This window comes from Sciurus vulgaris (assembly GCF_902686455.1).
Source record: "Sciurus vulgaris genome assembly, chromosome: 1".
Taxonomy (NCBI): Eukaryota; Metazoa; Chordata; class Mammalia; order Rodentia; family Sciuridae; genus Sciurus; species Sciurus vulgaris.
The window spans coordinates 207,263,347-207,407,525 of NC_136461.1; positions in this window are offsets into that span (position 1 = coordinate 207,263,347).

Consider the following 144,179-nt stretch of genomic DNA (forward strand, 5'->3'; position numbering starts at 1 on the left):
TAAAGGGAAATGCAGAAGGGTGCGCTGATTCTTCTTCATCATTATCATCTCCATCACCATCAACATCACCATCCCATTTGAAAACAATTCCACTGTCAGAAAGCACTTACGAAGGTAGCATTTAAGTACCCAGTAATCAAGAGTGCTTTGCAGTGAGCGACACCATCCCCGCATTACCCAATGCGAGGAGTGAGGCTGCGTTGTTCAAACGGAGTTGACCTAGCTCGCACTGCTGTGAGGAGCAAAAGAAGAAAAAATATCCCGCGTATACTCTGGCTTTAATGTTCCCGTTACTCTTTAACCTTTGTGTTTAAAAAACAAAGCACTTATTCCATAAACTGCACAAACAAGTGCCTATTACAGTGTGAGCGAGGACTGATAGTTCCAAGTCAAAATCAGAACTACAGGTTTCATTGAATCTGTTCTCAATTACATACATATATATATATATCTATGATACCTAATTCTCAAGGATTAAGGGAAAGATAATTTAGAAAATCCCATAGTTCTTCATTATTTTGTACAAAGTTTCGCACTCAACATTTCTCAGAATAATTCTGTGGCACACACCTGGAGCTTATGCAGCTTTCAAATCGGCAAGATAACAGGGAAAAGGAGAAGACACACATCGGATACCCCACGGTTGTCTTGTGACTCAAAAGCGATTGTTTTGGAAGAGGTGAATGGAAAAAGAGGCAGGAGTCAGATGTTTGAACCAGAGTTTGAACATATTAGTTCTAACTGCCTTCCTTTGTTAACAGGAGATGGTTTTTGCACTATAAAAAGTCATTTTATGAGCTGGGGTTGAGGCTCAGTGGTAGAGCGCTTGCCTAGCCTGTACGAGGCACTGGGCTCGATCCTCAGAACTACATAAAAATAGATAAATAAAATAATGGTATCATGTCCAACTACAACTAAAAAAATTCTTTTTAAAAAGTAATTTTATATGGTTCAATCTACTGTTTCAGCTGGAATAAATGTCAGGGCAACAAAGATAACAGGAAAGAAAATGAGGTTTCCTTGAGTTGGATGAGCTCACAAGTGTTTTTAGTCTGGCATGTGCAGTAACGGGGCACATGCTCCACAGGCCCTTGGAGACAGGACCCTGGACGGCTCAACGCCATCCTCCCAGGTCCCTGACGGCGCCTGCTCTGCTCCTCCGTGTCCTGGAAGATGGTCTGCCTGCTTCATCGAGAGGGGGGGGTGTCTCCAGCTCTGCCCTTCGAATGCCTCTGCCTCCTCAGTCTCTCCTTCTAGGTTCTGCATCTCTGGCTCCTGCACATCATGGGCTCCTGCGTCTTCTGGGTGTATTTAACCTTCCATCATTGTAGTGTTCTCTTTTTTAATTATTTTATTTGTCCTAATGAGTTGTCCATGACAGTAGAATGCATCTGTACATCTGGATAAATCATACATAAAGGGAGTGTAATCTCTCATTTCTCTGATTATACACGCACAGGATCACATGGGTCATGCTGCGGATGCTGCCTGCAGAATCTCCATGTGTTACATAGCTCATCACACTGCTGGCTGGTCCTTTTTTGGAGTTTGAGTGGACTCTAGAAACTTTAGTACTTTACGTTCCTTGCTCTTTGTATCTTTATAATATAAAACTGCCTTAGACTTCCTCTCCATATAGTGCAGCCACCTCATTCTCTGAATTTAGAAAACTCCAAATGTGAAGTAAAACCTCATGTAGTCACCAGTACTTGTGCTTATCGTGTTATGGCTTCCTCCATGGTATTCCTTGGTTCTTTCATTATGGTTTCCTTTCTGTGTACACGTGCTTGCGCGCATGTGTGTGTGTAATATATATGTACATATATTTTAAAATTTTGTTTTATATTTTGCAGCACTATGGATAGAACCTAGTGATCTTCTACCACTAAGTTATATCCCAGTCCTTTTTGTTTTGATGAGACAGGGTCTTGCTATGCTGTTGAGGCTGGCCTCAGACTTATATTCCTCCTGCCTCAGTCTCCTGAGTTGCTGGGATTACAGCCTGCACTACCATGCCTGGTTCAGATAACCTCTGTGAGTCATCGTTTACCCCAGAGAGGGCACATCTTCTGAGACACACTCTTCTTATGTTCTTTCATCTGAGCTTCTCTGGTTGTCACCCTCCAGTCCTATCAGCAATTTTGCTGGGTGGAAGATTCTGGATGAACACCCGTTTCCACCTTCCCTCTCCCCAGCTTACACCTCCTGTCTGTGTATTTCTCCATCAGTGCTTATAATTATGTGCTGAAGCACTTTTATGATGATTATTTAAAATCTTTATCAGTCCCACCCTCAGTCATGTTGGCATTGCCATTTATTGATGAATTTTTTTTAATTCATTTTGAGACCTTTCCTCTTATTGGTATAACGAATGATTTTTTGTTGAAAACAACATTTTCATATCACACATAAAGATTCTGGATTTTACCTAGTCCATCTGTTCAGCTGTCTTTCTGTCTTTCTTTAGCCATGGACGTCACTTCAGCAAAGTTACAAATAGAGGGGAGCAGAAGTCCAGGTTCCCATCTCAGCCTCCAGTCACGGCTGGTGGGTGTCTCCTCATTGTTTCTGGGCTGCGGGTCCCACTTCTGAACACCACTGCATTGGGCACCATGTCTTCAGCACCTGAGCCGAGGGGAATATTCTAGATCCAAACCACAAAGAGACCCTGCCACTGTGGGCACTCAAGGGACCACAGGCTTCCTTGTGATGTTTGCTGGAAGTCACTGCAGGAAGATTCCCTATCTTACCATGTTGTGCCTTTCCTCATCTTTGGCCACAGAGTTGGTGTGCTTTGTCTGTCTGTTGGGATTTCCAGGTGGCCAGCTTTTACTGTTCAAACTCTAGCATGTAAGAGGCAAAAAGAACACACAGTGACCACAGCACCATGTTCTTCCTCAGGTCCTAGGATCCCTAGCTGATCTCCTCCTCTCTCTCCTCATCTCTCATCCTCTCTCTCTTTCAGGTTTTACAGTTGAACTTAGAGGAATAGGGAATGCACATGCTATAGTTGTGTCTGTAATGTCCCCCAAGGAATCATGAGTTGAAGGCTTAGTTCCTAATGCAGCAGTTTTCAGGGGTGGAGCTTTGGGGAGGTGATTGGATCACGAGGGTTCCAACTCATCAGTGGATCAATCTGTCGACGCTAAGTGGACTCCTGGGGGTGGCTGAGATATGGGACATGGGGCCTTGTGGAAGCTCGTGGGGCCTTGGGCACTATGTCTGCCTCTCTTTCCTCGTCTCCCTCTACCTGTTTCTGGACTGCCACGAGGCGAGCAGCTTTCCTCCACCACACCCTTCTGCTATGAGGCTCTGCCTCACCTCAGGTCTACTGCAATGGAGCCAGCTGACCATGGACTGGAACCTCCAAAGACATAAGCCAAAACAGATCTTTCCTCCCTATGTTGAGTTTCAATGGGGTATTTTGTCACAGCCATGAAATGCTGACAAACACAGTACATCTCTGCCATCTTCATGGACACCTCCCTGACGTCCTGCTATTGAGTTTCAAAGTCTGGACTCACAGCCTTTTGGATGGCCTACTGATGCACCTGCCCGGAGCGTCATTTCCTGGAGAACAAAATAGCAACTCCAAGTTTACTCCAGACCTTCTCCATCAGCTTGCATATGTGAAGGTCCTGGGAAGTTTTCAAGCCATCCTCTCACTTGTCAGAGGTGCAGATTCTCCAATAGGTCTGGTTGGGGAAGAATAGAGATTTCCTCTTTGCTTCCAATGGACACCTCAGAATTAACAAATCACGGGCATCTACCAGTAGGGCAGGTCACCTTATAGCACCTTCAGCTCACAATGGGGACAGCAAGGAACAGCAAAATTTAAGTCACTCTTCGCAGACTGATGTCCCTGCTCAGCACTCTCTGGACAGCAGTTTTGTGGCCTATGCAGATCACAAACAAGCAAGTATGTGGTCTGGAATGAAGTCCTTCCAAAAGGGACCCTGGTCCTTGTGAAGCAGCCAGACAATGTGAAGTTTGTGACAAAGGACTCTGTGTAAGACACATTACTAAATTTGAAGATCATTTAAGCTTATCCAAACAAGATTGCAGAGTGTGGATTAAAAACTCATCTTCCCAAGGGATCTGCCCTATCTGCTGTCCCCATTCTGTCGGTCCAGCTGTGGCATCACTGCCAGAGAGGCTGGGATTCTGTCACTAAGCCAGAGTCCTAAGCATGGAGCACTAGACCTGCTGACACATGTTGAGATCCAATCTCCCTCCTTCACCTCTCCTGGGTTCTCAGCAGCCGTCTGCACTGTCTCCAGGCCTCATCTCTCTTAGTCCCTATTCACTGAGCATCCCCGCACCTTGGGAAGCACAGGTCTGCCTCTGTGCACAGCAGGCACATGCCTCCTTTCCATCTGCAATGGCGTCTCCTTCAGGCACCTCTGCTGCCTTCAGGGAGACAGTGTCCTGAAGTGTCCTGCAGTGTCCCTCCGTGGCCATGCCTCTGGAGCCAGAATTGAGGACTGGCAGCTAGTGTAGAAATAAGAGATTGGGTCAAATCGAGGAAATGAAGGCCATGAAAGCCATCTGCCTCTGGAAGTTGGAGACTGCCCCTGGGAGAATGGAATGTCAAGGATCTCCGGAGTCCATTGACTACCAAATCTACCTGCCCTTGTCAGGACTATAGGCAGGGAGCTGCTAATTAATGCCACCTGGGCGTTACCTGCCTGAATCGCTTTGGCCCTCCCCCTGTCATCTGCTGCTCACCTTTTTGCTATGTTACCAGCAACTCCTGGGCCTCGTCCCATAGGCTGGAAGGAGAGGTGGGGGGAGAGAACTGGAGAACAAAAGAGACCTTAACCTATAAAAGACGTAGGGTGCGCTCACTTCTTGGGACTTTACAACATCAGCCATGGCCCCTTTCTCCCTTCCAGGAGAAGTCTGTATTATTACTACATTTAAATAAAACCTGCTTAATATGCTTGCCTTGGCTGCTTCTCTAGTGTTCAAACTTCAACCTTAGAGGGAGCAGAATTCGTCACCGGTAAACGGCGGTATCACCTCTATGACGGCCTGAGCTCAAATCCCGGTCTGCCATGGATCAGCTCTGTCAACCTGGATGACTTACCTCTTGGTGCCTCGGCTTGTTCCCATGTGAAAAGGGGCAGCCATACCCTCTGTCTCAGGTTTCCGAGGATATTACTCGTAGTGCTAAGTGTTTACTTTTTTATTTTTTTACTTCTCTCGTTTTAGATGACACAGTTTTTAAGGAAGGTGTTGTGGCCCCTCTTCCGTCCATTCTAATCTCTCTTTTCTTCCGTTTTCCACACTCTTCTTTTTTTTTCCTCTTCTGTTCTTGAATATTTGTTCAAATCTTCAGTTGAGTCAGGAACGAGACCAAGGAGGGGACACACACACACACACACACACACAGTGAATAAACAGGGTCCTTTCACTGAGAGACTGACTGCACAGCTAGTGACACCGCCCTTTACCAGCGACGAGTTCTGCTTCCACAGGTGTTGAAATATGACATCAGAGAAGCTCGCCAAGGCAAGCATATTACACAGGTTTTATTTAAAGGTGATAATGCAGACTTCTCTTCTCCCGGGAGGGAGAAGGGGGCCATGGCTGATGTTCTAGAGTCCCAAGAAGTGAGCGTGCCCTACATCTTTTATAGGTCAGGGTCTCCTTTGTTCTGTCGTAGTCCCCACCCCCTTATCTCTCCTTCCTGCCTATGGGACTGGGCCCAGGAGTCGCTGGCGAAATAGCAAAAAGGTGAGCAGCAAATGGCAGGAGGAGGGCCAAAGTGACTCAGGAAGGTAAGGGCCCAGGGGGCATTAATTAGCAGCTCGCTGCCTATAGTCTGCGAAGGGCAGGCAGATTTGGTAATCAATGGGCTCCAGAGATCCTTGACATTCCATTCTCCCAGGGGCAGTCTCCAACTTCCAGAAGCAGATGGTCTTTATGGCCTCCATTTCCTGGATTTGACTGGATCCCTTATTTCTACACTAACTGCCTGACCCCAATTCTGGCTTCAGTAGTGTCAACCTGATCACTCACTTCATGGACAAGGCGAGGGTCACCACTGTGGTTGAGGAGTGAGCATGCTCAGCAGATACCTGAACGCTGTGCCACCCAGGTCCAGTACTGCGTGTGAGTGAACGAAGGGTGGGCAAGGTGGCGGAGTGTCCTGAAAGGACAGACACAGCCCAGAAGCCTGAAGCCATCTAGCACACAGGAGGAGCAGAGGGGCTGAGGGCTGGGGAGAAGGGGAAGGGCCCCTGGGGCTGCCCTCTAGTGAGTGTCTCAGATGCCATGCCCCTCAAAATACATTATTTTGTTCTCATGCAGCCCAGTAAAGGATTTAAAACAACCTATCTATTTTTCCCCTTAGGGCTAGCTTTCCTACTTCCAAATGCAGAACTGCTAGTGAGAGGCAGAAAGGAAGAGAGAGAAAAAGCATCAGAGCATGCGCGACATTCCCCAAGCTGGAAGATGGTGTGTTTATTGCGTAGCGTGAGGACCTTAGCGGAATCCGTGCGTGTCCCACAGGGCTGGGGTCCCCAGGGCTGGGCTCCCTGGCTTCCTCGCCCTGCAGAACCTGGCAGTCTCTTTTCTGGACCCCTTCCATTTGGTCGGCAGCGCTCAGGGCCTCTTGCCCGACAAGCGACAATGCCGCTCTTTTCGCTCCTTGACCTCACTCTCGGCTGCGTGATGGTGTGTTTATCTCTCTGCCTCTAATCATTTTTCTGAGGACTCCAAAGTGTGGTCTGTTCTGCTTTCTGGTTTTATGTCTTTTTATTACAACATAGTGCTGCCGTCAAAACCTTTTGTCTTCAACATTTCCCAAACAATCTTCAAATATTAGCTGACCCATTTGTACCTTGACCCTGGGAGGCAGGGTCTGTGTGATTACTTCTGCTTTACAGATGAGCAGGCAGGATGGGCAAGGTGAGGGATTTGCTTGCGTTTGCAAAACAGAACATGAACGAGTGAGTCATTCACCAGAGCATCCTTCCCCACTGCTCCCTGTCCTGCTGTCCTGTTCTTGAGAAGTCACTGGCAGGAAAGTAGAGGGGGGTCAGGGAAACAGGACAGCATCCTGGCCTCAGCAAGGCAGGCCACCTGCATGAGCTGATTGACTCCCTGGGTGCTTTTTCCCGTTCGTGTCCCCTGTCTGCTGGGTGACACACCATTACAGTACACACGTGTCGCGTACTATGTGCCTAGTAGTAACACGTGTGTCTGGAATGCAGACCGTGCTAGAGGCCCAGGTTTCCTTTCCACCCCCAGCTCTTCTGCCTCACTCCAGTACAAGGAGTGGAATTAGTCAGATCCACATTTTCGTTTTGCTAGTGGCTACGAAGATAGCTTAATTCTAGATCTTGTTTTTATCACTTGCCATGCAACTTTGCAGACAACTTAGCCTCATTTTTCTCATCTGTAAAATAATAATAATAAGAAGAATATGAATACAGAAATAATAGAATAATAATAGAATTTACTCAAAAGTTTGCAGTGTTAGGGAACTGAGGTAGTGTTGCTGAAGGCTTGGTCCTTGTCCTCAGTGCCAATCCAATCACCAGGACACAGTTTTGAGAAAAAGGAAAAAGACAGTTTATTGCTTTGCTAGCAAAGGAGAAACATAGGGGACACCTGTCCCAAAGGCTGTGATTCTGTTCATCAGCAGGAACAGGGGGCTTTTAAAGAGGAGATTCAGAGAAAAATGTGATTAGGGAGGAGCGAGCAGGAAGGAGAAGATCAGGAAAAAGAAAATCAGGGAGGAGAAGGTTAGGGAAAAGATAATCAAGGAGAACGTCAGGGAAAAGGGTGGGAAAAAGAAAAAACCACGTGAGTTTCAAAGTGACAAGGGATATAGTCAACATCGAGTGAAACCCTGTTACAGTAGCAGAATAAAAACTGAAGGCACTTGCTCCTTCTTGAACGTGCGCACAGAAAACCACCATTTCTTCCTCCGGTTTCTATGCCAATTTGAGAGTCCTCTGATGTTGGAAGTAGCATATGCAGGTGTTTGAAAGGTAAACTATAATAAACTGCACAGAAAACTTCAAAGGACTAGTTCAGCTTCATCTGAGGAATAGAGGTTTTCTATAGAAATACTAATACTACACGAATTCCTGTTGCCATGAAAGCTGTTGGAATAGGACTTTACCCAACAACCACAAGAGCAGCAGCCTGTACATGCACTTTGCTGAGCCCCGTACAGGACTGTAATTGTGCATGTTTATTAAACATTTGCTGACCAATAAGATAATTTGCTTGGTGGTAGTTGTCTCTAATATCTACTTGAGAATAGTGTGAGAGAAAAAAATGTGTTAACTATTTGACAAGGAATCAGTCAGAAACTTTACATCCTGTTCATAATTGCTGATCTAAAATTAGAATGCAAAACTTCACATTCACAGAGAGATTGATACAATATTCTGAAGATTTCTTGACTGCAGTTCAAGCCAGTTATACCAACTATTCTATTCTAAAATATATTATTTATGTTGAAATCTACAGGATTAAAATGTTAGTGTAATGGTGTCTACTTTATGCTTTGAATATTACCCTTGCTGCTCGGCCACTGCAACTTATTTTTCAAATGGACCTATTTTTTTCCTCTTCCTCTCCCCCTGCTCCTCCCTAATCTCTTCTGCTTCCTAATCTCAGGGGAAACAGGATTACCTTTCTTCCCCACCCTATACAGAGCAATCTGTCCCTGAGTGCACACTCACCATAGGAATGCAGTAATCCAGACTGGGGAAGGCACCAGAAGGTCTCAGAAATGACTATCTCCCAAACTAACAAGTGAGTTACAGTTCCAAACAGAACATGTGGAATGTGGCCTTTGAGTCACCTCTGTAAAAGCCCCCTGTTTCTGCTGATGGGCAGAACCACAGCCTTTGGGACAGGGGTCCCAGCAAAGCAACAAACCTGTTTCCTTTTCTCAAAACTGTATCCTCATTATTGCATTGGCATTGGGGACAAGGACTGAGATTTTGGCAACATTAATTCTCAAAATCACCAGTTGTTGAATAAATTATGTTTTTAATTTGAGTTTCAGTTTTACTTCTTTATCTATTTTCCCTGAAGCAGCATATAGTACTGTCCCTATAGTTTTTCAAATGGACAAGAATATGGTTTTAGTGTACTTATGTAATGGGGTTCACATGATGCTTTGCCTATATCCCTTGTCACTTTGAATCTTACGTGATTTTTTTTTCTTTTTCCCAACCTTTTCCCTGAACTTCTTCCTGATCTTCTTTTCCCTAAACATCTCCTGCCTAACCTTCTCCCTGATCTTCTCCTTCCTGATCTTTCCTCTCTATTCTCATTTTCTCTGAATCACCTCTTTAAAAGCCCCCTGTTCCTGCTGATGAACAGAATCACAGCCTTTGGGACAGGTGTCCCCTGTGTTTCTCCTTTGCTAGCAAAGCAATAAAATGTCTTTTTCCTTTTTCTCAAAACTGTGTCCTGGTGATTGGATTGACCTTGGGGACAAGGACCAAGCTTTCGGTTATAAATTTGGCGAGCCAGACAGGAACGGAGAGAAGCCCCCATGCCAACTTTCTTGGGCAGGTTTGTCAGTCCAAGCTACCTCCACTTCCATGCTGAGGATTCATGGTGGCTACTGTTTGTTGAAAGTCAACCACTGGAGAAATTGGAAGATGGTGTGAGTTTGCCTCAGACCAAACCAGAGGAGCTGTTCCTGTGCGTAAAGGGAGGGACTAAGGGACCAACCCAGAAGCTGCCAAAGTTCTTTTTGCTTTGGGGAATTCCCACCTTCTCTCCCTGAACTGCACAAGTTGCTTCATCAGATGCTCTACTCTGAGGAATTGGAAACTGAACTCAATGACACCCTTGGTCATTTGCACCCTGGTATGCATGCTGAGACCCTTGTTTCCATACAACTAGTTCCTCTTTGTGGGAACATCTGGTCCTTCTTTCTTGTCTGTTATTGACCCTTTAAGACAAGGGCCATGCTGCATTAATCTTACTGGTAGTTTCTTGAGCAGAGAGATTTTTGGCTGCATGGGCCACTATGGGGATAAGCCTAAGAGAAAGAGGGTTTACTATAACACCATCTGGCCTTAAATGGTTCTTCTGGATTGTCATACAATCCTGACACCGAAGTTGGTTTGTCAGAGGTAAAGTATATGAAAGAGTTTCTGTATGTACAGACATTTATGCAGTTGCATGATAAGGGGTCTGAACTAAGTTGAAGGTGCCAAAAAGCACTGCCTCTGGTGTGCAAGGATAGCAGGACGCCAGAAGAAAGGTTTAACAAGATTTAAATTTTTGAACCCAGTGCTGGCACTCCCAGCACTGTTTCTCAGCCTGGCTCCAGGCAGCTGCAGATCATCTCACTGTGGTCAAAGACACCAGCTCTAAACTGGGGCTGGAGGGGATCCCAGTCAAGCTGCCTGGGCTGCAGACAAATGGCTAAGGAGAATCTGTCCTCTCCCCCACCTTCCAGCAACAAGGGATGTGGCAGGAGGTTCCAGTTCTGCCCATTTATGACCTGGTGACAGGAATAGTCTCCCCATTTAAGATCTGAGGGGAGACCCCATTTGACCATGTGATTGTCATCACTGGGGTAAAGTAATTCTTGTTATTACAGTATCCCATCCAACTAAATGTTGGGAAAAGTGGCAGAATAAACTACTGTACCCAGAAAAGAAGAATACAGAAACTAAGGCCAACCTGTGTTTTGCAGGCAGCCTCCACAAAGGGATCTCAAGGAAACATAAAGAAAAGAATGGAATCGACTGCCTCCATTGCATATCAATATACCTAGTATCAGAAAAAGACCCCAAAGGAACCTCTGGGTGCAATTGACAGTGGGGAACTCAAAGTTAATGGCATTGTGACAATGAAAACAGAGACAGGTCAGGCTCAAAAATATCCTGTGCAATACCCGCTTGAATGCAACCTCAGAGAAAAAAGATTAAGGTGCAGTTTTTTTTGTTCTTTGTTTTTGTTTTTGTTGTTTTGTATATGCTGAATTGTTCGACCCTCTCCTGGAATGAAATTCACTGTGTAAATTAAATGCACAGATAACATTCATAAGGTCTGTTTCAGAATATGAATTTAAGAAAGAAAGGGTCTGAAACTACAAAAGATAAAAGAAAGTTACAGGTACAGAAATATATTTTAGTATAAAAAATTAGAAGGTAAAATAAAAGTTTCTGGATGAGAAGGTATTTCGTCTGGTAAAACAATATTCCTGTGCTCAATTCCAAGATGAAAGAGAATAAAATTAAGGATGTAAAGAAGTTGTGAATGTTTACATACAGTGGCAGAAGATTTGCAGAAGGTAAATCTCAAAAAGTTTGTGTTTTTGACTAAATTAGCTATAATTAGCACATTCAGTTAGAGTTATTTAAACTTTAATGTACTAAAATGAAGCAAAGTCTGAAACATTCATCTGCTCTTATCTATTGAGATAATTTCCTTGTATTTGTTAGGTTTTATTACTTGGGGAAACTAAGTCTTAAAGGAATTAGGGTTTGTACCTGTTTTAAAGTCACAAATGATTACTTTGTAACTGGTTAAACAAACAACTGTTTTTTAGGTTATGACAATATTATTGACAACCAAAATATATGTGACTAGTTATATGTATGCATCTGAGAACTCTAAGTCTTCTCTAATTGTTATGTGAAAGTCTATGAAATCAAACTTCATGCAAGTTTACTGGCAAGATAACCAATAAGTGCTCTCTTTTGTACATTGTGTCTGATATAGAAGATCTCAATATCATTTGCAGACCTGTTTTATATCTGATTGCTTTGGCTAAGACAATTTCTGAGGATTAATACTGTTTGATAAAAGTTATAAGAGATTTAAGGCTATCCTTTGATTTTTGTTAACCCACTCAAACCTGTGATTTTTATTCCTGTACACTCTGAATTCTACTTTGAAAGTTAAACTTAGTTAAATGTAAAGCTTCAGAGAACACTTTGCCAAGTTGTTGTTCTCCACACTAAAATTACATGTAGCAAAAATCTCAGGTTGTATGAAAATAACAAATTTGGTTGGTATTTGTTTATTTGATATTTTATAGCTGGATAAAGTAGCTTGTTGTCAATGATTTATGTATATAATTTTGCATTATTCTTCCCACTGAAATTGAAATTTAAATGTGTTTTTGGAAGGTATTAGGGAGAACCTGATCTGTTTAAAGGTGACATTATAAAACATGGAAGCATTCTGCCACTTTTTCCATGGAAAGAAAGTTAAAAGCTCTCTTAGCCTTTCTTCGATTCATGTTTCAGATGTCATGTAGTATTGTGTTATTTGTAAAGAGCCCCACCTCACCTGACATGAGGCTCTATCTCCCACCTTACTCCATGTTAGAATGACTCCAAAATAGACCAAACTTCAGCTTATTTAAAGTAGTGTTCAAAAGATTGATTTTTGTTGTAAAGATTACTGTGATTACTCAAACACGGAATATAATATATAACTAACTAAAGGTTCAAGACTACAAGTCATTTTTTTTTGGTTTGTAGCTATTATACAGACTGAATATATTTTTGCTTTGTAAATTTCATTTTGCATTTTCCTTATAAACTTTATAATGGTTGCCTCAGTGCTTTGTAGAGGTACTGCTTCTAAAATAAAACAAACAAAAGCAAAAACAAACAAACCTACCTGGACTAATTTGAAATAATAAGCCAGCACCTACAGGACAGATAATATATAATGCTGATTTCCAGTACTAATACTAACCCTAGTTAAATAAAAGGAGAATCTGTAATGTTATAGATATTGAAGTTATAATTGGTTACTCCCTCTTTAAGACTGGTGAAACTGGTCTGCTGTGTGTTTAAAACCAAAACTTGGAGACCAAAGTCAAGGAAGTAAAAAGGTCAAGGAAAAAGCAACCAGCTTTTGCCCTCTATGGTCAACCAGGACCCAGAGAATGATAGGACCTTTCTCTGAGTCACCCAATCTGCTGATCAGGAAGATCAAAAGGATCCTAGAGAACAGGAAGCCAACCAGTGCACATTCTGCAAAGAGGAGTCATTGGAGAAATGTCCCTGGTTCTTCTAAGAAAAGCCAAGTGTGGTCAGCGAGACCTCAACCTATCCTGGCAAGTGGCACCATTGGTATAAGAAAGGTGAAGGATCCAGGAGACTTCACACACGTCCCCAAGAGTGACCTCTACCTCTGGGGAATCTCAGCTGACTCTTAGGAATAGATAGGAACAAGGTCAGTTTTGACCAACATGATCTTAAACACCTGGTAGGAGAGTATAGACTGAAAACACAGTCCTATATGGAAATTTAAAATGAAAACCAATGTTTTTTTTTTTTTTTTTTTTTTTTTTTTTTTTTTTTTTTACTGTAACTAAGCTGTACACTTGTGTCAGTCTTACCAAAAGTAAAGCTGGAGGCTAGGAAGGGTTCTTGTGTGAGAGTGCCTAATAATAATGATCACAAGAGTCACGATTTTGTCCTAAATTAATTTGAGTCTGATTTCATAGACCTACTAATCTTCCTAAACGCCTACATTGATGAATTTGATCTGTTTTCACTGATAAAATTATGAGTTGCTGTTCTCATGGTTTTCAAAGACTGGCTGAAATACTAATTGCTTTTGTGCTACTTATTTACAAAAAAGTAATGCTTTACTGTCTTTATTGTCTTAGCATGATTCCTGACCTACATGTGCCTTGTCCAGTCACCTGCCTTCTGCCACTGTGGACTTCTGGACTGTTCTGATGCTGAGTGCCCTTAACTGTCCAAGCTTCACCTGATAGAGAACAAGGACTTTGGGTTACTTCACCCCATTTCACTCCCTTTCAGCAGGAAGCATCTTGGAGATGACATTGCCCACTTTCCATAGAAATGGAAGCTCATTATTGGATTGGCATCAGGGATGAGGATTGAGCTTTTGGTTACACTTAGAGGCCCCTGTAACACCCCTTAGGGAACCTTGTCTACAGTGACACCAGAAACACAAATCATTCAGACTAAAGCTTCATGTATAAAGAAGAGAAAGTAGAAAGAAAAGAAATGTACTCCTAATGCAAGTGTTTTACCTCCTTACATCAAGTCCCACGAGCAGAGTTTATGCTGGGTGGAAGTTGACCTCTCAGCTCCTGCTGTCCACGATTGTTTTGAGATATCTCAGTCATGCTCCTCAAGCTCTTTGGAGTTGTTTGCACTTTGGGGACACACTGAAACCAAGAGGAGTCTTGCTCTTGGCTACATTTTTTTATCAGGAAGTTACTGCCTATGCATGCAGTCTAAATATCCTTGGATAATGGGTAAAAGAAAAAATAATAATTCAAAAAAGAAAAGGCATATGTTTCCTTTTCCATCAATTTGTAGTCTCTCCACTTCTATTACTGAAAGCTCGGTCCTTGGCCCTGATGCCAATCTAATAATGAGAAGAAGGTTTTGAGAAAAAGATAAAAGAAGGTTTATTGCTTTGCTAGCGAAAGACAAACATAGGGGACTCCTGTGCCAGGAGTCTTCCCAACAGCAGGAACAGGGGACTTTTAAAGAGGTGACTCAAAAGCTACATTACTTGTGTTCTCTGTTGGAGTTGTAATTCACTTGTTAATTTGGGAGAGAGTCATTTCTGAGATCTTCTGGTTCCATCCCCAAAGTCTGGATTACTTCACTCCTGTGATGGAGGTGTGCTCAGAGACAGATAAATCTAAGATGAGGAAGAAAGGTAATTCTATTTCCCCTGAGATTAGTGATGGGGAGAAATTAGGGAGGAACAAGGAGAGAAGAAGGGAAAGAAACATTCATTTTAAAAATAAGTTTCAGTGGTAGAGCAGCAAGGGCTGTATTCAAAGTATACAGTGGACCCCTGTTACACCTCTCTCTCCCACACTCTTTCCCCATTATTAACTTGAACATGCATCCATTGTAGCAAACATATTTTAATTACATTTTCTGCTTGATAAGTTTCCAATTCCATTCTTTTCTTCTACGTAACGCTGGAATTGAGAAGAGAGACTGGATAATTGAAGAATCTCAAGTATGTATTAAATTAGTAGAAAACAAAAATGGAATTGTTTCTTTGAACATCTAAAGATTCTTTCCTTGGTTTCTACCCTTTTGGCTTTTTGAACCAGCACCATGGTCAATGGTGAGAGCACACACTTTACAGAAGGTGACAGAAAGGAAGCTAAGAATATGATCCATGTTTTTAAAAGTGATTGGAACATGAAACACTGGCTACATTGAATATAAGAAATGTGTAAACACTAGGCACACTCAAGGTGACAAAATTGCATCTGATGGCTTCAGGAGTCATCAGATTTGAAGTTGGCTTTACTGATTGCATGATGTTGGAGTTGCATTTAAAATTTTCAATCTAACGACAAGATGTTCAAGGTAAGGACTGTCTGACTAACTTCCACCATGTGGCTCTTAACCATGACAAAATGTGTTTCAGAGTCAAAAACTGGAAGACCATGAGTGAAGCTCACTTTGATGTCAAGACTGCGGAGGGTTGCTTGTTCCATTTGCTCTGTGTTCATTTTACTAACAAACACAATGATCAGGTGCAGATCCTGAGAAGACCTACACCCTCAGGCCTGCTGCCTCCTAAGGAAGACAACGGAAATCATGACCCATGAGGGGCAGCCCCATGACTTGAGCAGGACTGGAAGAAAATGTGAATGAAATGATTCCAAAGGCATTGAAAAAGACAGAAAAGTCTCGCCCAATCTATTTATGCTCTTCATGACACTTTTATTAGAAAAGTAAAGACACAAAAGAAACCCCAATTTGCTATCCTGTTTTTTTTTTTTTTTTTTTTTTTTTTTTTTTTTTTTGTGTGTGTGTGTGTGTGTGTGTGTGTGTGTGTGTGCTGGGGATTGAATCCAAGGCCTTGTGCATTGGTAGGCAACTTCCACATCACTAAGCTAGGTCTGCAGCCCACATTCAAGTGTGAACTGGAACGCTCATGAAACTTCACGGTGAAGGTAGTAGGTTTGGAAAAGCCACTGGGGATGAGACATGAGCAATGGATAGGAACCACCAGTCTGTGAATCTGCTTAAGATTCAGATTTTAATAGTGACAAAGAAAAAATCCTGTTTGTGAAAATGAACCACAAAAATAAACACAGCCACTCACTCCTCACTTGTCATGACTGTAACCAAAGGTAGTCTAATCAGACTCACCTCTCCGAAGGTCAATGCCGTTTCCAGAGAGGTTGCTCCCAGCCGTCCATCTGGCCACTGATTTAGGCTTTCAGTTTTGCCCTGTAGTGAGAGAGGCCATGCCCTCCCCAGCTTATTTAAATTAAAAACCATTCCTTTTGCTCAACTGCCTCCCGTTGGCTGTGGTGGAATTCTGTTTGGAAGGTCGATGGGTCTGCACCATAAGAAGACGCTCTGTGGGGCTGCGGTGACAGAAAGCTGAATGAGATGAGGACTCCAATGTGTAGAAATCACAGGTCCACCCGGTGAACGACAAAGGGCCTTCCACCAAGAGTCTCATGATGGGGGCAGGGGTTAATCCTCAACCCACTGGAAGGAAGAGATGGAACTAATCCATCAAATGGAGCTTGAACCAGCAGCTGATGATAATGGAAAACAAGAAAAACAAACACAAAACCAAACAACTAAACCAGAACGAAATGTGTAAGTTGTGCCTCAGTGACCAGGACGGGTGAGGAGATGTTTCTAACAGTGGCAAGAGTGTCATCAAAGTCAGGGCACGTTGGTCTGGAACCCAAGATGGTTTATTTTTCTGCATACAGAGTTTGAGTGTTTCCAACTTGGGTTGAAGTCAAGAAGCTTGGTTCTTTCCACGCGTGCTCTCCACCATTCTTGGTAGGCTACTTTGCCCTAGGCCCACAGTTACTCTCAAAGTTACTGGATGTCACAGTGGTTTGCAGCCTAATGTCATCACACAAATCACAAATTCCTCAGTGTGAATATTATAGCCTAGAATTCACAAGGCAATGAAACCTCCTGAAGCTTCTCTGTCTTTTGACTAGATTCGTGTTTGTGCCCATTTTAAAGTCAATTATTAGAAACTGGAGTGGAACTTTCCTTATTGACTCAAAACAAAGAAGTTTGCCACCAGTCTGGATATATCTTTTCTCAGGAACGAGGTCCCTGAACATGAAGACAGCTCGGCCAGCAGGCAAGTGTTGGTGTGAGGTGAAGTGGGACCCACATCCGAGGACCATCTACAGATGAGTAACTGAGGAGGGCTGAGAAACAGCAGGGTTATGGAAGGAACTCTAAGCAATTTAACACTGACAGACAGTAAGATCTGTGGTTCGGGGGTCCAATGTGAAATTTGCCCTCTGGATTAAATACTTTGGATCCTCAAATTCATTTGTCTTTTACTGATAAGAGAAATGTGAAATGGGAAAAATCAAATTTTAATGACCTCCTTACACTGCTGGGTGCCGAGGTGTATGAGCATGTATGTTCCTCAGAAATGCTGAGAGATTGCTATTCTATCCACTCTTCACAGCTAAGGAGACTGGGACTTGGAAAAATTGATTGACTCAAAGCCTCATGAGCTAATGCAGAGCACAACTAAGATTTAAACTGAAATTGATCTTGTTCCTGTTGTTCGTAGTCCTGTGTAAAACTGGACCCTGGTGCAAAGACCACTAGAATTTTACCAAACCTGGAAGGCAGGTATTGTGAAGGAGGAAGATATATTTTTAATAAGATTTACCTGTACCTGCATATGCATTGAGATGGAGCTAAAACAACTCTCAGATGGGACTTCCTCTGAGGCCAGGAGGGCTAGACTTTGATAACAGAATGGTCTCCCCACCTCCTCAGTGCCTTCTCTGCATCCATCTTGATGGTCAAGTTCAAGTTTATCTACTGCTTATTGATAACTCATCTTTCAAGCCACTGTCTGGAGACTCAGGACTCTGAAATTCACAAAAGTTCTCACACCTACTTCCAGATCAGCTTGAATCACTCTCCCAGGTTCATTCCTTCCAAAGATAGCCTACCCTGCAGAAGGACATGTGTTTCAGCTTGGTGGGCAGCAAAAATAATTGCACTGCTGTGCTGGAGGGAGTGTGTCTTGAGTGTGCAGGACAGGGTCATAGATGTGCCCATTGGTTACTCGTAAGACAGGATGGTGCTAAGGGTCTCAGGAAAGGCACCAGACCAAGCCTGTATTTGTGTTCTTTCCTTATCCCAAGTGAGAACCAGGAATGGGCTAAAGGCTGTGTCCTGACTTACAATGTGGAGGTCCTAGGAAGTTATATGGAATACAGCTCAGTACATTATCAATAGCAATACTGAGCACATAGACACTTAACGTGTAGCAACCTACTTAATCCTTACACAAGCTTGATCGTACAGAATGCAATATGCATTAAACTCCTTGTGCTGTGTAAAGTATGGCATGATTGGATGGTTCCAGAACTTCCTTTATTGGGACTACCTGATCTGCCCCATTTTATAGATGAAGACCCTGAGGCATGGAGATAAAGCAATTCGCCCATTGGCACCCAGCAGGATTTGTTCTCCAACCATCTGCCTGTAATTCTAAGCCTGTGTTTTCGTCCTAGCACCCGTCTGCCAGGTGGAGGACGTTGAGAACACCACGCCAGGAGTAGATGCATGCTTCTCTCCAGTGCCTTCCATTCAGGTCTTCAGGACTTTGACTCCATGGAGAGGCCTAGAGCTGGAGAGACAGAGGAACCCAACATCCCCTTGCTCTAGTTTAGTGACACGCCACCCCCAGTCCTAAACCAGAGGAGCTTTTGGGAAAGACCTGAGCCACCCCTTGCTTGAACCCTCAGCAGCTCCCTATCACCCTCAGATGGATGGAAGCCCAACTGCTGAAACTGACTATAGAGTTTTTCTCTCTGGCAACTCTTTTACCTTCTGAAAGTACAGCACGCTCTTTGTCCACCTGCATTCTCCAGCCAGTCTATGTTTCCACCTCCACATGGTTATAATCAGCTCTCATACCTTTTGACATTTGCAGACACGGTTCCATCTGCCCAGCTGTGCTCATACCCCATTACTCCTACTGTTTCCCTCTCCTGCTTAATCCCCATTCTTCAGTTTTCAACTTTGTGCCCCTTCCCCCAAGAAACCTACCTGGACTAAAATTCTTTCGTACTATGTTTGTCCGCACCCTGAGCTCCCTCCTCCATTTGCGGCACGTGGCAATTTCTGTTGGCATTGTGTGTTTATTGTCTGTGTCCCTGTGAAAAGATGAATAGCCCTGGAGAAGGAGCTGTGGATGATTTCCCACTGAGTCCTCCAGAGCCAGCACACGGCCTATAAGCATTCTGGAGTTGAACTAAAAACTGAAAGCCCTCATTATTCTGTGCCTAACTTAATCAAATCTTAAAAGCTTCCAAATCATTAACTGTAATTTTAGTAATAATTAGCATTATGTATTCTTTTTCTATTTCTCTTGGCAATTTGCAATGGTAGGGATAGATGAAAAGAAGAAAACATTGTGAGAAAACCAGCGTGGTACTTGTCTATGTTTAGATTCTGTACAGCATAGAATTTTAAACACCAGGACTAGAACGGACAGATTCTAACTTGTTCGGAGTTTTTCAACCATATGCTGAGCCCCATGTTTTCCCTGCCTTCCTCCTCCCTTTCCCACTTCGATTTTTAGCAGGCACAGACAGTTCACACCCAGTTTTAGGTAAGGTGTAAGAAATTTAACACATTTTTTTCAAAAACAGTAAAATGTAAAAGAAAAGTAAGTCCTTCGCATTTCATGGATGCTTATCATAAAATGACTTACAAGCCAGGAGAAATCACTAAACAGAGAAACCAAAGGGAGAAGCAGCCCGAAGAGAGAGAGTTAGCCTGAGAAGGAGTGGAAGAAAACAGAGGATGGACGCTTTAGGAAAAGGCCTCTGAGAAACCCTGCAAATCCACCCCAGGTGGTAGAGCCTGAGCCGAGGCTGCAGGGATACTAAGGAGGGTAGAGCAGCACCAGCAATGTAAAATGCCTTCCAAATATTTACAGTTGCCTTGAGTTTCAAGGAGAAATGAGTGATTGGGGATTAGGAAGTGAATGAGCACGTTTAATGACAATGCCAGGCTGAGACAAAGAGCAGTGCAGGAGGCAGCTCTGGTCTGGAAAGCACAAAGGACAAAAGGAAACCCCTGCTGGAGAAAGAAACAGGAAAATAAGCAGCAGCAGCAGCTGGGAGTGGTGGACAGAGGCAAGAGGGAGAAGGAAGAGGCTTGCTCAAAACCAGGGCCCCGGGGGTCGTCACCAACACACACCTGCAGGGTTGGGCTACCTGTCTCTCATTGTCCTGTGACATGTGTGCATAGCATTTGAAAGCCTTAAAAGTTTCTCTTGGGTTTAGAATAAAAAAGCTGTACTGCGGTCATCTCTCCATTTCAGTTGTGGAGAATAATGGCACTCCAGTGAGACACAGAAGGCACCGGAAGCCACAGAGCCACAGGCACAGAACTCCAGCCTTGTCAGGGTGAGTAATGCTACCTGGTCATCTGTAAAATGGGGCTGTGCACTCCCGGCGAGATCACCTTCTCCGCTGGACAAGTGTTTAATGAATCCTTCCTGGGAACACATTCCTGTAACCTGGTGCACAGTCCAGGTGCTGGGGTAAGGAGCAGATAACCAGCCAATTAATCATAAATAAATAAGCTATTTAAGATAGAAATTAATATTTATAACACAAACACAATATGGCCGTGTGGTACAGAGCAATCTGTGGTGTGGGAGGTAGAGTAACTTACTTCAGTTAGGAAGCATCACGGAACGAGTCCTCAGGAACACGAGGACACAGCTGTATCCAAATGATGGTGTTTTCGTCAGTTTTTTTCATTGCTGTGGCCAAAAGATGTGAAAAAAAAAACTGCTTTAAAAGAGGAAAAGTTAATTTTGATTTATGTTTTCAGAGGTCTCAGTCCATAGATGGTCAATTCCCTATTTGTGGACCTGAGATGAGACAGAACAGAGACAGAATATCATGACAGAAGGGAGTGACAAAGAAAAGCAGCTCAGGACATGGCAATCAGGAATCAGACAGAGAGAGAGAGAGAGAGAGAGAGAGACAGAGAGAGAGAGAGAGAGAGAGAGATTGTTCCATTCACCAGGGACAAAATATCAACCCTGAAGGCATGGCCCACTGATCCACCTGCCCCAGCCACACCTGCCTGCCTACAGTTCTGACCACGGTGCACCTCTCATAATTTAATCATTCACCTCTGAACATTCTTGCATTATTTCAGATATGAGCTTTTGGGGGGAGACCTCCTATTGTAAACCATAACAGATGGAGAATAATATTGTAAAAAAGATGGTGCATTGTATGAAATAGACCATCATAAAGAAAGAACCTAAGACAAAAAAAAAAAAAAAAAAAAAGAGGTCAGTGGTGTGTACTGAATGAGGGAGAAAGTTGTGGCATTCTGGCAGGATGCAAAGGCCCATGCTGTGTAGACTTTCAAGCCAGGGTAGGCACTGTGGATTTGCATGGCCTTTCAGTGAAGCCAGAATTAAAGACAGGCAGTTAGTGTGACTGGGTGATCCAATAGGATGGAGAAAAAGAAGGCTGATTTGGGTCCCGGAAGTCGGAGATGGTCCCTGGGAGATTGGAATGTCAGTGTCTCCAGAGCCTTTGATTATTAAGATTTCCTGCCTATACTACCCCTCCCAAAAGGCGACAGACAGGGTGTTGGCGATTAATGCCCCTGGGCTGCTTCCTGTCTGGATCACTCCACTGGGCCCTGTCCCTGCCCACCTGCTTCTCACCTTTTGGCCATCCCACCTGGCATCTCCTGGGCCTAGTCACATACATAGGAAGGAGAGAGATAAGTGGGAAGAGGCAGGAGAATAAAAAGTCTATAAAAGTGGCAGGAATGTGAGGATACCAGCAAAGTCCCCCTTCTCCCTCCTGGGAGACTTTAAATAAAACCTGCTTCCTGTGCTTGCCTCCGCGTGCTTCTCTAATGTCCAAACTTCCACGTTTGAGGAAGCAGAACTTGTCACTGATAACCGGCAGGAGCATCAGGAGAATGCACTGGAAGGCTTGGCATTGGCTAGGGATAATTTCATATATATTTTTAGGATATTTTGACCATGACTTGTCACATAAGTTCCGGTGTGGAATTTTCCACTCGTAGCATCAAGTCAGAACTCAAATTTTCAGATTTTGGAGCATTTCAGAAGTTGGATTTTTGGACTTGGAATGCTCAGCTTGTGTATGATTTTATCATATTTAAATTTCTCTGTGTGTTTATTACACCTAGATTTGGAAAATCAATATAAATGATCATGTCAATATTTCTGAGTACAGTTGAGGGTACCCATGGTGTCTTGAAACTGTGAGAGAGGAACCACCAACAGTACTGGGGAGGGAGTCGAAAACCCAGCTGTCAACAGGTGGTGCCCGTGCTCTGGATGGAATCTACAGTGGCCTGCTGTTTGGGTGGACTGAACCTGTCATGCTGTAGAGTGCTAACTAGGCTATTTCCTTATACATTGTGTCTTTTTGACATCTAAAAGACAGGTATGCATAATCTAGAGGTTTTGGAGCCTCATGTGCCTTGGACTCTGTAGAATCACATGAGATTGAAATTTAGACTGCACTGAAGTTAAATTATTTCAGCATCTCTGGAATGTGCTGGCAACTAAAAGGGGTTAGCAACACAAGCGAGATCTACTTACTGTTCCACAACATGCAATGTTTATTCTTGCCTTGGAATAATCCTGTTACTGACGAAACTGCTCTAACAAACTAAATAATGTCTAGAAGAATTAATTCTCAGGCCCAGTGATCTTGGCACCTTACCTGTAAGGGGATGTGCAGATGTGATTCAATTGCGGACCTGGTGAGGTGATCTGGTAAGTCTCAGAGAATGGAGGCAGAAGAACCAGACTCAGTTATAGGAGATTGACAGCCACAGCTAAAGGTCAGAATGACACAAGAGACTGCAAGCCAAAGACTGCAGGTGGACCCGAGAAGTGGAGAGTGGCAGCAAAACAAATTCTTCCCTGCAGTCTTGGGAATGCCTTGTGACCATAAATTTAGACTTCCAACCTCCCAAACTGGCATAAAATCCACCTGAATGGTTCCCAAGCCACTAATTTGGTGATAATTCATTATAGCAGCAATCGGAAAAAGAATGCATGCCCCTCTTTTGGTCAACCCCTAGTAGTCTTATTAAATCCGCCTCAGGGGATTTTCATTCTAGGAGGGTAAGAAGATCTCATGGCTTCCCCAGGATGAGGGTTCCCTTCCTTTTCTAAATGCACAAATCTTGTGGAGCCAACCTCTCAGATCACTCCCATCAGCTACAAGGCAAAGGACTATATTGGTTAAGGGAGAGGCTGGGTTCCGTGGGAGGGGAAGCCAGCCATATTCCAGGAGCTGGGTCACTTCAATTCCTAATTCCTGATGGGTGAGTGTGGTCTGGGCATGGTGGTGTTACTTGCAATTACCCAAGCATCAGAAGAAAGTGGCAATGGTGGCTTTACTCTTTGGGCCCAAGCATCTCTCCACCTGTCTGCCGTCCACAGCATGCAGTGAGACCCCTCACAGGAGTGGAATGCAATTATTTAAGGATGTTTCTTGCATAATAATTGAGTTAGAAATCTGTTAGCACTTTTGCATATTTGAACCAAGAACGCAACTCTTCTGATCTGTGTTTATTCTCTACAAAGTTTGGCAGCAACAGAGAAATGGGAAAGTGGCTGAAATTTTGCCAGACCTGCCACTCAGCTTGTTCACCCTCTATGAATTGCAGAGAACAATTAGTTTGAACTGTTCTTCAGTCACATAAATAACATCATACGGCTCAACCGGTGCCTGTGCGTGCTGTTTGTCTAATAAGGTGAACACCCTTGGAGCAGGATTTATGCACTCTGATCTGGCTGCTTCTCCAGAGAGCAGAGTGGTGGCTGTAGAGGAGCCTTCTGGGAGGTGTGGAGCACTGACTGCTGTCAATCCATATAAAGCTCACAGCGCTAACCGAATGCATGGAACAAGTGAGGTGGCTGACTCAGACTTCCCTAAGCAACGGGGACATTCTCAGTTTCCTGGAGCATTTTTCTAAGGTCATTCCAAGTCTATAATTTAGTCATCATCACACTTTATTTTCAAAGTGTCAGTTTGGATGACACCTTCATTAAAAGCATTATAATTTTAATAATGATGATAATTCTGGAAACTGACAGCTTAGTGGCATTAGGGGAAAGAGAAGGAGTACTGTGGATTTACAGTGTGCTGTCAGAGTGGAAGCTGGCCAGGCCACTGCACCCTCTCATTTCCGTGTCCAGTTCTTCAAGGTAGAACTTCGATCACGTCATGCTCCTGGTCCCCCCGACTCCCACAACTACCCACCATCCTGCTCTGGAAGTAACTCTTCACCCTTGGTTCACTTTCTAGATGCCACCTCCAAAGCAGATGTCGAGCCCTGCATAAAGAGGGACCGTCCCCTCTGCTGTCCATGTTTCTAAAGGCAACATCCGAAGTCATGCCATTCACAAAATCCAACAAATAATAAATGAGTGAGGATAAATCACATGATAGCACCCACAGATAATGAAAGCATAAGAATATACAAAGAGTATGAGACTCACTTCAGAATACAGACAGAACAAAGCAGCAGAGTGAGCGGGGCAGAAACAGCTCTGTGTGTGTGCACATATTCATGGCTATTGTTAAATTTTTTTCTGTAATTGAAGTGCCATTTCATATCTGAGGAATGAGATGGGTTTATTAACAAATAATGCCAACAAGACTGGAAAATAGTTTATAAAGTAAGTCTGATGCTTAATTCAAGTATCTGCTAATGCAGCTTCCAATTTAAAATATTACTAATAAAATTTTAAAAGCACTATGAGGATGATAAATATGTTTAACCAAAGGATTAGAAGTGTCTCTCTAAGAATAATACCATGGGGGAAAATCATAAAGAAAAATGTGCATAGATTTGATAAAATAAAAGTATAAAATTGTTGCATATCATATAACATAATAAAATATTTAATACCAACAACAAATTAAGAAAAATATATTTCAAACACATAGAAGGATACAGAGTTGGTGTATTTAAAGGGCATTAATAAATCAGAAAAGCAATTATCCAATAGTAAAATGAGCAAAGAATTACACATACACATACACACACTTACACATGTCCTAGTACAAGACTGCATAATAAAAATGGTTTTCAATTTATCTAATAAAAGCAAATATAACTTAAATTTAAAAATAGTTAAAAATATTTTGCTCATCTCTTGTTTTAGTGAGCTTTTTCACAGCCATAACCAAAAGATCTAAGAAGAACAATTTTAAGGAGGAAAAGTTTATTTGGGGCTCACAGTTTTGAGGTCTCAGTCCATAGATGGCGGGCTCCATTCCTCAGGGCCTGAGATGAGGCAGAACATCATGGTGGAAGTGTGTGGTGGAGGGAAGCATCTGGGAACATGGTACCAGGAAGCAGAGAGAGCGCTTTGCTCAGTAAGAATAAAATACAAGTTCCAAGCCACATCCCCGACGACCCACTTCCTCCAGCCACACCCTACCTGCCTATAGTTACCACCAAGTTAATCCCTATCAGAAGAATAATGCACTGATTATCTTAAAGCTTTTATAACCCAATCATTTCTCTAAACTCCTTGCATTGTCTCATGCATGAACTTGTGGGAGACACCTCAAATCTAAATAATAACATCAACAAAATTTGAAAGACTCAAAATAAAATACCTTTGGCTTAGTCAATCAGAGATGACAAATTTTTCAAGAAAATTACAAATGTAAAATTCTGCCCTGCCATCTCCTCTTGAACTTGACTGGTTTTTTGTCCATTGTTGGTTGAGTGTACAGTCTCAGCGAGGAACAACTGAAGGCATGTGAATCCTTGGCATACAGCTGCTTAGTGCACAGTGGGACTCAGTACACAGTGGGTCTTCCACTGGCCCTGGAAGTAACTCTAGAGAAAGATCTGTGAAGCCTGAGTTGCTGCTCCCTAATTTGGGGTTGAGCTGTTTCTCACCTCCTTTCCCCTCACGTGGCCTTCATCAGACCCCAGACAACTTTGGGAGGCAGAGCCTGTGTCTGCCTGGACACCATCTGATCGCCAGCACCAACCACAATAACGAACAACTCATATTAGCTTAAAAAATGTATAATGAGTCCACAGACGATTGCAGCCATTCTGGTGCATATGTGTAAACAACTCAATCAGCTGATAGTCAGGGGTGTCTAAAGAAGATTCACATATCTTAAGTGTAGCAAAGGGACAGTGAAGACCCTGTGAGAAGCCACCTCTCAGTCTGTATATATACTCTCTGCTGCTGGCACTTGGGGGAGGACAAAGCAAAGGCATAAAAACAAATTAGAAAACTCATCTAATAATGGCTGATTCTTTTATAGAAAGGGAGTTTCAGAGTAGAAAACACAGGCAGCAGAGCCATCAAACGAAGTGAGAGAAATGTCTAGAACCATCTCTGTTGCTTTAAGAATGGACCAACCCATGAATTCAGAGGATCTGCAGCTGGAATTTGCTCCAGGTTTCTCAGAAGATATACAATGGTAGTTTCATACCCTTAACATGGAAAATGGAAAGTGAAGTAAAATACAAACGGGAATTTTATTCTGGGAAGAAGAATATGGAGATTATTAAAATTCTCCTTCTAATTAACGCAAAGGAAACAAGGCTAGGGTGACATAGCCTACAGAGGCTGATTTCCTAAGTACATGTCAAGCACCCTCTAGGTATTCTCAAGAAATTTTGGTGGTTACTGAGCATTGACAGAAGCTTACTTACTAGTACTCTGCTCATTCCTAAAAAATGGGAATTCTAAGTTAATTGGTCAGATTGGTATAATAATTGGGAGTTGCTGCCAAACAGGTTGTACAAGCATATGTCAATGTGCCATCTGCTCAAGTCAGTCCTTCCTTCTGATTTGACCTCCTGATTCTGTGCTCACAAAAAGGTCAGGACCGTCTAGCTTGCTTTCTTTCCTTTTGGTTCAGCTGACTACTGGGTACGGTAACTGCATAATCATTCATCCAAACTGTGATTTTTATCTTCCTCCTTCTCTTTTATTCTTCTTCCTCCTCCTCTTCCTTTTCTTCTTCCTCTCTCTCCTTCTCCTCCTCTTCCTCCTCCTCCTCCTTCTCCTAATTATTGTTTTATTATTGTCTTAGAGTGAAAAGGAAAGCCATTTTAAAATGAGACCAGAACACAACCCATAAATTGGGGAAGTACAGGCACGGGGAAGAACAGGCACGGGATTCATGGGGTCCTTCTGGATCTTATCATTTCCAGGCACACTCTGGTTAGTGATCAGGCAACTACTTAAGGAAACAGTGTTGTTTATTGAACCTAAGTCATCCTGCAGGAGAAGTCTTCCCAGGAAGGTCAAGTGCTAATATCAGGGAACTCATTACTCATTTCTATTTACATACTTTCTACTTTGTATTGTTTTTTGCCACAGAAAAAGGATGATGAGGACATAAGAATAGCTTTCCTGGTTTTAATGTTAACTAGTAGAATCCTAACCCACAACTCTTCTGTTGTACATTGAGATAGTCAATTTTTTGTGTAAACTTGACTGGGTCTCAGGATGCCCCAATATCTGATTAAGCATGATTTCTGGAGGTGTCTGTGGGGTGCTCCTGAAAGATATTAACATTGAACTCAGGAGGCTGATGCCCATTGTGTGTTGGAAACATGGCATTCTCTGTGTCTATTTATATATTATCTCTACCTAGATATCTTATTGGTTCTGTTTCTCTAATGAACACTGACAAATACATTTATTTATTCTTTCTGGGTCCAGATTCATTCTTGCTATTGTATTAAGCAATGGCATGACTCTTCTGCCTGCATTTAGTTATTTACTAAGCAAAACCACTAAACAAAATGTATTTTATTTGTGTTGCAGGATGCTTCATCTATTTTCTAGTTAATAAACATAATCTACAGATTTTTCAGCAACAATTGGTAATTATCAATCAGCAAGGAAATGAGCACTAAGATGTCCATGCAAATCTGTCTGAGTACTGCTGAACAGACTGGAAATATTCATCCAGAAAGTTCTACAGGAATCAGACCTAGAGATGTGTGACTTCTTCATGACTCTCCTGTAAATACTTGCCCTAATTCTCTTTTCCTTTCAGTGGCCAATGTATTTTAAAGATGAGAGTTCAATTGTGAGAAGATCGTTCTATCATAAAAGTGTTTGTTTGGACAGGTATGGCTTGCGCGAAGCATGCTTATGTTTCATGAGACTTGATGCTCATCTTGCATGTGGCACTTTGGATTTGGTCATTGCAATTTTTAAAAAATTCAGTTATTTTGGAGCTGTAACATGTTACACAGTGCTAAAGGTGTTTATCACACACTCGTTTGTGTGAATCTTTTAGATGTCATAAAGAAAATGCTTATTAATAAATGTGACATTAAATAAATTTTAAAATTTATATAAAACACTTTTTAATAAGAATACTGACTCATAGGATAATATCCTAATCATTCTCAGGGGCATCGTGTGTCAGTTCCGAGTTCTCAGTGAAAGTGAAGATTCCTGGCTTGGCAGTGCACGTTACTTTAGGTGGCGAGGCTCAGGGATCTGCAATTTAACATCTGTGTGTGTGTCTTACACAAACAAAAATCGCAAGAAGACGTATCCTAGCTCTCTATAACAATCACAAGTTCATAAAATTTTAACTTAGAACAAAATGTTAAGCACTTATTTATACTTTAGCTATTTTAAAAATCTTTTGCTTAACTTTACTTAAAGTGACCGTTAGGTAAAATGTGATAGGATGATACAGCCATCCCAGCAGGGGCGTGCTGCTGAAGAGCTCATGTTCTCAATTATCACCAACATGCTATCAAGAAAGACTGCAGCAGTGAAGCAATTATAAAGAACGACTCATGACAAACACACTAATTATTTAGATTGTGCAGGTAAGACATTTTTTCCCCCTTTTCCCAGTTAATTGATTCAGGGGTAGGAAGCCTATCCTAACCTTGGTTTGTTATATGATGTTAAAAATCAAAGTTTTGTTTGAGGCAAATTCCAAAAGGAAAAATGCAATTTTCTTTTTCAATTTAATTGTTTGAGAACTGGCTAGATGATCATGAATGCTTCTCTCACAGGGCATAACTTGTTGGGCTATCGGCGACACACAATTGGCAGCACCTGCTTGAAGTCCAATTGGATCAGATTACAGTGTGTATTTGCTTATAGAACCATTGGCAAAATCAGGGCACTTCATCTATCATGCATCCATCAACTCCAACAGTTTCCTTTCGTTCCATCCCTCATTTTCTATGTCTATGTCTTCACCTCCCATCTCCAGGGAAATTTTAACCATCTTCTGGATCTATAGATTAGTTTTCTTTTTCTAGAACTTTTTTCATAATGGTAGAAATGGCATTTAAAGAAGAATTCCTGGAAAAGAGCTCTACTGTGAGTGGCCACCACTGTAGAGACAGCCCTTCTGCAAACTGGCGCCCTAGATCAGGCCATCCCTGCCGGACCAGCCAAAGAACATTCAGGACTCTTTAATGTCTTCTGGTTTCCCTGGAGGTGTTTGTTTCCTGTTCCTGCTGCAACAGATTTCCATGAACTTCATGGCTTAAGACTGTACCCGTTTTCTAATTTATAGTTTGGGAGGTCAGGAGTCTGAAATGGAACCCCCTGGGTCAAAATGAAGGTGTGCGCAGGCTGCATCCTTTAGAAGGCTCTCGAGAGTAATGAGTCTCCTTGTCTTTTCCCCAACAGGGCTCATCCATGTTTGTTGTTTTGGTTACAGTCTCTTCATAAAGGCCAGCAAAACCGTCCAAGTCTCTCTCAGGTTTAGCTCTTACTCTCAATCTTCTTCCTCTGCTTTCATCTTAAACTTCTAAGGGCAGAGTTGTGGTCAAAGACAGAGGGGGACCTCTTAAGTCAAATGAATTCTGAGTACCAAGTTTTATTCAGTGCTATGACCAAAGGATTTGTATTTGTTGGTTTTTTTGGGGGAAGGGGTTTTTATTTTTGTTGTTTTGTTTATGCCGTGTGTGTGTGTGTGTGTGTGTGTGTGTGTACTTTAATGAATGGCTAGAACAGTAAAGGAAGTGTTTTTGTCTGAGGATATGCAATGTTTATTTATTTTTAAAATTTTAGTTGTCAAAATTTTTAAATTGACAATTTTATAAAAATGATCCAGTGTTCTTACTTACTTTACAATAGGATGTCTTAAAAATATGAGATTTAATTTCCACTTAGCAGCCATCATTAGAGATGGAGTGGACTACCTCCATATGCATTTCTACCTGGACAGCTTTGCTTTTGCAGATTACCTGTCAGGTTTCTGCTAGTAATCCATGGAGATAAAAACAGTGCTTCCTGCAATTCATGTTTTCAAATAAATATATATATTTAGTGGATTGGTTTGAGAAATCATAGACCTGATGAGTTACAGGGTAGCTCTGCTACTTGCAACTTTTATAGAATTAGTGAATCTAATCGATCCCCCTGAGGTTCAATCACTCCTTTATTAATTGCAAAAAATAATGCCTACCTGACGCAGTTGTAGCAGACATTAAGAGAATTGCACCTTTTCATATTTCTATCATGTTATCAGGCACATTCACAGCATATAATGAAAAGATTATTTTATCACTGATCAGAGCTTTAAATAGAATTGTCCAAGATTTTTTAATGATCGTTAAAACTGATGACACCATTATCTTCCATTACTTGAACATATTTACACCAAGAAAACTCAAATCTAGACCATTGTGAAATAAAAACTGGAAGGCACTTTTAAAATTGCCGATTTTACAGAGAAAAAAAGAGGCTTGTAGAGACAATAGGCTTGTTTGCAATCACATATCAAGTTCATGGAAAAGATGTCCCTGCCATCTACTCTCCCGTCCAACTGATAGTGGGAGAGGTGATTATCCTAGTGAAATACCAGCATGAAAACCAAGGGAGAGGGCTCCTCATGGGAGTGCAATTTGCATTTACTGCTGCCAGAGCCTGGGGTTTAGCTGTGCAGTGTTGAACCGCGATTCTATTTGTTGTTAGTATTCATGACAAAACCCTACGACCTTCGAGTGTATCAAGTAGGTTCATATATGTGACTTATTTGATTCTCAATAATCCAGCTAAATTCGTTTTATTTTCCTCATTTTACAGATGTTGGGAAATCAAAGCTGAGAACGTAAAGGGATTGTGGAAATAAATAACTTACTTTAAATGTCAGCACGTGCTATTGGAGAAGTGAAGAAGGACAGGGAAGGCAAGAGCAGGAGCAGCAGAATCCGCCCTGGAACTCTAGCACCTCTTCTGGGTCCAAGCTTCCGCCCACAGGCTGCCCTCTCTCCTCAGCTGGCCTGTCGTCCATCTCGGGATCAGTTCTGCAATAGGAAAATTTCAAGACAATTGCAGGAATTCATTACCTGAAAAGGGTTCTTCACTTGCTGACCATTGTGCTTGTCCAATGTCATCCTTATAATCCTTACTTCCCTTCACACTGTGATGGTCACCTTTTCACACCTAAGAAAAACTGAGGCTCTGGAAATGTGCAGTTAGTGACAGACTCAGCGTTCAGATCCCAGCCTTTCTGAGGCTGAAAGTCACGGTTCGAGTCTGTTGCTGACTTTTCGTGACTTTATCTCTCTTAAATAAGTGTTTGCCAACTGCCTGTCCATGTGTGCTCAGGATATCGTGTAGACAGCCCTCGACAGTGGGGCTGCCTACTTGTTCTCTTTGCTCTCTCCTCTGTGGGGAGGTCACCGCGGACCTTGCAGGACCTCCCTCTTCTTTTCAGTCCAGAGACTCCAGTTCCTCCAGTTGCAGAAGTGTGGTCTGCTGCTGGCTCTGAGCTGAGCCTCCCTCCTGCAACTGGACTTCTGCTGCAGGGAAATGCCACACACACAGTGATGCTCCTTCCACAGGACAGACCTCAGCCAATGTCCAGATGATGCAAGAGCACAGTGCCTCGGCCTCCGGGCCTCAGTCATGGACATCTCAAAGGCCCATGCAACCCCGCAGATCCCATGGGCCCCCTAGTCCTGTGTGGCAGCTCCGTCACGTTCCAGCTTCTCTGCACAATCTTACTCCTCTCTCAGTGCAGTGGATCCTGAGAACACTCCCTAATAAACGTCTCTCATATAAACCCCCAACTCAAAGTCTGTTCACTGAGAAATGTGACTAGGAGACTGGGGACCAGAGGTGCACCAAAGAAATGGAATCTAAAATGGGATTTTAGAGCTGGATTATTTTCTGATTGACTGGGAAAATGTGTTATCACTATGGGAGGCGGGTACCGATAGGCTCTGGAATGCTGTGTACTGAGTGCCCACTTATGTGAAGTGGGTAGGATCCGGTGGATGGGATCTGGCCTCTGCGATCCTTAGGTATTTGAATTCAATGAAAGGAGTAATTATAATGAAAATTGATTTGACTTCCTCTTGCTTGATGCTACAGATGCATTGGAATATTTAAAAGCTAATGGTAATTAATCAATAATTTATGGACAGACATGAAAGACATGAAAAGGTTTCTGGCATCATGTGCAGAAACTCACATCTCCTACAGCTAGAGTACAAAAAATAATGTAAAATAAAAAGCTAGGGCTAGTCTAAGGGCTTACTTACAAAGACAATGGAGCCAAGAAGGTTGAAGACTAAGTCCCTGTTAGGCTGTCTGGCTAATATCAGACCCTTGACTGGGAAAAAAAAATTAATGTAGTTATCTGGGAATAGATATGAAGATGCCGTCATGGTTTGGGGGTGAGATGTTCCCCAGAAGCTCATGTGTGAGAAAATGTAAGAAGGTTCAGAGGGGAAATGATCGGGTTATGAGAGCCTTAACTCAGTCGGTGAGTTAATCCCCTGACAGGATTAACTGAGTGGTAATGAAGGCAGGAGGGTGTGGCAGGAGGAGGTGGGCATTGTAGGTGTGCCTCTGGGGTATATATTTTGTATCTGGTGAGTGGAGTCTCTCTCTGCTTCTGATCATCATGTGAGCTGCTTCCTTCTGCCACACTCTTCTGCCTTGATGTTCTGCCTCACCTCGAGCCCTGAGAAATGGAGCCAGTTGTCTATGAACTGTAACCTCTGAAACCACAAGCCCTCACATAAACTTTTCCTCCCCTAAAATTGTTGTAGTCAGGTCTTTTGGTCACAGCAGTGAAAAAGCTGACTAAACCTGATACCGCCAGTTGTCGGTGACCAGTTCTGCTTCCCCTAATGTTTAAGTTTGAACATTAGAGAAGCACCACACCAAAGCAAGCATATGAAGCAGGTTTTATTTAAGGGTAGCGACACAGACTTCTCTGGGAGGGAGAAGGGGGCCTTGGCTGAAATTCTGGTATCCCGGTATCCCAAGAAGTGAGAGCACCCTGCCCTGTTTATAGATTAAAGTTTCCTTAGTTCTCCTGCTCTCTCCGCCTTTTCTCTTTCCTTCCTGCTTAGGAAGGAGACTAGGCCCTGACTAGGCCCATGAAATGGCCAAAAGGTGAGAAGCAGATGGGCAGGGGAAGAGTCAAATGGAGTGATCTAGACAGGTAGCAGTCCAGGGGCGTTAATTAGCAATTTCCTGTCTGCAACCTTTTGGGAGGGGTAGTATAAGCAGGTAACCTAGGTGATCAAAGGGCTCTGGAGACATTGACATTCCGATCTCCCAGGTGGTCTCCAACTTCCCAGATCCAAACTGGTCTCCGTTTCCTCAATTCCACCCAATTCCCTATTCTACACTAACTGCTTGTCTTATTTTGGCTTCAAAACAATGCCTGGATTAATGTGCTCAAAAACTGTGACTTCCCTTATTCCATGGTGGACACAGGTCAATGCTGCCCTTGGCTTAGAGGTCAGCCATAGACATTTGACTCATAAGAGGCTATAGGCTTCCTCAGAATCACTCATCATTCCCTTTGTCCTCCCAGTGCTAATAAGTAGAATCCAATTCCCTGTATCATTGGACCATAAAGGCTCTAGACCTGGTAAGGGAGAAAACAGGCTAAATACTGAATGAAGGGCAGAGCCTGGCCACCACAGACCTGTTGCAACTGGCAGAGTGTCTCAGACAGGATCCTGGACTGCAGAATGCAGTGGGGACAGAACATCGAGTTTTAGATGAGTCAGCTTATCTACATGTGTGCACTCACAGGACATATGGGTTCAATGCCCTGGCAAAGTCTCTAGGCAGTGATATCACACAGCAGGGAGCTCATGAAACTTGGAGTAAATGATAGTCCACAGAACTGCTCTTGAAAGGCCCACGGATATGAGCATCTAAAATGGATATTCTCTGTAGAAAAGAAATCACATACCTGGATAGAGGAGAGGTGTGCAAGTGTCAGGTGATAAACAGAACCCTGGCCAAGCTGTAGCTCACAAGGGATGTACCAGGATGAGCTTATCCAGGGATCATTCACCCACCCCTAAACATATGACTGGGATGGGCATGGTTGGTAGGTGGCAGAAGCCAACAGCATTTCCTCAGCCTCTGGTATAAACAGCAATTGTCCTAGGAAGGTCTCAGACACCTTCCCGTCCCAACCAAGATAGTAAACAAAAATAGCCTTATATCACAGAAGGAAAGGTGGCAACTGACTCTGCTCTTAAGACCAGGAGTTCACAGGGGCCACAGTCCTCATCAGAGTCTCAGTGCTATAATATGGATCTGGAATGCCCCCAGAGGCTATGTGTTCAGAGCTTGGTTCCCAGCTTGGTGTCACCAGAGCCTGTGGTGATATGTAAGAAGAGGGGCCTAGTGGAAGGTCTTCGGGGTGCGCCATTGAAGGCAATGAGGGACTCCAGCTCCTGTCTCTTCCTCTCTTTTTCAGTTCCCTGCCATGAGGTGGATCACTTGGTTCCGCCACAAGCTTCTTCCATAATAGGCTACTATATTCATGGACTGAAACCTCCAAAACAGGGAGCTGAAATGAGCCTTTTCTCTTTACGAGTGTATTTATCTCAGGTGTTTGTTACAGAAGTGGAAACTGACTAAAAAATAATTTGATTAAAAAAAACAAAGCAAAATAAACAAGTAAACTGAAGGCAAGGCAATAGGGTCTATTGCTAACTCACACAGTAGTAAATGGATCCATTGCTGCGTCTGCGTGGATAAGGTGTTTTTCCTGAAGCATACTAATCCACACTCAGTTTCATCCTATTCTGCCATTCATCTTAAAAATAAGTTTTCCCATCTCCATAATGATGAGGAACTGCAGGCATTTATTTCATATTCACATGGAACCAGCAAAATCGTGAGTTCATCATCTTACTCAAGGACAATATTATTCTCTTTCTTCATCACAACACACTGAAGAAATTTAGAATAATGGATTATTTTGTAAGACATCACATTTTCCCACTAAATTAAAGGAATAATGTTAATGATACCAGATGAGCAAGAAACGAACACTGTGATGCTCCTGTGTGATGTCAACATGATGCCTTAGGCCTTCATAAGACTAACGCATCCCAGTGGGTGGTGAGGTGTTACAAAGAGTCTCAGACCTCTTGCACCTGCCAAGTGTGTGCCCCTCCTGTCATGTCCAGTTCTGGGACCTTTACTCCAAGATAGAGTTCACATTATTGCATCTCACACTTGTCTCCATGAAAATAGAGACAAATTACATGGTAGACCACGTTGAGATTAGAAGTAGCAGGGAATTCTGAGATTCTTTCAGCCTGTTTTCTGAATGACATGGAAGACACTGACGACCTTATGAAGGTAAGTGACTCTCAGGAGGAGGTTTGGCTTCCTTATGCAGCTGTGAGGGGAGCCAACAGCAGCCATTGGCTTTGCAGTAGATGGAGGCTGTGGTGCCCATGGCCCTCTCCTGAGGTTGACCCTACACACACTAGGCCATTCTTTGGTGGGAGAGATGCTGGTGCACCTAGAGTAAGGCAAAAGGTGAGTTACAAAGTCTAACTTAGTGGTCCAAGAGCAAAGCCATACTACCAGCAGCAGAATATTTTACCCCAGAATAATTCTGACTCCATCTTCCCTGAGGCTTTAGATAAGCTCCTGACCAGAGCTGTGACCCTCTTGATACTTCACAGGGTAGAGAATCTATCTCAATGTTGACTGCAACTGTTGTCAGTGAGAGTCAGTTTGTCTTAGGCTGTTAGTAGGAGGGTCTCTCTATAATTTTAAACATATGGGCCTCTCCAAAACCTACCTGGGGATAGTCAATACATGATAGTTTCTTCCTACTAAGCACGTTGTCCCTGAGAAAGGGCATGAACCCAAGGTAGATGCCAGCATCTTTCTATAACCTTATTTCAAAAATGCATCCCATCAGTGCAGCTGGTTCTATTCATTTATTCCTTAAGGTAAATCTGTGAGTCCAGCCTCCACTTCAGGGAAATTATACAGTAGCACAAATACTGGGAGATAGGGTTATTGATTAATTGCCCAAGAGATAGAATACATGGGGAAATCACTTAAAAGGTAGAAATGATCCACTTACCATCATTCCTTGTCTGCTGGGGGAACTTGTGTATTCCACTCCCTATAATGCTGAGTCTGTGGATCTGAAGGTCTGGATTGCTATAGGTGGTTAACTCTCTCAGGAAACTTCGTCTGAACATCATTAAACTTTAAGCCCGATCTGTTGTGTGGGCTCTGTGGGCTTCCTGTGCCAAGACAGATGCAGGCATAGGTAATGGATTCTAATGGATCCTGACTATAGGGTGGAGACAGGGCCACTGTTATACATGTGGGATGGGGAGAATAATGTAATTATCACTGAGGTGACACTCTGCTGTCTCTTGATGTTCCTAAGCCTAGCTTTGATGATGGATGAAAACCATATCAATAAAAGGATATGAAAGTCTCAGGAAAAGGGCATGAGCCACCTAGAATGGTAGAGCTGCCATCTGAGAGCCGAGAGTGTCTAGAACAGGGAGGAGAAAGGAGAGTAAGCAACTGTGGGGGCTGTAGCTCATCCCACTTGCCTTCCTCTTGAGATTTTTCCCTAGAAAGAGACCAGAATCATCCTGAAGAGCTTGTTTTATGGTGGGTGACTGCATTTTTAAACCAAGTAGATGTAAGTGCAAGAGGTGGCCTGCAGTGGTTACTGGCATGCTGTATGGAATTCCCATACCCCCTCCAGGAGGGTGACATCCATTCCCAGCCTCAGAGAATGTCCTCATGAAGACTCATAGCAGATTTCCTTCTCTCTGCATTGCTGATGGCCAAGAGGAGACATCTAACATATTTAGAGCCCTCCTTGGTGAGTGGGGTCTTGTACCCACCTGTTCCCACAGAGATGTTGATGAAGGTTATAGATACCTGGACCACTTGACTCAACTCATATTATTTTGTGGACTCTCCAAGAGATCAACCAAGGCTTTCACAGCAACAATATGGTAATTTAACTTCCTTCAGCCTCCGTCACTTCCTGAGGACTGTGGTGGCTGAGCACACACATTCCAAATACATTTCTGGTGTGCAAATTACTATCTTAGCCTCTGTGATAGAAGGATCTTCATTTGAGAAAGATTGATTCAAATTCTTCATTATTTTCCCCATATATTTAGGTTAAACATCTTAAAAGCATTTTCTTCCTCATGTCTGTCCATCTTTCAATCAACAGAGTCAGCTCTCTAGAAGATAATTTGTTGAATAAATGTGTTCCCTTTCAAGAAGAGTGGGGAGGAAAACCCTCAAGGTTGGGAAGGAAACCTCTCCAGGGTACTTCATCAAATCCTTCATTTGTGAAGTTCTTTCTACCATTGATCCTTCAAGTCTTTGTATCATGACTAGTTTGCTAATTTCTGGGAAGCTAAAAAGGCATTGCCTTTAAAAACATAGAAATGTGTAAGAGTAAAATAGCACATCAGTGTCCCCAGGCACTAATCGAAGCAGTTGAACTAGAGGCTATTTTACTCCAAGTGGGTCAGAGATGATTCTAACAGACATAGTAAATGAGAGGTGGGAACAGAAGGGGCAGGGGCAGGAGAGACGACAGAGGGAAGGCTCGGGGTAGAAAGGATCAGGAGCTGTGGCCAAGGGCAGCCTCGCTCAGCAGTGATGTCCCTTGTGTCTTAAAACAGCATTTCCAGATGTGCTTAGCAAAGTTTCTCCTTTTAAATTCAGAAGACCAGGGTGGTGACTAGTAAGGTCTTCAGGGGAGGCTTGAACCTCTATTTTGCCATCCCTAGCATTCTCATGGTCAAGCATGTTGGAGAAACCTCACTGGCTACTGCCGAAGAGATGCTGGGGCAGGAGGGTCACGGGCTGCATCAGGGCAGTGCTGGGGAGCAGAGCCAGCAGGGCACCGTGGAGAGGGCAAAGGAACGGAGCTCATCCCACAAGCAGGATGGACGAGGCATGGGGAAGCCTAGGCTGGCTGAGTTTTTGCTAGTAGCTCTTTCTCAGGGTCCAGTTTTCAGATCCTCAAGTCTGCAGTCAGAATATCCTACTTTTTTAATGCCCAAGTCCTTATGAGCGTCATTTATTCTAGGAGGTTAGAGGTCAGTGCCAATTAAAGGTCTGGGTGGCTATTCATTGGTTATTGTTTCAGATTCTTTGGGGTGGCTGCTCCTTTCTTTAAAATTAATATAATATACCCAGGAAACACAAGGCTTAAAATATTAACAATGACTAGCACTGAGATAGCACACATTATGTGGCAGGTTCTATATATTAAAACTCAATACAAGAACTCCTGAGGTAAGCAGCTTTTCCTCATTTACAGGTGAGGAGATTGTCTTAGAGAGTGAAGCATAGGAGACTATATTAACCAAATGATATTTTATAACAACAAATCATGCAATAGATGCTTACAATTACACAGACATTAGCTGGGCACCATGCATATAATACCCTGCTTAATGCTGGGCCTGCCATGTAACTCTGGTATCACTCATAACTGTTTTAGACATGCCCAACCAATATTAAAAGAGAGTAATGAGGCTTCACAAGTTCACAACATTGGATTTAGAATTTGAAAATGTGACTAAAAACTCAAAGGCTGTTGTGACTTCTGCCATCAACCTGTGCAACATGGTGGTTTTCCTCTGTCCATTGCCTGACCTTTGCAGGCGCTCAAGTGTCACTCATTTTCAGCTCTCCCCCAGGTCAACCCCTGATAGTGGACTCCCTTCTGTGGAGGAACTCTTGGCTGATACTCCAGACAATACTTGGAAATGGACATCTCAAGCATGCATAGATTCAGGATAGGTTGCAACTCAGGGTACCTATTTTACCTTGAGACGTCACAAAAATTGATTTTTTTTTCTTTTCTCTTTTGGAATTAGTTACAGAATGCCATTTAATTTTGGATCTACTTAGGACGAACATGCATTCCCACATCCACTGGTGAACTTGAACAGTCCTCAAGTAGTGCACCAGGGAAAAGTTTGGGGTTTTTGTCTGTATGTTTGTTTGTTTCTGTTTTATTTTTTATTGGAAAATGACTGCAGCAGAGAATGGGTGGATTTTCCTGCCTCTTCCAATTCCTTTAATATGAGCGTCGGTTATTGGAAAGGTCATTGACATTTATCAATTTTGCATGTTTCTATGAAACACAGTTAGAATCCACAAAGCACCCCTGCCCTCTGAAATATATTTTTATTGTTTTTGATAAACAAGCATTTCCTTATCTCTAAATTAGTTGCCTTGTTAAAGTCATCCACAGATTACACTCAACCTTCAGGCCCACTAGCCTATCAGAAATGCTTCCTCTTATCTGATCCTGGGAAGCATTTTACCTGTGGCAATTTCCTCCTAGAAAATCTATTCACGGTATCAAAATGTTGTACAGCTCACAAAAAAATAACAAATGTAAAAATGAAGGTGACCCTCCATTGCACAGCATCGCTTATTTTTTGTCTCTTTTTGTGTTTACATGTGCAATTACCTTTAAAGCACTGTTCTCATAAAGCTGGGTGTTCTAGTAATTGACTTTTGTCAAAATCTGCCCTAGAAAGAATATATAAATGAGCCAAGTTTTAATTCTGCAGGATAGTAAATAGTAACTAATTTCATACTATCCTCAAGAGAGTAAAAAAGGAATAACATAAGCCTTGAAACTGAAGAATTCAAGACTAAATCTTAGTGTGACTTAGAGAGAAAAAAATAGACCTTTTGAGGCCTCAAATGCCTCATCATATAAAGTCTTTCTAAAATTGTGTTTAGAAGAAATTGGTCTAGATTCATATAGTTGAAAGACTAAATGTTCCAAGTATATTTAATGTTGCTTCCTGAGACCGTGATTACATTTCAAAGGTACATCTTAGTAGAAGTCTATCTCTCTTAGGCACCTAGTACCCAATCTTCAGCTTAAAGATTTTCTGTTTTGTGTGTACATCTATCTCATAAATTACACCATAAATATTGACCTGCCTTATTGACTACCTTTTACGGCTAATATGATGCACTGCTAAATAAAGCTATCAGGTGGAGCAGAACAGTAACTGCGTCCTACTCAGACCATGAGAAATATTACCAGTGATTAAATGCACAATTGCTTTTAGGGAAGAACAGCTTCATGCATGAACTTCAGCCTGAGAGTACCACTAGTACCACTTTTAGTAGCCACGGGGAGAGAGAGACAGAGACAGAGAGGAAGAGAGAGAGAAGGAAGGAGAGAGAGAGGAAAGCTCAACATTAACTAAAATTGACTCCAAGGGGAGTTAGTATTTCTCAAAAGCAGAAAGTTCAAAGCTTCCTGTCACACTGTCTGAAAATCAGCATCGACAGACCCCGGTGTCTACACCTACACTGCGTGCCTCCTGCCAGAAATGCCTGTGGAAATCATTCCAGGGTAATGTCACTCTTACAGTCACTTGGACCCTGGATGCTGTATTTGTTTAGAAGGGTAACTTGGTAATGGTGATTCATCTTTAATGAAATACATGTTCTTCCTACTCATTGTTTCATTTTAGAGCTAGGGCAATATATATCAATATACATTATTTAAAATCCTGTTTCACAGAAGAAAACGAAAAACAAATAAAACTTCCCCCACCCTCTCTTCTTTTTTCTATAAAATCCTCACCCATTCTTTCCACGTGCTTCTCTCAGGGGGAAGATGTGTCTTGTGAGTCTGTTGAAGCAGTCAGAGAAGTATGAACTTGGATCTCAAAACAGGCCTGGATTCTCATCTTGGCACTTCTCTTTATATGCTGAAGTAATTTTGATTTGTTGTCCAAGTTGTTGAGCTTCTTTCCTTTCATCTTGCAACTGGAATGAGAAGAAACGTGACATATGAAGGCAGACAAATGACAAGTGGGGGTCACTTGATGTACAGTAAGTACACGCAGTGGAGTTGTCAGTAACATGCATAGGAGATGGCTGGCTGTCAGTTTAAAGGTTCACTCATAAGCAAGTCTGTAACTTGCATAATAGTAAATTCATACATTAGAGGCAGAAACCTATGAAAACCTATGTAAATTATTACACACTAACTTTTTATAAAATGATTTTGAACACATTACCTCCTTGGGGGCTTCATATCCATTATTCTCATCCTCTTATAGGCTTCCATCTGGTCCTTTCCTTTAATTTTCTAGGAGTCTGAATTCTTCACATTCCTTTCAGTCAGCAGCTTCTATCACTTTTGGCTGACAACAACGTCTTTGAAAAAGATTCCCATGCCTCCTGCCTTCTTTTCAATTATATTTACCTTTTTTTTTGTCCAAAGAGAGATCATTTCCTCTCAGTACCACCCAGTTGTGTAGGACTTTAAACTATATTTCCATGCCTTCACCTTGTACAAATTTTAAGCAAATAGTTTCTAACAATTTAGTTTGCAGTTAATTAATAAATGGGCATCCCACCAATGCTTCCAACTCACTGACTTACAGAATATGCTGTTATCCCTGTTGATCCTAAAACGAAAGGTCCTATAAATCAAAAAGATCTTTCTTTTCTTAGAAATCAATAATTTCAAGCCAACATAGAATACTTAATTTTCTCTGTAACCTCCTTTTCCTATTCTATAAAGTTCTTGAATACCATAAATACATTTAATCACTACTATATATTGTACAGCTTTGGACTAAAAATAAAAGTAAGGTCTTAACTTCCTCACTCTTGGAAGGAGAGTGTGAGTAGAAATTTCAAAAATGTAGATCAATTATGAACCTGGCCAATCGTAACAATTAACAAAAAACATTTTTAAAAATTAAATTCATTGGAATGGGGATGTTGCTCAGTTGTAGAATACTTGCCTACTAGAGGAAAGGCCCTGGGTTTGATCTCCAGCACCACCAATTAATAATAACAGTAATTAAATATGAGTGAGTGTGTTATATCACAAATGGTCATTTTAAATTGATTTCCATGTGATTTGACCCATGGATAAAACATCATGGACCAAGGAGTTCTCTTAGGTGAAATTTCTGGACCTTACACTTTCATATACTCCATTTGTAACTGGTATTCTGTTTTTCTTTGTCCATGTTGAGCTGTATCATGTCACAATGATGTTCATTTAGTCAAGAAAACCTAAAAAAAAACAAGCTATTTTATATCTTTATATTTTTCTTTTAAAATATTTATTTTTTGTAGAGTGAGGTATCAAATACAGGTCCGTCAGAATGCTGGGCAACTGCCCTACCCTTGAGCTACATCCCCAGCCAATGCTGAAGTGTATAATGTGAAGACAAGTTAAACTTCTATGATTTCCCAGTGGAATACATCGATTTTTCAAAGAGCAAGCCAATCTGGTTATGGTGAAGTGGCTTAATTTCGGGATTCTCTTAAACCTGAAGGAAGGAGAGAATATGAGGCTCACAGAGGTTTCAAGCACATTGCCAAGAACGAGAAACAACCCAGCATGTAGATGCAGGGGGCCAAGGGAGTTAACTCCACAGGCACTGATGCCCCTCCTCCACCCCGTGTAGGTAGTGGCCTTACCCAGCCCACTGCATGAATTTTGCTGGTTTTCCTGGACTACAGAGGTTGGACTCGTTTTACCAAACATCTCTCGTTGTCTTGCTAAATATTTAGTGCATTCAAGTGAAAACAAACAAACAAGCAGAAGCATATTGAATCCTGTCTAAAATGGAAAGAGGCAGCTATTAAGTGGCATGGAGAGATGGTTCTCAGGGTACTATCCAGAAATAGCCCTCCATTCATGCATTCATTCATTTAAAACATATATAATTAGCACCTTCTGTGTTCCACCCCCTGCACTGTTCCAAATGCCAATTCACTGAAAAACAGAATCTAATCCCTGGCTCTGCAAACTGTACAACGTGATAAAGGGGGGAAAATGAGCATTTCAAGCATCTCCATTTGTAATTATCTCTCTCTCCATTTATTTGAGTAGTCTGCCTATGCCACTACATAATATGTGCATGAGAAAAGGGGTTTTGTTTCTATTCTACTACTCTCCTTACACACTAAACTGGATCTAAAGTACAGATGTTTTCAAAACCTGGGTAAATTAGTGATGGATAGCTCATAATTAATGCAACAATTATTCCTTCAGTCATTAATAAATTGTTTCCCAAGCAAATTTATCTGATTCAATTTTCTTTTAAAACAATACACAGTTATACTCTTGCTTATTTGTAAATTGGTAGGGACTACAAGTAGTAGCTCAATGGCAGAGCCTTGCCCAGCATGCTTGAGGCCCTGGGTTTGATCTCCAGTACTGTGTTGGGCGGGGGTTAGGTGGGAATTTGGCAAACAGACATTGATTTCTCAAATAATAAGATCATTTGCAGGTTTCGGTAAGCATTGACCCCCCCTTTAGTCAATCAGGTGGCTCATGTAATTATGCCACAAGCTTGGATCTGATTCTTAGAACACATATACAACTTCCCACTCCCCCCTGGTAGCTGGAGATGGTGTAAAAGGTGTCTGTACAGATCTTACTCACTAGAAGTTTCTTAGGATACCATGGTCCCTTGATGAGGTAACATGTAGCTGCTTCATTGGTAGATATAGAGCTGAATGTAGGAGGAGAGTAGGGAGAGCACCCATTATCACAGGGTAGCGGTAGAGACCACCTATGATTCTGCTGAAGAAAGGTAGTGTCCTCTGCCCTGTTTGCTGCTAGGAGATAACAGAGAAAAAGTGTTATCACCCACATCTAGTGTCAACTTTTAATACAAATAACAAGAATAAGAAGAAAAATATTAATGATAATACCTAATTCAGATGGGTGTGCAAGAGATTGTAAAATCATAATCACCATAAAGTCTAAGTCATTGAATTTCCTGGTTGAATAGCACAAAAGCAAAAAAATAATTTTAAATATCGTTAAACTTAATAACTATTTATATCATTGATTAATATAATATTGTATAAAATAAAACAGTGGCTGGAAAAATATGCAAAATAAAATTGTTTTAAAATCATGAAAAATGTCATCTCACCTAATCATTATTTCCTGACTGAATTCAATCTGATCCCCCATGAAGCTGTCTGTCCTTTGTGGGAATCTCAGCATTCCATTCATCTCACCTGGCTGTCCACCAAATATTCTAAAGGAAAAAAAAAAATTGCAAAAAAATTCTATTAAAGTGGCTTCAGAACTCTTACTCCCTTATCTAATTTGTTTTCTGTTAGAAATAAAAACAATATCTTAGCAGTAATATAGAAAAGAAATCCAAACCTCGAAATATATATTGTTAAAGAGTCTCCTGGATAAATTAGTTAAATCCACTGTAGCAGATTTTAAATAGGGGAAAAATAACAGAGAGAAAAATCAAGGTGTGCTATTTGGGGGCAGCAACCAACAACAAGGATGAGAGTCAGCAGAGGCTGAGGGTGATGCTGGGGAGACCAGGGAGTGAGCTTGGGGCTTCTAGTGAAAACCTCCCCCTGAGGTGCACAGAACACCTCCCCACTCCACCCTCCACACACACAGGATTGAAAAGCACAGTCGTTCCTGCTTCTGTCCCTGCAACTTGAGGCAGGTCTGTGCCTTGGGTTACCGCCATTGCAGCCTTCGGGAGATGGCTCCTAGTACCCGGGCTACCGAGACACTTGGAGACTGGACAGCCCAGGGCTTGCCCGTTAAGGATTCTGCTGCGTGCCAGTGTGGAAACTCCCCCACGGGGTGACTTCAGCTTCCTCCCACCCAGGCATAGCTACAAATATAGCTTTCACAAGACTCATCCTGCAGTGACCATATTTTGATGTTTTTATTCTTGGAGGAACATTAGGGGACTTCAGGATGAATATACAGCCACTGGTTTTGGTAGGATGAACGTGTCAGATTTTGTAGTCTGCAGACCTTAGGTCCCTCCTTGTGAATAGGGGGGTATGAACTTCCTTTTGGGATTTTTTTATGGTTTGGATATGAGGTCTCCCCCAAAATCTCATGTGTCAGACAATGGAGGATTGTTCTGAGGTAAAAGGTTAGATATGAGAACTGTGTCCTGATGAGTGAATTAGTCCACCTGAACGGATGAACTGCTTCAAAATAAAAGGAAAATCAGAATCTACTCGTTTCTTACCCCAAACACACAGCAAGATATATATCAAAATACAAAGAGCTTAGCTGGGCGCGGTGATGCATGCCTGTAATCCCAGCAACTCAGGAGGCTGAGGCAGGAGATCACCAGTTCAACGCCAGCCTCAGCAAAAGCAAGGCACTAATCAACTCAGTGAGACCCTGTCTCTAAATAAAATGCAAAATAGGGCTGGGGATGTGGCTCAGTGGCCGAGTGCCCCTGAGTTCAATCTCTGGTACTACTACCACTACTACTAATAAATAAATGAAAAAAAAAATTAAAATAAAATAAATTTAAAAAATAAAAGGATGGGGACTGGGAATGAAGGTGAGGGTAAATTGCCCTGGGGTTCAATCCTCAGCACTGAAAAAAATCAAAATTTCAAAGGCGTCTAAGTATTTTTTTCATGATCACACAAACATAAAGTGATAACAAATTATAACCTGGATCTTTCTGAAACCAAACCTTCATCCCACCACATAATACACTCTTGGTAAATTCAAGGCCTTCCTTCAAAGAGACAATGGTTTTTGACATTGTTGCATAAGTAAAAAACTGAAGAGACTGCTTTGGCTAATGAGTCATTGAATGATTTAGCTAGAAGATAATGATTTAAAAGTTTGGTATAATTATAATTTAATTTGCAAGCCACTTATGTTCACTAGAACATATTTTCCTCGAATCACCACTAAGTATTTTCATATTAATTTTGTGTATTTTTATGGCCACAAGGGTTGCAGAGTTTCTATGGCAACTGCAGTGATGGCTGTACTGGTACCATGCAGAGTCTCTGGGCCTCGAGGTGTCCTGGTAGGTGCTGCAGGCAGGGACACTTACTTCAGCCTGGGGTTGAGTCCACCCGAAAGCTCAGATGCCGTCTTTTCCCCGGCACTGAGGCTTCACTTCACAGGAAGGAGGACGTGTTTTTCCCCCTTGGGAATATCTTCAAGGTTGGGCTCTGTTCTCTGCTTCTTGTGCTCTAAGCAACTCTACACACGCCCGTGACAGCAGAGGGGCTGTCTAGGCGGACAGAAAGGCACACGTCTCACCTGGGCTTCGGAGTTCTTTTCCTTTCAGCCTCCTCAGAGACACCCTCTGTTCCACCGAGCCCTTCCCTCTCACATCCCTTTGTTCCAATTGGATTTAAATGCTTAAATCTCCCCAATTTAGACAGAAATATCTAAAAATGCTTTCTTGACCCATTTATCCACCCAGCTCAGTCTTCCATGCCCTAACCCTTGGTTATTGTTTAAAGTGGCTTGTATTCTGCTACACCATTTCTTTGCTGCCGGGATCTGATTCCAACAGGGATACTTCCCATCATTCCTATAAGTGGCTCTGCCAAGTTTACCAACGACTGGTGTGTGGTCACTTTGAACCTGCGTTTCCTGGCACTTACGGCACTCATACCCAGCGAGACTTGGCCAGCTGACCCCTCCCTGCTCTTGGGAAGCTTTGGCTACCATCACACTCTAGCTTCTTGATTTTTATCCCAGATCTCAAACTACCTGTTTGCCCCAATCTAATCCTCTTCCAACAGCTTATAACATACTGATGCTTCTGCAGATTCCACCTCATCCCTTTTCTTCTCTGGGTGACATCATCCACAATGTAACACTAATTAACCTTTATGCTCAGGTAGAGCCATTTCCTTCCTGTTTTCCCAGCACATGTTCCCAAGTTCCTCCATCAGCTCTTCCCTCTATTGTCATGAAGTCAAGGAAAGTTCAAGGTACCTAAGAACAATCTCAGCACCTTTCACTGGATAACTGGTCCGCTTCCAGCATTTAAGGAATGCAACCTGCATCCACTCAGTTGACAAACAGATACACAGACACCCCCCACTTTCACCCCCTCTGATATCCAATGCAGTTTTATTAAGTTCATCTCCTAAATACTTTCACATTTTTTCATGCCTCTAAAGCAGCCTGGATCACCTTACCATCCGGAGCCTGCGTTTTCCCCATAATTGGGAATATTCACATTCCTTTCATTAACTGGCTAGTCCTCCCTCCACTTCACCCTTACCCTGTTTCCATCTGTGCTCCACAAGACAGCCAAAATAATTTAATCACACCCTAAACCCACTCGCTGACTTAACCCGTAACAGTGGCTCTATACCACCCTGAGGATAAAGACCAAAATCCAAAACATCACTACCACTCCTGGTCTCCCTACTTCGTCTTCTCTTGCTAGGTTCATGCCACCTTCCTACCATCAGTGTCCCTCAGCCACTCTGAACTAGGCTGCAGGTGCCTCCTGTTGTGAAGCTCTGAGGCTTAGGGCTTGTCCTGCTCCTTGGCCCACGTTCCCCTAACCTTCAGCTCCACCTCATCTGCTGGTGCTGCCTTGGTTCTAGAGAACGTCCAAGGAACCTTTCCCTGACCCCTGCACTAAGCCAGTGCTCACTGTCACACAGAGTAGCAAGTAGCACTGGTCACACTGCAACAGAGGAAAGACAGTCAATCGTACACAACACTGCATTGTTAACGGGGTGTGGATTTCAATGACACACAAATCTCATAGAGAGCAGGGCTGTCCTCAGTTGGATAATATAGCCTCGGCATTTCCTTCCTGCTCTATTTTCCCTGAAGAAACATCAGCCTATGTATTCCCTTTTCTCTCCCAACAAATCCTGAATGAAATGACTTCACAGAATCGAGAGATTTCCTAAAAAGAAATTGCCAGCCACGTTTGCCACTCTGCTGTGGCTGGTTCCAGGGAGTAGCTTCTTTTCTCACTGCAGACCTGGTGAGACAAAATTCAGCACAAGTTTGGACTGTACCTTCTGAAGTGGAGCAATGTTGTCTTTACTAAGGAAAAATATGATCCTGGCATAGGAGAATAAATATTTCCCCTTCAAAGCATTAGAACCAGATATTCATAAAGTGCTTAAATAAAGATATAGTGTATGTGTTGTTGTATTTCGAATGTGTTCCCCAAAGTTCAAGTGTTAGAAACCTAATCCCTACGTTCAATGTTAAAGATATTTGGAAGTGGGACACTTGGGAAGAAGTTAAGAGCAGATGAGCCCGTGAGTGTGGTGTCCCTATGATGACATCTGTGGCTCACGAGAAGATGAAGGGGCCACCCTTGCACACCTGCTGTGTCCGGTTATGAGACGACTTCTACCAGGTTGTGATGCAACAAGAAGGTTTTCAGCAGATGCTGACTAGGTGCGGGCGCCACGCTCTTGAACTTTCTCCCAAGCTGTGAGCCAAATGAGCCGCTCTTGTTTCTAAAGTACCCAGTATGGTGTTTAGTTATGACAGCAGAAAATGGACTCAGACGTCTGTGATGTTAGATTTTCATGAGGCTGGAGGAGTGTTTAAGGAAGGTGGTATCTGACAAGGGCTCTTCTGGAGGCAATGATGATCATTTGAAAATCACTGTAGGATCCTCCAGCCACCTCCCCACATTCCAACTTTTCCCAGAAAAACAGAATCCACCTGCTCTTAGGAAAACAGTTTGCGAAGGCCCAGCACATATGAACATCTTTAAAACCTGATTCTGAGCCAAAGTCTGATATAATCCATCTTTGTTCTCTTTAAGAAGCAGGTGCACAATTTTGTGATGTAAACCAAAGCAAAGTCCAATCCCAAAGATTTCACAATTCTCTAAATCTAGATATGAAATGCCTTCTTAAAGTCTACTATCGTGGATGTTTACCCAGCCTGCAAAGTCCAGATGTTAATCATCATGACCATCTTTGCTACGGATTGACTATATATATCATCTCTCAGAAGGCTATATACAGTGTGTTGATTCCCAACGTGTTGGTATTGAGAGATGCATTGGACTCTATGAGGTAGGGCCTTATGGGAGGTGTTTGGGTCCCTGGGGATGTGTTCTCAAAAAAAAAAGGGGGGGGGTTAATGGGATCTCTCTTTGTCTTGCACTGCTTCCTGGCTCATGATGTAAGTTTTATTCTCCAGCACATAGTCTCTCCATTGCCATCTGATGCCTGAATTTTGGGGACTGAGGTCTCCAGAATCATGAACTAAATAAACCATTTCTCTTCATAAGATAACTGTCTCAGGTATTTCATTGTAGTACCATGAAGCTAACTAATACCACCTTTATAATCTTTTTTTTTTTTTTTTTTTTCGTATATAACATGACTTCTACCAGGATATTTATGCCTTACAGTAAATAAAATGATGCCAACACATCAGTGGTATTCTGGACTCTCTGATGTTCTCTTGGAAATCCCCCCAAAGGCACAGTATTAACGAAGTCTCCTGTCCATGTTTAAATCAATGCGTTCCACCCCAGAGGGCGCTAGGCACATTCTACCTGAAACACCAGGCCTTCAGAACTCTGTGGCCATTGCTTTAGTCAGCTTTTGGGCTGCGTGAACACAATACCTGACAAGAACAACTCAGAGGAGGGAAAGTATCTGGGGTTCGAGGCTGCAGAGGTCTCAGTTTGTGGATAACCAACTCCATTGCTCTGGGCCCCAGATAAGGCAGCACATCACAGAAGACGAGCAGAGCTGAGGAGAAGTGCTCAGCTCGTGGAGGATCAGGAAGCCAGGAGAGGGGGCAGAGCAGGGAGATGAGAGGGAGCCGCACCTCTCCAGGGTGCCCGGTGGCCCCCTCCTCCGGGCACTCCCCGCCTGCCTACAGCTACCGTCCAGGCGGTCCATTCAAACCGGGTGAACTGACCAGGCTCCAGTTCCCAGTCCAGTCATCTCACCTCTGAGCATTCCTGCACTATACGCAAGTTCTGGGTAGATACCTCATATCCAAATCATCGCAGGCCCCCAGCCCCAAAGCCTATGCCAATCTCACAATGCAAGAGGCATTTAGTTCATTTACAAACATCCCAGAGTCTTAGCAGTTTCAGCATTGTCCTACAGCCCAAGACCAACATCTCCTCCAAGACTAGAGGCAAGCTGTTGCCTGTGAGCCCCTGAAAACATTGAAAGCTAGTTAAGTACATAATATAAAGCTGCTCCCCTGCCCTTTACGCTACAATCATTTCCCCGCCTCCCAACTTATAACCAGAGTTTCTCAGTCTGCCTACAGTTACCCCCAGTCAGTCTATTCAAACTAAGATGGGCTGATAGGTTACTCCACTCACAACCTCATCATCCATTTCTCAATACTCTTGTATTAACACGGGAGCTTTTAGGAGATACCTCATATCCAAATTGTAACAAAGTCGTTGACACAGAATATTTCTAGTCTATTTATGAACATCAAAATAGTAAACTATTATGCTAATTTTGTGTCCACTTGACCGAGCCATAGAATGCTCACATATTTGGTCAAACATTTTCAGCATTTCTGTGAGGGCGTTTCTAGGATAAGATTAATGCTTAAGTCGGAAGACTGGGTACAAGAGTTTGCCCTTTCTAAGAAGGGTAGGCCTCATCTAATCAGTCAAGAGACCGAGCGGAGTCAAAGGCTGACCCTCCTCAGGTCGGAGGGAGTTCCTCTCGCTGCAGGAGCTTTGATCTGGGACCCCTGTTTATTGGTTCCTCTCCTGTTTTCAGAGCTGAACTGAAACGTCGGTTCTCCAGGTCTCCAGTGTTCTCACTGACCCTGCGTACCCTGGGACTTGTCAGTCTCCATAATTGTGTGAACCGATTCCTTACAATAACTCTTTTTAGGCAGGTGTGAATAGACCTGTGTATCTATATACCCATGCATGTCTGTCTATCTTGACACGCAGGAAAAGGTCAGATGCAGTTAGACAGATGTAGCTGTCCTACAGTGTCTCTCTCTCTCTCTTTTTCACACACACACACACAGAGAGAGAGAGAGAGAGAGAGAGAGAGAGAGAGAGAGAGAGAGAGAAGAGGGAGAAACAACTAGGGAGATAGATAAATAGAGATGTATACGCATAGTTCAGATAGATAGATACAGAGATGCATAGATATAGATACAGGTCAATATACTGGTATCTTATTGTTTCTGTTTCTCTGGAGAACACTAAGTAATAAAGCTACCCTGCATTTTTAAAAATTTTTGTTTGTTATACATTCATACTTCAGGAATTTGCTATACTTTCTTCAAAGAATTCTTTGGTGCCGTTGAAACAGAGTAGTTTCGTGTGTTTCCCTCTGGCCGTAGTCTGGGCCCGTAGCCATTATGTGGAGCTCACTGTAAGTGCAGGCTCTCGCCCCCGCCCCAGGCCCACTGGATCAGAATGCAGACTGGAAGGGCGTGCAGGTGCTTGGTGTGACATTCCTGTATGACGAGCACTAGTGAGGGAAACCTGCGCCTTAGCAATCTATATACTCCGTGGCATTGAGCATGTCCTCTGAGTCAGAACTCATATTCTTCATTTCTGAGAATTTGATCAATCACATTCTAAAGACAGGTCTTGATATATACAGAAAACCATTGTGCTACAGTCCCTAGCAATGAAGGGCACAAACGATGCTATCAGAAGTCGCAGCAATCCTGCAAAGCCCAAGAACAGTAGCAGACTGGAGAGACCCTTGCTGGTTTAAGAAAGGATCCTGCCTCTGGCTCAAACTCTGAATGACTGTGATTAAGTCACTTCAGCTCATAAGCCTCATATTCCTCATTTCCACATTCACACTGCTGGACCAAGCCCTCCTGTGTTTTCTGGATGCCAGCAGGACAGCTCTGTTAAAAGTGCAGCCGTGCACCTCTCATTGGTGACAAGTATAAATTTCCTGCTTGTGACAGTATCTACTTGGCTCACTAGTAAGCACCAGAAAATAATAAGGAACATTGCTAGAGTGTGATTGACATCCGTGGGAAGAGCAGTTGTCTGCAGGACTCCACGGCCTCCAATTTATTTCTAACCTGTGACAATGGACAGACAAGAGGGTCCTCACTCATCATAGTTAACATGCTAAAATATTGCACCATTAAAACAAATTTTATCTGATACTTCATCATCCAAATTCTATTTCAGGATCATGTTAGGAATACTCCTGAGGCATTGTCTTACTTGAAAAATGTTATTTCAATTAGTCGGGTATCATTCTTCACAGGATTTAGGTCAAACGAGGGGCAGTGCTAAATCCAAACCAAACAATATGTGTCTGCAATAAATTTCTGTTCCTGAATTATTCATACGTAATGGCATAGGTGACTCTTCAAGCATTCTGAATTAAGTAGAATTGATTTCTCACTTTTTTATGCTCTGTTGTACAAGCCTTTTTGTACTTTTACTTCTCCTTAACAAATAAAGTATTGATTCATCTCCACCGAACATGTTTTATTTAAACTTTGGTCTTTGTCAGCAACTTCGTCCTTAGCACCCACAATTCCCTTTCTTAACTTCCCAATTGTCTATTTGATCCTGAAGGTGAAATCTTTTAACCTGGCTGCTTAGCATGAAATAACCATATGGTGGATTAAGAGCTCACCAAGAACAATAGCACAACCCTTGTCCACTCTTTCCTTGAGTTTTTATTTCATTAGTATACCCAAAAAAGCATCCTGCATGTTTTTACTTCATTTGGATGGTATAGAAATTAGCAGGGGCTTACATTGCATTGCATATATATTTTTTTTTAAATTTTTTTAAATGTGAAACCCATCGTATCTCTTTTATCTATATCCTAAAGAAGTAAGCACATCTGTAGGGAGGTTGGGGGGGAAATGGGCACAGTAACAACCTCAGCTTGAAGCACATGGTCTGAGTCAAAGTTGAAACCGAATGATATTTGTCAAGCAAACAAATCCAACTTTCATTAGAATTTAGTTTACTTCTTCTAAAATAGTTCATGGAATATTAGAAAGTTGTGTGTATAAATTACAATCTTTGGTTCAATGGACAGCACTCAAGTTTAACATAAGAAAAAAAATCATGAGAAATTTAATGAATTAAGAAGTAAATGAAATTCAGGAGTCTTGACTTTCAACCCTATGTCTGCCATTAATATTGGAAAAACTTGACCTTTGGCTAAGTTATCCCACCTAGAGCAAGAAAACACTGCTCTGGACAACATTTCCTTTGCCTTCCAATGCTGGGACTGATCGTGACACAGATGTTTGTCAACTTTTGAGCATGGGACAAAGCAGTCATGTTTATCATCCTTTTTGACTGCATGGCTCATCCGTATCCTCTCCTCTGCTCCTCAATGATCCTTGTGTTCCGCAATGAAATCACCATCATGAATTTCTGCACTCTTGCCCATTCAGTTCATTGTAAACTGGCCATAGCATGTGGCCTTCAATGCAAACTCCTCTCAGTTTGCAAATTTGCTGCTGAAGACATCCACTGAGTCACACCCCAAATGTGTTACACACAGCAACACACCAGGCCCTTCTCTTTTTGGCAAAGACTGCCTCTTATATCAACCGCCACCTCTTTTGCCCTTGTTTTAGTCAGACTTTTTGTTGCTGTGACCAAAATACCTGACAAGAAAAAAATAAAGGAGGAAAAGTTTATTTGGGGCTCACAGTTACAGAGGTCTCAGTCCATAGAGGGCTGGCTCCATTGCTCTGGGTCCACAGAATGGCAGAACATCATCACAGAAGAGTGGGGTGGAGGAAAGTGGTTCAAAACATAGAACAAGGAAGGAGAGAGAGAGAGAGAGAGAGAGAGAGAGAGAGAGAACGTTCCCCTCATCAGTGACAAAATATATACCCCAAAAGCACATCTCTAATGATCAACCTCCTCTAGACACACCCTACCTGCCTACAGCTACCACCCAGTTAATTCCTATTAGTGAATTAGTGCACAGATCAGGTTAAGACTCTCATAACCCAATCATTTCACCTCTACACCCTCTTGCATTGTCTCACGCACGAGCTTTTGGGGAACACCTCACATCTAAACTATACAGTCCTGTTCTTAATGTATTAGCCACTCAGCATGTGGAAATAACTTTTTCCTTGTAAGCAAAGGCCTCAATTGCGGCCCACGACCATGGCATCTCGCCAGGTTCTTCCTGCAGCAAAGTTCTGGTCCATGTGCACATTTTTAAATCCTCTGTGTTCTGAACCATGATAAGTAAAGTGAGGCAGGCATGGCCTGAGTTCAGCTCCCACCGCGAAGGAATTTCCAGTCTAGTGTGGAAGACATGAGTACAGACATTTCTCTACAAAAGACAATCGCTCTGCCCCTGCGGGGGTCCCACAAGACTTTCTCCAGGCTATACCCACACCAGCAAGGACTGGAAAGCCAAGGTCCTCTTATTATGTTACACTCTCAAGGCAGCATGGCCTTGACTCTGTTCAGGTTTGGAGAAACAACTCATCTTCATTCTCTTCCCAGCCCTCTCTTTCAACATGAAGTCTCTAGACACTACCCAGTATCCAAACACACATGCCTGACAATGCGAATGTGCCCAAAAGTTCTTCCTCTGGAACCTGAGACAATGCACTGAGGTAAGCTGCTAGAGTCCACCTGCTCTTTCCCTTCCAGTGAGTTCTTTCCGTGATGGAGCCAAGGTTTCTTTTCTGGGAAAATGACTAGTTTCTTTTTTCTTGACAGTGGTCTTGTGAGGAAAGTTCACATACGCTTACCTCCACTTTTGAATTTGACCCTTCCCTACCCAGTTCTTTCCCTTTACTTCTGGATTACTTATTTTATCTGCTAGGTCAAGTATTTTGGATATACTATTTGATAGTCTAAAAATTTGTTTCTCTACAAAATGAACTTTTTCGGGTGATTTTTCTTGGTGCTCCTCCACCTCCATGTCCAGCTACCCCTTCCACAGAGAATACAGCTTTGGTCCCCAAAAGCATGACTGAAAATGTACCTCTGACTACTTTTTTTAGAGGGTTAGCTTCAATTTCCTAAGTTTGGTCTGCTCTTTCTAGAGCAAACAAACAAACAAAACTACTTTCAAAATGTGTGTTCCCATGGTACCTCCCAGATGCATCATCTACGCATAAATAATTCACACCTCTTGTCTGGTGCCTTGGAAGAAATGTTCAGGCCTACCGTGTTTGGACTTAAATCTCTTGCAGAATGCATGTGCTAGTCAGGTTTTATGGACTTTCTCTGCATTTGTATTGTGATTCTGAGCAAAGACTTGAGAAATCTGATCCAGGACTGCAGATGACTGAGCTGTGGTCCATGGGCAAATCAATTGCTCCCTCAAGAGGTGAGAGATGTGAATGAGAAAACTGATAAAATGGAGTAAAATAAAATAAAATAAAATAAAAATTGGCAGCCTTTCATGATTTACAGTCACTGTCTTTGGTGTAGTAAACCTAATCACATTGGTTACTATTTCACTACATTCGCCGGCGGAGTCCATTAGAACAGTCTAATTTACACTGCAGTGCAATTCATCTGTTTTATTAAGGTTGTTCTTGTATTTATGTTAGAAGTGAAAGCGGCCTCCGGCTCAATGTTATACAGTCGTTCTGTGAAAACGCCACGGGGCACAGCAGTTAATAAACCTGGGAACTAGATTACAGCACCCGTATTGTTGACATCTGACAAGTTTACTGTGAATGTAGTTTACGCTGAAGCAGGATCTTATAAAAATAGACATTAGCATCATCATTACAATCCCATTCTGAATAATTGCACATCCCTTTTATGGAGGTAGTTAAAGGTTCCTCGCACATACTTTATCAAAAACATTAGCTTTTAATCTTTTCCCCCCCATCTTCTTCCCAGGAAAACTTACTTAAGTTTTGCTTACATTGATGGTAAGAAAATTACCTCATCAGAGAACGGTGACAGATTGAAGCCTGGGAGATGCCCTGGTAAAGGCATTAGGAATTTCCATAAAAACCAGCTTCAGCTACTCAGAGGCCTCTCGGCTCTCGGGAGGGCTGCATGGTTGGCTGTCTTCTGTAAATAACCAGCCGTGAGAGCTGACAGGGCACCATCCATGTGACTCCCTTAGTGATGCTCAGAGACAAAGCATCCCTGTTTTGCAGGATTCTAGTCACTCCCCAAGTGTCTACCAAGAACTTTGTTTCCAAGAACACATTAGTTTCACTGGTATATAAACAGAAAGTCTTCTTTTCTGGAAAGAAAAAGAAGGATGCATGGCAGAGAATGAGCCATTGCTGGCTATAACTCACAAGGTAAGGAAGCGGCAGAAGAAACAAGAAAACAAAGGATTACTAGAAAAACGAGCTGAAGATGGTTCTCAGCTTACAATTCTCTGCCTTGTGGAAAGAATAGGTTGAAGTTGAGTCCAGGGGTTAACGCTCACACCCCATGAGAAACGTGCCTTGAAAAGTGTTCCGCACGCAGAAGGTACACAGGAAAAATTTTGATCGACAGTATTAAGGCCACAGGGGACAAGACGAAGACAGCACTATGCTTTCTGTAGTTTAGGAAAGCATCAATATGTGTACAACCATTGAATAAATTCTCCCAAAGTCATTTTAACAGGACACCTGAATTAACTTCAGGGAATGGTTCCAACCAAGAAAAGCTGTTCGGAAACCTCTGATGACCCCCGACCCCCATGGCTGCTTAGGCATCCCACCTACTAGGAGCCATGAGGTGCAGCATGGAGTGGGGAGCAGCCTTAGGCTGGGGAGACCCCACCTGGCACTGGCCACTGCTATCTGCTTATGGCTTCATCTTGCTAACTTGCCTGCTTGGGTCTCTATCTGCTCATTTCTATGTAAGATAACCAGGGAATACCTGCATTGTCCCTTCTGAACCCAAGTTCCATATATTGAACGAACAGTTTGCACTCTGTTTTGGGGCTTCCCTAATTTGGACCGATTCAGCAAGGTAATCTTACTTTTTCCCCTACCAAATCTTTTTTTTTTTTTTTAAATTCCATTATCAGAATTCTCGCCACTGTATCTAATAAGTCACTGGCTCTGATCATTTCTGCCTTATAAGCATCACTCAAAGGCCTTGTCTCTCTCAATTCTTACAGCTACTTCTGTGCTTCCGTCCTATATCAACTCTTGCCAGGAGGGAACCTTAAAGTGACGCTCTGACTCCTGCTTCGTCTTTTCCAGTCGATAGTCTATCTTTTCTGAAATCCAGACACTTCAAGCCCTGTTTAAAAACTCACAATTGTAGCAAGGTCTATATCATTGGGTTGTTCTGAACCTTGAACTAATTATTAGATGAAAACAACCTGGAAAAGTATTTGTCATATTATAACCACTCAGGGTGATAGTTATGTAATATTAATATCAAACTCAATTAATATTGGCTAACACTGGGGATAAAATGATAGCAAAGGAAGTTATGGCTCCCTCCCTGCATATTTTACAAGGCAGTACAGAAAACAGAATCGGATCAGCAGTGTATCTAATGTCTTCCTTTCTTGAAGAGTGGCACATCTAGCCAAACTCTGAAGCCCACCAGGCTGCACCTGCATCTGTCCCCGCTTGGGTGCTACCTATAGGTGTCCGATTGTTATTAAAAATCTAGGAAGACTGCTCTTGTTTGTATTTCAGATCACATGAATCACCAAGTCTTGTCTGCTTGGAGCATCTCTTCAACACCATCAGTGCCACTGCAACAGCTGGAACCACTATCTTCTCCCAGCTATATTTGCGAGGACTTCCCATTGGCCACCCTCGCCCACCATGGCTGCAGGACAGACTCCTGTGTCACTGCCAGGGAGGCAACAGTGTCAGACATGAGCTGGAGAAAAGTCAGCCCCTGAGCATATTTATTATTGTGGATAATAAACTAGATAGGTCAGCTCAAGTCATTGTGTCAACAATCAGGAATCAGTCGGGGGTCTGTGTGAAGCTCAGTGGACGAGCACTTGCCTAGTTTGCATGATGTCCTGGATTCTGTCCCCAGCACCACACGTGCGCACGCACGCGCGTGCACACATACACACACACACACACACTCCACGCAATCAATTAAAGCAATTAGTCCAATGAGTGAATAAAAGAGAAATATCATGTGAATATCTCAAATATCTCAATATAGTACATGCAAAAAAGTATTTTATAAATTTCAACACTGAGTGATGACTAAAAATAGAAAGTTTAGAAAACTAAAATCAAAGGGTACACCTTTATTTTTAAAATTGCTTCTCCTATACACTAATATAAAATTATTTGGTGAAATATTAAAGTGTTTCTTTACAAATCTTTTTAAAAAGGCAAGAATGTCAACTCTGTTTCCTTTAACCATTTTGTTTTCACCAGCAAGTGAAATAAGGCAGGGTTAAGAGGAATCAGGTAGGCTGGGAAGGAAGAAGTAAACATGCCTCCATAAATAAGTAATGTTTGCCATAGAAATTTCAAAGAAACTTATAAGAGGATACTCATTTTAAAATTAACTAAACAAAGCCTCAGGATACAAAATCAATTTGTTAATATTTGTTGTATTTCTGAATTTTAGCAACAAGCCACTGGAAAGTGTGTGTATATATGTATATATCTCCCAAATTAGAATATGGATTCAACACAAACTTAACCTAAATCCTGGCCTGATTTTTGGAGAAATTAAGAATGTAAATTTAAAAATCATAGGAGAAAACATTGAGCTTTGAAAACAGGGAGGACATAAAGTGCCCAATTCAAGACTTACCACAAAGCTTCAGTACTCAAGATGGTGTGGCTTTTGTTAAGAGAGAAAAGTAGAAAATCTTAATAGAGTCACACTACAAAGACTCCATGTACATGGTCAGTTGAGAGCCGACAGAGGAACACCAGAATTAACAAAGAAAGACAAGAATTTTCAGCACATTTTCCGTAAATAATCACCCACATTTTAAAAAAAGAAGAGGGATTAAAAAAAACCTATATCTTGGTCACTACTCTAAACCATATGCAGGAATTACTTAGAAGAGGATCATACACTGTTATTGCATTTGAAAACTACAAATATTTTAAAAGAAGTCATTAAACAATATTATTATCATTACAAACTGGAAGTAGGCAAAGATTTCATAGAACAGGCACAGAACGCAATATCTACAGAGCCAAAAATGATCATCTTTAGCAAGATTTGTGTGGCCAGACTTTTAACTGTATTCGTTTTATTGGTTGTATATGAGAATATCATTATGATCTTCATTTGAAATCTGCCACAAGGGATGTAATCACTACTTTTGTTTGTTTTTCCTATTTTACATTTAGTTATCTTCATTTGTGAACTGTAAGTTCATATATTTAGGTAATTTACATTGTGCTACCTTGTCATTATTGAGCTTGAGTTCTTCATATATCTTGGATATATTTCCTTTTTCATTGTGAATTATTTCTTCCTATCTGTTACTGGTCCATTCACTTCCCTAATGATGTAATTTGATGGAGGATATTCTAATTTTGAGGTAGCTTATCATTTTAAATGCCATTGCACAGTTCTAGCTGAGCCAATGCAGATATATCATTTAAGAAAGTTATTAAATAGCGAGTGCAAACAAAAGAACATTTTTTTGGACATCCACATCTTTAGGGAAAACACAGAACTCAAATCTCAGAGGGCGTAGGTTTGCCCTGCTCCATGATGATCTGCTGTTATAAGGCATGCATGCCCTTTCTGGGGTTCACAGCCTGGCAGAATATCTAAGTCTAATTAAATCCCTTTTTGCAAACTTTAAGTACACTTAATTAAAATAGGTAGACTCAGGATGATTAATTCCAAAAGTAAGTAGGTTAAAGTGCAGGCTCATTTCTTCTGCTAATTAGTTGAAGGATGATCTTCCTTGCACAGGGACCCAACGGCAGGAGGTTCAGTCCTTCAATTCAAATCTGTTTTCAAATGTCTTTTTGAAGCCTTTAGGCTTTGGAATTTGAATTCTATAAAATTTGAATGCTGGGGATTATTTCTTCTTATTTTATACTTAGTTAAACCCAAAGCAGGGCTCAATCGGGATCCAAGGGTTATAGAGTACCCAATGGCCGTTCAATCTACATACTCAGTCAGCAAAACTGGCCACGTGGTAATTTTATTATCACTTCCTCACTCCTGAGAGACTGGCCTAACTTCATATATTATGATAGGTTTTCAGAAACTGTAACTTATTCATTAAATTTTTGATTCTTTGAAATACTCAGCCTGGCACCAAAGTGGTAGATTGCCCAGGACCACAGTCATAAGCTTCCTTGTGGATTTAAACCCACCCCCATGCCAGGGTCAGTAGGATGACTGGTGGAAGTGGCAGGGGAGGCACAGCCCCAAATTCTACCTGGATTCATGTCAGTCTGTTTTCATTTTCTTTTGCTATTTTGGGCATGGTGGGATAAAGACTCCTTGTGGCATTCTGAGATGCTCCTATGTTCTTAAAATGATAAACTGAGTAGGAATGCAAAATTTTCTCTCTGAAATTTCACTGACATAAACTTACTGACTTGAATCTGGCGAAGGCTGAGGGGTCCTCTTGGAGGTCTGGGAAACCGCTTGGTCTCACCGTTCTTCTGTTCTCTTGTGCAACACACGCCTCTCCTTCACGAGGTCTAGAGTGACTCTCAACTTTCATTCAGGGGGAGTATCCTTCATTTGAGATTCATGGGACCAGAAAAGTTTCAGGTTTGGGATTTTTAAAAAATATTTCTATATACTCAGTGGGATATCTGAGGGAAGGAATCCAGGCCTGCACATGAAATTCACTCATGCTTCATAAACACTATACACACAGCCTAGAGATCATTTTATACTGTATGCTGATAAGCTAAAAGAATAACCAAGCAGGGGTTTTTTTTCACTTATGTGTCAAATACTTATTAAAGTTACTGTTCTAGGATCTGACATGACAAATTTTACTAATGTGGTTTAGTTTGGTTGCTTGTTTTCAGATAATGGAACTGCATTTAACAGAACAAACAAATGTAGAGTTCCTGATGAACTCACTGAGACACTGCTATAGCTCACTCAAGTGCACGGTCTCCTCAATAGCAGCCCCACCCCCCAGAATGGCACATTTGTTGCAACTTGTACTCACGTGGACGTAGCTTCATCACCCACGTGTAATTGCTCTTGTTTTATTTTTTAAATTTTATTTGTTCTTTTTGGTTATACATGAGAGTAGAGTATATTTTGATATATTTACACCAACATGGATTCTAATTTGGATTCCATTCTTACACAGGATGTGAAAATTCACTGTGCTGTATTCATATATGCACACAGGGAAGTTATACCTAGTTCGTTCTACTTTCTTTCCTATTCCTTCCCCCTTCCCTTCCCTTTATTACCCTTTGTCTAATCCAGTGAACCTCTGTTTTCCTCTCCCCCACTTGGTGTGTATTAGCCTCTGCATCAGAGAGGACATTTGACCACTGTGTTTTGGGATTGACATATTTAACTTAGCATCCTAATCTCCAGAGCCACTTATTTCATGGCAAAAGTCATAAAGTCATTCTTCTTTTTGTTTAATTTCTTGGGGGTGTACTGGAGATTGAACCCAGAGGCACTTAACCTCTGAGTTACATCCCCAGCCCTTTTTTACATTTCATTTAAAGACATGATCTCACTGAGTTTCTTAGAACCTTGCTAAATTACTGAGACTAGCTTTGGACCCAAGATCCTCTTGCCTCAGACTCCCAAGCCACTGGGATTACAGGTGCATTCCACTGCACCCAGCTCAAAGTCATTCTTTTTATGGCTGAGTAATATTCCATGTGTACATGTACCACATTTTCTTTATCCATTCATACATTGAAGGGCACCTAGGTTGGTTTCATAGCTTAGCTATTGTGAACTGAGTTGCGATAAACATTGATGTAAGCTGCATCACTGTAGTATGTTGATTTCAAGTCCTTTGGGTATATGCTAAGCAGTGGGAAAACTGGGTCAAAGGGTGGTTCCATTCCAAGTTTTCTGAGGAATCTCCATACTTTTTCCCAGAGTGGTTGCACCAATTTACAGTCCCACCAGCAATGCATGAGTGTATCTTTTCCCCACATCCGCGCCAACATTTATTGTTACTTGTATTCTTGATGATTGCCATTCTGATTGGAGTGAGACGGAATCTCAGTGTAGCTTTTCGCATTTATTGACTTACTAGAGATTTTGAACATTTCTTTCATATATTTGTTGACCATTCATACTTCTCCTTCTGTGAAATGTCTGCTCAGTTCCTTCACCCATTTATCGATTGTTTTTTGTTCTTGTTGTTTAAATTTGGTATTAAGTTTTTGGAGTTCTTTATATATCCTGGAGATTAATGCTGTATCTGAGGTGCAGGTGGTAAAGATTGTCTCCCATTCCGTGACTTCATGCTCTCGAATGTTTCCTGTGCTGTGAAGTGTTGGGGGCTGTGTCATGTGGGCTGCGCCGGGATGGTGCCTGGCGGCCAGCCAGAGATTGTTTTGATCACATTGGCAGTGAGGAGGTTGATTAACATAAGCACCCCCAGGTGATTTATCATTGGCCGTATTCAATCAAGTCCATGCACACAATGCGTGCACAGGTGTTCCCGAGTGCTCCTGCTCAGGTCTGCTCGTTTTAACCTTTGCCGAGATAGGGCAGCTGCTCCTTGCCTGATCTCAACTAGCGTGGCCCTGCCCTCCGCCTCCTGGAGGGAATATAAGCGGGCAGTAGGCAGAAGGCAAAAAGCAGCAGCTAGTAAAGAGAAGAAGCAGCTAGCAGAGAAGCGGAAGCAGCTAGCAGAGAGAAGAAGCAGCTAGCAGTAAGAAGCAGTAGGCAGCAGCAGAAGGCAGATCATAGAGTGGAGAACTGAGAACACACCTCTAGGTCTAGATCACAGATGGCACCTAGTTCACAGGATGCAGGATGTGCCTCTAAGAAGCAGCTAGCAAAACTCTAAGAAAAAGTAGATCTCTGATAAACATAGGAACCTGTCTTTCTCTAAAACTTTCTCTGTAAGCAAAGCCTATCTTTCTCTCAAAGCTTCTCTTCCTCTAAAATCAAGCAAGCTTCTTTTCCTCTATGGGCTAGAGAATAAGCAAACAAGCAAGGAAGCAGCACAGGAATAGAAGTAGTTTATTTTCAGTTCATCTCCGATAAATATCCGCACAATTGTTGCCATAGGCGGTGACAGTGAAGAAATTCTTTAGTTTGATACCATCCCATTGATTGATTCTTGGTTTTACTCTTGAGCTTTAGGAGTTTTGTTGAGGAAGTCTTTTCCTAAGCTCACTGGGTGGAGTATTGGGCCTACGTTTTCTTCTAGTAGGTGCAAGCTACAGAACTCAACTTTTGTGCTGGGTAAGAGACAGGTTCAACCACTCTTCGTGTTATGCATTCTATAGGTTTCAAGAAATGTTCATTGACAGGTCTCTGTCATTATCATATCAACAGTGTTTTCACAACTGTAAAATTCCTCTGTGTCCCTCCCATTCATCCCTGGCTTCACTTAAGAGTCATAACTACTGAGCCTATATGCATATGAAAAAATCAAAACACTTCTCATTAATTTTTGCATCCTCTTCTCCTGGTCTGGTGTGGGCAACATGGCAGTACTTAGTAAGTGTGGACTTAATGAGTAAAGAGCATGCTTTACTCATGTAAAATCAGTTCTCAATCTCCTGCTCTATCTTTCTTTTGCGGAATTATCTTATCTTTTGTAGGAGTTTGGTGAGAATTAGTCACTGGGTATCACCCACGGCATTCCGTGCCCTACCCTCTCTTCCCTCCTTGGCATTTCTCATCTCTTTTCTTTGTTATTTTTTCATTCATGGAGTTTTTAGAGCATTTTTCCTTTTCCTAAAATCTGGAGCCAAACACTCCCTCAGGGGGAAGCTTGGGTTGGCGTGGGTGTTCCACAGCCTTGACCGTCAGGGGGACTGAAAAGAGACCCTGCTCAGAACTCACCGTGAGAGTGCCAGCAGCCTATCTCCATGACCAGATTATTTCTGTAAATGTGGACCCTCAGTCGTGAGTAGTGCTGATCACTGCATGTGGAGATCTCGTTGCCCGTCTCTCCAAGGAATCCCAAGGACGAGGACGTGTGGACTCCACGCCTGGCGCTGACTTCACTGGTCAGTTACTCGCCTTCTTCACCATATCCCTGGTATGGGGTCTCACCCTAGTCTCAGTCCCCTGCACTCCTGGGGTAACACCTTTGCTGCTTGTCCCCTCCTTGGTGGCATTGCATGGCCACTTGGCACGGAGTAAAGGAGTGTGGAACTGAGAATCCGGGCTCTGGGTGCCTGCTTTAGCTTCACCCCCGCTGGCCTAGGGGAAACGGAGGAGCGAATTAAAATCTCTGAATTCCACATTTACTAAATGAAAAGTGAAATCATAAACACACATATATACCGCAGTACCCACGTGTGGGTTTTCAAAGGTGTTACTAAAGTAGGATAAGGAAATGACATCGTTAGCCTAGTTTTAAGACCAAGAAAACAGTGTACAAAATTCCTGTCATTCTGCAGCACTGAAAGGCCCTCTAGATCAGACTCACAGATGAGATGGGTGAGAAGCAGACTGCGATCCGTCCCAGCGCACAACTGCAGGACAAGGCACGGGTTCCCGTCCAGGACAAGAAGCCCAAACCTGCAGAATGCCCGTAGGGAGAGCTAGGGGAGTACTTTGAATCCTGCACCACCATTGAGGAGGTGTGAGGAAGGGGACACTCCTGTTATCCAAAGCCAAGTGAGAGAAGCTCTAAGGAGACTGTGCAGGGCGCTTGATATACTGTCCCCTCTGTCCCCTCAAGCACATCAGTCAAAGTGGACCTAGGATGGGCTCAGTCTCCAGAAGTGCTGCCTGAGCACCTGAAAGTGCCTGTGGCCATCCATCGTGGGCAGAAACTGCAACCCCAGGGATGAGTGGGTGCCGTCATGCTTCCTGTCAGCGTTTTGTGTGTGCGTGTGTACCTATGTGAGTCCGTCTGTGTGCTCACAGATCCCCAACCTGGTTGAAGCCTACGTCAGCTACAACAGCCCCCGGGGACTAAGTGGGGAGTTTTAAGCAGACGCCGTGGGCATTGCTGGGGATAAGAAATCCCTCACAGTACAAGTCTCCAGTGACGCCACGAGAGAGGGACCTTGGAAGAAGACTTGTTCTGAGCACTCCCCAGTCACGAGAGGCCTCGGTTCGCCTGCCCTTCAAGGCACAGTTGTCCGATTGCAGCAGCAGTGGAATGAGTTTCAGCTCATCTTTCCTCTTCTCCTGCCCTCTGGTCTTATCCTGTAGAACATGGAAATATGACCCTTCTTTCTATTGCAGGCCATTTTTATTTTTTCCAGCTGAAGATACTGGGAAAGAAACAAATCAAGAGCTATCTAAGATGTTCAGCATTTAAATGCCAGCAAGGATCCACATGCTTGGATCTGAGCTCATTCTTGTGGTAAGAAGTCACTCTAGTTTATTTGAAAGTGACCATGTAAGTCATGAAAATAGCTGTATTCAAATAGAATAGGGGCAAAAGCACATTAAACAAGTTTTGACTAGGAGGAATTCATTGTTCTTTGGTTTTAGCCTAGCATCTTGCTCTTTCGCTCTAACAGTTGTTTTACATCACGTCTTTATTATCACTGCAATCATGATTTCACCCTTGCTATTAATTTAGAAACTCAGAAAATTAAAGTAGATGGTTAGTGGCTAGTGCTGAGGGGGAGGTGTGGGATTGGCTCATAGTAGATCTCTCAAGGACGTGAGCATTTCCTAACAAAACCACAGAGCTAGTAGTGATGATAGGGAACTTCCAAAAGGGCCAGGGGGAGTCTGGGTGGCAGTGTTTCTGTTATTTTTGCATTCATTTGCTCAAGTACCGTGTATTCTGGACTCTTAGGCTGGGTCAGCTACAGTGCCAGGTACTCGGAGAGTAAGGTGATTTTGCCAATGTATTTTAGAAGCTCACAGTCTGAATAGGGGGAGGGACAATTTCACAATCACAAAGAGACACAATGGCCACTCTAATAAAGGATGTGCTGGGTCTGGGCCGTGATGCACACAGCCTGAAGATATTCCTGGGGAAAGATGGGACTGAGATAAGGGGTTGAAAGTTGAGGATGTGAAAGAGAGGGTTGTGAAAGCAGGTGAGAGGAGGGAGGAGTTTGCCAGGATCCTCATGTCCAGCTTAGGTGAATGGAGTTTTGGTTTCTGAAATAATGGACCACAGAGTTGGAATGGCCAATATTGGACAGGCATTATTTACAGCACCTTAAAATATTCATGTCTCATGGGGTGTGTAATGTGAAGCCTGCAATCAAGGTGTGAACCAGAGAAGTCAGATTTAGGTGAACAGTCAGATTTTAAAAATGGAGAAGTGATATTTGTACTTGAGTAAAGCAGAGTAGATGATATTTTGACATTTCCCATGGGAAGAGAGAATTAGAAGATAAGACAGTTCAGAATTCAAAAAATTCCTCCAATCTGTATGTTTCACTGTGCTTATCAAGTGTTTGTATAGATTAATTTTACTGAAAAGTAAAGGGACTTAGTGATTGATACTTTGAATTTTGTATAGGTAGAGAAAGAGAATGGACAACTCTCAGAAATTATTTAATATTATTTTAAAGGTCTTTAAGCTAAAACTCATTATGACCAAATGTAAAATTAAAAAAAAAAAAAAATCACAAGAACTTTCACCACAGAAATGATGAAAGAGGTTTGTAGAAACACATCGAGGTGCACATGTATACATGTGAAAAGTACAAAAGCTTTTTCTAAAAATCCCAATTAAAGAATTGGAAATGGAAGGGCACAGAAATAAAAAGTGCAGATGGTCAGCTGCTGTATGGACCTTGGATAAAGAAGAAGAGGAGTGTCAGACAACAGTGAGCTGTCCGCATTTCACCCTCCTGCTGGAAAACAGAGCGAGTGAGCCCGAGGGACCCGCTGACCACCGTGCACAGAGGATCTGAATCCGTACACATTACGTCCCAAACTTGCCGACTTGCACCCACTCACCTAAGGAGGTACACGTTAGGCGTCGTGCTCGGATGAGGTGTTGGAATAGGCCTGCAGCTTCAAGACGCTGTTGCTCAGAAGCTCTCCTCCTACTTCCTCAGCCTAAACCTCACTGTTCCGTTCGGCACCCACCTGCCCCAGCAGTAAAGGGCACTGGAGATGCAGCAAGTCAAACTCTGGTCTGATCTAAATGTGAAATGCTCATCTGATTTTGAGGACCTCCTACAATAAAAATGGGAATTCTAAAAAATAATGATAGGATAATTACACATAGAAATGATAAATATTTTCATGTATTAAGTTAAAATCATTGCAATTAACCACATTTATTTCTTTTACTTTTTTGGGTGAGCACTAGAAACCTTAAAATTACATGTGATTAGTGTCATATTCCTGATAATGCAAATCTAGAATAGATTTGGAGTCTTAAAATATTAATTTCTTTTCACTCTATATGGGAGAGCCGCTTGGAGATGCATTTAGAATTCCATGCAAGACACATTCATCCTGACATTATCTGTGATGCATTTATATATAAATTTATATAAATACTTAACAATCAAAAATGTTTTATTTTACATGGCATATTTGTTTTCTAGTGTGCAGTGAGCTATGATATGATTAAAGAAATGAGAAATTATTTATTTAAAAGATAAAGAGAAAAACTATATGGCTTGTTATAAGTATGGTATATATGTATATAAAACACTGAATATATATGTTGACTGTATATAGGTTTATGACAACCATTGCGATATGGCCTCAGTAATCACAGCCCTTTGACTGCGCACCTCACTATCTCCCTCTATACTTGCCGTGCCACTGGTTTGAGAGTGAACTAAAATTCCGAGCTCATGGTCCTACCCGAGCCCTCCTCTTAAGGGCAGCCTGTTTTATTCACCGACTTCCGGATGCCAAATAGTTTTGACAGTGTAAAGTATCAAGGAGATGTCTTCTTTTCTACTGTCTATACTTTCTATATAATCTGGTGCATAGTTTGTATTCAGTAAGCAAAAACAAACCGAAAAAAACTAGCAAACATGACTTTATCCAGAAGGGATGCTGAAGGCTTCAGAGTTTGCATAATCAGTTGCAGTTTCGCAGCTCCTCTGTGGACTGAGGCCAGAATGCACATCTTCTGATGGGGTCGTCTTCTCACTGCCCAGCTGTCACCATTGCGGCCAGCTGACTGTGCTCAGAATCAGCCCCAGAGAAAGTGAGCGAAGCTGACGTCTAGGCGGCTGGTCAAGGGGTGCAGGGCCTTCCCCTGCAGTGGAGAAGGCATGGGGGAGAACGGACGCTCACGCTTCAGCGCTGCTGTCGTAGAGGACGGGGCAGGTAGCAGACGGGACAGGATGAGGATCGGAGGGGAAGAAGGAGCACGCTCACCTTCACGCCCGCGTGCAGAGAGGCTGGCCGGACTGCGGGGAGATGAGCCGCGCCGCACCCCGCTGCGGGCGTCGGTGGAGGAGAGATGGCAGGTGCTTCGGTGGGATGTCGCAGCCCGGGCGCTCTGGGCGCTGTGACCTGCTCGCGCATGCTCGCCCGGCTTTGGAGAGTCACAGAGCCAAGTCAGCATCCTAAGAAGGCCTTTGCGTTCTGGAAGGAAACAGGGCCCTATTCCCATCAGAGCCGTGTGAGGGGCAATGATCTCCCGGAAGGAACGTGGTGAGGGGACAGAGAGACGCTCATAAGGCTGGCATGGGCTCTGTACCCATGAAGTCTGCCTACCGTCGCAGAACCTGAGAGCTGAGGATCTTCCAACGTTTGGTGAGAGCTGAGTAATTTCTCCCATGGAAGTGGAAAAGAATATGACCTTAAAAGTATATGACCTTGAATTAAAGTTCCTGATGCATTTAATTTATATACATCATTCATCAGCTGTATAAACTACATACACAAGCAATATACTGGATATAGTTCATACATATAATGTGTGTTTAAATATATTTTCTGTGTTTGTATGTTTTAAAATTAAGACCCCGTGATAGTCAAGGTGCAAAGGTAGTCCACATGTATATAATCTTTGTGCTCATTTTCTGAGAAAACCTTTGGAAAAATATAAGCATCAGTTTGTGGGAGAATAAATATTTGAATACAGAATTGTACAAACAAGCAAAAAAATAAAGGGGGAATGGAGTCTTTGTTTGTTGTTAATTAAAAGCAGAAAAAAACATTGGCATCTTTGGGTTCAATTTCCTCAAATACTAGACAGGAGTTCCCTTGCTCCTGCTTTCTCTGCTTGCCCTCATATTCTTGCTGGATTTTCACACATTTAAACAATTCAAATTCTTTAACTTATATGAAGCCTTCCCCAAAGTGCTCATCAGAGTCAATCGCTCTTATTTTATACTCTGAACCTTCTTTCCTGAACTTTCTCAACTTCTGGTACTACTTGGACTGATGCATCTAGTACAGCTTCCATTTGGTTGTGTATCATAATTACGTCTCTCTTGACAACAGGGTCCTGTGCTGTGAACTAGGGGTTGTGTCCACTCAGTATTCATATGCTGAAGCCTGAGCCCTGAATGTGCTGGTATTTGGAGACAGGAACCTTTGCAAGGAGGTTAAGTTTGAATTAAGTCTAACTCTAAGATAAGATGCTGGGATTAATGTCCACAGAAGAATAGAGAATGGGTGCTAGCTCTGTCTCTCTTTCTCTCTCTGAACCTCGTTCTCTATCTCTCTCTCTCCCTGTATACATCTTTGTCTCTGCCTCAGTGTCTGTATCTCTTCCTGTGAGGACATAAAATGGTCATTGAAACCAGGAAGAGAGGTCTCAGCTGAACCTGGCCATGCGGCCCTCAGATCTCAGTTCCAGCCTCTCAGCTGTGAGGACATACTCACACAGATGATGGTATTTTTCATGACAGCCTGAGCTGACTAAAACACCCTCCAAAGAATGCAAGGACTCCCTCAAGAATCCAATAGATTCTCTGATGACTCCTCTCTGGGAGCCTTTGAGCATGCTTCCTGTACTAAAATATTTTGCCTACTTTAACTCGTGAAGTTCTGCTCTGGTCAGGATGAAGAGGCTACTACAGCCTTGGATTCCCAACTATAAATAATCCTAGAACTGGATGCAATAGAAGAGGAAATAGATTTCAGGTTGTGAGCACAGGACAACAGCAAAGCACCGTGCTCCTTGAGAGCCTGGAAACACATCCATGCATCTCGTGTGGTTCTGTCCTTTTGCCTGAGGGTGTTTTCCAGACTGTGATTAGGCAACACCCAAAGAGACAATGACTGGGTCACTGAGCTGATGGGCAGGTAGGAGTCTAAAACTACAGTTTCAACCAGCTTTTTCATCACTGTGACCAAAAGACCCAATGTGAGCAACAACTACAGAGAGGAAGAAGTTTATTTTGGCTCACAATTTCAAAGGTTCAGTCTATGATCAACTGACTGCATTGTTCTGGGACCAAGATAAGGCAGAACATCATAGTGGATGGGCACAATGGAGGAAAGCAGCTCAGGACATGGCAACCAGGAAGCAGAGGGAGGAGAGAAAGTAAGGTGCTATAGACAGAGTACAAACCCCTAGGGCATACTCCCATTGATCTACTTCCTTCAACCACAAACTACCTTCCTACAGTGAACTACCAGCTTAATAAGTGGATTAATCCACCAACTAGGATGCAGCTGACATGATCCAATCAATTCACCTCTGGACTTGATTGAATTGACTCACATACCTCATTTCTAACCCATAACAAGTACTAAAGCAGTTATAAGCTGGGCTGGGCACTGAAGAGGGGAGAGCTGTTGGGGAGGACACAGAGCCAGCGGGTGCTTCACAGAGGATACACTTTGCATCGTCTGGTGAAGAATGATGACTGCAGGCTCAGAGCTCAACAGGGATGGTGAAGATCTTGCAGAGCCCAGAATCACTGTACTTCCAGCCCAATTGCAGAAGGTATGCTCGTGAGCACTGCAGTCAAAGGTGGCACCCTAGAAACTGCACTTGAGGCGTGAGGGGCACATAATAAAATAAAAAGCATAGTCTGGGATGAAAGACCAGACTGATATAACAAAGAACATATATTCCACATCAAACACCAGAAATTTAATAACACACCAGAGCAAAACATGGTGTCCTTGCAGAGAGTTACCAGAAAAAAGTTAAGTAGGAGAAATTATTGAGTTTTCAAAAATCAGCATCTGAAAGCTATTTATTAATAATTATTTCGTCTAAAAATCTTTAAATATTAAGTTTCATACATGAGTATTTAAAGAGTAAGAAACATTTACCCAGTCTTAAAATAACATATCACAAATCACTAATTTTCAAAAAAGTAACTTTGTGGTCAAAAAGCATAACAAATGTGGCTTAAATCAAGTGCTTAATGAGAACCTGTATAACTTGGAGGGAAATGGAAATGATATACCACACAACAAGATATGGTAAGAAGATTCAGTATCATTTTTTCCCCTAAAAATCCTTTTTCATTTTGATGTATAAATTAAGGTTGTGAATAATCAGGAAATCGTGGAATCTAAATAATTGTACATTAGGAAAGTTGTACTAATAGTTATAGTTGTAAACATCTAAAGATATTGTTTAGATTATTTTTTTATTTCTTTTTTAAAATTTTTTTATTTTTACAGACTGCATTTTGATTCATTGTACACAAATGGGGTACATCTTTTCTTTTCTATGGTTGTGCACGATGTAGATTCATACCATTCGTGAAATCATACATGTCCATAGGGTAATGATGTCTGTCTCAGTAACTGAAATTAAAAAATTAATGTGGAATATGTTAGCTGGTGGTATGTAACTACTAATTTCCTTGTTTAGATAGTTGTCCTTAAGTAGGAGTATACTTTCTGTGATGGTCAATCTGAATTGCCAACTTGATTGGATTACCATATGCCTAAGATTAAGAGGCTTCTGGGTGTCTCAGGGAGGATGTTTCTAGGAATGATTGAGATGTGGGACAGCAAATTGAGGCAAAGACCCCCTTAAATGTGGGCAGCACAGTCGAGTAGGTTTGGGGTGTGGATGGAACAAAACTTGGAAGAACAGGAAGCAGCGCCAGACGCCAGCTCAGTACTTCTTGAGCAGGTTCTTGATTGCTGATCACCTGGGGACATCAGATGCCAACTCCTTCATTTTTCTAAAGCAGACTCTGCCCATGGGCAGTCCAGGGAGTTTTCAGGCCGTTGGTCCCAGAATAGGGTAGCATCATGGTTCCCTATTGTTCTGAGGTTCCATTTTCTTGGACTGACCAGTTACTGGTTCCTCCAGCTCTCTAGCCTTCAGACAGCTGTGGTCATCCAGGCACTGGCTTTTTAGCCAATCTAATAAATTCCCTTTTATAATCTCTCTCTTTCTTCTCATAATATTACCAAGATTTAAACATAGGGCTCCAACCTGACACTTTTCAAAAGCCCACCCCTCAGTCTCCACCCTCTTCACACTTCATAATGGGGATTATATTTTAACACATAAGGTTCTGGGGACTCTCATGCCATCCCCAGTTACAGCCGGTAGGGAAGGAGGCATCAAGTCATCCTCAGAGAGCTCAAGAAAGGAGAGACCCTGCCATACCTGCAGTTGTTCTTTAAAAGCTTGAAATAGGCTCGAAATTGTTTCAAAACAAAAAGAAAATAATTATTGAAATAAATCTTAAGTTTGTGACTACATACATTTAATAAAGGAATGAAAAATATCCATTAAAGGTGAAAAGGCAAGGCATGGACTAGGAGATAAGATTCAAAAAGCTGGAATAATTAATTTACAAAGAACTCTGGCAATTCTTTTTTAAAAAGGAAAGCACTAAATTAAACATGGTGAATGAAGACGTGGGCAGGGACTTGGACATACCTGGATGGTGCTCAATGTCGGCAACAGTAGCACAAGTGACAAAGCAGCACGGAGCCTCTCCTCACTTCCACAAGCAGAGCCACAGGCAGGAGGGTCTGGCTGCACCAAGCATTGGCAAGGATGTGGGTAAACTGTATCTGATGATGAGCAGAAAGTACAACAGTACTGCCCTGTTGGGAGTGATCACTTCTCTCCTTTTAATGCAAAGCTAAACATACACCTCTCATGGAGCCCAAGCACTGCACTACATGCATATAGTCAGACAACAGGAAAACACATTAAAATCTGCACAGTAGTTTTTATAACAATTTTATTTATCATAGCCCAAAGTTGGAATCAGCCCAACTGTTCATCAACAGGAGAATGGACTAAAAATTAGTGGCTCATTTATACTATATAACACTGTTCAACAAGAGATACATTCCAATACCCGCAAAGACAAAAATAAATTTAAAAAGGAAAAACGTGGAAAACAAGTCAAACATAAAAATACATATAGTATGATTCTAAAGCCCCACGAAAAGAATCAAACTAGGTTGATAGAAATATAAACAGTAGTTTTGGGGGTTAAAAATTCACTGACCAAGGCCATGAGGGAAATTTCTGATAGGGGGAAATATTCTGTTACCCAGGAAGTTGTGTAAGGAGTAGATAAGCATTTGTTAAGCTCTCATCCACGAGTAGCCCAAGATCTGCGCTCCTTGCGCTGTGTGTTTATCGCAGTCTGAAGCTGCTTGAGCCTAGTGGTGCACCAGTGCTGAGCGCTTTGTTATGCATAAGGCGCAGTCCTGCTGGTAGAGCTTCCCATCTGCATGGGTCAGGGACGCCGCGAGTGACTGTCTGGGATATCAAGTCCTGTTCTCACAGAAAAGCAAAATTTTGAATGGAGCTCCGAAATGTTAGTAGAAATTTGGCAAAATCACTGAAACATACCTGAATTAATCCAGGGGACTATTTGGGACAGAGGTAAAATTCCCAGAGTTGACAGAGTGAAGGTTTTAATTTGTGACGTGTGAGCAGGACAGTGTGTAGGGACAGGGAGAACCAGGTACAGTATCAGAAAATATCAGGGTAAGGGTCAGAGTGAGATCGCTTCAAGTGGGGGCTGAACAGTTTGGTGGCTCAAGAGGGGCCTTGTAAACCACGGAAAGAATTGGTCCTAAAGTCAATGCTCATGATCATTAAAATCATAAATTCTACAACCCCCATTTCAGGAGGAATCTTGTCGCAGGAAGAGACATTTATTCTATTGCCCAAAGATGGGTCTCCAAGGGGTTTAAGACCATCCCCAAAGGCTCCTGTTCTCTCAGAAACATTTCTCAGAGATACCATAGTCCTGTGGTGAATGAAACCTCCTTGAAACTTCTTTTTCTCAGATTAACCAACTTCGGAGTCAAGGAAGTACCTCACTAACCCACAAGCCACCGTTAAGGAGCACTCTGAGTCAAGCACAGCACCTGACCCCAATACCCCCCTTTCCGCCATTGAGCTCAGACCATTGCCTCCAACCAACTGGTGTTAACTTCAAGAGATAACAACATCAACAAGACAAAGAGCAAAACCAGAGACGTTATTGATAGCAAATTACAGTGATGCCTCACCCTGTATGGACCTGGGCCTGTGTGCGGTTCACCTGGATCACTTATTTAACCCTACAATAACTTCTCAGGGTCATTTTATCTTTATTCCTAATTTGCAAATATGAGAGTTGGATCTTAGAGCAACTTTGAGCCCCTACGATCACTTGGTCAGTATTTCACCAGAGTTACTCGCAGACCACCCTCACTGTGTCAGTCCCTTACGGTGTGTATAGTAATTTAGCTCTAGAGTTGAAGAAAAGTTGTAGGTTCTACAGAGAGTTCCTCATCTACATCACAGCAAGGCTCTTCTATTATTAGGTTTTTATTTTTATTATTATTTTTTTTTACTCTGACATTTGTCACAACTGACAAAATAATATTGATGTATTAGTATCAACAAATCCTATACTGCATCCAGATTTCCTTAGGTTTTATTTAATATCCTTTCTCTGTCCCAGACCCTGTCCACAACACCACAAGACATTTAGTCCTCACATCTCCTCTGCTTCTCTTAGTTGTGACAGTTTCTCAGATGCTTCCTGTTTTAATGACCTTGACAGTGTTTTATTTTGTAGAATTTCTTTCTTGAGATTTGTCTCATGTGAGTTATGTGTTCTTGGCACAAAGGTGATGGAGGAATAGTGCCATCCACCATATCCACATGCAGAGGAGGTGACATCAGCACATCAGAGACATTGTCCCCTCAGGTTCACGGCAAAACTGATCACATTAGCTAAATATGGAATCAACCTGAGTGTCGATAACAACTAAATTGTGTATTTCAAAAGTAGAACAAGTGATGACAGAAAACATAGAGTCAAGCAATGAAAGTTTTTTAAAAATTGCAGAATTCAGTCTCATGAACTGATCTGGCTTCCTTATGAGACAGTCCTGGAGTCTAGGCACCTAAGCACTAACATCAGATTGACTGCTGATATCTGTGAACCCATGAGAGGTTTGGGGCCTCTGCTGGGGGTCTTGGAACATATGCCTTGTGGGTAAGGGGCACTACTGTGTAGGACGTGTGAGTTTGGGTGACTAGTACAGGCCACAGGGGGACTTGCTGTGCTGGCCAACATTCGAGGACAGGAATGTGTTACTAATGCAGCTTGAACACAGTCCCTGCCCTGGGGCCACTTCTGCTTTCACTTTTGTCTTCTGTTTCCTCATCTATTTTGCTTCCTTTATTGCTTGATCCTTAATTTAATTTTTTAAGGAGTAGGAGGTAAAGATCTTCTGGACCAGGAACACACTGTTGCATACCCCAGGTAGCTATAGAGAGTCAGTAATGGTGTCTCCAGTAACAAGAGGCATGACCTGTCATGGGCAATTCACCTCATGCTTCTTTTAGTGCTTTATGGAAGCAAATGTAAAGAACTACAAGAGGCATTACTTCATAACTGTGAATCATATCCATTTTACAAGCTAATAATTCTGTCACTTAAAAATGAAAGGAACTTATTCTGTGTCTGGGGAGCGAGGGGAGGCCCAGACTTTAGAACTTGAGCTTGGGACACCATCTTTCCACTTCAGGAATTACATGAATTCTTCTTAAGTTGTTCCAATTTTCCAACTCTTTGGGAGGCTAGATCTGCTGCATTTGTAATCCATTATTTAATTTTCAAAGCAAATTTCACCTATTTTCTTAAACTTATTAAACTCTATCAGATCTTAGCAAGGAAATGAAAATTTTCAAATACTTGCTATGGCTTTCTGCCTTTTTAATATTTATCTGTGTAAACATCAGTCACCCTTCTAGATATTCCTCATAGGGAAATGAAAAGTTAATATTCCCAGATCTAATTATTCACTATTTCAAATATTTTCAGATACTCTTAAATATCTAATGAGTCAGAATTAAACAGTTTGTAAATCAAATTAACTAAGGTTATTTGTGACTTTAAGCTACGAACGAATTTTTCCCCATTCACTAACTTAGAAAAGGAAAACTCTTGCTCAGGTTGGTACACAGGACGGACACTCTCCTGGTGACACTTGATCCATTGTTAACAGAAAAATGCAAGACCGCAGTCAAAATGTCCTTTGTCTATTTTGCACTCATGCCTTAATAAGCTGGGTCTCTGCTACCAGCTCATTGACATTGAGGCTGTTTTTGATCCGACTTCCTGGGAAATGTATCTCAAGTAACCATGACTCCAGTTTCTTGGCCAGCTCTCTAATTACTGCATCTGACTAGGCCTTCTATTTCCTCTTTCTACGTTCCACTCCATTAGGAAAGGAGATCATATATTTTGAATTGATGAAATTAAACTTTCCCATATTTTCCCAGTCATCATAATTTTTACAAAGAGCTCATCTAATCAATTTTTGGCAAGAGAATGACAATACCACATTAGATAGTGCCATTAAAATAAAGTGGTCATGCTGCGGTATTAGAGGTACTTAAATTAGGTAGACTGAAATTTAGTTTGGCTTTTATTGTTCTCATTCTTCTAACCCTTAAATACATGTTTTCCAAGGCTGGCCATTTAACTTGCATTCATATCACTCTTGTGCAGGAAAAAAAAATCTCACTTTCAGGGTGTTTTCTGACAGAGATACTACTTGGAAGCTGAATTTGTAAGTTCAATGATCAAATTGTCAAAGGATGCAGGGAAACCATCTGCCTATCCTGGCATACAAAATGCCAAATGCAATAGTTCGGCACTAGTGTCTACCTCATTTATATATATCTGATGACAGGACCCAAGCCTTTCCCAGATAGCTTTTGGAGCCCCAATCTGCAATGTGTTCTACTAAACAAATATTAAGTAATTTCTATACCTACTCCATTGCTAAGGGTTACAGAGTCCACAGAAATATATGAGACACAGTATCTACCTGTTCAGAGTTATATTTTAGAAAAAAAGGCTTATGTAAAAATTAAACACTATGATGTTGTAAAAAATCCAAAGAACAATTATGGCAAATGACATTCAGGGACAGTACCAATTCAGACCCAGAGGGTGTGTGAGTGATCAGTCCAAAAGGATGATTAAAAAAGTAAGCTTATTAAAAACACTCATCATGCTAGAAACTAGTCCCTAGGGTTTGGGGTCCCCTTCTGAGTGTGTGCTACAGAGAAAGCAAGAGGTAGGACTTGCTTGTAACTCTTCAGTAGGAAGATGGAGGGCTAAGACTGGAAACAGCAGGGATAGTCAGTGCATGGGAGAGACCAGCTACAGAAGCCAAGCAAGTAGGAAGTGAGTTTCCAGTGCAGAGGAATCGGGAAGGCTCAGCTTGGTGTGAAGAGTAAGAAAGGAACCTCAGAAACCAATAAGGTTGCCAAGAGTCCAACTGGTTACTGGGATGAAGAACTTAGAGAAAAACCGCACTCCAATAGGAAACTGCTAACTGCTATAAAAGTATGCTTAGTGCTTTGCCATTGATCATACAAAGCTACCCCAGGTCAAGAGGTGGGCCATGTTTGAAACATGATGGAGATGGAAAGAGGTTATCCAACAGACACCGAAAATATGTCTGAACTAAGCACCCTGTGGGGGTCATAGGCTGCTGGTGGTTCCTTTGCTTCTAAGATTTCCCCTAGTCCCTTTAAAGCAGAGGATTTACTACTGTTTATCCATGTAGTGAACCTTCCACTTATTAGAGAACCTTCCTTCTGCACCAGACAGCATTCGATTTGGGGATAAACCTTTACAATGCATGGGCATGGTCTTCATGGAGCTTAGAGTGTAGAATAGAAGACAATTGTCGCCTTTCTTCCCCAGTGCCGGGGAGCCTGGAGAGCATAAGTGATTCTGAGGAATCAGGAAGGCCTCTTGAGGATGAGCTTCAGGGCTCAGGTCTCAACTTCAAGAAGGACTTGAAAATCCCCTGGGCCTATCAGGATGATGGACATTACTGACTGAAAAATAAGGACGTTGGATAATTCCATAGGGAATGATGAGACAGGAAGTTGGGAAGTAGGTAGAAGTTGGCGTATGGGCCTGATAGGCAGAATTGAAGATTTTATTATTTATTCTATGCCATATTGAAAGTTTTTAAATTGGGGATTTGCATGATAAACTATTTTACTATTATTATCTGGCCAAAGCACACATAATGAACTAAAAAGACACAGTTTAGCTCTGAATCAGTTAGGAGACTGAGGTCACACAGAAGCCAGCTGACGGAAGCTCGTTGTGAGTTTTAACAATGAACTCAGGAGCTGGGACTGTAGCTGAGCAGGACAGCACTTGACTCACATGTGTGAGGCACTGGGTTTCATCCTCAGCACCATATTAAAAATAAGTAAATAAAACAAGGTATTACTACAACTAAGAAAATATTTTTAAAAAACTAATACATTGTGTACATCAACAGAAATGAAAAGTTGTACCCCATTTGCATACAATGAATCAAAATGCAGTCTATAAATAAGAAAGATTTTAATAAAAAAAAACAATGGACTAGGGAGAAATAAACCGATTACAAAACTAGATAATTACCATAAACCTTTCATAGGCATAAATATGTAGTGGACAAAATTGGGGTCTTACTATTAGTTCCTACCCTAGTTTTTGACTTATAAGGCTTTTCACATACCATAAAGACTATGACAAAGCACAATTTTAATGACTTAAATCACTTTGTCTTATGAAAGCATGCTAATTTATATAAAAAGAGTCACTTTTTATAAGGTATTTTGGCGATTTTCAACATTTTGGCACAAGTAACTCTACTGTCAACACTCTTATAAACTCTGCAAACCCCTCTGAATGTTTTGCTTGCACTAAACCATGGAAGCTGCTGTCATGACGGCATCAAGCTCACCATGGTCCCTGTCCCCCTGCACTGTGCCCCTGTTCTTTCCTTGCCAGCCTGTCTCTATCTGAAAGAGAACAGGCTCCTGGAGAGCAAGGCCAGCCTCTGGCCACAGCACAGGCCGCTGAGTGCCTTCCGTGCCTGCTGTCAGCTCACAGGTGGCGAGCGTGTTGAGAGACCAGGGCTCCAGATGTGTAAGTGAAAGTATCCCTATAGTTCATTCCTAAATTTACAAAACACAGGTCAACACCTATTTTACACATGCTCAGGTAAATTGGATTTTTCAGAGAATGGCAGATTTGGGGACTATCAGTACAAGTGGAGGCTCCCAGCTTGGCCTTCCAGGCAGCTATGCTTGTGTGTCCCCTCACCCTCCTTTCCCTGAAGCTGTTCCTGTTTCTCTTCAAATCTGCTACATACCTGAGGAGAGCCCTTTCCTGACTAAGTTAATCCTAAAATTGAACTTATCCATCCCCGCAGGTTTCCTGCTGCTACTGCAACAAATTACTGCAAATTTAACAACTTTGAACGATACAGATTTATCCTTTTACACTTTGGTGGGTCAGAAGTGCAAAGTGGATCAGAGGAGGCTAAAATCCGGGTGTTGGAGGACAGTGCTCCTTCTGGAGGCTCAGGCGAGAATCTGATGCCCACCCTCGCAGCTTCGAGGCCTTCCCTCTCCGGGCTCCCCGTGCCTACTCCAGGCAACCTGCACTGCCACATCACCTCATTGACACCATCCTTTCCATCTCACTCCATAAAGACCTCTGTGGCTAAACTGGACCCAGGCCACTGTCATCCAGAATCATCCTGCCAGCTCAAGATCCTTGCCTGGCAACATCTGCAAAGCCCCTGTGTCCTGGAAGACAGCACATTCACAGGCTCCAGTCAGCACCACATGGACAGCTCTGGAGGGATCATTGTTCTACTTTTCATGGGTCTCATGTACTAAGCACCTGCCCCCCCAAAGCAGGAAAGCCTCACTCGGGGTCCACTGCCCAGCTCAGGGCCATGCTGCTGCCCCAGGTGTCCTGCTCTCCACAACTGGCTTCCCCTCTCATTCCCACTGATTGTCTGATTTTTTCCACTTCAGTCGTTGACTGCTCTCTCCAAATTACTTTCAGTTTCCTCTTAGGAAAGCTATTCAGCCTGGACCTTTCCTAGCTAACCTGCTTTGAACTCCATATTTCAGGCTAGGCAGTGGCCTGTGCAACTGTGGTGAACACTAGGGCTCGCCTTGCTTCCTGGGAGGCCAGCCTGGGCTCCCCGCGTTGACCGCACCCAGTGTGACCCTGTGCTCAGGGACACCTGTGTTGCCATTGTTTCTATCATTGGGGTTCTTCTAGTTGGTTCTCTATTTTTAATTCCAGATTTCCCTTTTGAGCTTTATTACTTGAGATCCTGAAACCAACCTGTCCACATCCATCCTCTTGTGTCATGACTAAAGCCATCGGCCCGCTGCAGTTGCAAGCTGAGAGGCTGCTAAACTGGCAACACATAACTTGGCAAGCAACTTTTTTCAGAGTATAAGCATTGCTTGGAAATCCGTACTCTATTTCCAACCCAAAATATTGATACTGGAGATAGTTACTTTTACTTCAATCCAATTAAGGTTAAGATATCCCTAATGTCTAATGGATGGTTTCAGTAATTATACTCTTAACTGGAGTAAGGCAAATGTTATTTCTGTTTTTTGGGGATTTAGAATATAGATTCTGAAAAATGAACACTGCTACTAAGGACAGTAGGAGATTAGTTAAGAATCTCAAGGTACCCTTTTAATGGAAATTCAACTTTTATGACTTTAAATATTTATCGCTAATATTATGTAAATACATAACAATGCATAACTAGTGATGTGAATATGCCAGGCATACATAGGTGGGGAGTTAAGTCAGAGTTTATCCACTTTCAAATGTGAAACAATGACTTTGAAAAAGCATGCTTGTTTTATTTGCTGTCATGGTATGCACATGTTTCAAACATGATTATGGTTGAATTTGCATCGAATGCACATTTTTATAAAGTGCTGTGAAAGACACAATGCTGTCATCCAACCTTATGTGAACAATATTTAAAACCATGCCTATTGCTGATCAATGCCAACACACCCATCTTATTTCTTCCTTGCCTTAATTTGGAAATTTTCTCATCTGTCAGCTGTTTCTGTAGCTATTCCAGAAATTCAGATCTATCTGTTAGTGCTATTGACCTCGTACTTGGTTCCCAGAATCTGATGCTTATGTAGAAATGGAGAGGCCACATCCGAGAATGCCAAGTATCGCTTCCTGGTACCCATTCTGAATATCAGGAAATGGCTCAAGCTTATTTCATGGACCATAAAAATCATAGTTTTGACAGGTAGGCTTGCCCCAGTGACAATTGATTTTATCTGGGACCTGCATTGGGTGGATCGTCTTGACAACACAGTCAAGGTATCCAGAGACTCCAAAGCTGAACTCCAGTTCTGAGTTGTCTGAAGTTACTAAAAATGCCTGTTTACTTCTAGGATGCAACCAATGGTAAGGTCCTCAAATTCTTTTTCTGTCATCTCAGGAGTGATCATGCTTTTTCAGACTTTGGACTAAAGATGGGCTCGTCATCATGCTCAGGCAGACCTTGATATTCACTGTGGGTGAGGTCAGCAGGGGTATATTGCAGGAGTGCTGACCTGGAATGAGAAAAGAGAGCTTCAGATCTGGAATCCCATGAATGGGAAAGCTGTCCTTTCACTGGCCTTTGCTTTTCTCAGCCTCAGAGATTTTCATGTGTCAGATAAGGGAAATGGCAGCTACCCTCCCTATTCTAACAAGTGTGTTAGACAAATCAAGAGCATGTCAATCATTTACCACCCACAAGACCTCACCTGTGGGAAGGGCTTGTGCTTTCGAAGGAGTAAAGGCTGATTAGAAGAAAACAGAAGGCTGACTTCTAGATTTGCCCTAAATCCACCAGGGGTAATGCCAAGTCTTTCCATTGTTTTTTTTTTTTCTTCTTAACTATAAAAAGAGGAGAGATTTAAGAACCCCCAGAATGACTTTCAGCTCCAGTATTCTAGTATTCAAGTAGATATGCTATTATTTTTTGTTAATGCAACTTCTGCATAATCTATTAACATTTCTACCATTTTCTTCTAAATGATTATTTCCCAATTATTCATTCCTCACCTTCCATGCACATTTGTTTTATCTGTTTTCCTCCAGCATATTTTTCTATGAGGAGTCACACATTATAGGCATCTCGAGTTGTTTTTTTTTTTTAAAAATCTATTCAATCCTTTGCTTTTATTCGTCTCCTTTTGTATTCATAACCTTTCCAAATTAAATAGCATTGGCACATTTAATTTGGTAGGCATCAACATTATTTTTGGTGATAAGCTACACGAAGGGAGGCAGAGTACATGAGATTTCCAAGTGAGAATAAATAGCACGTTAATGCAATTCACAAATTATACTAAATTGTAAGATGCAGCAAGCACCAGAGTGAAGAGAAACATAATACAAATGGACTTTGGGGTTAGAGAAGAGCAGATAATAGCAAAATGAGATGGCTTAAAAACAAATTCACTAAGGAACAAATATTCCAAAAGTATTTATGAAAGGGTGGGTAAGGAAAAATATAGAATTATTCTTTAACAATTAAAAACAGTTCTAGGGGCTGGGTGTGTGGCTTAGTGGTGGACTTGCCTAGCATGTGTTGAGGCACTGGGTTCAATTCTCAACATGACATATAAATAAATAAATAAAATAACAGGCCACTGATAATTTTGAAAATATTTTTTAAAAAATAATAAACAATTTTAAAGGTTTGGAGGGAAAAATTAGAGCATATCACTACGTTTCTCTCATCATGTGCTGGAAACTCATTTACTCAAACTCTGGGCAAATAATAACCATGGAACGCCCATCCTGGACCTGACATTATGACTGTCCTAGGAACTAGAATTAAGGGTTACACCAGACACAGCCTTTCCTTTTCTGGAAAATCTCACAGTCCAGAGGGACTGCTGGACCATGCACACCGACTATTGACTGGGTAATGAGGCCACAGCAGGCTCCTGCCATATAGAAAGGAAACCTGGGGAAGGGGGCTGAGTACCCATGTCATACTGAAAACTGAGTTGAAGCCCACCAGATGAACAAATTGTGGATGACAGAAGGAAGCATTTCAGATGACCAAATATCAGAAACCAGCCAAATGCCCCCAGTATTTAGCACCCATCCAGCTACTGGATCCTCCTTTTGAACTCCGATCCAACCACCGAGCTCCACTAAAATAGATCACACTTTCTGAATTAGCAGAGCTCATTGCTCCTCCAAAGTAGGCTGATTTTGTCTTGGGAAGTTTCCATTTCCACTTGTCTGGAAAGGTCTGTTCATCTATTTATTTATTTATTTATTTAAGTTATGACCCTAACATGCATTCCACAGAGGGGATCTATGTCCAAGAGTTGAGGTAAGTTAAATCTCTCCAACTGGTAAAAGATTTTCTCCAATTCTTCATATTCCACTGGCTTGTGAGATTTTGAAATGGAGAGTATGGGATTTGTTTACAACGCACTTTGAGAAGGGTAGTCCTGGGCATGCCCCTAACTGGATCTTAGTGGGATTTTTGAATAAGTGAGTGAAGAACAAGCATATTTCTTCTAGAAAAGAACTGAAGATGTGCTGGAGGGATGCTAGGGCAGAAATGTGGTTTCATGTGTGCTGATTGGGCTGAGTGAGAGTGTGCATGGGGGGTTCTGTGTGGATCTGGTACAACTGACACCCGGTTCTGCCATTCACTGTGAGGCTTGGAGCAGTCCATTTCCTCAGATGTTTAGTTAAAGACCAAATGGGGTCTGCATTTTTGCATACCTAGCACCATGCTTGATGTGTTTCAGGAGGTCTGTAAATTTAATTTCCTACCCTCTGTTGGTCTTGACTTCAAAAAGGCCAGGCTTCTGAGGGGCCCGTTTCAGGTGACAGAGCACATGCTTGTTTATAGCAACCATGTGGAGATAATCTTGGAGTTGTTAAGAAAGCAAGACAACGTGGTGGAGGAGGATGCTGTGAGCAGCATGTGAATTTTGAGGGCTAACACAGGCAGCTGGGGTGGGAGGAGAAAGCTGCTGTCGGGAAATTGGATGAGTTAGCATGGTGGGTGCCTCCTGTAATAATAGCACATCTTGTACTCTCAGCATTCACTTTGGAAAACGCCAATGCACCTTAACGAGTGTGCACAGGACTGAGAGGTGAGTCTTGGTGTCCATCACAGCCAGAGGCTGTCAAGTCTCTGCTGCACTCAGGTATGAACCTGGGAGGGTCCAACAGAAGGGAGGGTTTTGTAGAGGGATCAATATCCAATCCACCGAGTCAGCTCTCCCAAAATATAACCACAGTCACTTTCCAGCACATAATGTATAGGTTTGGGACGGGAATTTGTTTTTATTTAATTACCAGTATGATATGAATACAACACCTGTTTGTGTTATCCTGTTGTATTATCAAGTAAATTCAATTTTAATATTTAAAAAGCTAACACATTGTATAGAACTATTTGAATGGATTCTGTGTCTCCACTTAGAAAGACGTGATTAAAAGAATAAAAATAATATATTTTATGAATCCTTTTATTGTGACTGTTTTATTAGAAAAGGCATTAGCTATTCATCTATGAGTGATAGATGTCGAATAAACTGAATTAGGGTTATTATTAAGGCGTCATTAAGTCAAGCAATTTCAATCACTCATTTATGCTCTCTTTAAATTTGGCATGCTAATTAAGCTAAAGGAGTGTTAATATTTGAAAACTCGTCTGCCTTTTGAAACCTTGCTCAAGCCCACCTCTTGCAGGAAGTCACGTTTGTCTTCTGCAACACCTTCTACACCACTGGGCCAGCACCTCCTTACTCCCTCCCTGCCCAGCCCAAGGACATGAGCCTGGGAAAGATAGTCTACATGCTAGCTGATGAAAATTTATCTTGATGATGGGAATTTCTACTTCCACTCAGGAAGGATTAGGATGGTCTAGAGTCACACTCCTGCCAAACTCATTCAGAAAATAGGATGAAAAATAGAAAATGGGCTCTGGAATAAAATATATAGTTCATGTAGCTCTGGAATAAAAGCTAATCTTCATCATAAAAGCGAAACTCCAAAGGCTCTAATGAGGACACTAGCTGCTCAATGTCCTCACAGAGAGAACACAGCACTCTTCAGCAGAATACAACAAAATGTACTCCCTCCTACAGCCAGTAAATAGGTACTCAGTGAGGAAATAGGAAAATGTGACCAGGAAAGCAGAGATGACGCAGTTGGTTGAAAATGCCTTTTGCAAATATGTTCTGTACACTTGAGTGTCTGCTGGAAAAATGAACAGGATGAGAGAGAAAATGAGATTTTAAAACAAGTTCTCCCACTTCACTTTGAAAGATGGGAAGCCATATTTTTAACAGAGATGACCACTACTGTCCTTGATCATTTTCTATCTTCTGTTGACTGATCTGGAAGAATGTTAAGAATCTGGGTTCTGGAATCAGATGCACCCGGTTTGGGCACTGAACCCACCACCCAGGAAATGTGAAACTTTGAAAAAGGAATTAGGCATCTCTGTTTTTTGATCTCTCATATGTAAATTGCAGATAAAATACTAATTACCAGGTAGATTCCTAATGACATTTGAATAAGAAAACATATATGAAATGCTTTAAAATGTGAACATGTGGTAAGGAAGTACCTGCTGTTGGAATTTCAATTACAGGAGTGTAATGGGGCTTAAGAAAGCATGGTAGACTTTCCAGGGCACAGACCAGTGAAATGGAGGTCAGACCTGCCCAGGGTCTTCCTTCCCTTGATGCCAGGCTCACACAGTAGGGTCTTCGTCGCCTCCTGACCAGATCTGGCCTCTGGTCTTGACTTGAGGGATTACTTTTGTCTTGCTAGATCTTCCCACGATTTTCTTCCTCATCTTTTCACTTTAACATTTTAATTTCAATCATTTGTTTCACTTTTACCCACATTTGACCTCCAGTTGCTTTCTTTAGACACAAGCTTTGTGTCACACATAAAGTATTCTCTCTGCCTCAGCTCAGCAGAGACCTTGGAACAGACCAGAGGGGTTGACAGATGAAGCCTCATGCACTGCCAAAACAGGACAGGAGAAACACACAGTTTCAGACTGGATTCTGTAACTCCAGTGTATTAGGGATCCTCAGAGAAGCTTTCCCATCAGCTTTTATTTCACAAATAAGAACATCATGGCTCCTGGTCGTTCAGTTCCATGGAGAGAGATGGAAAACTATCAGCTCACACAAGCCAACATCAGTAGAGCAGTCACTGACTGATCTCCTTCCTTGAGAAAAGAATAGCTGTTAAAGACAGGTGCAGTGACCTGGTCTCTGCTGAGGGTCATTAAATATGTCAAGACCTCCAAATCATCTTTTGGTCACCAATTTTCAGATCTGTCTGGACACATCTTCTCACCATGGTCTGGTCCAGACATCAGATAGCTTGTAATTGGAATCTGGTTCAAAAGAGTTAAATGAACTAAGTAAGATATAGGAATGTGTATTTGAGAAAATTCATAATTTTAATGGTCTCTTTAAAATAATAAATTATATTTTGCATCCAGGGAGGACTGATCCAAACATATTTTCTAAGCATCTAAAGTCTGTGGACTAATAAAAATCGGTAGAATTGTAGCTTTCTTTCTAGAAACATATTTGGATTATAGGTCATCTAGCTCTGCTGGCTCCCATTCCTACAAAGTTTGCCTTTGTACGTATTGACGATGATGAAGGAAAGCTGCCTCTTGCCTAGTTCCCTCTATCCCTATGACTATCCCATATCCAGGGAAAAGACATGTGTTTTCTAATTCACACAACCTAAGTGCAGTGAAAATGGAGATATTTATTTAAATTAACAAACCTTGAACTCCCAAACAAAAGAAAGTTTCTCAGTATGCCTCTCCATGTCACCCTCCAATGATTCCTAAGTGGAGACACATTTCAAGAACCCTGGAGGAGCACACACGTTTGGGGGAGCATCAGCAGGTGGCTCCACCCCTCATTCTTGTCACTAGCTTTGCTCCCTTGTGAGTAAAATTGAGATCCCTGATGGACTGTAGGGCCATTACAGATGTTCAGTAAAAGGTAACTGATAATTGTTATCAATTTTATTCCTCACAGTTCTTTGAGAGATGGAGCTAATTGGAAACTGACTCATGTTGTACCATCAACTAGGGTAAACATTCTGAAATGTGATGAATTACATTAAAACGATGGATTTTGACATAGATGGTATGCTTTGTGTGGCTTCACAATGAAAAAGCATCAGGTACCAGAGAATGGCATGTTCTTGGGCAAGTCCAACTTAAATGTCTCCTAATTTCAGGCCATGGATGGTGCTTCAAATAATATCTACCCAGATATTACTTTGATACTTCAATGAGATGATACCTTCTAAATAGAAAAGTATTCATCAACAGCAATATGTCACTTATTTTCAGATATATTATGGGTGCTATGGTCTGAACATTTTCGTTCCCCTGAAATTCATGTGTTGCAATCCTAACCTGGAGGTGATGGCATTAGGAGGTGGGAACATTGGGAAGTGATTTTATAATGGGAACATAAAGAGTCCTCTCAAACATTCGAGGTCACAGTGAGAAGACACCATCTGTGAGGAAGCAGGCCTTTGCCAGACTCATGAGATGTGACTACCATGACCTTGGACTTTTCTCAGCCTCCTGAACTGTGAAACCTGACTGCTCCTTGTCCATAAGTCACCAACGTGTGATATCTTTGTAATAACAGCCGAAGCAGACAGAACATGAGTACAATTTCTCAAAACCCAAATCCCCTGGGAGAAACAAGATGCTTCAAACCAGCCTTTCTTGCTGAGTTCAGATATTTATCAGGGAAGCTAAAAATAAGCCTCTCATTCCTGTCTGTTTCTAACTTCAATGGCATCAGGTGCATCTTAGCCTCAGGGCCATGGGCTCCTTGGGGACATCTCTGCACTTGGGAAATGACTTCATTGGATTTATTGACTGCACAGCTCATCCAGGCAGGGCCTGGTAAAGCTCAGTGCTGGATGCATCATGAGATTATAGTTCAAATTAATGAACCGAGAAGGAAATAGGAAGGTTGCATATTAAGCACTTCCCCACAAAGGATCAGGAGATCAAAACTGAATAGATGAGACTAATGAGCAACTAATGTCAGCCTCACAGGCTTCAGCTATCATAATGAATGTCCTCTTAAAAAGCACAACCGGTTCAACCTTAAACCCCAAACATCTACATAGAAAACATGTTTTCTTTATAATATGAAGATTTCATAATAAAGTTGGATTTAAGGCACCAAGAAGAATGAAAAGATAATCATTTTATGACCATAATTTTCTAAGCACAACTTTGTGAACTTCACATAAAAAGAGGTCAATTTCACTAGATTTAACAAGAATCAAAGGGACAGTAGGAAGGAAGGGAGAGGAGGGAGGGAGGGACTCTGCCATTTATGACATCATGGAGGGTATTATGTTAAGTGAAAGAAGCCAGTCACAGAAAGACAAAGACCATGAGCTGGCACTTGCCCATGGGATCTAGAACAGTCAAACCCATAGTAGCAGCGAGTAGAAGGGTGGCTGCTGGGGTCAGGAGTGCAGGAGAAGCAGGAGATTTGCACCATAAGGGGGCTTTTTTTAATTTATTTATTTTTTGTAAACAAATGGGGTACATCTTGTTTCTCTGTTTGTACATGAAGTAGAGGCTTTTAGTTATAACACAACTAAGTTCTGAGGAGCTAATGGATAGCATGGTGACCACTTGTAATATTGCCACCTACCTGAAATCTGCTAAATGAGCAGATCTTCAGTGTCTCAGTCTCTCTCTGTCTCTCCCTCTCTCCCTCTCACACACACACACAGTGGTGACATTGACCTCTTTTTATGTGAAGTTCACGTTGATGGTGATGGGTGTGCTGATTTGGCTGCAATAATTATTTACCAGTGTATATAACATATCAAATAATCCCATTGTTAAGATTTGAATCTGGAATATCTCCAAAAGATCAAGTGTTGAAAGTATAATCCCCAGTGCAGAAAGGTTCAGAGGTCAGCTTTTAGGCAATGATTAGGGCTCTGGCCTTGTCAGTAGATTAATCCATTTGCTGGATTAACCCATTGAATGCTGAGTGGACTACTGGGTGGTAACTCCAGGCAGGTGATACACTGCTAGAGGAAGCCGCCCACTGGAGACCAGCTCTGGAAAGGTTTGTCTTTTCCCCCTTTTCTCTCTCTCTCTCACTCTCTCCCTTCCTGCCTGCCATAAACTGAGCTGCTTTCCTCTACCACACCCTTCTGCCATGATGTTCTGCCTCACCGGAGGTCCAGGGCAATGGAACCAGCTAGCACCCTTGCACTGAAACCTCTGAAACTACCAACCAAAATAATGTTTTCCTCCTTCAGGTACTTCTTCTCTGGTATTGTGGCCACAGCAATGAAAGGCTGACTAACACATGCATCCTCATATGCCTTAGTTACAAATGTTTTATATGTCTATTATGTTCAATAAAGTTGGAAGTTTGTTTCAAACTAGAGCTCTCGAAACCACAGGAATCATACTTGTTTGGAAAGAATATTGAAGATCCCCTTACTTTAAAGGCATTGCACTTTTATCTTTATATTCAGGGTTGCTTCTTGAGTAGGATTACCAGGCAAAGTGCAGTTAGTTAAACTTGAACTTGAGAAAAGTGATGAATTTTTTAGTATAGATATGACCCTAATATTGCATATGAGATACATGTAATAAAATGCTCTTTGCTATCCATCTGGGATTAAAGTTGGCTGCCTCTATTTTAATTTCCAACTGTGGCAGCCCCTGGGCAGGGTGATGAAATGGATGTGTGACTTCCTGCTGCGCTTTCACAATGAGGGTATGGCTCGAAGCAAAAAGTTAGCAGCTTTTGGAGTTTGAAGGCTCAGAACAAGATTGCAAGTTACAAGTTTCTAATCAAGCAGTCTTGGGCAGATCCTCAATTCTCTCACATAAGAAAGCATTTTGAAACTGAAATAAAAGTGCCACAGAATGATTCAATTATTATTTCCTATTAACATTTCTGAAGTGCTCCTCCTCAAAGTTCCTGTATCAAATTTAAAAATAATCAGAGTTAGGCCAATGATATGAGCAGAGTTGTTACAAAAATAACAATGACTTTTGTGACTGTGTGTGTGTGTTTATGAAATTGTATGTGTTATGGGCATATATTTCTACAACATTGTCATATGAAAGTAGCCAAACATATGGATACAATATATATTTATAATAGTAAGTGTTTAGCTCATTTTTCATATATGGAGGGAATAAATGAATATATAGCTATAGAAATGACTAACAATTTGGAAATGGAGAAAGGCAGATATGACCTGTATCTGAGAAGTCTTGCCTTCTTCAGTTAGAGTATGGGGTAGTCTAGGTATGAATTAGCCCACAAAAGTTCATGTCTGACACAATGCAAAGAAATTTAGAGGTGAAATGGTTGGGTTATGAGAGCTTTAACTTGACCACTGAATGGTTCCCTGACAGGGATTAACTTGGTGGTAACGGTAGGCAGGTAGGGTGCGGCTGAAGGAGGTGGGTCATGGGGGCGAGTATTTTTTCCCTGGTGAGGGGAGCTCTCTCTCTGCTTCTTGGCGCCATGTATCCAGCTGCTTTCTTCTGCCATGACATTCTGCGCAACCTCAGGCTCAACACAATGGAATGTGCTGTCTCTGGGCTGGGAACTCTGAACCATGAGCACCAAAGAAAATTTTCCTCCTCCCAGATTATTCTTGTCAGGTCTTTTGGTTCCAGAAGTAATATAGTTAACTAAAACAGAATATTAATTAATCCCTGTGTTTTCAGTCAACCCAGAAAGAATGGTCCATCTAGTCTATGCTCCTGTGTTTAAAGCAGTCCTGCAAATGGTTCCAAAAGAAAATGTTTAAACCATTCCTTTGATCTCTTACTTTTAGAAAAAACCTGAGAAAAGAGAGTGGTTCTGTATAAGGAATCCACATCTGACATGCATACCTTGTGTCCTGGCTATTGTGCTGGGTGAACTCCACCCTTCCCTCATCTCATGGCATGTTGGAGGTCCTGCCCAGCATCACTTCTGCATCAAGGAGACCACGCAAATATATGTTGAATGAAATAACTGCATTTGCAGAACCCAGTAAGGATCCTGTTTTGGTTAGCTTTTTTGCTACTGTGACTAGAATAATTTTAGAGGAGGAAAAGTTTATTTGGTGGCTCACAGTTTCAGAGGTCTCAATCCATAGACAGCCAGTGCCATTACTGGGGGCTCAAGGTGAGGCTGAACATCATGAAGGAAGAGTGTGATAAAGGGAAGCAGCTCGCATGATGATCAGGAAGCAAAGAGAGACTCTGCTGTCCAGATACAAAATATAAACCCCAAAGGAATGTCCCACCTCCTCCAGCCACACCCTACCTGCCCAAAGTTGCCACTTAATTAATCCCATCAGGATATTAATTCACTGACTGAATTAAGATTCTCATAACCCAATCTTTTCACTTCTGGATATTCTTTAATTGACTTATAAATGAGCTTTTGGGGGAATACCTCACATCCAACCGTAAGAGTTTCTTACTCAAATCTTTCTGCATGCTGATATTTAAACCTAAAATCTCACCCAAAGAGACGAATTTCTTTGAATTACATATTATAATTTCTTCTTTGCAGAAAGAAGGGTTTTCTTTCATTTAATCAATCAATTATCCATTGAATGAGCAACTAGATTGGGGATTCTAAGGGTAAATTCAGATCTAAGATTTTACTTCCATTTATTTATTGTTCCATCCTGAAATTTAGAATCTTCCAGAAGAAACTTCTATGATCCAGATTTTTCTTCAATAATATTTTTATATAATAAATAATAATGAATATAATAAAATATAATATAAATAATGTAATGAAAATAATGTTTTGTTCTGATAATATTTTCTTTTAATAATATTTTCTTTTAATACTATTTTGGTTTTTGAAATGTTAATCAAGACCAATTAAGTAGATTCTGAAGTCAAAGAACTGGTTCAGGAATGTACTTTTATTTTTCTACTGAAATAATATCCAAAATGACATATTAGTAATAGAAAGAGTGAAGTATTTTCTGAGAACATCTGTGGTTATTCATAAGCAATATGGATGCAAAGAAATAGTGTTCTGCCGTAGCTGTAGCTCTGGGCTGCAGTAGAAACAGTTTAGTTTACAACACTCTCCTCTTCACGCCATGGGGCAGAATGGTCCCTTTTTCCTCCACCCGCAACATCTCACCTGGTACCTGTTTTAGCATTTCAAGTTTTATGGGGAACAGTCCCCTTCCTCCATCCATGCTACTTCTGGTGTCTTTAGTCAGGAGCTGGGTAGCTGAGATCAGAGATTATTTAACACCCTAAATATTTACTGTCCGGCTCCTTCCAAAAATGTCTAGTTGGGGTCACAGCTCCATGAGAGGCGTCTGTGGAGCCAGGTGTAGGAGTGACAGCACTGGTCATCTGGCCTTTATAACAGGAGGAGTGAGACAGAACAGACTGCAGCTGACCGCAGCCCTGGCCCTTGCTGTCCTGGTTGAGAAGGTGTAACTGTGAATACTTAGAACTCATAATCCACTGCAGAAAGCGACCTCCCCCAGAGGGATCTGAGGCTCTGGTGAAGACCAGGCTAGACTCAGACAGACGGGGCTGGAATCCTGACTTAGTGTGAAAATACAGGAGGCTGATTAACATGTGCGAATAAGGATCTCATCCATAAATAAAGGATCTGAATGTGAGGAGAAAAAAGAGAAATAATCCCCGTAGTCACTGGGCTCACTGATGGCCCAAGCAAATGTTGGCTGCATGATAAACATGAACCCAGACAGCTTAGTGAGCCCGCCTGGCTCCGGAGGGGCGCACTCAGTGGCTTGAGAGTTGAACGCTGGATGCCAGCTCAGGCACACGCCCTCTTGCCCGTGTGTCTCCTGCTCTGTCCTCCTCTCCATACCCACTGGCCTGGTCACCCTGTCCTGTGAGGTCCTCCCGCCTAAGTGGGCTTGCATACAGCTCTAAGGTGCAGCGTCTTTCCCTTTCGCCCCTCAGAGTTCCCAAGTCGCAGGTCCTTATTCTGTAAGATACTATAGTCAATAAAATTTAGGACACGGCAGTGAACTCCTGGAAGATGAATCCATGTTTTGAAGTCCAATGTTCTCCCTTCAGTGCTCATTAATTTTGAGATGAGAACGCTGCCCAGTTCAAGAGGAAGTGCAGGGACCAAGGGCGGCGCTAGCTTTGTGCGCTCAGATCACCGAGGAGTGACGTGTGTGCAGCAAGGTCTCTAGAGGAAAGAGGGGGTGGCCTGCTGGCATGTTTTCCACAGGTGCTGTCCACACACGGGTCAGGGGGACCAAGGGACAGCACCAGCACACCCTCCTGAGGCTGTCTCCTTCAAAGGAGAGGCAGAGCTGAGGACGGAGACGTTCCCTGCACTGTGATGTGCTTGGGGACTTTGCAGCCCACGCAGCGCTGTAGCACTTTAGATTCCTTTGAGGTTAATCTCACAACAACAGGGGAAGGCAAGGAAAAAATGACCTTCTCACTCATACAAGGCATGCAGAGTAGCCAGGATGCGCGCGTGTTTTCAACTCTTCTCATTTATTACGGGTCTTGCGCCCAGGTAGCCAAGGGCGTGGATCACTGCAGACACATTAGCTGAAGAACTCAGCTCCAACCATATCCAGAAAATTCTGCTATAAATTTTTTTTGTCAAATGAATGCCATTTGGTTAAGGATTCCAAAAATGCTCAGAGAGAAGATGAAAGAAAACAGGCTTATCCAGTCAAGGGCAGCAGCAAATACCCCCTACTGCTTGCCTGTTGCCCTCTGAGGCACCCTGATGTTCCAGAATGGGCACGACAGAACCCTCCCCTTAGGAAAACCACAGTGGAGCCAGCCTGGGGAAAAGTGCACCCTGCCATGGGCTGACGTGCAGGTAGCCAGGGGGCCAGTTGGAGGGCACGGGAAGCTGGCAGGGTCAAAGGAGGCTGCGGCCTTCACTCACCCACGTGTTCTCCAGCAGTATCAGCAGAGAATGCTCCCTGGGGAGGTGGCTTCTCAGGGCACATCTGAAGAGAAAGTGAGTCAAAGAAAATCAGGTAGCAGTGCTGTCACCATGAAGGGAGACCCCAACGAAGGTGAGAGGACTGCAGGAATCGGGGCTGACCTTGCTGCACACCATGGAGTCCAGTTAGCACACTGGGTGACTCTGGCTCAGCCACTCCAGCGTGGTACCTAAAGCCAGGCATCGTTAACGGGGAAGCGATGGGGTGTGCCGTGAGAAGGGACCTGGGGAAACTGCATCTTCTCTTCAAGTTTTCTGTAAATCTCAAAGTGCTCTATCCACACTTGTGATTTTTAACAAGACTACTATTAGAGATGATAGTATTTAGAGAATCAAGATACAAATGACGAGTAAGACAGAGAAGATGGAGAGAAGGGAGCCTCAGATGATCCGGAGCAGCTGAATCCTGGAGGGACATATAGGACCTTGTAAAGGGTTTAGGGTTTTATCCCAGGAGACATTAAATTATTTTGGCTATGGAAAGAATAGGCTCCTCCTTCTGCTTGCTTGCCTGCTTGATTTAGAGGCCTCTGAAGAACTCCTGGGAACATAGATTAAGGGAATGGGAGGCTCAAGGACGTACCATCACTGAGAAGCATCCAGATGTGCTGTGCTAGGTAAAAGTGAGGATCCAGATGCGCTGTGCTAGGTCAAAGTGAGGATCCAGATGCGCTGTGCTAGGTCAAAGTGAGGATCCAGATGCGCTGTGCTAGAGCCCCGTGCACCTGAGGCAGTGAGGACGTCCTGCGTAAACAGCGTCTCCTCCTTCAGATGCCTTTTTGGTAGATGAGAATCAATATGTGGCACCAGTGGCTATAATTACAAGCTCAAGGTTGAGTGCTGCCTTTCTCGTGTCCTCTGCTTACAGTCAGGAAGGGTGGCCCCCTGTTCTGTCTCGAGCGTGGACTGGAGAGCAGCCACATCAACTGCTTGCTGGTCTGTGTCCGACCTTTCACGTTTCATTCGAGCATTCAATGGAAACATTTACCCGAGTGCTGTGCTGAAGGTACCAAAGAAGTAGCATCGACTCTTCAGTGTAGACATCCACCACGCAGGGAAGTGCGAACACGTAAACCAGGAGCTGCAGCCACTGAGAAATGCACCCAGTGCAAATCCGAGAGGTTGTACCTGTTCTTGTGGGAAATCCAGGACTCTTGGAGGCGCCATTTGAAGCTAACATTGAGGGACAAGTCAGGAGCTCCCTAAAATGAGGAAGGGCATTCAAGGTCAAAAAGACATCAGGGGCAGAGGCACCTGTGAAGGGCAGGCTTTGGTGAGCCGATTGTTGAGGTTTGAAGATCAGGTGCTTGCAAGCCACGATCAACTCTGAACAGGGAAAGTCACATTCCTGTCTCAGGGTCACAGACCCACTGTTAGGAAATGAATGCTGGGTAGACCAGGAGGACACCAAGGGAAGGGGCGATCAGAAAAAGAAGGACAGAAGAGCCCTGCAGACGAGGGAGGGTAAGTCACATGGTGCCTGGAGTAAGGACGGAGGCCTAGAGGGTCAGCATTCCAGCTGGAACATTCCATAAGGGCAGAGACGTGCTTGTGGAAAGTCTAGGGACTGGACAATGGAGGGGCAGAGGCCCAGCATAAAGCCTGCCCTCCAGTGGCCTGCAGAGGGGTCTTGCTGGGCATGTGGCCTTGGGAGTCAGAAGGTTACACTAGCCCTCACTTGTGACCCTGGTGGCACTAGTGAACTCCAAACCATTTTTGTCCTAATTTTGATTAATGACCCTCATCTCTCAGGTTGTGGGAAAAAGAAAGAAAGAGAGGAGGGGGAGGGAGGGAGGAAAAAAGAAGGAAAGAAGGAAGAGAAAGGAATGAAGGAAGGGAGGGAGGGAAGGAGGGAAGGAGGGAGCGAGGGAGGGAGGGAGGAAGAGAGGCCCCAGTGGGAAACACCGCGCACGCCTGGCCCCAGGTGGCCTCGGAGTCTCTCAGTCCCTCAGCTCCGTGTGTCCAGCCTTCATCTCCAGGAAGCTGGCAGGGCCGGAGTCGGAGGTGCGTGTGCAGAAGGCGTGGGTGCGCCACTCCAGAGCCTTCCCAGGCGCGCGCCTTCATCTGGTGGCCCAGGCTCCGCGCGTCCTCCTCCTGGCAGGCCGGCCGTTGCTTGGCCCTCGGGCGTGCTCCTGCTGCACACGCCGCCTCTGAGCGCCGCATCTGCGGAGAGGAAGGCTGCGGAGTCGATCCTCTAGGCAGTGGGTTGTACTTTCGGTCCTCTGATTGCAATTAATGAGATGAATTGTTTATCTACCTCCCCATTCTGCTCTGATGAGGCCCGCATGAGTACATTTTCCAGGAATACAAGTCTTTGGTATTAGTGTGTTGTCTTATTGGGAGAGCAGTGTTATTATACTGCTTCATTAATGCCTGTACGTGTGGTTCAATTAAGATTTACAAATGAGGTTTAATTAAGGTTTAGAAGCAGTGAGGTGAACTTCTGGCTGTGTTCACACTGCTGACTCCTCCCCCCTCCCTTTTTTTTTTTTTTCCTCGCATAGTCCCAACTGTGATCAAGCGGGTGCTGGGCCAGGAAGCAGAAACACCTTCTCTGGGCTTCTGATTTCCCCTCCCATGTTTCTGTTATCTGTAGGAAGGAGGCCCAGCACAGGCCCTGGAATTGGGCGTGACTACGGGCATATATTTTGTACCTGGAAACCGGAGTCTGTCTCTCTGCTTCCTGATGATGCGAGCGAGCTGCTTCCCTCTGCCACGCTTCCACCGTGACGTTCCGCCTCACCTGGAGCCCCGAGGATTGGAGCTGGCCTTCTATAGACTAAGACCTCTGAAACCATGAGCCCTAAACCTCTCTTCTTCTATAATTGTGCTGGTCGGGTCATTTAGTCACAGCAGCGAAGAAGCCGACTGAGACACTATAGAAACCACTTACTTTTTCAGAGTGATGGAGCATGGCAGTCCTGGACTCCTCATCTTCCGGGCTACCCAGGGACCTGAGAGAACCCCTCCAGCGTGGGCCACCACCTTCCCTCTCCCCTGAGCTGAGGCCAGTCTGTGGTGAGCAGCGCCCTCTGTGAGGGAGCGGCTCCAATTGCAGGAGGTCCGACTGCCAGGGACCCCAGGGGGCAGAGAACGCAGGCTTTCCAGGCCCACGTGGCAGCTGGGCTGGCACAGAGCGGGTGGACACCAGGCCGTTTTCTGTGCACACCTGACCCCACACAGGCGTCTGAAGTAGTTGGATTGCTGTTTGAGGGATATGAACAACATCATAATAATTCTATAATAGTTACATTTAATTAAACTTCTCAGCGAGGGCTGAAGGTACTGGATTTGACTCTTCTTAACCAGAAGAGAGTGCTGTCATTAACTCCTCTTGGTAAAAGGAGAAAGGACACCAGCGAGATTCCCAGCGCAACCATGGGATTCCATGCTCTCCGCTGGTTTATGCTTGCAAGACACTGCACCGCAAATGCCCCGCGCCAGTGGGGTCCGAGTCCACGGCCTGGGCCCACCGGGACGTTAATCACGCATGTCTCCGGAAAACCTCCCGTGCAGGGAACGTTCGCTGGAGGGAGTTCTGTAAAGGGTTTGCATCCGCTTTTTGTTAATGAGGAGACAGAGGATTCGGCACTCTGGAGGGTCACCACACACCAGAGATGTGACTTGTAACGAGAAGGTCCGCAGGAGAGAAGGGGACAGGGACACGACGCTGCACTAGGGACAGGACAGCGGCAGTAAGAGTAGAGTGGCTGTGGGGACCTGGCCTGCACGAGGCTTCACCTGACTCAGAAACGTGTGTCTCCGAGGCTGGAGACCTGAGCCCGGACCTCGCTGTCCCTCTTTGAGTCTTATCCCACCTCATAAATTAAAAGAAATGTGGGGACATCCCTCCATGTCCTGCCTTTCCCAAGAAATCCTTAACAAAATCCAGAGCGATGGTGGGTCCAACATTCCAAAGGATGGACGAGCTTGGCGGATGGTATAAACATAACGAGTCGTTATTATGTTGATTATCATTGATGACGGAAACGACGAATGTGCTAATTACACTCATAAAATGAAGATGCAAATGCTTTCCTCTGGACTTGCAAGAGAGGCTTATTCTTCTCCTAAAAAGAGCGATTAAAAGCACAAAATATTTCTTTTTATTAGTACTGCAATAACTGTTCCATGTAATATTAATAACAATAATAAAATGTAAGCCACTTCCACATTATTTTCAGAGAGAAAACGACACAAGTTGAGTAAGCAATAGCTTGTCCCTTTTAATGATGCCCGTAAAAACGCTACGGGTGTTCTGATAAATCTGCGTCTCACTCTGACACCCCATTTTGTGTTCTCCTTAATTCATATCTTTGCCTCCTTTTGTCATTTGGCACCGTTTGTGACCTCAGTGTGTGAGTTGATAGGAGCAGTCATCGTGAGCCCTGTAGCTAATGTTTTTTTTTTCTTCAAATACCCAACAGGTACATCTTCCTCCAGTTGTTTCCAGCTCTGTCTATGGGTATTTCACTGCACTTGGCTGGAATTCTTGGATAAATTTTGATCGCATAGGACAAGGTTCACCTCAAAGGTCTCGTTTAATTTGGGCTGCATATGGACACGCTGACGCTGCTACTTAAATGACGACAATTCAGTTTTCTACATCATTTGGCACAAGCTCTGCTTGTGCAGCTGGGTGAAATTTGATGGGAAGACCTTTCTGCCTTGATTTTCAATGACCACTTCCGATGGCCCTGCTGGACACTGAACCTCTCAGTCCGCCTCAGAGGGAAGGTCATGTGTGCTTGGTTATACTCTAGGTGCTAAGAAGGAGACGCCAAGAGATGCCTTGTGTTTATCCAAGTATTTTCTAATTTACAGTGAAAGCATCACTTCCTATTGTTAATATAAGAGGAATGGCTTGGGGCCACACAGGTGTCTTACCTTCTAGCTCTGGTGGTCAGAAGCCTGCAAGGGTCTCTCTGAGTTAACAGGCATCAGTCAGCCAGCTCCAGCCTCTGGGAGGAATCCCTTCCTTTACCTTCTCCGCCTTCCAGCAGCATCTGCATTCCTTGGCACAGGACCCCTTTCTCCAGCCTCAGTCAACAGTGCAGGGTTTTCGGATCTCCCTCTGACCTTCACTCTCCTCCTTTTCCATTTCTCCTTGCATTTGCATGAGTCCCAGCTGGATATTCCAGGATAAACGCTCAATTCAAGATTAGCCGATCAGCAACTCCTTCTGCAAACCTGAAATGTCCCATCCAGCGTAATGTGACATACTCAAAATTCCTGAGCTGAGGACATGGACATGTGGGGTCCATTATTCTGCCTATCACATTGAGATTATTTAAATTATGAAACAATGAGTACGTATTACTAGAAATTTGACAATGATATTCAATGTTTTGTGATTCATGCCACCCATATAAAGGGAAAACCCTAACAAGATTCAACACAGGTCAGGCTCATGTCTGAAATCCCAGTGGCTCAGGAGGCTGAGGCAAGAGGATTGTGAGTTCAAAACTAGCCTCAGCAATTTATCAAGGCCCTAAGCAACTCAGTGAGACCCTGTCTCTAAATAAAATACAAAATAAGGCTAGGGATGTGGCTCAGTGGTAGAGCACCCCTGAGTTCAATCCTGGTAAAAAAAAAGAAAAAAAATATTCAACACGGGAGAAAAAAAAGAAGGAACTCAATATGAATCAGAGCTTAAAAAAACAAATAGTAACTAAGAATGAGAATAGATTGGCTGAATTTCCTAGGAACTCAGATTTGGTCAAGCATGTCAGAATAGCCTGAAATTTAGTACCATTGATTACCAAAATAAAGTCCATTTTCCTCTGTCCTGTTGCCCAGATCTAGGGCTTACATCAGGCCTCTTTCCTGGTCTAGCCAGTGGAAGGGGAAAGAGTTCCTGGAGCAGGCACTGCCCTCCCTGGGCAGCCTGGCCCCTGCAGCACAGGTCACTTCTGCACGTCCGCCAGGAGATATTAGTATGTGGTCACACATACCGTGAGGATGGGGTGGAATGGTGCTGGCCAGACCTGGCCGTCGTCCTGTGGTGAAGAGGACAGATCACTAGCAGTGTCACCACAGATGGTGAACTCCCAACACCAGGGCCACGTTCAGCACTCTGACCCTCTACCCGACCTCTTGGCATCCCTCCTAGGGCCTACATGTTCCCACTTGGACAGTCCACCAAGCATGTGTCCATTCCCCTTCTGCACTTGTAAAGCTCGGTGATGTCATGTGGGGTTTGGGGACCTTAGCCTGCCCCAACCTGACCACAACAGATGTTTAACCTGAGACACAGCAGGGGGATACTAGGGCATGGTTTGGGGAAAGGACCATGATCTAAAACAAAACAGCAAAAGAGAGAAGAAGAGAGGCACTGGATCTGGGGACCTTTACTCAGCTACGTTTTAGTGGGAAAGAAAAAAAAAAAAAAAAAAGACAGAAGGTTAATCTATTGGCCTGTCAAGTAAATATCAACAAACATTCTTTGAGAAGTATTGTTTTAGTCAGCTAGATGCTGTGACCTAAAAACCCAACAAAATCATTTTAAGGAGGAAAGGTTTATTTGGGACTCATAGTTTCAGAGATCTCAGTCCATCGCAGACAGCTCTAGTCCTCAGAGTTTGAGGTGAAGCAGAACATCATGTTGGAAGAGTGTGGTGCAGGGAAGTGCCTCAGAACACCTCAAGGAAGGAGAGAGAGGGAGAAGGAGAGAGACAGAGACAGACAGATAGACAGACAGAGACGGGGAGAGACTAAGCTCAGTCAAATATATACCCAAAGGCAGATCCCTACCACATACAGCCACATCCTTCCTGCCTGGAATTTACCCCTCCGTTAATCCCTAGCAGGGGATTAATTCACTGATTGAGTAAGGTTCACAAAACCAATCATTTCGCCTCTCAAGACTCTTGCATTATCTCACACATGATCTTTTTGGGGGGCACCTCATATCTAAACCATAACAGGTACGTTAGATGAATTTGCTGAGTACATAAAAATGATGTCTTAAATAAAAGATGTTATTAACAACATCACTGTTCATATTGTTTGTTAAAATGGTAATCTATTCTTCATATTCTTTTTAAAAGAAAGGAAATTAAAGTTGAAAGATTAATAAGATACAGCTGAGTATGTTTTCTCTCTTGAGATAAACTGTAAGATTTATCTGTAACGTTGCTGTGTATATTTCTTAATGGATTATTTGTCGCTTGGACCATGAGAAAACAAATCAATGTGGTATTAATAATTAAGCAGAGAATATTACTTTCACAGTCATCTAGGCAAAGTGAGAGATTGGGAAATATATCCTAACAGGATCCTTGAAGCAGGGGACATGAAAACATAAATTTCCAAACCTATATGCTGTAGTTTATAAATAAACCTTTTGCTAATGCAACCCCCAAGTGCAAATTCTATCAATACTATACTGTTCCATTATTTCAGAGACCAATGGAATCACCTCTCAAGAAAAAATCTCTAATGGTGATGAATTCAGTTTTCATTCAGGATCATAGTAAGTTTTGAGCAGTGTTGAACCTACACTCTTAGAAAGCATCATCTAGTGTTAGAATATTTTTTATGTGCTTGTCCAGTGGGTAGTCACTTTATTAATAATGAGAAGTTTGCTATTTCCTATCTGCATATCACCAAACTACTAGGTAATTTGCTGGTTGATTAATTGGTTAATAAATGAATTAATTCAAAGTGAATGGTTTCATGTATCTTGTCAAGTGTTGGTTTAATAATAATTAAGACACTATATACCATTGGGACTATTAAAATAATAATAGTCTCCACATTCCAAGTAACATCTATAAACCAGTCATTGTTATCGTCATCTCATTTAATTTTCCCAAGAAACCTAGGGTTAGAGTCTTTATCGGCCTCAAACTTGAATTGAGAAAACTAGTGTCTGGAACGATGAAGTCACTTGCTTGCTGTTACTCAGTCACCATGTGCTTGGCTGGAGACAGCTCCTCAGCATGTGCCGCTCATACTAAAAGGAGAGGTGGCCATGGATCTTGAGAGGCATAGAGCCCAGTGCAGAACACTGAAGCAGATTAACCCACACAAAGCTTAGAAGGGCTGTAACTGGTGTACGTACCTGGTGACATGGCAGCACAGATGCACACTCTATTAAAATGCATTTTTATTTGTTTTTGAAATCTAGCTCCTTGTAAAAAATAAGGATTAAAATTAATTACTTGGCTTTAAGTCTATTAATATGGTGAATTACGTTTATTGATTTCCTGATGTTGAACCAACCTTGCATCCCTGGGATGAAACCCACTTGATCATGGTGCACTATCTTTTTAATATGTTTTTGTATGCGATTTGATAAAATTTTGTTGAGAATTTTTGCGTCGATGTTCATTAAGGATATTGGTCTGAAATTTTCTTTCCTTGATGAGTCTCTGTCTGGTTTAGGTATCAGTGTGATATTGGCTTCATAGAATGAGTTTGGGAGGGTTCCCTCCTCTTCTATTTTATGGAATACTTTGAGAAGTATTGGAATGAGCTCTTCCTTAAAGGTTTTGTAGAACTCGGCTGAGAACCCATCTGGTCCCGGACTTTTCTTTGTTGGTAGGCTTTTGATGACTTCTTCTATTTCAGTACTTGAAATTGGTCTATTTAAATTGTTTATGTCCTCCTCATTCAGTTTAGGCAATTCATATGGTCTCTAGAAACCTGTTGATGTCTTCGAAATTTTCTATTTTGTTGGAGTATAGATTTTCAAAATAGCTTCTAATTATGTTTTGTATTTCCATCCTGTCTGTAGTGATATTTCCTTGTTCATTCCGAATTTTAGTGATTTGGGTTTTCTCTCGTCTTCTCTTTGTTAGTGTGGCTAAAGGTTTATCAATTTTGTTTATTTTTTCGAAGAACTACCTATTTATTTTGTCAATTTTTTGTATTGTTCCTTTTGTTTCAATTTCATTGATTTCAGCTCTGAGTTTAACAATTTCCTGTCTTCTACTACTTTTGGTGCTGTTCTGTTCTTCTTTTTCTAAAGCTTTGAGCTGTAGTGTTAGGTTGTTTATTTGTTGAGTTTTACTTCTTTTATTAAATGCGCTCCATGAAATAAATTTCCCTCTAAGTACTGCTTTCATAGTGTCCCAGAGGTTTTGATATGATGTTTCTTTGTTCTCATTTACCTCTAAGAATTTTTTAATTTCCTTCCTAATATCTTCTGTTATCCATTCATCATATAATAGCATATTGTTTAATCTCCAGATGTTGGAATAGTTTCTGTGTTTTACTCTTTCATTTATTTCTAACTTCAATCCATTATGATCTGATAGAATACATGCTAGTGTCTCTATCTTCTTGTATTTGCTAACATTAGCTTTGTGGCATAATATATGGTCTATTTTAGAGAAGGATCCATGTGCTGCTCAAACAACATTGCTCTATGTAAATTTATGATTACACAAATAGTATGCCTTTACGCCATGTACAAACAGAGAAACAACATGTATCCCATTTGTTTACAATAAAAAAAAAAAAAAAAAATTAATTACTTGGGGCTTGATAAAATGCTCTACGCTTTTTAAGGACAGGCCTACTTCTCACTGGACTTTGAATGACAGATGCTGACATGGTGATGAAATCGAAGCTGCCCCCAGCCAGGGAGAGAGGATATGATCAAAGTCTTCTCACCAGTTCCCTTTCAGCCACACCAGGCCAGGAGTAGGTACCTCCCTCTTGGATCACTTCCTCTGGTCATGCTTCCTTTGTTAATTCCTTTTTCACAGGTTGACCCAAATTAAGTATTGCAGAAAGCCCACGGTCCAGCAGAGGCCATGGTGAGGTGAGTTAGCCAAGAAGACAGAAACAGGGCCGGTGGGCCAGGACGCATGCTGACCCTGCGGTTGCTCTCATCCGCACCACTGTTTATGACCTTTGTCACCTTGAGCAAGAAACTTAGCGTCATCATTTCTAACTTTTTTTCTGTTTTGTGAAGTGAGCCCTATAACATCTTTCACAAATATTTTTATAACACTTTATTGAAAGCATCTAGCATAGTTCCTGGCACACAGGATTATTTAATGAATGTAGACTATTCGTGAGCAATTTGGTTAGTGTTTGGAGTGCAAGACGCAGAGTGCCCCCCCCCCCCCAGCCAAGCCTCTCCACCTGCGGTCACAGCCCCTCCTAGATAGAAGGCAGGGATGGCTTATGAGGTTTTTCTCCTGCATGATCCCATTGAATCCACAAACTAACACAGCATGTAGGCCAGGCATGCTCATTGTGACAAAGACAACTGAGATTGAGGAAAATAAAAGCCTCTCTAGAATCTTCTAGTGATTTTCCCAAGGCTAAGGTGATATTAAACAAAAGCACTTAGTGACAGGTCCTGGGACTAAAGACCTTTGCTACATGTGCTCAAAAATTTCAAAGCATAAATTTTACTATCACCAATTCCTTGAGATTGATTTGATTATTTGATATTTCAGAGCAGTTGCTTCATTTAATGAAAGTCAGCCCCCCTGCATTTCAATGTGAACTATAATTAATGATGATATTATGAAAATTAATGCTTTGTTCATTATCCAGAATGACATCATTAGCACTAAGGATCTGTTTATTGCTTCCCCGTTGATGGCAGTTCAAAGAAGCTATTCTGAAGACAACTGGAATAGCCTAAATTGTGTTCAAACAAGTAAAACTATGCACACTTAAAAACATATTTGACTCTGTAATCATTCAACAAGCATTTTCTAAAAAAAAGAACAGCATTCCAAAAATCAGAAAAATTCAGTCAGCTAACATGAAATAATAGATTGATATAATGTTGTAGTATTATCTACATATTTTTTCCCAAACTGTTTTTATGTTAGAACATCATTTCTAAGAGTGAAGAGTCCCTTTAGAGGAACTTGGAAAGGGAAATTGGATAAGAAAAACAGAGCAAAGTAGGAAGGAAAAGTAGGTTTGCAACACTTTCCTATACCTGGAATTCATGACTCCTGACCTGGGTGTAATGGAACTAACGAGAGGTAGCATCTGAACCCCCTTTGGCTTCTGAAACATGTATCTCAGGCCCTGTCAGCAACAACCTAACAGGAGTGTTTCCCAAAGGGAGTCAGGAGAAGTAGTGTCCAGTTTTTCAAGTAGTTTGGACCAGAGAATAGAAACATTTTATCCATAGAGGTATTAATTTGAAAAGTATGTAAATTACTGATAAGAAAAAGACTGCTTTGCTCACAAAGCAAATGGAATCAGATAAGATCTGAAGAGGCCCTCATGAACACTTCTCCCTCACAGGAATTGAAAATCAGATATTTCAGGGACACATGGAAGGAGTGGAGAGTCAACACCTGCTACCATGCCTGACCCCTCCCTGGGCCCTCCTCCATCATCCTGATGGGCACAAAGGTAGGTGCTCCTTGGAGAGGTAACAAAATGAAATGCATGAATAGCACAGGGATTCTGTCTTTATCTCAGAAAGCTAACAAAAAAATGAGAGAGGTATGAGTACCACTCACAGGAAGATTAAGGCCCTTGAATCTTCTGCTGCATGGAGGAGTCTGGAGTTGAACTGTCTCTTCTGTCTAGCTCAGCATGTGTCCTCTCCCAATTCACTACCTACAGTCAATCCATGATTAAAGGTTATTTACACACTAATTTTACTGAGTCACACCTAAGGACAAAGTCTCAATTCAGTGTAGTCTCTAAGAGAAAGAATATCTGCCCTTCGATCATAGATGTCCATGACAAGGTGTCCTATTTAAATGTGAAAACCATCAAGACGTCTCCGATGGAAAGCATATGATATTAAGATATTCCAGTCTCCATCCTATTCCAAATAACTCCCAGAAGATGAGGAGCCCTTTGCTTACTCTGGGATATCATTTCCTGATTATTCATACACTAATTCAAAATGTCTACAACTTCAAATTCTTTATGGTGACATTTTTAGTTTCCCAAAAGTTCTCATACATAACAAATATAATAGAACTAAATAAAGACGTCACTTTAACTGGCTCAGCTAATAGAACCCAGAGGTGTGAGCCATGGGTTGAATTTAAAATGACACAGTTTCAATTAACTGGTGAATCATGGAGAAGGGTTGGAAGTGGAATGCTTTCGGGAATTGTTCTCTGCTTTGCGCAGACATCCAGGGCATTCTGTGCTCCGTGAGAACAGAACTTTGTCTGACTTGCTCCTCAACATCCCCATAAATTGACAGGGTCAACACCCTGTAAACAGTTCATAAATACAAGTGAAAAGGTCACATCCTTACATAGAAAGCTCTGAAAGTATAATACTAGGCACTCACACAATACACACTAAGTGACTTTCCTTAGAAATAAAATTTTTGGTCAGTCCATAGATGATGATACAATCCTCAACAAGTGAAAAGAACCGTGATTTTAAAGGGTGCTGCCTAAACAGATCAAAGTCTTTTGATTTCAGATGCCATGTGGCCTACAACCTGGCTAATAGGCATCAGGATTCTAGGAAGAGAAAAGGAAGAGGACTGGTCAGCTTCCCTAAAATCTTCAGATACTTTTATTGGGTGACCGGTACAGAAACATCTTAACCAGATGTGCTATATACTTAACCTGCATGTGGAAAAGTCAGGCAGTTCCACTCCACAATTACTAATAAGGTCAATGACAAGCAATGGTTATGCAGGACTTTATATTCATGAGCATTTTCATGATCCTTATTTTAATATTTTACTCTAACAATAATTTGCAGATAATTATTATTATCTTCTAAATTTGAATACAAATAATCTCATACCATTAAATGATTTAGAATTATTTGGAAATGAGTAAAATAATTCCAACTCAAACTTATGGAAACAAAGAGAGCAGATCATCAGCCACCACATTCTAAGTAGGAGTGGATAATGATGTCTCCTGATGCCAGAATTAAAGAGAACCTTCTTTGTCATCCTTCTCCTCTTTTCTTTTTCTTTTTCCCTCTGTTTAACCTAGGTAAATGGAATAGAGTGAGGTGTGATGTTCTCAATGACAAACTCTCAAAAATCCACTGAACTGAGTAGTGTAGCTGCTGTCCAGTGGACAAAGGTAAGATAAATAGATCATTGGAAAGAAAAATACAGTAAATATTTGTCAGATAAAGATGCATCTCATGGCACTTGTCCAGCAGAGACTGGGTTGTTCCCTACGGTCCAAAACCCCATAGAACCACTGCCATTGTTGGAGGCCCTACCAACACTGTGCTTGCTCATGAAGGTTTTGGGAAAACATTCCATGATCCATGTCCCCAGTGCACTGATACCATCGTAGGAGGCCTTTTTGGGCAGCAGAGCTCTTTCCAGCAGATCCTGAGGGAATTTAAACCAAGCTCCATGCCTCTAGTGCCATCACTTCCTTTGATGGAGTGGCCACACTGTGTGTAACCTCATCAGGCATCACACCCAACTGGGTCACCAGAGTGTCCCCACACCTGCATGGCCCACAGAGGCAAATGGGCTCTGATCCTGTCACCAATAGTGTTGCCCACAAAACCATCAATTACATCTGAAGAAGCTGCGTGGAGACCAGACTATAGCACCCAATCGGAGTCAAAATTGAAGTGCAGTTTACTAGACCAACACCCAAGAGACATATTAATAAAAACATCTTTGACTCCAAAAGCTGTGCTACACAATTGCTAGAGACAACCTATCTATCTACTAGATATGCACTTGTCAATGCAGAAATCCAAGAAGCATGAAGAAGAAAATAACTGACACCTCAAAGGTAATACAACTTTATAGTAGCTGACCTCAAATAAAGGACATTTAATGAAATATTTGATCAAAAAATGATTCTAAGGAAACGAAATGAGGCTTTTGATGAAATTATAGACAAATTTATATTATCAATGGGAAATTCAAAAGAGAAACAGATATTATGAACATCTACTGAAGATAAGTCTTGGAACTAAAGAACTGAATAGTCAAACAAATATAGTGTACAGCCTCAAAGACAGAGTAGGTTACTCAGAAGAATGAATTTCTGAATTTGAACTCATGTTTTTTAAAATATCCCAGTCAGAACACACATACACACAAGAGAGAAAGAAAGAAAGAAAGAAAGAGAGAGAGAGAGAGAGAGAGAGAGAGAGAGAGAGAGAGAAAGAAAGAAAGAAAGAAAGAAAGAAAGAAAGAAAGAAAGAAAGAAAGAAAGAAAGAAAGAGCAAAGGAGGGAGGGAGAGAGGGAGGAAGGAAGGAAGGAAGGAAGGAAGGAAGGAAGGAAGGAAGGAAGGAAGGAAGGAAGGAAGGAAGGAAGGAAGGAAGGAAGGAAAGAGGAATGAGCCGTGAATAAATCATCTGGAACTTATGGGACATATGCAATAAACAAATACTTGAAGAGATTCCAGAAGCCAAGAGAAGGAAAAAGGCACAAAAAACCTGTTCAATGAAATAATAAATAAAAACTTCTTTATCATGGAAAAGATATGAACATCAAGGTCCAGGAAACCCAAAGGACCACTGGACCAACATATATAGTACCATAAACATTTCTCTGCATGATATATTATAGCCAAACTATCAAAAGTCCAAGACAAAGGAATAATTCTAAAAACAGCAAGAGAAAAATGCCAATGTACATTTAAGAGCTCACACTAGAGTAAGAGCATTTATCTCAGTAGAAACATCACAGAGAAGGAGGGAGTGGGAGGATATATTCAAGTTCTGAAAGATGAAAACAAAACAACAGCCCAAAACCTAATCTTCAGACATGAAGAAGAAATGGAGAATTTCCTAGAAAAACACAAACTGAGGAAATTGGAGATCATTAACCTAACCCTCCAAAAATGCTTACAGTATCCTACATCCGGAGGTGAAAGGATGGTGACTACCATCATGAAGATATATGAAAAAGCATTAAGTAATAAAGCAGACATATAAAATGCAAGAGACAAATCAAACTCCATCACTAAAGAACAAAAGTATACCAAATAATAGCAAACTCTCAAGACTGTATTCTTATTTATAATAATCCTGTTTAGAACAAATTTCCTAATGAAGAGATAAAAACTGACTGAATAGATTTCAAAATGACCAACATGTTGCCTACAAATAACTCAGTCTACCAGTACAAACACACAGAGACTAAAACTGAAGGCTTGAGAAGAGATAGTCCACACGATTGGAAACAAAAGTCAGCAGGAGTAGCTATATTTAGATTAAAAAAGATCTTCAGTCTAGAACTGCCACAAGAGACAAGGTCACCATAATGATAAAGGGATGAATTCAACAAGAGGGTGTAATAATTGTAAATACACGTGTACCTAAACTGGAGCATCCAATTCCATAAAGCAAGCATTATAAGATCTGGGAGGTGATACAAACTCCAATACAAATGTAGATGTACCTCACTTTCATTGAAGGACATATCATCTAGACTAAAACACAGCAAGGAAACATTCAACTGCGTTTTATATCAAATGGACTTAACAAATGTTTAGAGAATATTTCTTCCAACAAATACACAATTCACATTCTCAGTGCATGGAATATTCTACAGGAGAAAACATATACTAGACTACAAAAGAAACCTTAATAAGTTTAGAAAAATAAAATAAAATCATATATTTTCTGTGACCTCAATGGAATAAAACTAAAATTGAACAATAGGAACTTCATAAATTGTACAAATATATGAAAACTAAACAAAAAAGCTCTTGAATTACCAGTAGGTAAATAAAGAAATAAAAAGGAAAAGATCCAAATAAATAAAACATTGTAACCAATACCACAGAAATATAAAGTACAACTCGGGGTTATGAAGAGAAACCATACACACCTAAGTTGTAAGCCTAAAAGAAATTGATAAATTTCTGGACACATGTAACCTATCAAAATTGAACCATGAGCACACAGAAAACTGAATATCTGTAATAACTGTGAGAATAAATGAGTACTTAAAATTCTTCGAACAGAGAAAAGCCCAGGACCTGATGGCTTTACTGCTAAATTCTGCAAAATCTTCAAGACGAGCTTTAAAAGGAAAAGCTACATTAATTCAAGAGGACCAGATTCAGAAAGTCAGGGCTGTGGTGTCACCTCACATTCTGTGGACAGAGCTGAAGGAGCCCTGACAGGCACCTGCTGGTGCTTCAGTACAGACCGACCTAAGTCCAGTCAGCAATGTTCAACATGTACCAATGTCACGGAAAACAAAGGCAACCAGTCAATCCCTTGCCTAAAATAACTAGAGACAGAGGTCTCCATGCAGATCTCCCACAGTTAGGAAAATCACGGCCAGGGCCTTTTTCCTTTCTTTGATTCATTGAAAACTTGAGTTTCACTCTTGTAACTTCAGTGGAAATGACTAAGCCTTGTTTTTAGTGTTTCTCAGAATGTGCTGTTGGAGTTGAATAGGGTACTTTCAGGGGTTGTGATGTCTTCCCTCCCATGTTAACAGCTTTCTTTGGGACAGGTGATTGAGATGAACATGTTATAATTATTTAGTGTTCTGTAACACACCATGTCATAGCAATGCTTGATATCTTTCTGTACTTCTCTCCATAGCAGGTATGATGCAATTAATAGTAAGGGCTTTGCTTCTGTGTCTGGCATGTAGTATTCACTCAAGACATGTTTCGACTAAATCAAAATATATTTTAATATTGGGAAGAGAAATAATTTTGTATATAACAGTGGACGCTAGTACAGTCCACATTGGTGTGATTATGCACCCATGGGAAATTGCTGGATCAAGCAGAAACAGGATAAACAACTCGATAAACAAAAGACAGATGAGGAAATAGAAGGTGCACTCAGCAAGGCTGCTGGAAGAAGCATTTGAGTGGAGTGATCTGTGTTGTTTAAGCTTTCAACTATTAAAACAAAATACCTGAGACAATCAGCTTACAAACATAAAAGGGTTATTTTGGCTCACAGGTTTGGAGATTCTAGTTCATGCTGGGTTGGGCCAATTGCTTCGTGGTCTCTGGTGGATGGGCAGAACATCATGGACAGAGTGCAGGACAGAGCATCACTGATCACCTCATGGCCAGGATGCAAAGGAGCAAGAAGGAGGTTGGAGTCCCACAATCCCTTTCAAGTGTCTAACTCTATGACATACAGACCTCCAGTAGATCCCACCTCCTGAAGATCCACCACTTTCCAACAGAATGTACAGAGTGTCCACACAGCACAGGGAGGCAGGGACATCTGAGGGGACACTTGTCTCTATTATCCAGGGTGGGCTATGAAAGACTCCCTGAGAAGGTTCCTTTCATGCTCAGCATTGACTGAGGGAAGAAGTGTCCTGTGTGTCCCTGAGGGAGTGGGGCCAGGCAGAGGGATGGGGAGTGGGAGCAACCCTGCGTGCACTCAACTGGAATCCTGGTAGGACACTAACAGGAAGCCCGGGCAGCTGGAAGAGGAGAGCAGTATGGGGCCACTGTGAAGCTTCATCATTCCCTGATGGGGGGCCTTCAGTGGCTTTGAGCTGTAGAATTATATGTTATGACCTTTCCTTTCTTTTTCTGAGATCACATTGGTTGTGTTTTGAGAATAGTTTCTGTGTCCTGATGTCAACCATCTGGTGCAGAAATGAACACTAAGGCCAGAGGAGAGAGAATAGTTTCTGGGGCAGGGACCTTGACTTGGCAGACAGGGACAGGCCTGGGCAGATGCAGATGCTTCAGACAGGAGCTCAGAGGGGTCTTCCTGAGTCACAAGAGGGAAGGAAGCTCCACGGTCCCAGAAGCCCGCAGGTGGAAAGTGGAGTGGTCCAGTTTGGCAGAGTTATCTTCTGAGTGCTTCTCCTTTCTTGGAAAAGAAGGTTATAAACTAAGAATGAAGCTGTAGAGGAGCCCCAGGGACGGATTTCAAGAGAGCTCAAGGTTAAGCAGCTATCAGAGACAGAGACATGAACTTGGCACTGTTGTCCTATTACCTGGAGACCAGAGGTTCTGCAGTCGCAATGGATTGAAAAGGGTCCTTGAGCTGTGTCTTCAGCCTCATGGAGCAGGGTAAAGAAGGTGGAGTACTAGGCAGTGCTAGGCTCAACTAATTTGAGATCTTACCTGAAAAATTGGTAAAGAGGTGTGTTGAGTTCTCTTTGTCCTCTCTGAGTGGAGATCCCTCCAAATTTCTAAGAACGTGAGCACGAAAGGTGAATTTTTGTGAATAGGAATCTCACGCTCCTGGAGTCTTGCTAGGGCTCCGCGATTCCTTCAGGCCCCTTCCCACGGTGACTTAGTGCAGACCACTAACTTCATTTTGTTCATGAAGCTCTGTCCCCAGTGGGGAGTCAGCACTGGTTTTCTAAATTTCTTCCCGAGTCCATTAGAAGCTTGCAACGATTATTTTTTTTTAACCTTGGACACGTCCTCCTTCCTGAGTGGGTAAGTTTGCCTTTTCCCTGAAGCTTCATCCATCTCTAATTCTGTTATATGGTGATTACATGAGCTTTGTAAGGAAAATGAGGCAGAGAATTCCTGTCATGTAATTGTATTTTAAAAGCCGAGTAATAGCAGCTACTGTTATTAGCATGAACAATTAGCAGACCTCTTAACTTCAACTGTGATAAAGAAATCCCTTGTAATGATTTTGTAGTGGCAATTTTACATACCTGTCATATGAACATGAATAGTAGAATTAATGTCAAGGGGAGTTGATGCAGGCATTCTTTATTTTAAAATACACAGGAGAGGAAAACATTATTTGGCAGGTAATCACAAAAACATCACCCAAGGTTGTTAATCCAATACGCTAAATTCTGCCTTTCAGATCAAGTTCTTGATTGATTGATAATGCATTTCTTGAAGGTGGGGGTCATGCCTTTGACTTACAATCAAAAAATTTTAAAATGGAAAAAGATCCCAGAAGTCATGACAGCAGTTATCAAGTTATAAGCCTTAAAGTCAAGGCAGATCTTATAAATGAGTGAAGATGCTGGACAGGGTATATGAGAGGCTGGAAAACAAATACCAGGTCAAAAGAAAAACAAAAGAAGAAAGAGAGAGAGAGAGAGAGAGAGAGAGAGAGAGAGAGAGAGAGAGAGAGAGAGGATAGAGAGGAGGGAAACAACCACTTCCATTCTTGCAAAGCTTTTCTTCAGATGAAAGCAGCAGTCCTCCTGTTACAGATCCTCTTAGTTGTTGAGATGGCCTTCAGAATAACTTTCACAAATATTTCCTAAATAGCTTACTTTGACAATGTGTGACATTTGATTGATGGCGCACACGCACACACACACGCACACACACACACACACACTAGTGACAAGAATGAAACACACGTGTATTTAGGCCCCTGTGCTACCAGTTTACTACTGATTAGTCCAGTTGAGAGCAGCTGAGAGTTAAAAGTAAGGAAGTGACTACGATTTACCCAGTGAAATCCCAATAAGTTGGGATGAAGTTAATTGAATTTTAGGGGTCTCTCTTTTCTCCCAATCTAGGGTTACATTCTGTGCCAGAAAATTTATCTCAGGTTGGCTTTAGGTATGCCCATATTTTGTTAAATTATTCTTACTCAAGATTTTTTTCTCCTAGATTTAATGACTGAGTCCTTCTGAATTGTAGTGATTTTTCTAACGATACAAGGATAATGAGAAACATAGGTGAGTCCAGATGATGGCTGGTCTTTTCTCTAATCTCTAAATGTGTGTGTGAGGCAGGCCGGAGATGGAACTTGGTTATCAAGTCAAGTCCTTAGCTTGTACTTCCTTTCCACATGTAGCTCAGGTCACAGGATCAAGTGTCATAACCCATGTCTGCACACTCATGAGGACATCCACAGAAGAGCCCCAGGGTTTGCTTGGACTTTCCCGATGCTGGATTTAGTGACTTCAGGCTCGGAAGACAACAGCTCACTCTCCTGGCTCTTTACATGTGTCCAGCCTGAAGCGATGCTAACCCTGTTCAAGTTCATTCATAAGTCCAATTCCAGACAATTTTACACTGCAGCAAATCCTTCTGATGGTGACATTAGTTACCAGAAGACACATCTGTGTTCTAGTAAGATGGAAACACCATTAGCTCTTAGCAGGCATGAAAGGAACACACAGGAGATGACAATGGGCTTCAATTTTTCCTTAAAAGCATATGGTGAAATGTCTTTGCTCAAATGTCTCAGGGCCAAGGACTGGGCTGGCTTCTCCCTCCACACTGTGAATCTGAGAGAGAGGTGTGGTGAAGTGGAGGACTGGGATGGAGACCAGACAATCACTAGGTGCAAGTATAAAGGCATGGGGACATTCAGACCAGGGTGACAGCAGGGACAAAGTAAGAGTGGCTCCCTGCTTCCACTGCGCCTGTCTCTTCCAACCCCAGCACCTGCCCAGTCCTGCCGCTCTGCATGCCCTTCTTCAAACACCTGGATCCCCCTGTGGCTCGGACTTCCTCTGTCCTTGTTTGTGACCTTGTTACATGCATTCAACCCATACTTGCTCCCATGTTGTCTTATAATTTGTCCCTTGTTTATAGTTGATTGTTTGTACCTACAGCAAACATCTTAACCCTCTCAGAGAAGCACCCAGGAGGCCAGGAGAGCCCGCTGGGTGACCTTCTGATCAACCTGGCATTGAGGTATAGCTGGGAAGCAAAGGCTGTATCTCAGACTTGCTTGAGTGAGTTAGGTGTCCACATCCCTAAATCAGAATGACTGAGCTCAAAAAGGCCATGCTTTGCTTTGGAGACATTCTTGCACTGTATAGATCAACCTGGAACTCTGACTTTTTAGAGGAAGGCAGTTCACGGTCCTGACAAAGCAAGCCTGAGGTTCTCAGCCTTCTGCCTTGTCGCGTCTCTCGTCCCCCTCACCTCTCTCACTCGTTCACTCTTCACAAGCTCCTGCCTCTGTGCTTGGTAGAGTGACCACAGCATGACTTTCAGGGATGCTCGTCTCAGTCTCTTTCTTAGATGTCAGACTTCCACGATCTCCATTCTGGACCCTGTTCATTTGACTCTTACAGTCTTTCATTGTTTGCCTCTCACCCTCTGATACCAAAATCCTCCTCATTTCTCTTCCCTTCAAACTCAGTTCCTTCCTCTTAAAACGCCTGCCTATGTTCAAATCTGCATTTGGAAGTTGTGCTGTTGGAGGAGGGAGGCATGATCAGCTTCTCTGGTCTGTTTGGTCTTGACTCCTCTGGATGATGTCCACGGTCCTGTCCCACCTGCATGGGCCAGATCTCTGTGGGTCTGCGGCTTATGCTCCACACTTTGCTTCTCTGTCAGTGTGGTTTCATATTCTCTGCTCTATGAATATCATGCCCAGAAGCTCGCAATCCTTCATTGCAGCATAGCAGGCAACACAAACAGCATTCATTACAAAGGAAAACAAACCTAAAAGCAGGTCACTGTTGAATTAATAACAAAAGGTCAGAATCTTGTGGGAGACAGACGAAAACTTATAGGTTTGGAGAAACACAACACGGCGGTATACCTTCATGATGGAGGTCACACATTGAATGAAATGTCAATTTCATTTTGTGTATGAAAAGATTGATACTTAGAGGCAAGCTCTGTTGAGACTTCACTCAGTGCCGGAAAATTCATGAGGTGGAATTCAGATCCATATCTTTGGACCTCTGTTTATGAGTAGGAGGGACTAATTGTGGCTGGCTACCACCCAGACTCTAACAAATACAAATAAATGCATTGGAATACAGACAGATTATCAAATTTTTAGTTTTGCAATTTCAGCAAACGTGTGGAAGTGGAGCCACATCTATTGTGGAAAGATCTCTTTCTAGGCATGCTGGCTCCCTCTTGTATTCGTGCATTGGCCAAGTCTGTACTGACTGTTGGCTTACCATAGGTCAGGGACTCTGTGTGGGGAAGGTCTGCCAGTGGGGATTCTGAGTGTGACTACTGTGGGCATGACCAGTGGGACCCAAAGGAATACTAGAGGTAGGTTCAGAGAACTTGAGACTGCAATTTAGTGTTGGCACAATTCCTGAGCATCCCCTTAGTTTATCTGAGAAAACCAAAATCATGATTCTTCTTTGGAGGAATAGTATCATCTTTACCACCTGGGTTTCTTGTATTCTTTTGTACACAATGCTAAGAAAAGACATATAGATCAAGAATTCCCAAAATTTAATGACCTGCTGCAAGAGTGACTTCTATGAGATTATGCAGAATTCTGTCAAGGAAACACACTGGGGAGAGATAAAAGGAGATGAACAGTAAATCTACTCCTATAAGCATAAATCTTGAGATTTATAGCACCTGCAGATTCAAAATGCATGATAAACTGAGTCAGAAATAAGATCTTCCCAGCAGATGTGCATTTTCTAGCACATGATGGGTCATTCCTGAGGCCATGGCTTCACCATGAGGCTTATTCCCAAAGACAGGGCCATTGAAAGGGCTGCCATAACCCAGGGGATGGAATTGATTGATCAAGGCTGTGTGTCTCTAATGCATACAATCTGCTACATCTGATCAGAGGCAGGAGTGGCTGATGTTCATAGAAACAGAAGAGAGGAAAAAAGAAAGACATTCAAATTGATCCTTTTATTTTCCACTGAAAAACATAATTTTAAAACAGCTACTAAAAACAATGCAAACACAAAAATTCCATGTTAATAGAAAACTCAAATAGATATTCCAGACCCCAAAATTTTTATAAAATTAGAATTATTTGGATAAAAGTAAAGAAAGATACCTAGAAAATGTCTAAAAATTGAAAGACAGAAAGGAAAACAACAAGCAGAACACAATTAAAGAAACAGGGGTTTAGCTGAACATTCCAGCATTTGGATAGAACCAGAGTTTCCAGAAAAAAATGTGAAAAGGTATGTCCAGAGGAGTTCCACAAATGACAAAACCATTGACCTAAAAGTTCAAGATGCTTATTAAAAATCTGTACTGAGGAACCAGAAACTGGAAGCCAGAAAATGATGTCTTAAAAAGTGAGGTGAACTTGCCAACCAAGATTCTAAACCCAAACACTGTACTCATCCGACTACCTTTATAAAGATTGGGAGCTGATGTTTGCCATTACAAAGAATGAACCTATAGCATTTGCTGGCAAATGAATGAAACTGGAGAACATCATGCTAAGTGAAATAAGCCAGATTCAGAAGGACAAAGGTTGAATGTTTTCTCTCATATGCAGAAGCTGGAGCTAAACAAGGGGAAAGTGTGGGGCAGGAATTCCATGAAAATAGGAGGTCGAGGAAGTAGAGGATTGAGGGGAGGTGGAGAAGAAGGAAAAGGGAGGAAATGTGGGATGATACTGACATAGGGTACGACATAGGAACATACCCCAGTGAATTCCATCTTTATGCATATCTCTAAAGGATCCTGTTATGGTTTAGATATAAGGTGTCTCCCCCAAACTCTTGTATGAGTCAATGCAAGAATGTTTAGAGGAGAAATGATTGGGTTGTGAGAGCATTAACCTAATCAGTGACTTAATCCCCAACAGGGATTACTGAGCGGTTACTGTAGGTAGGTAGGGTGTGGTTGGAGAAGGTGGGTCACTGGGGACACACTTTTGGTGTACATATTTTGTTGGGCGAGTGGAACTCTCTCTGTGTCTTGGTGCCATGTCCTGAGCTGCTTTCCTCTACCTTTTCCCTTCTGCCATGATGTTCTTCCTCACTTTGTGCCCAGAGCAATAAAGTTGGTCATCCATTGACTGAGAATTCTGCAACTGTGAGCCCCCAAATAAACTTTTCCTCCTCTAATTGTTCTTTTAAACTCTTTTCTTCACAGCAGTGAAAAAGTTACTAAAACAGACCAGTTATTTAAAATAAATAAATAAGTAGAAGGAAGACAAAGAGAGTAGAGGAAAGAAAAGAGGGGAGGAGGAGAGCATAAGGAAGCATTGGCAATTGAACTGGAACAAATTATTTCCCATGAACATGTGATTGTGTCATAATGAACCCCACTATTATGCATAGTACAAAGCACTAATAAAGACCTTAAAATGTTCTGAAAAGCTTTTGGTGCCTCTCATGGCATAACCCCAGTTATTAGTATTAGTATATGGGTGGGAGGCTGGAGAGAAATGCATGCTGCTCTCTCCATCCCCTCCTCCATCCTTCCACGAAGTATACATCCAGGTGCACATGCCATTCTGAAGGTGCTGGTTGGGTCACAAGGGGAACCAGGGTTTCAGTAACTGAAAATGTGATGTAGATGGTGAGTCCTTTCCTTTTTCTCTTCCAAGATGATTTCCTGTCCTGGGCCAAGCTAAAAAAGTGGTGCAGGTTCCCAAGACTGGTCTTCTGAATGGTGGGGTGCACGCTGCCTCCCTCCCACCTCTTCTTTCTTTCCATGTTGCAGGTGAGTATGAATATGTTCTGAAAATGTTGTATTGCTTTTCTTGAGCTTAAGGTATGCACACCTTTCAAAAACAAGAAAAAGGCAAAAATGAAAAAGTGAGAGGGCATCACAGTCAATTGAAGAAGAATTTCAAAGTTTAATTTCTTTCCTTTGTAAAAAGATTCAGGGATAATAGGATTAATCCATGAACTTCAACTTCAAAACCATTGGCAGCACAGAGCTCAGAGCTGAGAGAAGGCATCTTTACAGGACTGGGCACACTCATGCAGGTAAAGCCAGAGGAGAGATGAGAAAACAGGGAGCAGGCAGGTACCGACTGGGAGAAACTGTCCCCGACAGGGTCATCCTGACCAAAGTGGGAGAGACTCACCACCACTCTGGTGGTGACTGGGTAAAGGTTCTTAAAATTTTTAGATTTATTGTATTGTACGTGAGACAAGCTGTTAAGGAGAGACACAGGCTCCCCTGGTTCAATTCGCTATTTCCACCTAAGCAGGGAAGTGTTTCCAAGTGTTTGTTTTATTGCATGCCTGTTAGTTCATTTGGGAAAAGTTAACCAGACTGAATCTACAAATTAAGAGTCTCATGTATTTTGTAATCCAAGACATTTTAAAATATTTTTTTAGTTGTCAATGGATATTTAATTTAATTTATTTATTTATGTGGGGTGCTGAGGATCAAACCTGGGGCTTCACACATGCCAGGCAAGCACTCTATCACTGAGTCACAACTCCAGCCCTTGTAATCTAAGATTTATTTTTTATTATACATTTAAATTTATTTTATCTGATATATAAAATGTTAAATTTTTACATAGTACAAACTCATGTTAAAATTTCTTCAGAAGTGACCACGGAGTGTTATTAGTACAATAAACTACACATTGTCAACCAGGCTCATGGGGGTCTACGTAAAATCATATGGCTGCTGTCCCATCAAAGATGGGGCTGTTTGGCAGAGGTCACCTGCACATCCTTCCTTCAAAAGAGAAGCTGGGGCGACAATGTGTGAGTATTCACTGGGGGAGATAAGAGGTCTAGAGTACAAGAGGGAAATGAGGCTGGAGTGCCTAAGAGTGTATGAGGTCAGCCAAAGCCACAGGGAACCTTGGAAAAAAGAATTTCATTGGTGACAACCTGTCATCTGCTCAACATAGTCACAGACGCTGGCCTACCTTACAGGGATGGAACATATAGAGAGGTTAGACCAGATAAAGTCACATTAAACTTCTTAATTTCTCTGTAATCTCAGCAGTTTGAGAAGCTGAGAAAGGAGGAGCTGAAGTTTGAGGCCAGCCTCAACAACCTTGTGAGATGCTGTATGAAAATAAAAAATAAAAGAATGGGATGTGGCTCAGTGGCTGAGCACCCCTCGTTCAATACCCAGTACCAAAAAAAACTTAATTTCCAACTGAACTTGAACTTGAAGCACCAACTTGAATCAAAAAGGATGATCAGCATCATGGACACCATAGGGATTTATCTGTTTCCCGAAAGAAACATGGAAGACTTTGTTCCCATGCACTTTTCTCTAAAGCCATAGTTCCCTGCCTCGACAGGATGGTGACGAAGCCGTGTCTGGAAGACAGCTTCAGTCTTACTTCTCAGCCCTTTGTCAGACAGTAGACAATTCCAGGAGTCCTTGGGGTATGCCTCAAGGATACGAATCCCTCATCACAGAATCCTGGCCTGGACCATCCTCTGTGTTTCACTCGCTCAGTTGTGGAGGGAAGCAGATGGAACCTTGAGATCACTCTGAGGTTGGCATTCGGAATTTTCCTGACCTCAGGAGCACACCTGTCTCTCTCTTCTTGGAATTTATTACAAGGCATTTTCTTCCATTAAGCTCCTTACTTTTATTTTTTATAGTATCTTCAAAATAAGGTACTTAAACATGGTAGACTACAAGGTCACTTTCCAGTTCTTGATTTCACAGATGTAGAGGATTTGGTTTGGAAGAGCCTGTGGTCTCCCGAGAATTAGTATACGGATGGATGAGGGAATTTATGTCTCTAATTTAGGACTTGATATATTGCTAAATTAAAGAATAAAACGAGAGCCACACCCAGAAGCACTGGGAAGATGGAATTTGAATCTTAAGATTTATTTTAATTTCTCATCTTCAAAAGATTGATCTAGCACTGCAGATAGGTATTGATTATGAGTTCAGCCAGGATCACTGTCCTCTAAACTCTGTTGTTGAATGTCTGACTTACAGGGACACAAAGAGAAAAAAAGAATCTATTTCAGTGAAAAACACCAGGCCATAAAGGTGATGTATGAGAGATGTCCCGTTACCTGTATTGAATACACGAGTGCTCCCACACCTGTGTCTACCATTTCCCAGGAGAGCAGTGCACATTAGGCTACTTGGTCATCTCTGCAGCAGGCCTTAGTCAGCTGAAGTCCAATGGAAGCCTCCAGAATGAAGGACTTACTGGAAGGACTCACACTTCCCTGATTTGTGAGTCTATGTTAGTAGAGAGGTGGCAATGATCTACCTGACTGACCACGTTTGCTTGTGGCACAACACTGAGTATCCACGTCACCCAGGGCAACATTCTTCCTTGTTCTTGTTTAGAGATGTGATCTCTCGTTGAATCTTAAAGTGCCAACTGGGATGGCTCTGTACTGTCACAGCCAACGTGACTGGGGCTCTGACTTGCAGAGCCTCTTCAGATCCCTGCCTACAGGCCTTGTTGTCCATGGCTCACAGTTCTAGTGAGTGGGAAGGCTCCTGCATTCTCTATAACACCACCACCCCAGGACACAGAAGCCAGGTGATATCATCTGCTTAGCTCTGAGGCACATCCTCCGCCAGCCACTCCTGCTGTTCAAAGCATTTGCTCAGCAGATTGGACCCACCAGAGGCACACTAACCTCAACCAATTCGTCCTGTTCCATGGTTACGGCAGTCTTTCAGCTGGCCCTACCTCTGAGAGTGAACCTCCTGGTGAAGCCATGGCCTCAGGAATGAGCCATTGTATCCTAGAAAATACAAATCTGCCTCCAAGACCTTATTTCTGATTCTGTTTATAAGTCTTGAATCTGTAGATATTACAACCTCAAGATATGAGGAGTAGATTTATCCTTCATCTCCTTTTATCTTCCTCTCAGTGTGTTACCTTCACAAAAGTCTGCTTAATCTCATAGAAGTCTCTCTTGTACAGTATTATAATATTGGAAGTTCCAAATATGGTGATGACTTACGTGATCCCAACCCTTCAAGGACCTGGAAGCTGTCTGGATACCACCCGTCACACTAGGAGCCCTCTGCTTTCCCTCCTCCCTGACCAACTGTCAGGCATTCCCACCTCATTGCCTCTTTTCAGTTAAACCCGAAGTTCTCAAAGTCAGGTATTAGAGAAATGGACCCTGATGGAAGGCCAGGACTCTTTCCATTATTTTAAACCTTTTCTTTCCTTGTTACCAATACTTAGCGCTCCCCTACAAGAATTGGTTTACAACCAGCCACAGCCTTAGACCAGATAATACTGTGCCTCAGGCAGAGAAGATCTCTATTCTCAAAGATTTAGGAGTCTGTACTAGTCAGAATTCTCCAGAGAAACAGAACCAATAGAATGTGTTTGTATTTAGAGAGAGAGATTTGTTTTAAGGAATTGGCTCATGTGATTAGGGAAACTGAAAAATCAGATTCTTCATGATGGACCAGAATGCTGGAAAAACAAAAGACTTAAACAGTACTGTAGTTCAAGACCAGTCTATGAGCTGGTGTTATTCCTTCCAGCTTGGGGAAGGTCAATTTTTTGTTCTCTCTGGGCCTTAACTGACTTGGTGAAGCCCAGTCACATAATGGAAGACAATCTGCTTTACTCAAAGTCCACCAGCTTAAATTAATCTCATTAAAAATATCCTCACAGAAACATACAGAAAACTGTTTAAATAATTACCTGGCGATAGTGGACCAACCAACCTTGCTAAACATTAACCATCTCACCCTGAAATCATAAGATCTAAGTTCCGAGAATCTTAAAGACCGTTTTCACCTTTCTCTGCTTCGGATATGAAGTTCCAATACTTTCCTGTCCAATTTGTCCTATATAGACGTAGAGCATGGTGGGTGGTCAGACCCAGGCTCTGTGCATTGGAGTTCATTGGCTCCCCTCGAAGCCACATCACCGCCTAGCCTGTGGTGTTATGAAAACGCCTTCCAACTTGAATGGCATCCACCTTCGAACTGGGGAAGTTCTGCTGATGCTTTGGATGCTTGGAGCATGATTGCTAAAAGATAAGGAGCTATGAGTAAAATGTATGTCTTGAACAATGGAAATAGAGGCAGGAGATGAGGGTTAGACCCAGTCGTGCCACTTACAGTCATTATTGACCAGACCTTAGGTTAAAAATGCCATCACTTCATTGGTCTTTTGTTTTCTCAACTGTATCTTAGAAATAAAATACATCTTTTCAACAAAGCTAGTTTGATGATCAAATAAGGGAAAATCCTTGAAGATAATAAAAATTCTGAAGTGCAGTCTCCACATTAATGATGTGAAACAGTTGCTTCATGCTAGATTGCATTAAAATGTCTGCTCAGCCAGGGAACTGCAAGCTCCTTACGTGGAGAGTAATGTCTCCTTTACCTAAACATCTCTAACACCTCGACATACCTTATACTCAATATTGATTTTATATATTTATTTATTTATTCAATTAGCACTTATTACACATCTTCTATGGTTCATCTATTTTAGTCAGTAAATATTGGTTGAATATATAAATATAAATGGAAGAATTTCCTGAGACTTCTGAAGGAAATAGTTGAGAAGCTTGCCTACTTACTTTTGCTTGATTCCTTCTATGTTCTGACACTTGACTCTGCTCAGTCACCCACAGCTGCTGACACTTGTTAAATAAGCGACTTTAATTATGCAGCTTTAGTGCTGACATCATGTTCAAACATCTATATTGTCTCTGTCAGAAATGAGGTGTCCAGTTCTGACAGCCAAACTTCTCTCCTTTCTTTGCCACAGATACACCCATGGATCAATGACACCTTACTGTTTTGCTGCTGGATTTTATTCTTGATTATACTGTGTAATTACTTGCCATTTTGCCTACTCATAAATGTAGTTAATTTTGCTATTTTATGATCCAACTGAGATGCCTTAGATCTATTAGAATATGCTCCTCTGTGATTATGAGGAGGTGGAAAAACCAATTGTAGTTTGGTACTTTTAGTTAATTTTTCTTTATTCTGACTGGCATGTACCATTCTTGAGTGTACCAGGCAGCCTGCTAAGGACTTCATGTTCCCATTTTATATAATCATCTCAAGAACCCTGAAAGGAGATGACTAGAGACACTGACATCATCAATATCCTCATCGTTTGTATGTGAGGAATTCAGAAAGTTTCAATGCTTCTAGGTTTACAAGGTTCCTGAGTGAGAAAGCTAGACTTGAAGCCGGGACTATCTAACCCAGATACTGTGCTGTGAGCCATCAAGGGGTTGACTTACAATCATTCCTACTTCTTGCCTCTGGAGCTCTGTCAGCCTCTTTCTTGGATGAGAGTCCACTTTACCTCTAGGTCAGTCTTAATCATTGGCTTTGTCAGGAAGTAAAGATGTCCGCATGTCAGGTTGTTAGTCTCTGCACATTGCCCAGGGTTAGTCCTTGTCCACCTTCACAGCTGGGTTTTCTTGTGGCACTAGGAAGTTGTGGCACAACCAACCAGCTTCTGAGATACACACTTTCTGGTGGGTCATTATATCAAACAGATGGCAACTACAATACCCATTTTCTCTGCTTTTACTGAAGAAATTACTAAGAAAAATATCAAAACTCTAGTCTCAGAGCTGAATTGTATCAAAAAAAGTGTACTATTAATCAGAAAGGAAGTCTAACTCACTTGATGAAAATCCACCTGAATGTTCTATTCTATGTTGGAATTTTGTGAACTTCATCACCTTTCTAAATAGGAAACTGTTCTCTTCCTGAGGTGTCCCCATGTATTTTTTTCCCCAGAACATCTGGAGTTTTTGTGTACCAATGAAGAGGGGGCTGAAACTAATTAACTTGGAAAGGTGGGTGGGGAGGGAGGAGGAACATGTGTCACTCAAATGGAGCCCTTGGCCAGTAAAGTGTTAGTATCAGCAAATAAAAATCTTACTCAGGGTCCAATAAATGCAACTCATAAATGTTTAATCCACATGGAGAAAATAATTTGATTTGGATTGGGAAGAAGCTTCTTTTGTCAAGCACAGCAGTCTGCAGACATTCACAATAAATTCATGGCTAAGAAGTTTGAATTTTCATAAGTTCCTCATGTAATTTATAAATAAATGGTGATATACTGATGTCATCACTTCCTCACATCTTTACTACCTAATTCCTAAACAGGAAAATGTGCTTCCAGTGGAAGCTACATATCTCATTAGTGATGTGCCTTTTGATAAAGTCCAACTTTTCTGTATCCCAGCTATAAAACTGGTTCATAATTCATGCATTGATTTATGGAAACCTTTTAGAGGACTGTAGAGAAGCTATTGGCAAGCTTTTTCTGAAAAGGGCCATTTAGCAAATGTGTTAGACTTTGCAGGGAGTACAGTCTCAGTCATAGCTACTCAACTTTGACTTAGTAGAAAAACACTCATAGATAATTGGTAGAGAGATGATCATGATTATATCCCAATAAAACTTTTACTATGGACACTGAAATTTGAATATTTTACAGATTTCACCTGTTACAAAATATCAGTCTTTAAAATTTTTAAAACAATTTAAAAATTTTAAAAAGTCATTATTAAATTGGGATGATAATACAAGAATACAGGAGGCTATATCTAGTCAGTGGGCCATAGTTACTGACCTGTGGGAGGGTACATTTTTAACCGTACATTAAACATAGAGGTGTCTAAAAATAAAACTAAATTTCAGACAAAATATGTCTCAAAAACCTGAAAGGTGATCATGTTAGCAAGTAAAAACATATATCTAACTTTATTTATGACCAAAATAATTTTTTAAATTCATAGGCAAATATTCTGGTAAATACTTCTCCGAAAATAAATATTTCATCTAGTCATAAAATTAATGTATTTTTATCAGAAAGGAAACTGAAGGGAAAAATACCTTTAAACATCTTTTGATTAAAAATATGATATTTTAATATTTAAAAGGCAAAGAACAGTCACAGGTCATTATGGAGTATACCTTAGGTGGTAAGTATAATGTTTTCATTGAAATCTTTATTGCTAACTCCCTTTTCTTCATTTGTGGAAGATACGTCATTTAGAAGTCGTTAATAAGTTAATAAGTTAATATCTACTAAGGTAAAAGTCTATGTTAAAAATAGTTTATATTATTAAAAGCATTCGGTCGAACTCAGAAAATAACTTTTCTTTCTGTTAGGAAGAATAAACTCTAATTTTGGTAACCAGGGGAAAAAAAAACAAGTGAATCTTGGGGGATTCCAATTTAAATCATCTATCTGGACTTCTCCTAACGGATATCCTGCTGGAATCGCATTTACTCTTCAGGACGCACCTGCGGTGGCTTCCAATGCTTCCGTGGGTAGAGGAGCAATGAGGACAGGCAGTCTCACCCCTGTGGGGCTGCTTCGGGCTGCACCGTCTCCCAGGCGTGAACATGCACCCGGAGGCAACTGCCAAATGGAGAGGAGTCCGTGGGAAGGAAGGGAGCGATCACTCCCTGGGTGCCCAAAGTGAGCACGTCTCCCAGAGGCACCCAGTGCACTTGTCCATCGATCTGTCCATTCAACCATGAAAACTCTCCTCCACGTCAATGCCCACAAATGTGGCTTGATCCTCACATTGATCCTAGCAGATAGGCATGCATTATCCCAAGCTGCCTCTGACCCGTCCCCCAGGGGTCAGTACCAGCCATCATGAAAACGCAGCTGTGAACTCAGGAGCCCACCACCACGGTGCCAGTTTAAGAGCAGGCATCACGGGCCGCAGCCGCTCGCCTAACTCAAGGGACTTTCCTGCCACGTCCACCTTACACCACAGAGATCACCAGTACCTCTCCTCGGGAGTCCTGGCTGCTCTGCTTCTCTGCACGTCCCCACTGCTGATCCTCCCCCTGGCGATGATGGAAAAGGAGGGACATTCCACCGAGCCGCCAAGGCGCCCGCCTTCAGATCATTGCGCGGGTGATTTTCTTTGTTCCGGAGCGGTGTCTGTAATGAAGAGGCTGCCGGTGCTTGACACCAGTTGGAAGTAGGTTCGTGTTTGTTTGAAATTACGACACCAGCCTCCCCTGACATTTGTTGTTAATTATTCGCTGGGAAATGGAGAAATATGTCAACACAACATTTGTCACCCGTTATTTAGGGGCTCAGGTTGACAGATCTTGGCAGAATTTTTGAAAGATGTATCTGACTTGGTTGCTTTTAGTCTCTTTATTTATTTTGTATTCTCAAGAGTGTAAAATAAAATAAAGCCTGCAGCGAGTGAGATAGTTACTCACAACAATGACGAATATTTTGGACAGGCGGCCAGTCCTGCAGCCCTGATGGACGGAAGTGGCAACCTTCAACTGTGCAGGAAGGGAGTCATGGGGGACCTGAATGAGCACATCTCAGGCCTGGATGGGGGCCAGGCCGAGGGAACATGTAATCATAGTATTTCTTTACAATTCTTCCCGAATGACTGCAAGGACACTCCTTATATCTACCCATTTTCTAGGTGATAAGTCAAGTCATGGATATTAAAATTAAAACAAAGCTCTAAAAATGGCAGGGTGGTTTCCTAAGTTTTGCCCTATCTCTGCCCACAGTCGCTCACCTCCCGGTTCTGCCCGCGCTAAAGCTGCCAGTCCCAGGCACCTGCTGGAATCACACTGAGAGCGCCTCTGGGAGACCACGGGAGTGTCGTCCACACCCAGGGACCTAGTCTACTCACTGAGCCTCCAACTCAGTTTCTTTCTTCCCATGTTTAATTTAAAAATAGGTGTTTTGATCAGTTACTGCACTGCTCAAAAGCACCTATGTTACCTCTCCCATCCAAAGGGAAATTCAAAGTCCTCATTGCTGTGCCAGATTCTGACATATGATCTGCTTTTCTTAGTTTCTTTTGTGACCCTAATGTGACCTTGCCCTCCCATCCCACCCCTTGACTTGTCTGTTCTACACGGTCAGCTTCAGGCCATTCTAGGAAACAACCAACCCATTGTACCTCAGGGTCTTTGCTCTTGCTTGTGTCTGCCTCTGACATTCTCAAAGTCTCCTCGGTTGCCCCCAAGAAGGAGCTGTTCAGTTGTCACATAATCAGAGAGCCCTCCCCATCCATTCCGTCTGGATGGTTCCACCCCTTACCTCCTGACAATCTAGAGTCTGTGACAGCAGGCGGCCTTTCCAAAAGTACATGGGCAAGGGAGCAGGGGCTCTGAATTGAAACGGTCTGGTAAGGAGGGCAAGGTGGGGATGATGTTGGAGAGGGAGGCCAGAGTAATTTATCACGCTGAAGAGTTTGAGTAACTATTAGGAGCTCAATGAGAATTTATTGAAGAGTGTTTAGGAAGAGGCCTGGCAAGCTCTGATTTACATATTCAATAGATCGTGCTGGTAGAGGTGGGAAAATGGATCAGAAGTTGAAACAATAAAAGCAAAGGCATAATTTTGAAGAATCTGGAAAGACTGAGGAACTTCCAGCATGTCTAAGCACCTTGAGGGTACCTCGAGGCCAGTGGTGACCCGCAGCCTGATTTCACACTAAACACAGGAGGTGCATGACTGCCAGAATGAGCTGGGAAAAGAGCAATAGGACGTCAAAGGACTAAAACATCCCCTAGGACTAATTTAAATCAATTTATATTCCATACCTTCTCAAAGGACAAAGGAAATTCCACTGGGGAGATATACTTCAAGTGCTTGATACCAGAATCTAATCTCATGTTCAAGGCGAGATCGGTTTGGACAGGGATTAACCCAGAAGTGATCATCTACTTACCTACTTACCATCTTTCTATCTATCACCTACCTATCTCTCCCAACTAAAGAAGACAGGAATTTATTTTTACATCTGCATTTTTAGGAAAGTATGCCAAGGATCACCTAGAAAATGTTACTTCTGCCCAGGGACATCAGCGAGTCCTAGAATGAGAAGTAAAGTGAAATCTGCAGCAGGAGTTTGTCCCCACAGAACAGGAATCAAAGGGCAAACCAGATTCAAGCAGGAAGGTCAAGATTTGGATTCTGTTTTTTCCTTTGGACACAGAACAGGGCGCGTGTGAGAGAGTGAAATGGATTGTTTTTAAAGTTTCTTGTATTTTTCTTTTTTTTCTTTTTTTTCTTTTTTTGGTACCAGGGATTGAACTCAGGCCACTCATTCACTGAGCCACATCCCCAGCCATGTTTTGTATTTGATTTAGAGACAGGGTCTCACTGAGTTGCTTAGTGCCTTTCCATTGTTGAGATTGGCTTTGAACTCACAATCCTCCTGTCTCAGCCTCCTGAGCCACTGGGGTTACAGGCGTGCACCACTGCGCCCAGCTAAGCTCCTGGTATTTTAACACATTTCTTGCTGTGTGTTTGGGGTGAGAATTGTGTGCTTTCTGATTAGCCATGCTTGTCTGGTGGAGCCTGTGAAGCTTCCAGACAGTGAGGCATGTGAGGTCTGCATGGTTGCATTGAACCATCTTGCCCTTAGTTATAGGAAGGAACTTAAGTGATCTGTGACCTGGTATCTGTGGCTCCAGGTCCACTTTAGCTTAAACTTTGTTAAGAGGACTTTACACCTTCATGTATTGGAAATGCAACTTGTGGAAGAAGCTAGACTCATCTGATAAGATGCTCAGGAACAGAAAGCCGTACAGGGTGAGCATCTAGGAAAGAAGTACTCTTGACAAAACGGTCCTTCTAAACTAAACTTCTAAAGCTAAAAGTTTAGCTTTTCCCTGTCACTGGAAGCTGAGTGACTGCTGTAGAGAATGTGATGGATGAAATTCAAGTATCAGATCAATAGACTGGAATTAATTTTATTTAAGATAAACTTAAGCCTCTAGTTTTGTATATCTTCTCTATTATTTGGCTCATTTACTTGCAGGTTCAACCAATATTTATTAAGGGTCTTCTCTTAATCTGCTCAGGCTGCTGTGAAAAATTCATAGGCTTGGTGGTTTAAATAACAGAAATGTATTTTCCTACGTTCTCGTAGGTAGTAAGTTCAAGATCAAGGTGTCGGCAGATTTGTGTCCCCGAGGTCCCCTCTCCTGGATAGTGGACAGCCGCCTTCCCATGGTGCCCATGGTGTGCTCACGTGGCCTTTGCTTGGTTCATGCCCTTGAAGAGAGGGAGGGGAGGGGGTTGGAGAGAAATAAAAGAGAAAGAGGGAGGGAAGAGAGCATGATGGAGAGAGGGAGATCCATTGTGAGTCCGGGGTGGTATCCTGCTGGGCACATGCGCCACCTCTGAGCTACACTTACACTCCCTTTTATTTTCTTCCTTTTTATTAATTTTTGTCTGTTTTAATTGATTATACATGACAGTAGAATGTATTTAGACACTGTACACAGATGGAGCATGACTTCCCGTTCCTCTGGCTGTACGTGGCTCTGAGTCACACCAGTAGTGTGATCATACATGTATACGGAGTAATAGTGTTGGTCTCAATCTACCACCCTCCCACCTCCACCGCCCCACTCCTCCCCTCACTCCCCTCTGCACAATTATGATCCTTCATTCTTCTCTATCCACCCTGAGTATTGATTAGCATCTGCTTATCAAAGAAAACATTTGTCCTTTGTTTTTTGGGGATTGGCTTATTTCACTTAGCATGATAGTCTCCAGTTCCATCAATTTACTTGCAAAAGCCATAATTTCATCCTTCTTTAAGACTGAGTAATATTCCATTGTGTACATGTGCCACATTTTCTTTATTTCTTCTTCTGTTGAAGGGAATCTAAGTTGGTTCCATAGTTTAGCTATTGTGAATTGAGCTCCTACATACATTGATGTGTCTGTGTCACTGTAATATACTGATTTTAAGTCTTTTGGATATAAACTGAGGGGTGGAATGCCTGGTATATTTCTTCCTTTTGTTTTGTTTTGTTTTGTTTTGTTTTTGCGGTGCTGGGGATTGAACCCAGGGCCTTGTGCTTATAAGGCAAGCACTCTACCGACTGAGCTATCTCCCCAGCCCTTCTTTCTTTTTGAATGGGGATATTAATCCTATAGCTGGAGTAATTAATATTTGGAGTTAAGGTACTAAGAGAAATGACACAGGAAAATAATCAGAGTTGGGCTGCTTGAAATTAGGATTATATGGAAGGAGCATTTTAGTGAGAACTTCCAGTGTGAGCATAGAGAGAGGTGAGAATAGATGAGGGGCGGGTGAGGAAGGGGAGGGATCAGATACCATGGACTTGACATGATGTGTGCATAGCTAATGAAGGATCTCCCATGGGGACTTTGGAAATCATCTAGGAAGCGGTGGTGGGACATGACAAGGACTTAAGGAGATGTAGGTGATGAGTACCCACATTTAAAATCTGATCCTGGAGGAAGAATCCGTAAAGAAGAACCTAAGAATACAGTAGGAAGGCTTTAAAGACACAGGGATGCTATGGACTTCCTCAATCCAGGGATGACTAAGTTTCTAGAAGCAGAGGCAGCACATGTTAAGCAACAAAGATGAACCATGATCTTAGAGTGAGAGCATGTTGTTCCTGGTCCACTCAGAATCTTGTGTAGACTTCTGAGACTTCAGTGTGAACTTGATATATTAATAATAATATTATCTAGTTATTTTGATAATAACAATAGCTGATTATTTTAGAGTAAATAATACCATATGTTCTTCAATATGATAATTACCTGAAATAAAATTAAATGATTATATGACTATGCATAATCAACGATTAGATAGTGCTCTTTGGATGCTTTTCTTAGTGGTTGAATATAAATCCTAGCAAATGAATAGAACTGTCAGGAGAAATTTCACAAATCCTGGTGCTAAAAGGAAAACAAATATTTTCATATTTTCATTTATTCTTTCATCAAGGTACACAGGTAGCCTAGCATATCATGTCTGTACACACTCTGAAGAAAGAAAAACAAATAAAAAGAGGTTTGTAGCACCAGGATCTCCAAATCTAGTAAGGATTTCTTGCTCATGTGTTTGTTTTGAGATAAATAAGGGATTCTGCATATTTGGAACTGACCTCTTGGTGCGTAGCTTGCCCAGGTATCCACAGAAAGGAATGAGGGTTTTATTTCTAGATCAGCCCTGTTCAGTGGGACTTCCTCTGATGATGGGAAAAGCCACGAAGACCATTTTGACACTGAGTTCCAAAGCTGTGACTGGTGCAACGGTTTCAAAAGACGGTTTAAATTAGTTTGACCCTTGTTGTCAATCCTCACAAATGAGTGGTGGCTCACTTTATCTTAAAGGAAAAGGAAGTGAAAGTCAGATAAAACAAGGAAAACGGACCATAATCTTAGAGCAATTCAAACTGCCTCCAAGCTCAGCCTTGTCACCGCGTCTTCCGATGACATCTTCAATGGGCCAGGAGGCCGTGAGGCCTTGAGTGTTTCAGGTTTTGTTTGGTAAGCAGTTTCCATCAGAAATTAATCGGAGAGGGTTCTGCCTCAAAGCCATTGTCTTATTTTCTCTTCTCTTTCCACCTCCTAAAATTAGAATGAAATATTGATACGTTTTCCCATTTGCTTGCAATTCCAGAGAAGTAAAGAAATCTTGAATAAATAGGATTAAACTGGAAGATGAAATTTTAAATCCGTCATCTCCCATCTGAACAAATCAATAAGCCTTCATAATTTTATCTAGAAAATGGGGACAACCTACTTTAATCAAAGGGGCTGTTGCATAAGGTACATGTGGTTATTGAGAAAAGGAAGTAAATGTTTGTTCAAAGTTGTAATGGGATTTTTTTAAAAAAGTGACCTAAAATTGATTTTGAAACAATAAAGTTTGTATGAAAAAAAGAGTAGAAGAGGAGAATCCCATGAATTCAAAAATTTGAAATTGAGAGAACAATCCTCATAGTCACGACATGTTTTACAACTTATTCTTCCTGCTTTTTCTCCTCTTGCACAGTCACATGGGCCTGGTGTGTGACATCAAGTATAGATGTTAGGATTTTGCAAACAGAGAAATGCCACATGAACTAAACAGAAACTCAGCTCTGGTACTCAAGGTTCTTTGCAAATCACAAAGGGTTGGTTTTCTCAAATAAATCATTCAAGGTGATATGTCAGTTTTAGCAAATGACAATTTTCTGTTTTGATAAGAGTAGCACAAGACATGATTTTCATAAGGTATAAATTTAATTACATTAATTTAAATGTTTTTTTTTTAATTGTAAATTCAATACTTAATCCATTGCAAATAGAGACAATATTACCTGGTTCAAAAAGAAAGGAGAAGCAAAATAAGAATTTTATCATTTTGTTTCATTTTATCACTCAAAATATATAGATTACCTAGGAAGTCCTGAATATCGCTCAGTTCTGCAGATATAAATGTATATAATGCACAGGGCCTGTCCAGAAAGGGCTGCTAGCACCACAGAGGAACCAGATATGTACATGACCACGACTTAGCGAGTCTTGAATGCAGGAGATGAGGACCCTCAGGAACAGGTGGGTGGTGGGAGGAGGGGCTGTGTGGAAAGACACCAGAGAGAAGGAGTAGGTGCTGAGCCAGAGACCAAACCTGTGCATTAAACAGCAGCAGGAGAAAGGAAGGGGCAATTTGAAAATAGATATAAAAGGTTGCACTTGAAAATTTTGTGGCTATTCAAATTTGTTGAGATTTTTAAAATGGAAAAATGAAGGAAGATATTCAGATATTTGGTTTGTCAGTAGTACTCAGGGGAGATAGTACTATCAGGGGAAAGCAGTCTGCAGAGCAGAAGCAATTGACTTTTATCCCTTTCCTTCTCTTTTACTCCTTTTTGTTTATTTCCTTCATCCACTCTCTCATTTTTTTTTTTCTTCCATCTAGGAACCAAGGGTTTGGAATACACTGAATTAGATTTTGTCCCTTCCTTGTTAGAGTTGTGTTTGGCGATGCTGGTCTAGATGGCTTCTAGAAGCTCGAGGCTGGGGCTCAGAAAGGCTGTCTTGACCAGAGACACCTGGAGACAATGCCAGGGCTGTTGAAGCAGCAGGAGAGGATCGGGTGAGTGGAAGGAGGACTGGATAATGGAAAATACCCGTGCCTCCTCAGTGTGGGAGTAAAGATGACAAGAAGCCAGAAAAGAACACAGCATGGTCATGGACGTAGAGAAAACAGCTGGACGTTAGTAGTCAATTAAGAGCACAGTTCCATTCAGAGGTTTTGTGTCAGATACTGTGTTTGTGTGAATGTTGTACAGGTAAGTGATGCTGGCCCAGAATTTTCTTGACTCATTTAGTCCGGGGCAGATGTCAAGATGAATACTCTGGTTACTTCATTAAAAGATGGATGAAAGGAGCTTTGTTCTGTCTGAGGTCAGATATCTAATAAGTTGCTGAGGTGGATTTCAAGTGTAGTTGTGTGGTTTTCTGTTTTAATCTTCACGTTTTCTTCCTGCATCCTGCTCCTGCCGAGGCAGACACAGTCTGGCTGGGAGGCAGGCCACCTCAGGAAGGCTGCCGGGTGAGAGGCCCCAGTGTGGTGGAGGACTGAGCTAACCCTGGTTCTCTGATGAACCTAATACCCAAAGGAGGTCTCACACGCCGTCTTGGAGGAGGAAGCATCTGTGCCGCGGAGAAGAGGAGGGAACCGCAGACACCCCTGGGTGATCTGGGGAGCTGGGCTCAGGCAGGCCTGGCTGTCCTTTCTAGAGGCTTGCTCATTCCCCGTGTCCACACCCCGTTTCAGACTTTGCTTCTGCATGGAAACAGGCGCAGTCCTCTCAGCTCTACTGACCATCAGGGCCAAAACAGCTTTGGTCAAACTACAACTGTGAGGCAGGAAGAGAAGTCCTGGGCCAGACGGGAGTTGGCAGAGGAACCCCACTATCCTCGACCAGTCCCAGAGGGAAGCAGAGGCCAGGCTGCTGGGGGTGAGATTCAGGACTCCAGTGTCTGGAGTCTCTTCCTGTTCTAACCGTTGGCAATTTGGAGTATGACCTGAAAAGCAAGGCTTTCCTGGACACTTGCCAATCTTGTGGAAACACAGGGGTTCTTTTTCTCATTGGTTTCCCCTCAAACATCAGCCTTGATTATATTCTTATGCACTGATTGGGTATATCTCTAAATGACAGGAACGGTGTGTGTATTTGTGTGTGTCTGTGTCTGTTGGTCGGTGTGTTATTTTCTACCCAGTTACCGGGAGTCTGAGGTGCCCAAGACCAGATTCTAGAAAGCTTTCAGAAAGAGACTGATCAGGTTTGAGACTCAAACCTGAGTTGCAATCTTGACCCCAACCTGGAGGACCCTCAGATGACTTGGCTGCCTTCCTCATCCTTCCTGCTGTGTGTGCATCCTTTAGGAGGATTAGCTGTGGATTTGGGCGAGATCACGGTTATTTCTGCAATCTATTTTCCTAACTCCACTTTAATTGGAATAATCCTTTTTTTTTTTTTTTTTTTTTTTTGTTCCTACAAACCTCTTCTTTGGTTTGGCAAAATTAATTTAAATCCCATTAATAGTTAGGGGATAATGGACACGCTGCTCTCTGGAGGTTCAGAGGGAACTGAAGATGGGCAAGGCAAAGTGTGTGGGAGGGCGTCAGAACTTCCTGGTGCTCAGGCTGAACGCAGTTTCTTTTATCTTCTTTCCACAAAATCCACTCAGGATGACATTTAACCACACTCCAGGAAACAAAGCACCTGCAAACAGCACGCAGTGGGGGCATTCCTTGAATAAAGATGCCTGGGTTTGAGAAGAGAAAGTGCCTCGCACCCATTGACTACAGGCAGCACGTATTTTTATGCAGGCAAGGAACTTAACAGTGCTGCCGTCTCAGCGCCCCCCTGGTGAGCTGGGTGACGGGTGCTCCAATGTCCCATATGTCTGTGCTGAATTTGGATTCAGCTAGATTGAATTTAAAGGAAAGAGAGAAAGATGCCTGTCTTTGCAGTCGTCTCCGTTCATGACAGAGCCCATTACGTGCAGAACCTCAGCTACTGGGAAGTAATGTTGCATACCAAATACGATCATGGTGGAAGAGCAATCCCACGAAGCCGCTCCGAGGGGACCTGCCTAGGTCCCAGCATTGCCCACTCAGTTAGCACCACCCCTGCTCAATGGCTGTCACCAGAACTTGGGCAAACTACTGCATTTTTCTGCAATAATATGTCATCATTAGCCATATGTCTTCTTTCCACCACTCTTTTTCTCAGCAATTCCCCACCATTAATTTTTAGTACAGTTTCTTGAAGACAGTTGGCTCCTATCCAAAGGTAATGAGGTTGAGATTGGTAAAGTTCGATAATTGTCAGGGGAAGAATATAAATGCAATAAAATTCAAGGTTTTTTTTCTTTTCCCTATGTCTTTCAGCAATAGAAGATGAACTGACTTTGGTCATCTCTGGACCCTCCATTGGAGAAGGGGTTATTTGGGTCATGGGAGACCTTCACTCAATACACGTTAACTAGCAATCATCTCTGATATATGCCAAGAATATATTAATCACGATTAATGAATTTTATCAATTTTCACAGAATATCTTATATCAGCAAAGAGATTCATTATTTAATTTAAATTGACAAGTACTCATCAAATTCCAGAATGTGATGGATATATTGTACTAGAATACGTCAGAATAAAAGATTAATAATGCCAAGGTACCTTTTCCCAAAACATGCCCCACCACGTTGGGGAGAAGAGTTATGCCAATGGTAAATTGTTTTCAGTTCAGGAAATTCCCCATGGTTTTGTGGAATAATTATCTGCTTTTTTATAGCAAGACCCACTGAGTTTATTTTCAGTATTTCAGCCTGAAACAGCAGCCTTGAGCCTCTCCAGTTATTGAGCACTTAATAAGTGGCAAGTGCATCTGAAGAACTGCATTTTTAGTTTCATTTAAATTTGAAATAACTTACCATTTAAAAAAAAAAAATCCCTGATAATTAGTCCATTGCTGGAACACATTTCATGATGCTCACAAACCCCTGAGTGTGTGGATGTTCTTTTGCTACTGCGATTTGAATGTGATCTAAAAAGTGACCATTTGTTTCTTATGAAAATAGAGCATATGAATTGAGATGTATTAGAAGTGAAAAATATATGTTGATTTCTAAGACTTAACACAAAATGTCTCTTTAATACATTTTGACGTTGATTATATGTTGAAATGACAGTGTTACAGATATGTGGGGTCATATAGATACATTATTAAAATCAATTTACTCTTTTCTTCTGCTTTTTACAAATAGGACTGCTGGAAGATTTTCAATTAGCTGTTCTGGTTCCATTAGATTGGTGTTGAAATGCTCCTAGAAAATGAAAACTACGTTCCTCTCAGGTGATTACAGCTGGCCCACCCCTTGACCTCTGACCCTGGCAGCAAGAACATCCCACACAGTATCTCACGGTCCTTGGCACAGGACAGACACAGAGAGATGGCAACCACAGAACCTAAAACCCACCTACACCGTCTCAGCTTTGGATGCCATTTTAGCAAAACTCTATTTCAAACTCAATTTTCCTTTTAAAGAGACTGAAATCCAGACTTATTAAATTTGCTGCTTAGGATTATAGTAAAAGCTAATAACAATGTAAAGGCCAAAAGGTAGATGTCGAATGCCGTATTTCATGAAATAGATTAAAATATCATGTCAAAATAAATTACTGATATTTCTTGGGGAAAAAAATAATCTCATAAGGAAATTCCTGTGCTTCACTTGGTGAAGGCTGATATTTTCATGGCTAACAGTCTTCGAAAAATCTGTCATCCTTATTAGAGTTGAAATTACTAATTAACTCACCTCCTTAGAAAAGACTCACCTGTTGGGAAAGACTCGCTGTTGCAGGGAGGCTGCCAGCTGGGTGCGGGGGAGCAGCCCTTGGCCTGTAATGTGAGGCAACACCGCCACCCAGCGGCCGCCTTGCCGAGCAGTGCCGAGCAGTGCCGAGCAGTACCCAGCCCGCGGACAGCGCAGCGCGCACCGTGCGTGTGCTCACTGCCCATAAGACCTTGCTGTCTACAAGCATGTGACCTAAAGAAAACGATTACCAGCAGAGAATGTACTCAGGGGATCTGGAAAGTTGCCATGCCAGTAGAAATCATCTAAGTAGATGATTTCATGCATTTAGAAAATGAAATGCCTGTGGTACATCTGGGCAGGTGCCCACGTGGAAGGTGTTCTTCTGTCATGATTCCTAAAATGACCACCCAGAGGGAGTAAAGGGGAGATGACAGTACTCTTTAAGTTTGCCTTTGCTTTGGTGTAAAGCATTGGTTAGCCCTGGCTGATGCATCTGTCCCATTAAATGTATATTGCAAACCAAAACTGGTATTGGTAAATAGAGATATAACCAGAGTGGAGCCCAAGGAAACAAGCGTGGTGTGCAAGTGCCCAGCTCCTTCAGCATGCAAGTCCCATGGACGTCAGGGCTTTCGTGATTTTTACGTTCTCTGGTGGAAGGGGAAGAGCTTCTTCTGGGCCACCAGGATATCCCCAGTGAGCCAGGGGCAATACATAGACTTAGATATCTAATTGGAATATCCAAAGCCTTGTCAGATTTGTTGAAATAAGAGTTTAAATTATTCATCATCAGTATGTTGAAATTTTAGTTAATAGACTAAAAGTTTTCATCTTCCTGGTCATATAGTTAGACACTTAGAGCCCTGAAATTATGGAATGCCAGAATCTTAAAATCATTTATCAATAGCACTAGTTCTGGAATGCTCTGGAAATAAATAGTCCCTTTCCTAAGACCAGCTTCAGGGACAAAGTTGGGGCAGTTAGTTTCTCCAGAGATTTCCATAATACTTTTTTGTCTTAGGAAAGTCTGTGTTTGTTCTGCAGCAGGTTTACTGAAACATTCTCCATCAGATGGAGGACTTAGAGTTGGAGTTCTGCGTGGACCTCTTCCACAGGAGAAATCCAGGCTGGGGCATGACTGGCTCGTGGCCTGGAAAAGGTACAGTGTTATTTGGTTTGAGTTGTAAAAAGAGGCACTTGGATAACTAGTCTGTCCAAAAAGAAGTAAATTGGAACTCACATGTACACTGATGAGCTGCACCTTTCTGAGTATTATTCTGAGTAACTTTCTGAGTATTATTCACTGCATAAATATTTTTGACTATAATTGTCAAAATCAACTTATGATCTGCTCATGGAAAGATATGGAAAAGGGAACTTAGGGAAACAAAGGAGTGACTTGAATTTTCAGTACTGATGGTGACCAGAGTCCATTCAGTCTCATGTAATTAATAACGACCTCTAAGCAAAGACTTGCTATCTTTATTTTTTGGACAAGAAAACCAAAGTGCAGAACAATTAAATAAACTGTCCAAGGACAAATAGGTAGCAAATGTAGAACCAGAATCTTAACATAGATTTGTCCCACTGCTAGTATTTTGTCTAAAGTATTAAGTGCTGGGCTGGGGTGTTGCTCTGCATACAGGAGGTACTTAGCATTCACCAGGCCCTGGGCTCAAATCTCGGCACCAAAGCAAACAAAAAAGATTGATGTAATTTTCCTAACAATGCCACCTTGAAGTGGGGCTCATTTTCTTCTCCTGATGGAAGATCTGGGGGCTGAAGCCCAAGGACAGTCCTCAGTGGCCCAGTTGCTCTTCAGCAGCACCCTCCACCCCCAAACCCTCCCATCTGCTCACTAAACACTGTGCTGGTTAGTTTTCCAAAAAAAGTGTTCCCTTCTGTTACTGACCTCTCCTCTGGGTCCTTGTTAATTCCCCCCATTTCCTTCAAATCTGACAAATCAATCCAAAAGAAAATAACAATGAGAAATAATCTCCCTCTGATGTTCTTGAAAGCCAAGTAATTGAATTAGAGAAAGAACTGAGTGTGGTAAGCTCTGCAAAACCTCCTCTCGTGGTTTCCGTTTTCTGTATTCCTATTCTTACCCGCACCTCTGTGAGATTATAGTGAATGCCGGTCTTATTTCCACTAGAGGTTGTTCATTTTGTCATTTTCCTCCAAGCACCTTAGTCACAGTAATTGGATTTGCTCACTACAGAAGAACTGGCGTTTTTATGATAATGAAGTTGAGTCCAGGGGCTCATTGGGCATTAAAGGCGTTTTGCAAATACATTATGAAAACCGACTCGGGAGAGTGCCGTGGGGAAAGGGCTCTCTTCCCCGGGAGGGGGACCAAGTGTCCTAGGCTGCTGGGCTTTGCTGGGTGAAGGGACTCCTCCCATCCCCATTACCTGAAGCCCAGGTATGGCCTTAGAAGGTGGTCCTTGCTTTATATCTCAGGTTCCTTTCATATCTGCTTTCTGTCTTTCATGTACCAGAAAAGCAGGCTATTTTCAGATATTAAGAAAAACAGGAAACAAAAAACAGACCAAAACTATGAAGTTCTTTAAAGGAAAGAAAAAAGGTTCATCAACCAGGAGGAACCGCATCGATACACAGACAAAAGTGGAAAATGCTGCATGCATACGGGCTGACTTTGCTTAAATAAATCATTTGCAGATGTCTGACATTTTCCACAAAGATGCCTGCCTAGCTATTCTAGAGTGAACATGACTTGAGGTGAAGGATGTATTCCAACATTCACATATCAGTTTGGTCTTCACTGGATCTGGGTCTGGAAAGATAGGCATGGTTTGAGTGGAAATAGTTAAGGATATTCACAGGGTAGTTTAAGTGGGCCAATTTCAGTCCACTTATCACTATTGAAAATTACTAATCAAGTCTAGCTGTATGACATTGTGAAGTATTTTAAAAGCATCTCACTTGAAAGCATACATGTATGCGTGTGTACAGGGATTATCCAGGATATTACAGGGAAGTCTTAGGATTTAAACACCATGGAAGAGGGTAGATTGGAAGTCATAGGATAAAATAAAAAGGTACACATACATATTTTAGAATTTACTATTTTATAATACAGGGATTTTTTTACAACAAAAGGAAGTAGATTATAATCTGAAAATATTTTAATTTTTAAAATTTTAAATGCATTTGTGTTTGTAAAACATCTTAAAACCTGTTTTTACCTATTATATCTATTACCAGATAAGAACATGTGGGGCAGGAACCACGGAATGCCATCCTGAGGGAGCACGTGGACTGGTTTTGGAGCGGCACCAGGCCGCAGCCTGGCTGAGCATTGGTCCAGTGTTTTTCAGGGCACCCTTTAAAATGTGCTCGGGTTCAAGCTTGTTGTAATGTCCTAACAAGCTCTTGTCACTTGTCACACATGGATTTTCTTAAGAACCAAAATGTGAAAAAAGAACTCAAATGTATTTCCCATAATATGTAGCTGTCTTCTTACAGACATGAGACTTTTCAAGACTTTGCTATTTATAAAAAATAAACAAACAACAACAACAACAACAAAAAAAACTAACATGTGCATAGACAACTCTTTGAAAACAAATCATTTATTCATTTCCTTGCTCACATTTCATCATGTCTTGGACAGTTTCATTGACAGTATTTTATATTATTTTCCAATTGTCTCCTACTAGTATATAAGCTGGTAATGGATTTTAAATTCTTAACCTGCGTGTCTACATTTATAAATAATTTTAGTAATGAAATTTTATTTATTTTATGAATAATTCATAATTCAGGTTTTTTAATATTTTGTTTTTGATTTGTTTAGAATTGAGATTCCCAGGAACTTTCTACGCAATGATCATATCAGCAGCAAAATAAGAAGTCTGGTCTCCGAAGGCAACCTCTGTAAGCCTTTCTTTTCTTAGATTATTAGAATGCCTAGGATTCCAGCACAAGGTTAGAAAAGGGTTTGCTTCCCAAACCTGGAGAAAGGGTTTTAGCTGCTGGTTTATGAAATCGGAGGAATCAATCATCTGTTAATATATTGTTAGGTTCTCTTTACTAGCATTTTGTTTTGTGTTTTCAATTACGAAGGATGATGGGCTTTAAAGGACTTTCTTTTCCTTTTCTTGGAATGTCTTTGTCAGGTTTGGTGTTAGGTTCCAAAGTCTGCAAACGAGATGGGGATGATCCCTCTTCCTCTATATTTTCTGTATTATCCCTTTACCCTTGAATGTTTGATAGCATTTATCAGAAAAATTGTTCCAGAATCATTTTTTTTGAAAAGTTTTCAATAACAAATTCACATGCTTCAATAGCTAAAGTCTTCAAATGTTTTATTTATTTACTTATTTATTTTGTATGTGTGCTGATTTTGGTACCTTGCATTGTCTAGAAAGTTGTCTGTATTATTTAAGATGTCAAATAAGCCAGTATAATATTGTTGATGTCTCATCATCTCTGTTGTTCATAGGATTCACAGTGCATAGTGCCTTTCTTGGTCTTGACATTGATGATTTGTAGGCTCTTTTTTGTGATCAATTAATTTTGATTTGTTTTATATCTTCAAAGAACTGTTGACTTTATTTCCTCTTTGTTAGTTTTCTGTTTCTTTCTGTATCTTAATTATTTCTTTTTAGTTATGGTGACTTTTTAACTAAATCGAATTTTTGCTTTTCTATGGTGGGTTCTTTTTTTAGCCTGGACATTTTAAACCTATTTAAATTACATTGTTCTATTGTGTACATGTACAATTGTGAACACGTACAAAGGTGTAACAGCAAATCCCACTTGTACATGCACCAATAAAAGTTTTAAAAACACAAATTATTGCCCTCTTTTGTTGTATTGTTTTGGAGTTTAGAAGATTTTAAAATTTTCTTTGCAATTTTATCTTAAACCCATGAATTATTTATCAGTGTGCTATTTAACTTGCAGATATTTGGGGATTTTCTAAATGCTTTTTGGTTACTAAAATTAATTCCACCGTGATCAGTGACTTTGATGTTTAACCGTGTTTGGCTCTGGTTTCACGGCCCTTCATGCCAACTAGCTTGGCAAGTGCACCACGCACACGTTTACAGGATGTGCTTCCCACGTTGGTGGGGTGCAGTGATCCACAGATTTCAAATAGTTTCAAGGCAGTTGATGTTGATCTTCAGAGTTTAGGTGTCACTACTGATGTTCTGATCTTGTTATGTCCGTCACTGGCAGGGAATTGTACACATTCAGGACGATCCTGGACTCTACTTTGTTTTACTGAACTTGTGGATTTTACTAAGTGCAGAGACAATTATAGCAGCTACGCCCTCCTGATGGTCTCTCTTCTCATTACAAGGCATTTTGCTTTGTCTCCTGAAGATACTGTTCTGGATCCCGTTGTTTTCTGGTGTTAAAATTACCACGCCAGGTGTTTCTTGGGCTTATAGTGCATGGCCTGTCAGTTTTCATGAGTTTCATTCTGTCTGTGTTTTTGCAATGTAGATCTCATGGAGGCAGATGGTAGGAGACTTGTGGGGTTTTTTTGTTTGTTTGTTTAGTTTCATTTGGTTTTTACTTTATTAGTTTCAGCCTTTCTTTCCTTTGGAACATTTAGAAAATTGAAATATAATGCACGATATAATTAGTCGTGGATGTGTTTTTGTTCATCATTGTATCATTTGACTTCACTTTGTCCCTGTTTTAGATTCTTTGTTCACAGTCATCTCCTTAGTATTGGGTCACTAGAATCCATTTTAATTTTTCATTGCCGTTTTGTTTGTCATTTTTATTGGTTGCTCTAGGGATCACGCTATGCGCAGTTAACCCCCACAGTCTTCTTAGAGACGATGTTTCGCCCTTTGACATGAAGTATCTCCCCTCATTGACATTTGCTTTATTCTTGTCACATGTGTGCCTCTGTATGCATTCAAAACCCCTCTAGAGAATCTTACCATGCCAATATGGCTCATACTGTCTTAAAGGGTTACAGAGAGAATTGCTGTCCATATTTACCCAGGTGTTTATCATTCTTCACCATCTTTATTTTCAAAGATCCATGTTACCCTCTGGTACATTCCTCTTCAGCTTGAAGGATTTCCCTGCAATTCCTTTTCAAATAAGCCTACGGGTGATGTGTTCTTCACCTGTCCCTCATCTGAGAATGCTTATTTCACTTTTTCTCTGAAAGGATGTCCTTGCTGGATGTGGCTTTGAGCATCTGAAACCTGGTCTTTCACCTCCTGGAGCAGGTGTTTTCTTACCCTGATTCCCAATCATTCAAGTCAGCGCCCGCTGGACATAATATGTCATGTGCCCTGGCTGCTTTCAAGATTGTGTCCATATATTTAACTTTTGTAGTTTAATGTGACATGTCTAAACATAGTCCACTTTTGGTTTATTGTGCTTGAGATTTCCTGAGCTTCTTAAAATGATGAATTTAAATCTCTCCACGGTTGGGGAAATTTTCAGCAATTCTTTAAAATATTTTAAAGTATTTCTTTCAGCTCCCATGCATTTTCCCTTTATCACTGTTATCTCAGCTGTGCGTATGTCAAATATTTTGGAAGTTTCCCACAGGTTCCTCAGACCTGACTATCTTTTCAACTTTTTTTTTTTCTGTCATGCAGAATTAATAATGTTTATCAGTCTATCTTCAAATTGACTTTTTCTTCTCATCTATTCTGTTATTGAGTCCATACAGCTAACTTTTATTTCAAATCCTGTCTTTTTACATTCAAAACTTTCACTTGGCTGTTTGTTTATGGTTTTGACTTCTGACTTGAGACCTTCTCACCTTGCACTGAATATGCTTCTGATATTTTCCTGCTTATCTCACAGAGCATAGTGAGAATATCTGATT